Source organism: Telmatherina bonti, assembly GCF_933228915.1.
Source record: "Telmatherina bonti genome assembly, chromosome: 19".
NCBI classification, from domain to species: domain Eukaryota; kingdom Metazoa; phylum Chordata; class Actinopteri; order Atheriniformes; family Telmatherinidae; genus Telmatherina; species Telmatherina bonti.
In genome coordinates this window covers 38,920,555-39,059,891 of record NC_136617.1, presented here as the reverse complement: position 1 = coordinate 39,059,891, position 139,337 = coordinate 38,920,555, and the positions used below count along the sequence as shown (strand labels likewise).

At 44.6% G+C, this 139,337-nt stretch overlaps 1 protein-coding gene across 1 annotated transcript; it reads left to right on the top strand.

The window, feature by feature from the left end:
* Positions 1–33,763: 33,763 nt before the first annotated feature.
* pkib (protein kinase (cAMP-dependent, catalytic) inhibitor beta) lies at positions 33,764–88,159 on the top strand (the record flags this gene model as incomplete). The annotated part of the gene is made up of 2 exons (XM_079259206.1): positions 33,764–33,905; positions 88,077–88,159. The coding sequence occupies 2 exons, from the start codon at positions 33,764–33,766 to the stop codon at positions 88,157–88,159; spliced, it is 225 nt and encodes a 74-aa protein (XP_079115332.1).
* Positions 88,160–139,337: the final 51,178 nt, after the last annotated feature.

The following is a 139,337-nucleotide window of genomic DNA, read 5'->3' as shown; positions in this document are numbered from 1 at the left end:
CAAGATGGCGGAGCGATGAGACGTCAGCTCGTATAGGCGGCGTGATACAATGCGGCGTCTACGTATATATGATGTCTGTGGTTGGCATCCAACCTGTTAGTGTTAGATCCCCATTTATAAAACCTGACTAACCCTAACTGTCCAACCTGTCAGTCCAGACATGTTGAGCCAAGGGAGAACCCTGAAGTTCAGTCAAATATTCACCAAAAAATGAAAGGATACTGGAAATCAAACTCAAACCTTCTTAGAAATGACCTTTATTGTCTTGAAATAAAAAGAACTATCAATGACATAAATATTGACTCGTCACTCACAAGTTATAGGAATACCTCAAATATAAAATTAGCTAAATCTCAAACTCATTCAGCTAAGCCTTAAGTAGAGGTTGCAAACAAAAAGAAATGCATATTATGAAAGAAATCAGCACTATTTGCAATAAAGTTTTGTTAAATGAGGATGATAAACAAAAATGGACAACTCTGTATTCTTCGCTGGACGATATTTATGTTAATAAAGCCAAAGGAGCATACATCTGTTCCCGAGCAAAATGGATGGAAGAAGGAGAAAAGAGCACGGCATATTTCTGTCGTCTACAAAAAAAAAAGGCAGGAACGGAATGTAATAAACACATTAATGGTTGACGGCCAAGAATGCAATGACCCTGCTAAGATCTCAAAGGCTTTTTTCCACTTTTATAGTGAATTGTATACCTCCTCTGACACACATGTTAATGCTGAAATGTTTTTTGACTCAATCAAGGAACAGATCCCTCAGATCAATGATTGTTTAAAAAAACTTATGATGCTGAAATTAAAACGGAAGGAGTGGAGAAAGCCCTGAAGTGCTTAAAATGACTCCAGTACAGCCTTTACCTTGTCGGAGTCAGGTCTCAACCCCCCCCTGCCACCACAAAACCAAGGAAGGACACAGAATTAGTGTGAAAGTTACATTTCTCAGCCTTCACAAACAGGCGGTTCTCCAGGAGCCGAAGCAGGACCACCCGAACATGCCGCCTATGTTCGGCCAGACTGCGGGAGAAAATCAACATATTGTCCAAATAGACGAACACAAAGCGGAGGAGAAAGTCTAGAAGGACATCATTGACTAAACACTGAAACACAGCGGATGCATTAGTCAAACCAAAAGGCATTACAAGATACTCAACGTGTCCAAGGGGTGTGTTGAAGGCGGTCTTCCACTCATCACCTTCAGGGATGCGCACAAGGTGATAGGTGCTGCGTGGATCCAGCTTAGTGAAAATCCGGGCTTCCTGTAGGACTTCAAAAGCAGAGTTTGTCAAAGGCAGAGGATACTTGTTCTTAATAGTGATGTCCATGATAGTCTATGCAAGGGCGGACAGTCTTATCCTTTTTCTCCACAAAGAAGAAGCCTGCCCCTGCAGGAGAAGTGGAGGGCCGGATAATACCAGAGCTGAGGGAGGGAAATGTACTGCTCCGTGGCCTCCCACTCAGGTTCAGACAGGCTGAGCCGGGCTTTGGGCAGAAGGTTGATGGCACAGTCATACGGTCTGTGAGGCGACAGAGATAGAGCCTTAATCTTACTAAATACCTCAGCCAAATCATGATACTCCGGAGGAACCCCGAACAAGTCAGGAGAGGGCGGCGTCTCCACCGAGCCGGCTGGGACCCCACCGAGCCGGCTGGGACCCCACCGAGCCGGCTGGGACCCCAACAGGAGGCCGGGCGGACTGGAGGCAGGGGGAGTGACAGTGGTCCCTCCACCCAACAACAAGACCAGAGCTCCAGTCAATGACAGGGTTGTGCTGGGTTAACCAGGAGTGGCCAAACACAATAGGATGTTGGGGGGAGGAAAAAACAAAGAACCAGATGTGCTCATGGTGGTTACCAGAAACAACAACATGAACAGGCTCAGTGCGAAATTTAATGGTAGAAACTATCCGACCATCAAGGGAGGTGACTGCGAAGGGGTGATTTAATGCCTCCAGTTTGATGCCTGACCGTTTGACCAAATTGTGGTCCAGCAGGCTTTGTTCAGAACCGGAGTCAATGATTGCAGAAACAGAGAAGGAAACCCTCCCAACAACAATTTGGGAATCAAGGATTAGGCAGGAGCATGAGGTAGTGGGTGCTGGAAGTCTGCTCGGCAAATGTCCCACTGTCATTGACGAGCTGGCTCTTTTGGGCGCACCGGGCAGTCTCTGATGAAGTAACCCCTCCGACCACAGTAGAGACACTCACCTGACGAGATCCGGCGCTCCCGCTCAGCTGGGGAAAGGCGGCTCCGACCCAGCTGCATGGGTTCCTCTGACCCCGACAGAGGTGGCTGGTGGTCTGTGGGGATTGGAGAAAAGATGTTTAGAGGACGCATGTCAGGAGGGTCTCCAACCCGTGCTTCGAGGAGACCCGGGGGGGTGGAGTCCTACGTCGCTCCTGCTGTCTATCAAACAGTCTGTTGTCTATCTTAATGGTGAGTACAATCAGGCTATCAAGAGTGTCTGGTTACTCAAGGGGGGTCAGTTGGTCCTTTTTGGGGTCTGAGAGTGACCGGTGTCAGCCACTAACTTGCAGATGTTTTCAGCTGGCCGTTCAACATATGAAATGTCTTTGCAGAAATGACATTGCAGTCTGCTCCAGTGACTTTTCTCGTTAACCCTTTCTTTTCAGAGGAGCGCAGGCTTTCTCTGCTTCTTAATGTCAGCCTCCTCATGTCGAGCTTTCAGCTGTGTGGACGTCAGCCCACGGAGCTTCATCCAGCGTGAGGTCTGCCTCTCTGACCATCTGGCTTCTACTCCAGCATCTCATATTCCGCACACAGTTCTGTCTCTGATTACTGACTCACACCGGTCTCCCAACTCAGTCTCTTATCTTTAGGTTGCTGGTTTCTGACCTTGTGGATGGGTGAAGAACGTGTCGGATATACGGCAGATTGGTTCACAGTTTTTCTTGAACTTCTGCTTCAGTGGAGCCGTCTTGTTCGGGTTTCAGAGCAGCAGCGAGTCAATCATTGACTCTTCATCTGTCTGCTATAAGCCATGACGACGCCTGTCTCTTCCACTCAGCCTTCACAATAAAAAAGCCACACACCACGCCGCCTTCTCCGGACCTCGCCCCTCCCTCCACTCACAGACGGCCAGTTGGATGGGCGCGCTGCTTGGCTGGCTGGGAGACCCCCCCTCCCATACTGTGTGTTGTCTATTATCTGAATTTGTACTTGTAGAGGTGTTTTTTTTTTTTTTTTGTTGCATCTTTATCCTTCCCCCTTTAGGTGAAATGTAGAGATACTTCTTTTATTTCCAACACCCACCCATCCTTCCTCATGTCATGTTTCATCATTTGTAAGGCAGCGCCGGTAAAACTGGCTGCAGGGCCGAAGTATCAGTTTGTTCTGTAAACTTGTCAAATGTAAATATCTCTATGTCTAAGCTTGGATGAGCTGACATGAACCTTGAATTTCACCTCGGGGATAAATAAAGTATCTTTGATTTGATTAGTAATAGAAAGAAGATATGAAGGACTGTAAAACCTGCAGCTTACCCCCCTCTCACTCTCTCTTGGTTTGAAACTCCTATTTCAAACCAAATCATACTAATTATTCAAGATGAATTTTTTTTTTTATCAAGGCTTGATAATTATTGAACAATGCGTGCCACAAACAAAAGACCAGAAGAAGAACATGAATCAGAGGATATATAGGATTAAAGTGTTATAAATGAAATGTATACTGTTTATTTCTTTCAGAAACTCTGCCCAGGAAGATGATTGACAGCTGAGGACAGCAGTAAACAAATCACAAAAATAATACATAAAATAATGTTAATATGAATAAATGTAAAACACAAAGATATAATAAGAGAAAACAGCCATTTGAATAGAAAACAGACAATAAATAAACAAAAAAATGAAGAACAAATAAATTTAATAAATTAACAAAAAAGAAATACACAAATGAACAAATCAATAAATGAACAATAAATAAATAAATAAATAATTTTACTGTCATTTTGCTGTTGTTCTGTCTAATTTTTTCTCTTTACTTTCTTCATATCTCTACATGAATCTCCATGTTACTGTGCATTTGTTTGTTTGTTTGTTTGTTTGTTAATTAGTTGTCGTGGCAACCCTTGTGTTCCATAAACCCCCCACCCCTCACGCAGCGGACTGAGCGCGTGCATCCTGAAGCTCCTCCCTGTTGCTGCGGAGCGCGCGCGGCGAAGCTCTCGAGCCGTCCGCGTTTGCCAGCGCTCCACGCCGCGGGTCACCGCACGCACCGCCGCGCGCTTCCTCCTCGCCCCCCAAGAGGAAGATGGATTCTGGAGGATAACTCCAACAACTCGCCTCGGTTCTTCTTCTTCTGTTTTTCTGCCACGCGCGCTGATTCGGTGAGTGTCCGCCGCGCGCGCGTTGTCTATCACCTGTTCTGCTCCACAGGTAGGACGCGCCGCGTGGTGCTGGCGCGCGCGGCCACACAGTATGATGATCAGGGCCGCGCGCGTGCGGGAGCCACGCTGAGCTGACCAGAAGTGACAGGGTCTATAAATAACAGCTAAACAAGCCCTGATGACGTCACTCTATCAAGTCTCGCGCATGTAGCTGCTGGACCGGCTGAAGGGAAGTACTGACGTCATGCAGCCTACCGGTCACCTGGACAGGGTTCTGGATTCCTCTGACCTTCAGTCCAGGTCTTGGGTCATGTGACTTTCTTCTTGACAGCCCCGTTTCCATGGAGACCTGTTCTGTGGCTCCGGCCGACAAAAAATGGATCCAGGTTCAGGTTTTTAAACATTAAGTCTTAGACGACCCTGGTTCAGGTCTGGGTCTGCGTTCACACCAGCGCTTGACTGAACCTTCGGTTCATTTTGGGTAGAAATTTGTTCACAAAGGAGAAAAGATTTTTATTTTCTTCCAAAACCTGGAAGGATCGAAATAATCCCAGAATATATGGGATCGACTTTTATTTCATGCTAAAATGTAGCCTAGCTAACCGCTAGCTGCCCAGCTAACTGCTAGCTGCCCAGCTAACTGCTTACTACCTAGCTAACTGCTAGCTGCCCAGCTAACTGCTTACTACCTAGCTAACTGCTAGCTGCCTATATATATATACATATATATATATATATATATATATATTTTTTTTTTTTTGTCTTGTCCAGCATTTATGCAGCAGAATGATGGTCTGGATGTTCTGCTGAGCAAATTTTCTCTGCCAAGGGAAGCTTTATAGATATAATGATCCCCTTGACTTTCTGAATTTTTATTTTATTTCTATATTTATTTTGTATTGTTGTTTGAATTGTAGAGTTTGTACTGCTGGACCAGAGAGGACAGACGAAAGACAGAAAGAGAAAGTGAGAAAAAACACCTCAGAAGAAAAGTGAAAGAGATAAAGGGAGAGGAAAGGGAGAGAAAAAAACCAACTAAAAAATAACCCAAAAACAAAAAGAAAAAAAAAAACCCTACAGATGTATACATACACACACATACATACACACACATACATATACACATATATATATATATATACATTAAAATACACACATATATAAACATATATATACATACATACATATATACATATACACACATATACATATACACACACACATACATACGTACAAACATATACGCACTTGCCAGTATTAACACATATACATACACATACAAGCCAACTTTAGATCATAGTAACTAAACTATGAATGTAAAAAGTTAAATATAAATGAGAAACAAACAGAAATGAGAAAACCAGCTGCTGTTAGTGAATAAACCTGCAGACGACTCGGTGACTGTGTCACATGCAAAACATGCAGAGTGGAACGTGTTCAGAGAAGATCATGCCAGTGTGACCCCTCCCACACAAAGGCAAGGGGCACGCCAGGAGTACCCCCGACACCCGGACCATCGGCAGCCATCCCCAGGCGCAGACCCCAACCGCCCCACCCCGGAGCCAGCCATGCACCGACCCAGGAGGCGGCAGAGGGGGGTCCCAGCCAGAGTCCCCCGCAGTCAGGGGGAACAGGCCCCAGCAGGCCCGGACCAGCGAGGACCGGCCCCGCCGGGCACCGGCCCCCCAGGGCAGACAGAGCGCGGCCCCAAGAGCCCAGAAGCAACCCCCCACCCCCGCAGGCAGAGGGCCCAGCCCACACCGACGGAGGGCCGGGATCCCCAGACCGCCACCGCCAGCGGCAGCCAGGTCGCACCCCAGTGGACCAGCAGCCATCCCACTCACCCCAGCCCCCCCCCCCCCCCCCCCCCCCCCCCCACCACCACCACCACCACCACAAAACACCCCTTCCCATTCTACCTACCCTAGAACAAACCACCACAACTCCCCACTTCTCTCACTTAAGTCCTCCCCCTGCATAATCATGACCCTTCACCCCTCCATACACATACGAACACATGCACCCCCCCACTCCCCCCTACACACATGCACCTCGACACTCCTCTATATACACACCCCTATCTCCCATGCATTTAACACCAGATTCCCCACACACAAGCCCTTACCCCCTCCCACACACACACACACACACACACACACACACACACACACACACCACCCACTCCGTCATCCACCCCCCCACACAATCATGTACTATCACACTCCCCCAATCCTCCACCCCCAGGCATACATGCCCTAACACACTCCCCCTTACACACAACCCTACCCCCCACAAACTCATGCTCCACTACACTCCCCATAAACCCCCCCACATATAAACCACATAAGAAGTCCGTGAAGGCAGTTCTAGCTGCCTAGCTAACTGCTAGCTGCCTAGCTAAGTGCTAGCTGCATAACTGCCTAGCTAACTGCTAGCTGCCTAGCTAACAGCTAACTGCCTAGCTAACTGCCTAACTGTCTAGCTAACTGCCTAACTGCCTAGCTAACTGCTAGCTGCCTCGCTAACTGCTAGCTGCCTAGCTAACAGCTAACTGCCTAGCTAACTGCCTAACTGCCTAGCTAACTGCTAGCTGCCTAGCTAACAGCTAACTGCCTAGCTAACAGCTAACTGCCTAGCTAACAGCTAACTGCCTAGCTAACTGCCTAACTGCCTAGCTAACTGCCTAACTGCCTAGCTAACTGCCTAACATCCTAACTGCGTAGCTAACTGCCTAACTGCGTAGCTAACTGCTAACTGCCTAGCTAACAGTTAACTGCCTAGCTAACTGCTAGCTGCCTAGCTAACAGTTAACTGCCTAGCTAACTGCTTGCTGCTCTGTGGGTCTAACGGAGAAGCCTCTGAACATGTCGGAGGAACCAGGGGAATTTCTCGCGTCGGGCCTTCAATTGTGATTTTTACGCCGATGGCGCTGTGATGTGTCGCAGAGCTCCCAGCTAAACACAGGAAAGTTGTGTTTTATCAGACGCTGAGGCGTGTCATGCTGCAGGTTCACATTTTTGGCTCCATTCCCGTCTTTCTGTAAGAACGTTTTATTTCCAGATGAAATGGCGTCGTAGCTGCTTCCTGTGTGTCGCTGCTTCGTCTCCGCTCTGTGTGGTCTGGAGGCTTCATGGAGGTTCGTCTCTTACTCACTTCTGCTGTACAAACGGACGGAGGGCTGTGATGCGCCGCCGCGGCGCTCTGAGAATCCGGTCTACGTTGCTTTCCAGCCGAACAGTTCCGCAGCAAGCTGCATAAAAACCTCTGAGACGTGGTGTCAGTCGGGACCAGTTCTGTTCTGCTTCTTCTAGGGATTTAAACGGCTAATTATGTATTTAAGGTTATTTGTTCCTGTCATTAAACTGGTGACAAGTGTGTCTGAGTCCAGGACAGAAAGGAGGTTTATCTTCATAAGCAACTTTCCTGATGGTGGACACGTGAACATCAGCGTTCTTTTAAACTGGAATAAAACAAAGGAATATTCTGGATCCCGTTCCAGGTTTAAAAGTCGGATCCAGAGGTTTTACTGTCAACAAGCCAAACCTGAGCTCTGCATAAGCCCCGCCCACCACAGCCTCTCTGATTGGTTCAGACAGCATTTCCTGACTGCAAAGTCTCTGAATGGTTCCATTTTAACGACGTAAGTTGAGTTTATTTAGTCTGAGAGTGAAACTGACATCAGTTCAGTTTTCTCTCTTCAGAACTCTCCGAGGCGTCCTGATGCTGAGGACACGTCTCTTCATGTCTTCAGCATCAGGAAGGCGTTTCACTGAGACCGGAACGGAGACTCCGATCCGGGACCGTGTTCATTTCTGGGTCATGAAGTTGGTTACCTGGCCTGAACGTCTGCGGAGCGTGTGATTGGGTAACATCTTACAGGAAGTGACAGCATGTTCACCGTCGGCATCCTGACCTGCAGGTATGATGGCTGACCTCTGCAGGTAGACAGCAGGAACAGTGATGTTCAGTCAGAGGCTACTTCAAGTCAGCTGAGGGATGGAAAGCAGCTGATTGCTGCCGGCGTGCAGCAGATCTACACAGCGACGCTGATATTGCTGCTCGACACAGGACAAGCAGCACCTCTGAACTATTTCAGTCCTCCTGCGAACAGTTTCTACTGTTTCAGCTGCATGTTGCAGGAAACCTCTGCTGTGTTGCCCGTGATGACGTCTGCAGCCCGGCAGGTCAGGCAGGCTTTGAAGAGCTTTTAGCTCTGAAACAACTGATCAGTAAAGCTGTGACTGACCCAGCGGTACCACTCGCTCCCATACAGCCCTGTAACAGTGATGCCGTTTAGAAGCATCTATGTGTTCTATGTCTATGATAATTATGAGCAGAAAAGATGCCTGAAACTATCACAGACATTCAGGTCTTTGAAATTCGAGACTGATCTGCGTTAACAAGGACTGAGTGTGAAATCATTTTGATTTCTAAATGATGATATTTTCACAGTTTCCTTCCAGAAATCCAAAACAGTTTAATTTGTTATAAACTTTAGTGGAATCTGATTCCTCGTTATTCACAATGTAGACGTGATGTTTCCATGCAGACATGATGTTTCAATGCTGACGTGATGTTTCCATGCAGACTTGATGTTTCCATGGAGACGTTCCTGCTACTATCTACCTGCTATCCTCACTGCAGCACCTCCACCTCAGCTGCATCCCAAACGTCTTCTTGGCTTTATTCCAGCCATAGAGGATCATTATTTTCCTGCTTTTCTCATCACTTGTTAATCTTTGGCTGCTCCTGATTGGACGTTACTGTCAGTTTAAGCTCTCTGATTGGTGGAAAGTCTGACAGGAAGTGTCTTCATCATCATGTCCAGGTGGAAATAGAGGTCTCTTAGCAACATGGTAGTGATGGTGATGAAGATGTGATAAATAATGGTGGATTTACCATCTAGAGTCTCTGAATAAACACACAACAGAGATACGCACCACCTTTGCTGATGGTGGACGAGGTCTGGTGGATGTTTAAGGGTTAAACATGGCTACAGCTCTTCCAGCGTCTCAGATTGAGTCCTTCACACGGTTAATGTTTGACGGACTGGCTTTGGACGCCTGTTTCTAGGACAGAGGGAATTCCTGGTGGTGGTTACAGGGGAAGCGCAGCAGCTGGCTCTATTGTACGTCTCCATACAGTCAAACAGACTCTGAACCGTGGTTGGACGGATGCCTTCGAGTTACAACAAGGCCTTCGTTTCTACAGAGGAACCATCCCATGTTACCTTCTGGCCCCTTCCAATCCAATCGGTATGGAGAAGTTGGCAGCAGGACAGACATCATTGACAAACCATAATCCTTTCCCAAAGAGTCCAGCAGCACAATGGGGGAAGTCTTTTGAGTCAGTCCATAACCTCACTGACTGGTTCCGCAGAGTCTGGTGGGAAAATGTGCAAGGACCAGTTTAATACTAGTTCTGTTCCCTGTGCTCCCATCATCATCATCCTGTCTTCTAGACATCTCTTATGCCCTCACAGCCAGGTGAGAAAGGACTGAAGGTTTTAATGGTAGAAAGATGACAGTAGCTGCTGCCAGCATGTAGGCCGCGGTAAAGGCCGATGGGCTCCAGAAGCAGCGACTTGGCCTATGTTCTCATGGGTCACTGGTCAATACAGACGAATAATGAATGAGGAGTATTCAGGCTCCATCCTCAGAGTGGCATTAAGGTCGATGGTGGTAAGATTGTAAGTGATGCTTTGCTGCAGCTTCATCTGCAGCGAGACGCTTCTGTCCATACCTGAAGGTGAATCTGAACCGCAAGGTTTCATCTGCACCAGCCTGGTTACTGAAAACCTACATGGGTTCATACTCGCCTGCTAGACCTGTAAGGGTCAAGGTTCAGAGTGTAACCCGCTGAATAACATGAAGCTGGAAGGTCTTCTCTCAAACAAGCTCTGCTAAACTGGCCTTTTTTATTTCTAACATTTTCATGAACATTTTCAATAACAGCCATTCTAGATGATTAAACATCTTGACAGAAGTACCTTAATCAAACCTATGGATCGTTCCCTTCTCCACAAACATTTTCCTGATGATGTTGAACTTGTTGCGTTGCTGCATTGTCTCTGCAGAGAAGTCTCGGGAGAAGAAGAGCTTTCTGTTTTTCAGAAAGTTTTTCGCTGCTTGGAACACAAAGTCACGATCTTGAAAGCTTGAGAACCAGACCAGAAGGGCTCTGTTTTGGTTGGGACGCGTGGGGCGAGTGTACAGTGGGTCCTTTCCAAAACGAAGACTCGGTCGGTGTTTAGCCATCATTTCTCTCATCACATCCAACAACGGCCTGCCAGCTTCTGCTCCTTCAGGAATCCCAAAGATTCTTCCTACGGATTCTCAAGGTCGTCGATCTGGAATTCCAGGGAGATGGCACGTTTAGCTGTTTTAGTCACGATGTGGATGTTCCTCCTCAGCTTGCATTAGCCGGTTTTCAGCTTCCACCAAGTGTGATGTTTTGTCATTAGATTTTTGTGTGATCCCTGTTATTGAACTGCCCGTTTTACCAAGTCGCTCATCGATAGTATCCAGTCTGGTGCCGACCTCTGAACGTAGAGCTCTGAGTTTGCCAGTCAGCCATGTTGTTAGCGTTCTCCTCTTGTGTCGGCAGTGAGGAGGTAGTTTAGGCTTTTGCAAAGAGCGTTTCCGGGTCAAGATGTCACAGCCCTTAGTCACAGTCCTTAGTAATAGTCAGCTTAGACATGTTTTAACTACGGTTAAGAATGTTGTTTGAGGGTTCCTACAACGATTTAAGTGTGTTTGAGCGGAGCTGTAGACCTGTCTACCTGTAGACCTGTCTACCTGTAGACCTGCATCCTACCTGTCAAGTTGCTAACTGGACAGCGCCACTACTGGCCATTTTCTTAGGTACACATGTCCAGTAGCTCGTATGTAACCAATCCCATGATGGCAAATGTCTGATGTTTTTCTGAATATTGTAGCCGTGGGTGTTGTTGGTTATCATGTCAGACTCACCTGAACTTTCTGCATACTGTTGCCTTCATGGTGGTTTGGATCTTATTTTGTGTTTCTTTTCCTTAATCCATGAACTGCAGATAGAAAGTAGGATGTAGATCTACATCCTACCTGAAGACCTGCATCCTACCTGTAGATCTGCATCCTACCTGTAAATCTGCATCCTACCTGTAGATCTGCATCATACCTGTAGATCTGCATCCTACCTGTAGATCTCCATCCTACCTGTAGATCTGCATCCTACCTGTAGATCTGCATCCTACCTGTAGACCAGCATCCTACCTGTAGATCTCCATCCTACCTGTAGATCTGCATCCTACCTGTAGATCTGTATCCTACCTGTAGACCAGCATCCTACCTGTAGATCTCCATCCTACCTGTAGATCTGCATCCTACCTGTAGACCAGCATCCTACCTGTAGATCTCCATCCTACCTGTAGACCAGAATCCTACCTGTAGATCTCCATCCTACCTGTAGACCAGCATCCTACCTGTAGATCTCCATCCTACCTGTAGATCTCCATCCTACCTGTAGATCTGTATCCTACCTGTAGACCAGCATCCTACCTGTAGATCTCCATCCTACCTGTAGATCTGCATCCTACCTGTAGACCAGCATCCTACCTGTAGATCTCCATCCTACCTGTAGACCAGAATCCTACCTGTAGATCTGCATCCTACCTGTAGATCTGCATCCTACCTGTAGACCAGCATCCTACCTGTAGATCTCCACCCTACCTGTAGATCTGCATCCTACCTGTAGATCTGCATCCTACCTGTAGACCAGCATCCTACCTGTAGATCTCCATCCTACCTGTAGACCAGCATCCTACCTGTAGATCTCCATCCTACCTGTAGATCTGCATCCTACCTGTAGATCTCCATCCTACCTGTAGATCTGCATCCTACCTGTAGATCTCCATCCTACCTGTAGATCTCCATCCTACCTGTAGATCTGCATCCTACCTGTAGACCAGCATTCTACCTGTAGATCTCCACCCTACCTGTAGATCTGCATCCTACCTGTAGATCTGCATCCTACCTGTAGACCAGCATCCTACCTGTAGATCTCCATCCTACCTGTAGATCTACACCCTACCTGTAGATCTGCATCCTACCTGTAGATCTGCATCCTACCTGTAGATCTCCATCCTACCTGTAGATCTGCATCCTACCTGTAGATCTCCATCCTACCTGTAGATCTCCATCCTACCTGTAGATCTGCATCCTACCTGTAGATCTCCATCCTACCTGTAGACCAGCATCCTACCTGTAGATCTCCATCCTACCTGCAGACCAGCATCCTACCTGCAGATCTACATCCTACCTGAAGACCTGCATCCTACCTGTAGACCTGCATCCTACCTGAAGATCTGCATCCTACCTGTAGATCTGCATCTTACCTGTAGACCAGCATCCTACCTGTAGATCTCCATCCTACCTGTAGACCTGCATCCTACCTGTAGATCTCCATCCTACCTGTAGATCTGCATCCTACCTGTAGATCTGCATCCTACCTGTAGACCAGCATCCCACCTGTAGATCTCCATCCTACCTGTAGATCTGCATCCTACCTGTAGATCTGCATCCTACCTGTAGATCTCCATCCTACCTGTAGATCTGCATCCTACCTGTAGATCTCCATCCTACCTGTAGATCTCCATCCTACCTATAGACCAGCATCCTACCTGTAGATCTCCATCCTACCTGTAGACCAGCATCCTACCTGTAGATCTGCATCCTACCTGCAGACCTGCATCCTACCTGCAGATCTACATCCTACCTGAAGACCTGCATCCTACCTGATGACCTGCATACTACCTGAAGATCTGCATCCTACCTGTAGATCTGCATCTTACCTGTAGACCAGCATCCTACCTGTAGATCTCCATCCTACCTGTAGACCAGCATCCTACCTGTAGATCTCCATCCTACCTGTAGATCTCCATCCTACCTGTAGATCTGCATCCTACCTGTAGACCAGCATCCTACCTTTAGATCTCCATCCTACCTGTAGATCTACACCCTACCTGTAGATCTGCATCCTACCTGTAGACCAGCATCCTACCTGTAGGTCTCCATCCTACCTGTAGATCTGCATCCTACCTGTAGATCTGAATCCTACCTGTAGACCAGCATCCTACCTGTAGATCTGCATCCTACCTGTAGACCAGCATCCTACCTGTAGATCTGCATCCTACCTGTAGACCAGCATCCTACCTGTAGATCTCCATCCTACCTGTAGATCTCCATCCTACCTGTAGACCAGCATCCTACCTGTAGATCTCCATCCTACCTGTAGATCTGCATCCTACCTGTAGACCAGCATCCTACCTGTAGATCTCCATCCTACCTGTAGATCTCCATCCTACCTGTAGATCTGCATCCTACCTGTAGACCAGCATCCTACCTGTAGATCTCCATCCTACCTGTAGATCTGCATCCTACCTGTAGACCAGCATCCTACCTGTAGATCTCCATCCTACCTGTAGACCAGCATCCTACCTGTAGATCTGCATCCTACCTGTAGATCTCCATCCTACCTGTAGACCAGCATCCTACCTGTAGATCTCCATCCTACCTGTAGACCAGCATCCTACCTGTAGATCTCCATCCTACCTGTAGACCAGCATCCTACCTGTAGATCTGCATCCTACCTGCAGACCTGCATTCTACCTGCAGATCTACATCCTACCTGAAGACCTGCATCCTACCTGAAGATCTGCATCCTACCTGTAGATCTGCATCCTACCTGTAGACCAGCATCCTACCTGTAGACCTCCATCCTACCTGTAGACCAGCATCCTACCTGTAGATCTGCATCCTACCTGTAGATCTACATCCTACCTGCAGACCTGCATCCTACCTGTAGATCTGCATCCTACCTGTAGACCAGCATCCTACCTGTAGATCTCCATCCTACCTGTAGACCAGCATCCTACCTGTAGATCTCCATCCTACCTGCAGACCTGCATCCTACCTGTAGATTTGCATCCTACCTGCAGACCAGCATCCTACCTGCAGACCTGCATCCTACCTGCAGACCTGCATCCTACATGTAGATTTGCATCCTACCTGTAGACCAGCATCCTACCTGTAGACCTGCATCCTACCTGAAGACCTGCATCCTACCTGTAGATTTGCATCCTACCTGCAGACCTGCATCCTACCTGTAGATCTGCATCCTACCTGTAGATCTGCATCCTACCTGCAGACCTGCATCCTACCTGTAGATTTGCATCCTACCTGTAGACCAGCATCCTACCTGTAGATCTGCATTCTCCCTGTAGATTTGCATCCTACCTGTAGACCAGCATCCTACCTGTAGACCAGCATCCTACCTGTAGATCTCCATCCTACCTGTAGACCAGAATCCTACCTGTAGATCTCCATCCTACCTGTAGACCAGCATCCTACCTGAAGACCTGCATCCTACCTGTAGACCTGCATCCTACCTGAAGATCTGCATCCTACCTGTAGATCTGCATCTTACCTGTAGACCAGCATCCTACCTGTAGATCTCCATCCTACCTGTAGACCTGCATCCTACCTGTAGATCTCCATCCTACCTGTAGATCTGCATCCTACCTGTAGATCTGCATCCTACCTGTAGACCAGCATCCCACCTGTAGATCTCCATCCTACCTGTAGATCTGCATCCTACCTGTAGATCTGCATCCTACCTGTAGGTCTCCATCCTACCTGTAGATCTGCATCCTACCTGTAGATCTCCATCCTACCTGTAGATCTCCATCCTACCTGTAGACCAGCATCCTACCTGTAGATCTCCATCCTACCTGTAGACCAGCATCCTACCTGTAGATCTGCATCCTACCTGCAGACCTGCATCCTACCTGCAGATCTACATCCTACCTGAAGACCTGCATCCTACCTGATGACCTGCATCCTACCTGAAGATCTGCATCCTACCTGTAGATCTGCATCTTACCTGTAGACCAGCATCCTACCTGTAGATCTCCATCCTACCTGTAGACCAGCATCCTACCTGTAGATCTCCATCCTACCTGTAGATCTGCATCCTACCTGTAGACCAGCATCCTACCTTTAGATCTCCATCCTACCTGTAGATCTACACCCTACCTGTAGATCTGCATCCTACCTGTAGACCAGCATCCTACCTGTAGGTCTCCATCCTACCTGTAGATCTGAATCCTACCTGTAGACCAGCATCCTACCTGTAGATCTGCATCCTACCTGTAGACCAGCATCCTACCTGTAGATCTGCATCCTACCTGTAGACCAGCATCCTACCTGTAGATCTCCATCCTACCTGTAGATCTCCATCCTACCTGTAGACCAGCATCCTACCTGTAGATCTCCATCCTACCTGTAGATCTGCATCCTACCTGTAGACCAGCATCCTACCTGTAGATCTCCATCCTACCTGTAGATCTCCATCCTACCTGTAGATCTGCATCCTACCTGTAGACCAGCATCCTACCTGTAGATCTCCATCCTACCTGTAGATCTGCATCCTACCTGTAGACCAGCATCCTACCTGTAGATCTCCATCCTACCTGTAGACCAGCATCCTACCTGTAGATCTGCATCCTACCTGTAGATCTCCATCCTACCTGTAGACCAGCATCCTACCTGTAGATCTCCATCCTACCTGTAGACCAGCATCCTACCTGTAGATCTGCATCCTACCTGCAGACCTGCATCCTACCTGCAGATCTACATCCTACCTGTAGACCTGCATCCTACCTGAAGATCTGCATCCTACCTGTAGATCTGCATCCTACCTGTAGACCAGCATCCTACCTGTAGACCTCCATCCTACCTGTAGACCAGCATCCTACCTGTAGATCTGCATCCTACCTGTAGATCTACATCCTACCTGCAGACCTGCATCCTACCTGTAGATCTGCATCCTACCTGTAGACCAGCATCCTACCTGTAGATCTCCATCCTACCTGTAGACCTGCATCCTACCTGTAGATCTCCATCCTACCTGCAGACCTGCATCCTACCTGTAGATTTGCATCCTACCTGCAGACCAGCATCCTACCTGCAGACCTGCATCCTACCTGCAGACCTGCATCCTACCTGTAGATTTGCATCCTACCTGTAGACCAGCATCCTACCTGTAGACCTGCATCCTACCTGAAGACCTGCATCCTACCTGCAGACCTGCATCCTACCTGCAGACCTGCATCCTACCTGTAGATCTGCATCCTACCTGTAGATCTGCATCCTACCTGCAGACCTGCATCCTACCTGTAGATTTGCATCCTACCTGTAGACCAGCATCCTACCTGTAGATCTGCATTCTCCCTGTAGATTTGCATCCTACCTGTAGACCAGCATCCTACCTATAGATCTACATCCTACCTGTAGATCTACATCCTACCTCTCCTGAGGCATAAGGTCTCACTGCTTTCTCGAGTCGGATGAGGAACTCCTCCTTCGACATCTTACAGAATCTGTGAGCTGATTTTCTTTCAGAAGCAGCACTCCGCTCCGTTTACTGGCGGACATCTTCGACCTGGTGACACATGACCCGACTGACTCACTGATTCTAGTTTTCATTTTCCTTATTTTACCATCTGAAAAAAAAACATGTCGACATCCTAAATATCAGATATCGTCCAAAGGAAGGGAGGAGGAGGAAGAGTGTGAAGATCTGCAGGACAGAGGTGTGAATGGAGGCCATCTCTCGTCCATTTCGCCTCTCGGCTTCTGGCCGTCGTTTTACCGGCGAGCAGATGCGAGCGTATATGTGCACACGCATGACCTGCGGTGCACCTGGAGGCGTTGCCGTGAGGGGCAAACCCTGGAAAGACAAACTGTTCCTATGAAGCTCCTCTTTCCACTTGACTCCCCTCCTCCACTGTATGGCGGTGACAATGTGCCGTTTCCATGGCAACAAGTTAAGCTTCAGGACAACGGTGGAAAGAAGAAAAAGTGGGAGACTTGAATAATCACGGCGTCAGAGGGACGAAAATAGTCCCAGACCTGATCTCGGGCATTATTTATTCATCTGGAACTTGTCGTGTCAACGTCTCCATGAGACGAGAGACTAGATGTCAACGTCTCCAGGACACAAGAGAGACTAGATGTCAACGTCTCCAGGAGACAAGAGAGACTAGATGTCAACGTCTCCAGGAGACAAGAGAGACTAGATGTCAACATCTCCAGGAGACGAGACTAGATGTCAACGTCTCCAGGAGACAAGAGAGACTCGATGTCAACCTCTCCAGGAGACAAGAGAGACTAGATGTCAACGTCTCCAGGAGACAAGAGAGACTCGATGTCAACCTCTCCAGGAGACAAGAGAGACTAGATGTCAACGTCTCCATGAGACGAGAGACTAGATGTCAACGTCTCCAGGACACAAGAGAGACTAGATGTCAACGTCTCCAGGAGACAAGAGAGACTAGATGTCAACGTCTCCAGGAGACAAGAGAGACTAGATGTCAACATCTCCAGGAGACGAGACTAGATGTCAACGTCTCCAGGAGACAAGAGAGACTCGATGTCAACCTCTCCAGGAGACAAGAGAGACTAGATGTCAACATCTCCAGGAGACAAGAGAGACTAGATGTCAACGTCTCCAGGAGACGAGACTAGATGTCAACGTCTCCAGGAGACAAGAGAGACTCGATGTCAACCTCTCCAGGAGACAAGAGAGACTAGATGTCAACATCTCCAGGAGACAAGAGAGACTAGATGTCAACGTCTCCAGGAGACAAGAGAGACTAGATGTCAACATCTCCAGGAGACGAGACTAGATGTCAACGTCTCCAGGAGACAAGAGAGACTCGATGTCAACCTCTCCAGGAGACAAGAGAAACTCGATGTCAACCTCTCCAGGAGACAAGAGAGACTAGATGTCAACATCTCCAGGAGACAAGACTGGATGTCAACGTCTCCAGGAGACAAGAGAGACTCGATGTCAACGTCTCCAGGAGACAAGAGAAACTAGATGTCAACATCTCCAGGAGACGAGACTAGATGTCAACGTCTCCAGGAGACAAGAGAGCCTAGATGTCAACCTTTCCAGGAGACAAGAGGGACTCGATGTCAACCTTTCCAGGAGACAAGAGAGACTAGATGTCAACGTCTCCAGGAGACAAGAGAGACTAGATGTCAACGTCACCAGGAGACAAGACTCGATGTCAACCTTTCCAGGAGACAAGAGAGACTAGATGTCAACGTCTCCAGGAGACAGGAGAGCCTAGATGTCAACATCTCCAGGAGACAAGACTAGATGTCAACATCTCCAGGAGACAAGACTAGATGTCAACGTCTCCAGGAGACAAGAGAGACTCAATGTCAACGTGTCCAGGAGACAAGTGAGCCTGGATGTCAACATCTCCAGGAGACGAGACTCGATGTCAACGTCTCCAGGAGACAAGAGAGACTAGATGTCAACGTCTTCAGGAGACAAGAGAGACTCGATGTCAACCTCTCCAGGAGACAAGAGAGACTCGACGTCAACGTCTCCAGGAGACAGGAGAGACTCGACGTCAACGTCTCCAGGAGACAGGAGAGACTCGACGTCAACGTCTCCAGGAGACAAGAGAGACTCGACGTCAACGTCTCCAGGAGACAAGTGAGACTAGATGTCAACGTCTCCAGGAGACAATAGAGACTAGATGTCAATGTCTCCAGGAGACAATAGAGACTAGATGTCAATGTCTCCAGGAGACAATAGAGACTAGATGTCAACGTCTCCAGGAGACAGGAGAGACTCGACGTCAACGTCTCCAGCAGACAGGAGAGACTCGACGTCAGCGTCTCCAGGAGACAGGAGAGACTCGACGTCAACGTCTCCAGGAGACAGGAGAGACTCGACGTCAACGTCTCCAGGAGACAAGAGAGACTCGACGTCAACGTCTCCAGGAGACAAGAGAGACTCGATGTCAACGTCTCCAGGAGACAAGAGAGACTCGAAGTCAACGTCTCCAGGCGACAAGAGAGACTAGATGTCAACCTTTCCAGGCGACAAGAGAGACTAGATGTCAACCTCTCCAGGAGACAATAGAGACTCGATTTCAACCTCTCCAGGAGACAAGAGAGACTCGATGTCAACCTCTCCAGGTGGGTTTTTGCTCTCTGGAGGATCCTTTGATATGTAGGCTAGGAAATCTGCGCCTGCTGTATGATGAACTGGTGACTGTTCCACATGTTTACCAGTAACAACCTGAGATTTATCCTCGTCTGACCTGCTGGTCGGAAACGTTGGAACATGATCAGTGTTGCGTAACTTACCTGCAGAGTTCCGGTTCCTGACGGTTCCTGGATGTAGGTCAGTTTACTGGACAAGATAATCTCCTGTAACCTGTTGTAGGGTTATAAACTCTAACAAAGCTGCTCACATGATGGGTCACTGCCTGATCCAGCAGCTTAGCAGATGTTCCATTAGGACCAGCCTACCGGCGGTTCACACTGTTCAGGACGGAGACCCTTCACTAAGAGGATGTTTTCTCTTCTTCTAAAGTTGAGTTGTAAAATCCTCTGGGCTGCAAGATATAGGAAAACAATCACATGGACTGAACCTGTTTCCTGGACTGGAACAAAAGCCTGATACAGACCTGGAGTCACATCATCCAGTGCTGAGCTCGGAGCTGGGACTGGCTAATCCGGGACGGGATGCAGCTTGACATGTGGAAGTTCAGTTCACAATATGGAATAATCTGGATCCCTCGGATGCCTAAAGACACCCGGACCGAAGGGTCTGACATGGTTTTGTAGTTCAGACCTGCAAGCGATGTGGTGTCCACAGGCAAGTCCTTCCGTATGCGGTGGTACCGTACGTAGAGGGCGGTCCTTCCGTATGCGGTGGTACTGTACGTAGAGGGCGGTACCGTATGCTGTGGTACCGTACTTAGAGGGCGGTACCTTGTGCTGTGGTACCGTACGTAGAGGGCGGTACCGTATGCGGTGGTACCGTACGTAGAGGGCGGTACCGTATGCGGTGGTACCGTACGTAGAGGGCGGTCCCGTATGCGGTGGTACCATATGGTGGTACCGTACGTAGAGGGCGGTACCGTATGCGGTGGTACCGTACGTAGAGGGCGGTCCTTCCGTATGCGGTGGTACTGTACGTAGAGGGCGGTACCGTATGCTGTGGTACCGTACTTAGAGGGCGGTACCTTGTGCTGTGGTACCGTACGTAGAGGGCGGTACCGTATGCGGTGGTACCGTACGTAGAGGGCGGTCCCGTATGCGGTGGTACCGTACGTAGAGGGCGGCCCCGTATGCGGTGGTACCATATGGTGGTACCGTACGTAGAGGGCGGTACCGTATGCGGTGGTACCGTACGTAGAGGGCGGTACCGTATGCGGTGGTACCGTACGTAGAGGGCGGTACCGTATGCGGTGGTACCGTACGTAGAGGGCGGTACCGTATGCGGTGGTACCGTACGTAGAGGGCAGTACCGTATGCAGTAGTACCGTATGTAGAGGGCGGTCCTTCCGTATGCGGTGGTACCGTACGTAGAGGGCGGTCCTTCCGTATGCGGTGGTACCGTACGTAGAGGGCGGTCCTTCCGTATGCGGTGGTACCGTACGTAGAGGGCGGTCCTTCCGTATGCGGTGGTACCATATGTAGAGGGGGGTCCTTCCGTATGCGGTGGTACTGTATGTAGAGGGCGGTACCGTATGCTGTGGTACCGTACTTAGAGGGCGGTACCTTGTGCTGTGGTATCGTACGTAGAGGGCGGTACCGTATGCGGTGGTACCGTACGTAGAGGGCGGTACCGTATGCGGTGGTACCGTACGTAGAGGGCGGTACCGTATGCAATGGTACCGTACGTAGAGGGCGGTACCGTATGCGGTGGTACCGTACGTAGAGGGCGGTCCCGTATGCGGTGGTACCGTACGTAGAGGGCGGTACCGTATGCGGTGGTACCGTACGTAGAGGGCGGTCCCGTATGCGGTGGTACCGTACGTAGAGGGCGGTCCCGTATGCGGTGGTACCGTACGTGGAGGGCGGTCCCGTATGCGGTGGTACCGTATGGTGGTACCGTACGTAGAGGGCGGTACCGTATGCGGTGGTACCGTACGTAGAGGGCGGTACCGTATGCGGTGGTACCGTACGTAGAGGGCGGTACCGTATGCGGTGGTACCGTACGTAGAGGGCGGTACCGTATGCGGTGGTACCGTACGTAGAGGGCAGTACCGTATGCAGTAGTACCGTATGTAGAGGGCGGTCCTTCCGTATGCGGTGGTACCGTACGTAGAGGGCGGTCCTTCCGTATGCGGTGGTACCGTACGTAGAGGGCGGTCCTTCCGTATGCGGTGGTACCGTACGTAGAGGGCGGTCCTTCCGTATGCGGTGGTACCGTACGTAGAGGGCGGTCCTTCCGTATGCGGTGGTACCGTACGTAGAGGGCGGTCCTTCCGTATGCGGTGGTACCGTACGTAGAGGGCGGTCCTTCCGTATGCGGTGGTACCGTACGTAGAGGGGGGTCCTTCCGTATGCGGTGGTACTGTACGTAGAGGGCGGTACCGTATGCTGTGGTACCGTACGTAGAGGGCGGTACCTTGTGCTGTGGTATCGTACGTAGAGGGCGGTCCTTCCGTATGCGGTGGTACCGTACGTAGAGGGCGGTCCTTCCGTATGCGGTGGTACCGTACGTAGAGGGCGGTACCGTATGCGGTGGTACCGTACGTAGAGGGCGGTCCTTCCGTATGCGGTGTACCGTACGTAAAGGGCGGTACTGTATGCGGTAGTACCGTATATAGAGGGCGGTCCTTCCGTATGCGGTGGTACTGTATGTAGAGGGCGGTCCTTCCGTATTCGGTGAGTACTGTATGTAGAGGGCGGTCCTTCCGTATTCGGTGAGTACTGTATGTAGAGGGCGGTCCTTCCGTATTCGGTGAGTACCGTACGTAGAGGGCGGTACCGTATGCGGTGGTACCGTACGTAGAGGGCGGTACCTTGTGCTGTGGTATCGTACGTAGAGGGCGGTACCGTATGCGGTGGTACCGTACGTAGAGGGCGGTACCGTATGCGGTGGTACCGTACGTAGAGGGCGGTACCGTATGCGGTGGTACCGTACGTAGAGGGCGGTCCTTCCGTATGCGGTGGTACCGTACGTAGAGGGCGGTCCTTCCGTATGCGGTGGTACCGTACGTAGAGGGCGGTACCGTATGCGGTGGTACCGTACGTAGAGGGCGGTCCTTCCGTATGCGGTGGTACCGTACGTAAAGGGCGGTACTGTATGCGGTAGTACCGTATATAGAGGGCGGTCCTTCCGTATGCGGTGGTACTGTATGTAGAGGGCGGTCCTTCCGTATGCGGTGAGTACTGTATGTAGAGGGCGGTCCTTCCGTATTCGGTGAGTACTGTATGTAGAGGGCGGTCCTTCCGTATTCGGTGAGTACTGTATGTAGAGGGCGGTCCTTCCGTATTCGGTGAGTACCGTACGTAGAGGGCGGTACCGTATGCGGTGGTACCGTACGTAGAGGGCGGTACCTTGTGCTGTGGTACCGTACGTAGAGGGCGGTACCGTATGCGGTGGTACCGTACGTAGAGGGCGGTACCGTATGCGATGGTACCGTACGTAGAGGGCGGTACCGTTTGCGGCTGTACCGTACGTAGAGGGCGGTCCCGTATGCGGTGGTACCGTACGTAGAGGGCGGTACCGTATGCGGTGGTACCGTACGTAGAGGGCGGTACCGTATGCGATGGTACCGTACGTAGAGGGCGGTACCGTATGCGGTGGTACCGTACGTAGAGGGCGGTCCCGTATGCGGTGGTACCGTACGTAGAGGGCGGTACCGTATGCGGTGGTACCGTACGTAGAGGGCGGTACCGTATGCGGTGGTACCGTACGTAGAGGGCGGTACCGTATGCGGTGGTACCGTACGTAGAGGGCGGTACCGTATGCGGTGGTACCGTACGTAGAGGGCGGTCCTTCCGTATGCGGTGGTACCGTACGTAGAGGGCGGTACCGTATGCGGTGGTACCGTACGTAGAGGGCGGTACCGTATGCGGTGGTACCGTACGTAGAGGGCGGTCCTTCCGTATTCGGTGAGTACTGTATGTAGAGGGCGGTCCTTCCGTATTCGGTGAGTACTGTATGTAGAGGGCGGTCCTTCCGTATGCGGTGGTACCGTACGTAAAGGGCGGTACTGTATGCGGTAGTACCGTATATAGAGGGCGGTCCTTCCGTATGCGGTGGTACTGTATGTAGAGGGCGGTCCTTCCGTATGCGGTGAGTACTGTATGTAGAGGGCGGTCCTTCCGTATTCGGTGAGTACTGTATGTAGAGGGCGGTCCTTCCGTATGCGGTGGTACTGTACGTAGAGGGCGGTACCATATGCGGTGGTACCGTACGTAGAGGGCGGTCCTTCCGTATGCGGTGAATTAAATGCTACAATTATTTCATTGTTTAATTTTGCTCCTAATACTCAAAATTCGAAGATGAAAAAATTGAAAGTAAAAAAATTCAGATGGTTCAAAGAAAATCTGTTCCACTGGGATGACTGGTCCGTTCAGGATAACAACTAACTGGTATTCAGCCAATCTGCTCCATCCGTCCCTGATGCCGAAGTGCTTCCTGGAGCTCCGACACCTCCACCATTGACGTTCATTTTCTGTCTTTTGGAAGCATTTTCTCTGGTACGTGGCTGAAATAACCACCGTTTTTGGCGTTGTGAGTCATTCGCTGAATATTCTGCATCTAATTAAGTCAACTGCGTTATTTATTTGGACCAGTTTAAGTTTATTAGTTGTGCAACAAGCTGTTGGTAGTGGTTAACAAACAGGAGCTAGCGTCATGTCTTGGATGCCGCCAGTCGGCCAGTATTTACCACAGTTATTACTGCAGTTATTAGCTGTTGTTTGTTCTCATGTAAAGATATTTGTTGGATTTTAGATTTATCCTTTGGTGATGGCTGAATTAGTTTGCTTGATTTTATTTCCTGGTTGTAATCATATTAACTCCCCAATTTAACTTTTTCTTTTGAGACTAATGAAGTGAATTTAGTTGTAGTTTTACATCCATGAAGAGACAAAGTCTCAGTAACAGCAGCATTAATGCAGAGACAGCCTGGTCCTTGCTGGAGAAATCTGCATGTTATGAGTTTAAAAAATAAATAAATAAGAAATATTTGATAGTAATAAGATGTGTTTAATGTTTTCCAGTGGATGTCAGAGCCTGGTAAACCTCCAGGTTTCCTCTGATGCAGTTTTCCAGTCCATCTTCTGCATCAACATGAAACATAGAAATGTGTTGCTGCTCCAGTACGACCAGTCACATCCTCAGAAAGCTTCCCAGTTCCTCCCAGCAGCTGCACGTTGCCGTGGTTACCTTCTCATCCAGTTCACACACATTCTTCATCTCTTTGAGACTGTACAATAAAATTATACGGTATAAAAATGTTTTATTGTTTTCTGTTTGACATGATAAACTGTTTTCATGTTCTTAATCATAAAATATTTCAGATTAATATTTTAATACTTTACAATAATTTTCTGGCTAGTACAACAATAAACAGGGTTACACAGGTATTCAGTTTACATAATGAGAAGCAGCGGAGAGTTCATCTGATTCCAGCATCGGCTTTAACAACATGATGATGATGATGATGAAGATATGATGCTTTCTCTCAGAGACGTATAAAGAGACTGCTCTAGTTCTGCTGTACAGCTCAATATTGCCCCCTCTGTTCATGGAGGTACTCCACAGTCTGATGTGTTCAGGGAAACGGTAACGAGGATCGTGTTTCCCATCCTGAGACACAAACTGGAAGTAGACCTGAATCGCTCAGAAACGTTGGTTTTGTCTTATCAGGCTAAAAACATCCCGGTGACGTGCAACAGATGTAGGTGACATTGTGCTACATTTACCACATGTACACCTGGAACATTAACTTTCTAAAAGGCGCGTGAAAAACGGCATTACTTCAGACTGTAGCTGGAAAGCGCGTATTGACCAAACAGAAACGTCCTGCTGCTTTCGTTGCTGCGGGTTGCCGAGTTGTTCTCTCTCGGTTACCGACGCCTTCGTCGCTCGTCTTCACCGTCTCCGTTACCGACGCCTTCTTCGCTTGTCCTCACCGTCTCCATTACCGAAGCCTTCATCACTCCTCTTCACCGTCTCCGTTACCGACGCCTTCGTCGCTCGTCTTCACTGTCTCCGTTATCTACGCCTTCATCGCTCGTCTTCACCGTCTCCGTTACCGACGCCTTCATCGCTCGTCCTCACCGTCTCCGTTACCGACGCCTTCATCGCTCGTCTTCACCGTCTCCGTTACCGACGCCTTCATCGCTCGTCCTCACCGTCTCCGTTATCTACGCCTTCATCGCTCGTCCTCACCGTCTCCGTTACCGACGCCTTCATCGCTCGTCTTCACCGTCTCCGTTATCTACGCCTTCATCGCTCGTCTTCACCGTCTCCGTTACCGACGCCTTCATCGCTCGTCTTCACCGTCTCCGTTACCGACGCCTTCATCGCTCGTCCTCACTGTCTCCGTTATCTACGCCTTCATCGCTCGTCCTCACCGTCTCCGTTACCGACGCCTTCATCGCTCGTCTTCACCGTCTCCGTTACCGACGCCTTCATCGCTCGTCTTCACCGTCTCCGTTACCGACGCCTTCATCGCTCGTCTTCACCGTCTCCGTTACCGACGCCTTCATCGCTCGTCTTCACCGTCTCCGTTACCGACGCCTTCATCGCTCGTCTTCACCGTCTCCGTTACCGACGCCTTCATCGCTCGTCTTCACCGTCTCCGTTACCGACGCCTTCATCGCTCGTCTTCACCGTCTCCGTTACCGATGCCTTCATCGCTCGTCTTCCCCTTCTCCGTTACCGACGCCTTCATCGCTCGTCCTCACCGTCTCCGTTACCGACGCCTTCATCGCTCGTCTTCACCGTCTCCGTTACCGACGCCTTCATCGCTCGTCTTCACCGTCTCCGTTACCGACGCCTTCATCGCTCGTCTTCACCGTCTCCGTTACCGACGCCTTCATCGCTCGTCTTCACCGTCTCCGTTACCGACGCCTTCTTCGCTTGTCCTCACCGTCTCCGTTACCGAAGCCTTCATCACTCCTCTTCACCGTCTCCGTTACCGACGCCTTCGTCGCTCGTCTTCACCGTCTCCGTTATCTACGCCTTCATCGCTCGTCTTCACCGTCTCCGTTACCGACGCCTTCATCGCTCGTCCTCACCGTCTCCGTTACCGACGCCTTCATCGCTCGTCTTCACCGTCTCCGTTACCGACGCCTTCATCGCTCGTCCTCACCGTCTCCGTTATCTACGCCTTCATCGCTCGTCTTCACCGTCTCCGTTACCGACGCCTTCATCGCTCGTCCTCACCGTCTCCGTTACCGACGCCTTCATCGCTCGTCTTCACCGTCTCCGTTACCGACGCCTTCATCGCTCGTCTTCACCGTCTCCGTTATCTACGCCTTCATCGCTCGTCTTCACCGTCTCCGTTACCGACGCCTTCATCGCTCGTCTTCACCGTCTCCGTTACCGACGCCTTCATCGCTCGTCCTCACTGTCTCCGTTATCTACGCCTTCATCGCTCGTCCTCACCGTCTCCGTTACCGACGCCTTCATCGCTCGTCCTCACCGTCTCCGTTACCGATGCCTTCATCGCTCGTCTTCACCGTCTCCGTTACAGACGCCTTCATCGCTCGTCTTCACCGTCTCCGTTACCGACGCCTTCATCGCTCGTCTTCACCGTCTCCGTTACCGACGCCTTCATCGCTCGTCTTCACCGTCTCCGTTACCGACGCCTTCATCGCTCGTCTTCACCGTCTCCGTTACCGACGCCTTCATCGCTCGTCTTCACCGTCTCCGTTACCGACGCCTTCATCGCTCGTCTTCACCGTCTCCGTTACCGACGCCTTCATCGCTCGTCTTCCCCTTCTCCGTTACCGACGCCTTCATCGCTCGTCCTCACCGTCTCCGTTACCGACGCCTTCATCGCTCGTCTTCACCGTCTCCGTTACCGACGCCTTCATCGCTCGTCTTCACCGTCTCCGTTACCGACGCCTTCATCGCTCGTCTTCACCGTCTCCGTTACCGACGCCTTCATCGCTCGTCTTCACCGTCTCCGTTACCGACGCCTTCATCGCTCGTCTTCACCGTCTCCGTTACCGACGCCTTCATCGCTCGTCTTCACCGTCTCCGTTACCGACGCCTTCATCGCTCGTCTTCACCGTCTCCGTTACCGACGCCTTCATCGCTCGTCTTCACCGTCTCCGTTACCGACGCCTTCATCGCTCGTCTTCACCGTCTCCGTTACCGACGCCTTCATCGCTCGTCTTCACCGTCTCCGTTACCGATGCCTTCATCGCTCGTCTTCACCGTCTCCGTTACAGACGCCTTCATCGCTCGTCTTCACCGTCTCCGTTACCGACGCCTTCATCGCTCGTCTTCACCGTCTCCGTTACCGACGCCTTCATCGCTCGTCTTCACCGTCTCCGTTACCGACGCCTTCATCGCTCGTCTTCACCGTCTCCGTTACCGACGCCTTCATCGCTCGTCTTCACCGTCTCCGTTACCGACGCCTTCATCGCTCGTCCTCACCGTCTCCGTTACCGATGCCTTCATCGCTCGTCTTCCCCTTCTCCGTTACCGACGCCTTCATCGCTCGTCCTCACCGTCTCCGTTACCGACGCCTTCATCGCTCGTCTTCACCGTCTCCGTTACCGACGCCTTCATCGCTCGTCTTCACCGTCTCCGTTACCGACGCCTTCATCGCTCGTCTTCACCGTCTCCGTTACCGACGCCTTCATCGCTCGTCTTCACCGTCTCCGCTACCGACGCCTTCATCGCTCGTCTTCACCGTCTCCGCTACCGACGCCTTCATCGCTCGTCTTCACCGTCTCCGTTATCTACGCCTTCATAGCTCGTCTTCACCGTCTCCGTTACCGACAGGAGGCCTGGACGCCTTCATCGCTCGTCTTCACCGTCTCTGTTACCGACTGGAGGCCTGGACGCCTTCATCGCTCGTCTTCACCGTCTCTGTTACCGACTGGAGGCCTGGACGCCTTCATCGCTCGTCTTCACCGTCTCTGTTACCGACTGGAGGCCTGGACGCCTTCATCGCTCGTCTTCACCGTCTCCGTTACCGACAGGAGGCCTGGACGCCTTCATCGCTCGTCTTCACCATTTCTGTTACCGACTGGAGGCCTGGACTTCTTCATCGCTCGTCTTGACCGTCTCCGTTACCGACAGGAGGCCTGGACGCCTTCATCGCTCGTCTTCACCGTCTCTGTTACCGACTGGAGGCCTGGGCGCCTTCATCGCTCGTCTTCACCGTCTCTGTCACCGACGTGACGCCGGGAGGTATTCTGTGTAAAAAGGAGCTCAGCTGGAGCCCACCGTGGTTCCTTCTGGAGATGAAGATGCGTGCGAGCTCTACCTGTAGGGATGCTTTTACTCGTGTGTCGCTGAGGGCGGGAAAATGATGGCTATGTTATTTACAGCGTGGCGGAGTGGGAGGAGCCAGCGTGACATGGTTACCTGCTTCCTCTGGTGCTACCACAGCTTGCTGTACGTGTGTGTGAGCCGTGCTTGAGAAGACTGATGTAATCCCACCAGAGCAGCCAGGTGATGGTTGCCATGAGACCAGACAGACACATCCTCTTCAGCATCGCTGGATGCTTCAGTCGTTAAACACAAAAGATCTCTTTTTCTCTGAGAGATAAATAAATACGAAGCTAACATGCATGTTTTTGACATGTAAGAGGAAGTCAGAATCCCCATGTAGAGATGGGGAGAACATGCTAACTATGCACAGAGAGGCTGCAGCCAAACAAAATGATAAACATGGCAACAAAACGGGGGTCATGTTTGTAGGTTAAAAAAGCCATTTTGTAAATGGTGAGGCCTGTAAAACAAGGCGGCTGAGTCACGTCTCTGGACTGCCCCTACTGGTTACTGTTGTCTTTGCAAACACAGCATTCCTTTCTGAGGCTTTGCACAAACATTGCTTCACAGAAAACACACCAGCCAGCCATGATGAACACATGTAGGTGTAATTAGAGCCAACTATAACCTTGGCCCATGATAGAGTCCATGGACCTGGTTGCTATGAAACATCACTAACAAACTAGCTAAATTTACTTCTAATAGAACTTGGTTACTATGGTATTGTGTTACATAGATTTCTATTGATTCAGAATCAATCACTCAATCAAAGTTTATTCATACAGCACTTTTCATACAAAAGTAGCACAACGTGCTTCACCAAATAAAAAGCAGGAATAAAACAAGGTTAAAAACCTGCCTTCACATACAAAAATATAGAATTTACCCAAAGTCTGACACAGATACTCACTTTTCACACACACTCACAAAGATAAAACATAAAACACTCTCATCGAACCAATCTTAAGGATCCACATTGGCGCACACACACACACAAAAATTAAATGATAACCGTAAAAAAAAAGTCTAAAAATAGAACGAATTAAAAGCTTGCTTAAAAAGATGGGTCTTGAGCAGACTTTTAAAAACCTTTTAAAAAACTTTTAAAAACAGTATCCATCATCCTCAGGTCCTCAGACTGTTCTACTAATGTGGAGCATAAAAACAAAAAGAATCTTTGTTAAAATTTTTCTAATTTGTAAAAGTTGCCTATGAGAGGACCTGAGGAGCCTGGACGGCTCGTAGAACCTGAGGATGTCCAATAAATAAGACGGCCCAAGACCGTTAGGAGTCTTAAAAACCAGTAGTAAGAGCTTAAAATCAATCCTAAAGCGGACTGGAAGCCAATGCAGAGACTTTAGGATGGGGGTAATGTGGGCTCTCCCTCTGGTCCCAGTAAGCAGACTGGTCCCAGTAAGCAGACTGGTCCCAGTGAGCAGACCGGTCCCAGTAAGCAGACCGGTCCCAGTAAACAGACCGGTCCCAGTAAACAGACCGGTCCCAGTAAGCAGACCGGTCCCAGTAAACAGACCGGTCCCAGTAAGCAGACTGGTCCCAGTAAACAGACCGGTCCCAGTAAGCAGACCGGTCCCAGTAAGCAGACCGAGCCTAGTAAACAGACCGGTCCCAGTAAGCAGACCGGTCCCAGTAAACAGACCGGTCCCAGTAAGCAGACCGGTCCCAGTAAACAGACCGGTCCCAGTAAGCAGACCGGTCCCAGTAAGCAGACCGAGCCTAGTAAACAGACCGGTCCCAGTAAGCAGACCGGTCCCAGTAAACAGACCGGTCCCAGTAAACAGACCGGTCCCAGTAAGCAGACCGGTCCCAGTAAACAGACCGGTCCCAGTAAGCAGACCGGTCCCAGTAAGCAGATCGAGCCTAGTAAACAGACCGGTCTCAGTAAGCAGACCGGTCCCAGTAAGCAGACCGGTCCCAGTAGGGCAAGTCGTGTGGGTGATTGCGGCAGACTCCTTAGAGGTATGTCAGCCTCTACATATGGAGCTGTGTCAGCTAGCTCCTCACTGGTGGCCAGGGCTTGGGTTTGGCCGAGAATGACTGCATCAAGGTGGATCTCCGCTTTCTGGTAAAGGTTGGATATTCTCCTCTCAAGTTCTGCAATCTTTTCCAACAAGATCAGACAAATTTCACATTTAGATTTTCACTTTTGTTAACTCACTCCACCTCCAGAAAGAAAATAAAATCAATTTAATGATAAAATCCTGAAAATCCTAAATGTCCCATCTGTCCCTCGTCCAACTGAAAAGCACCTCAGTAATTAAACAGCTTTACATCTTACATGCAATTAACTAATCAGTTAACTAGAGTTTTTTAATTAGCTAAGCAGTTAGCTAGAATGAGCTAAACGGAGTAGGTTAGCTTGGTAGTTAGCTAGAATAAACTAAAGATGGTTAGTTAGTTTGAAAGTTTGCGAGAATAAACTGAAGATGGTAAGTTAGTTCAGCAATTAGCTAGAATAAGCTAAAGATGGTAAGTTAGTTAGGCAGTTAGCTAGAATAAGATAAATATGGTAAGTTATTTAGAAAATAAGCTAGGATAAGTTAAAGATGGTAAGTTAAGTAGGTAGTTAGCTAGAAAAAGCTAAAGATGGTAAATTGGTTTGGAAGTTTGCGAGAATGAACTAACAAGGGTAAGTTAGTAAGGAAGCTTGCTAGGACAAGGTAGACATGATAAGTTAGCAAGGAAGTTAGCTGTCATAAGCTAATCATGGTAAGTTAGTTAGGCAATTAGCTGGAATAAGCTAAAGATGGTAAGTTAGTTAGGCAGTTAGCTGGAATAAGCTAAAGATGGTAAATTAGTTAGGCAGTTAGCTAGAATAAGCTAAACATGGTAAGTTAGTTAGGCAGTTAGCTAGAATAAGCTAAAGATGGTAAATTAGTTAGGAAGTTAACTAGAATAAGCTAAACATGGTAAGTTAGTTAGGCAGTTGGCTAGAATAAGATAAAGATGGTAAGTTGTTAGGCAGTTAGCTAGTATAAGCTAAACATGGTAAGTTAGTTAGGCAGCTAATTAGAATAAGCTAAACATGGTAAGTTAGTTTGGCAGTTAGCTAGAATAAGCTAAACATGGTAAGTTAGTTAGGCAGTTAGCTAGAATAAGCTAAAGATGGTAAGTAAGCTTGGAGGTTTGCTGGAATAAGCTAAAGATGGTACGTTAGTTAGGCAGTTAGCTAGAATAAGCTAAAGATGGTAAGTTAGTTAGGCAGTTGGCTAGAATAAGCTAAAGATGGTAAGTTAGTTAGGCAGTTAGCTAGAATAAGCTAAACATGGTAAGTTAGTTAGGCAGTTAGCTAGAATAAGTTAAAGATGGTAAGTTAGATAGGCAGTTAGCTAGAATAAGCTAAAGATGGTAAGTTGGTTTGGAAGTTTGCGAGAATAAACTAACGAGGGTAAGTTAGTAGGGAAGCTTGCTGGGATAAGCTAAAGATGGTAAGATAGTTAGGAAGTTAGCTGTCATAACCTAAAGATGGTGCATTAGTTAGGCAGTTAGCTGTAATAAGCTAAAGATGGTAAGTTAGTTAGGCAGTTAACTAGAATAAGCTAAAGATGGTAAGTTGGTTTGGAAGTTTGCGAGAATAAACTAACGAGGGTAAGTTAGTAGGGAAGCTTGCTGGGATTAGCTAAAGAAGGTAAGATAGTTAGGAAGTTAGCTGTCATAACCTAAAGATTGTGCGTTAGTTAGGCAGTTAGCTGTAATAAGCTAAAGATGGTAAGTTAGTTAGGCAGTTAGCTAGAATAAGCTAAAGATGGTAAGTTGGTTTGGAAGTTTGCGAGAATAAACTAACGAGGGTAAGTTAGTAAGGAAGCTTGCTAGGATAAGCTAAAGATGGTAAGTAAGCTCGGAAGTTAGCCGTCATAAGCTAAAGATGGTAAGTTAGTTAGGCAATTAGCTGGAATAAGCTAAAGATGGTAAGTTTGTTAGGCTGTTAGCTGGAATAAGCTAAAGATGGTAAGTTAGTTAGGCAGTTAGCTAGAATAAGCTAAAGATGGTAAGTTAGTTAGGCAGTTAGCTAGAATAAGCTAAACATGGTAAGTTAGTTAGGCAGTTAGCTAGAATAAGCTAAACATGGTAAGTTAGATAGGAAGTTATGTGACTATCATTTTTAGCAGTTAGCTAACCTAGGTCATGAGTAACTGACAGTTCATTAAAACATTCTGATGTAATATTGAACCATTTTTTCTTTTCATGACTTCCATCCATCTGGTTCTGGAGTGGTAGAAGATGGATGGATGGATGGATGGATGGTCTTTCATGCCTTTCATTACTTCTCTATAAATGAGTGTTCCCTCTCTGCCAGCACAATGGCAGATATCGTGTTTCAGATGCCAACATTTAGCAGCATTTCTGTTTACTTTGCTCAACATTATTCAGCACAAGCTACTTTGTTTAATTATACAAGCTCACAAACATTTGCTTTATTTATTATTAAGGAAAATGATGAGTACTAAACAATTTTTGACAATTACTATTCCCAAAATGAGAATATATCAACATAAGGTTAATAGAGTGAGGTAGGTAATAAACAAACCAGACTGTTGTACTGTGACAGTTCTGGGCTTTTACTGTTATTTATTAATCTCTTTTTACCAAGTGAATTAGAAAAAGTGCACAAAAACAATAAAAACATCATTATAAAGACAAAAACTTAGATGCTTGTATGTGTTTAGAGGACATCATGGGAAAAGGCTGAATCACATCCGGAAAGATGGAAATGATCTTACTATTTTCCATCTGAACACATAAATGTCTTGTAGTTGTTATTGAAATGTGCAGAGATTAAAGTAATTCTTTTATTTCTTTTTTTTTTTTTTATAACTGACAAGTCCTCTGCAGTTCTTTTGCCACTTTTATCTTCTTTGAGATCATTTGCTTTGCGAGTAAATGGAAACCTGACTATTTCCAATTCAGTTGAAATGGTAACTGAAATACTTCTTATTGCATACTGCAGCCAACAAGAACAAATGCAAATCAAAGAGGGAATGTTTGTTATTGTAGTCAGCTATTAAAAGTACAAAACTCTTCTTCTCCTCTCTCCATTTAAGTTGCCCTGAAATGACGGAGGTGGAGCCGGTGCTGGACTTCGCCTCCTCTGGGCGCTCGGGAAGGAGAAATGCCCTGCCCGACATCCTGGGGTCTCCTGCAGGTGTAAATCCCACCGACCTGCCGCTGAAGCTGGCTGAGCTGAACCTCGAAGGTACAAATTCATATTCTTTTATTTATTTTCAAAATAAATAAACTGTAAAGCATGTCGTAACTTACGTAACCAATATGGACAATTAAACAAGGAAAAAGTAAAGCTAGGTACTGTAACTTCTGATGTTGACATGGTTCGCTTTAGGAATGAGAAAAGTAATCCTAGAATGAGTAATCCTGGTGAAGTCGGATGAGGAGCTGTTCTACAGCAGAAGGTAAAATGTGAAGTTGAGCAGTTTTCCAGGTGTTTAACAGAGGTAATACCAGGTGAATACAGTATGTCAGAAAGCCATCGGCTGATGATGATAATAGACACCTCTATCAAAGGTCAGTCAGGAGAACCTCCACTGAGACTGGCAGGACCTTAATGGTTCTTGTCAAAGACAGACTTATTGGAGACACATCAGCAGTTTTTTTTTTCCCAGCTGGAATAAAAACAGTCCTGATTTGTGAGCAATCAGCAACCTCTGGTGGTTAAAAGTCAAGCCAGACGCTGCAGTTCCCACCTAATCCACTAAGGGTTCGTTAACAGAGCAAATGCCCATCGCAGAAATAAACACGTTTACAGCAGAAATAAACATGCTAACAGCAGAAATAAACATGTTTACAGCAGAAATAAACATGTTTACAGCAGGAATAAACACGTTTACAGCAGAAATAACCACGTTTACAGCAGGAATAAACATATTTCCAGCAGAAATAACCACATTTACAGCAGAAATAAACATGTTCACTGCAGGAATAAACACGTTCACTGCAGGAATAAACACGTTTACAGCAAAAATAAACATGATTACAGCAGGAATACACACCTTTACAGCTGATATAAACACATTAACAGCAAAAATCAACATGTTTACAGCAGAAATATACATGTTTACAGAAGGAATAAACACGTTTACAGCAGAAATAAACACGTTTACAGCAGAAATTAACACGTTTACAGCAGAAATAATTATGTTTACTGCTGGAATAAACATGTTTACTGCAGGTATAAACATGTTTACAGCAGAAATAAACATGTTTACAGCAGGAATAAACATGTTTACTGCAGGAATAAACATTTCTACGGCAGGAATAAACATGTATACAGCAGGGAATAAACACTTTTACAGCAGGAATTAACACGTTTACAGCAGAAATAACCACGTTTACAGCAGGAATAAACATGTTTACAGCAGGAATAAACACATTTACAGCAGAAATAAACATGTTTACAGCAGAAATAAACATGTTTACAACAGGAATAAACACATCTAGAGCAAAAATAAACATGTTTACAGCAGAATTAAACACGTTTAAAGCAGAATTAAACACATTTACAACAGAAATAAACACATTTCCAGCAGAAATAAGCACATTTCCAGCAGAAATAACTGTTTACAGCAGAAATAAACATGTTCACTGCAGGAATAAACATGTTTACATCAGATATAAACACGTTTACAGCAGAAATAAACATGTTTACAGCAGAGATAAACATGTTTACAGCAGAAATAAACATGTTTACAGCAGAAATAAACATCTTTACAGCAGGAATAAACATGTTTACAGCAGGAATAAACACGTTTACAGCAGAAATAACCACGTTTACAGCAGAAATAAACACGTTTACAGCAGAAATAAACACGTTTACAGCAGGAATACACACATTTACAGCAGAAATAAACACGTTTACAGCAGAAATAAACATTTTTCCAGCAGAAATAACCACGTTTACAGCAGAAATAAACATGTTTACAGCAGGAATAAACATGTTTACAACAGGAATAAACACATCTAGAGCAAAAATAAACACGTTTACAGCAGAAATAACCACTTTTACAGCAGAAATAAACACGTTTACAGCAGGAATAAACATGTTTACAGCAGGAATAAACACATTTACAGCAGAAATAAACATGTTTACAGCAGAAATAAACACGTTTACAGCAGAATTAAACACGTTTAAAGCAGAATTAAACACATTTACAACAGAAATAAACACATTTCCAGCAAAAATAAACATGTTTACAGCAGAAATAACCACCTTTACAGAGGAAATAAACACGTTTACACCAGAATTAAACACGTTTAAAGCAGAATTAAACACATTCACAGCAGAAATAAACATGTTTACAGCAGGAATAAACATGTTTACAGCAGGAGTAAACACATTTACAGCAGAAATAAACATGTTTACAGCAGAAATAAACACGTTTACAGCAGGAATAAACATGTTTACAGCAGGAATAAACAAGTTAACAGCAGGAATAAACATTTTTCCAGCAGAAATAACCACGTTTACAGCAGAAATACACGTTTACAGCAGGAATAAACATGTTTACAGCAGAAATAACCACGTTTACAGCAGAAATAAACATGTTTACAGCAGAAATAAACATTTTTCCAGCAGAAATAACCACGTTTACAGCAGAAATACACGTTTACAGCAGGAATAAACATGTTTACAGCAGAAATAAACATATTTAGAGCAGAAATAACCACGTTTACAGCAGAAATAAACATGTTCACTGCAGGAATAAACACGTTTACTAAGGGAAGAAACAATTTTACAGCACTAATAAATATGATTACAGCAGGAATAAACACATTTACAGCAGAAATAAACATGTTTACAGCAGGAATAAACATGTTTACAACAGGAATAAACACATCTAGAGCAAAAATAAACATGTTTACAGCAGAAATAACCACCTTTACAGAGGAAATAAACACGTTTACAACAGAATTAAACACGTTTAAAGCAGAATTAAACACATTTACAACAGAAATAAACACATTTACAGCAGAAATAAACATGTTTACAGCAGAATTAAACACATTTACAACAGGAATAAACACGTTTACAGCAGAAATAAACATGTTTACAGCAGGAATAAACATGTTTACAGCAGGAATAAACACATTTACAGCAGAAATAAACATCTTTACAGCAGGAATAAACATGTTTACAACAGGAATAAACACATCTAGAGCAAAAATAAACATGTTTACAGCAGATATAACCACTTTTACAGCAGATATAAACACGTTTACAGCAGCAATAAACATGTTTACAGCAGAAATAAACACATTTACAGCAGAAATAACCACTTTTACAGCAGAAATAAACAAGTTTACAGCAGGAATAAACATGTTTACAACAGGAATAAACATGTTTACAGCAGAAATAAACATGTTTACAGCAGGAATAAACATGTTTACAACAGGAATAAACACATCTAGTGCAAAAATAAACATGTTTACAGCAGAAATAACCACCTTTACAGAGGAAATAAACACGTTTACAGCAGAAATAAACATGTTTACAGCAGGAATAAACATGTTTACTGCAGGAATAAACATTTCTACGGCAGGAATAAACATGTATACAGCAGGGAATAAACACTTTTACAGCAGGAATTAACACGTTTACAGCAGAAATAACCACGTTTACAGCAGGAATAAACATGTTTACAGCAGGAATAAACACATTTACAGCAGAAATAAACATGTTTACAGCAGAAATAAACATGTTTACAACAGGAATAAACACATCTAGAGCAAAAATAAACATGTTTACAGCAGAAATAACCACCTTTACAGAGGAAATAAACATGTTTACAGCAGAATTAAACACGTTTAAAGCAGAATTAAACACGTTTAAAGCAGAATTAAACACATTTACAACAGAAATAAACACATTTCCAGCAGAAATAAGCACATTTCCAGCAGAAATAAACATGTTCACTGCAGGAATAAACATGTTTACATCAGATATAAACACGTTTACAGCAGAAATAAACATGTTTACAGCAGAGATAAACATGTTTACAGCAGAAATAAACATGTTTACAGCAGAAATAAACATGTTTACAGCAGGAATAAACATGTTTACAGCAGGAATAAACACGTTTACAGCAGAAATAACCACGTTTACAGCAGAAATAAACACGTTTACAGCAGAAATAAACACGTTTACAGCAGGAATACACACATTTACAGCAGAAATAAACATGTTTACAGCAGAAATAAACATTTTTCCAGCAGAAATAACCACGTTTACAGCAGAAATAAACATGTTTACAGCAGGAATAAACATGTTTACAACAGGAATAAACACATCTAGAGCAAAAATAAACACGTTTACAGCAGAAATAACCACTTTTACAGCAGAAATAAACACGTTTACAGCAGGAATAAACATGTTTACAGCAGGAATAAACACATTTACAGCAGAAATAAACATGTTTACAGCAGAAATAAACACGTTTACAGCAGAATTAAACACGTTTAAAGCAGAATTAAACACATTTACAACAGAAATAAACACATTTCCAGCAAAAATAAACATGTTTACAGCAGAAATAACCACCTTTACAGAGGAAATAAACACGTTTACACCAGAATTAAACACGTGTAAAGCAGAATTAAACACATTCACAGCAGAAATAAACATGTTTACAGCAGGAATAAACATGTTTACAGCAGGAGTAAACACATTTACAGCAGAAATAAACATGTTTACAGCAGAAATAAACACGTTTACAGCAGGAATAAACATGTTTACAGCAGGAATAAACAAGTTAACAGCAGGAATAAACACATTTACAGCAGAAATAAACATGTTTACAGCAGAAATAAACATTTTTCCAGCAGAAATAACCACGTTTACAGCAGAAATACACGTTTGCAGCAGGAATAAACATGTTTACAGCAGAAATAAACATATTTAGAGCAGAAATAACCACGTTTACAGCAGAAATAAACATGTTCACTGCAGGAATAAACACGTTTACTAAGGGAAGAAACATGTTTACAGCACTAATAAATATGATTACAGCAGGAATAAACACATTTACAGCAGAAATAAACATGTTTACAGCAAAAATAAACATGTTTACAGCAGAAATAACCACCTTTACAGAGGAAATAAACACGTTTACAACAGAATTAAACACGTTTAAAGCAGAATTAAACACATTTACAACAGAAATAAACACATTTACAGCAGAAATAAACATGTTTACAGCAGGAATAAACACGTTTACAGCAGGAATAAACACGTTTACAGCAGAAATAAACATGTTTACAGCAGGAATAAACATGTTTACAGCAGGAATAAACACATTTACAGCAGAAATAAACATCTTTACAGCAGGAATAAACATGTTTACAACAGGAATAAACACATCTAGAGCAAAAATAAACATGTTTACAGCAGATATAACCACTTTTAGAGCAGATATAAACACGTTTACAGCAGCAATAAACATGTTTACAGCAGAAATAAACACATTTACAGCAGAAATAACCACTTTTACAGCAGAAATAAACAAGTTTACAGCAGGAATAAACATGTTTACAACAGGAATAAACATGTTTACAGCAGAAATAAACATGTTTACAGCAGGAATAAACATGTTTACAACAGGAATAAACACATCTAGTGCAAAAATAAACATGTTTACAGCAGAAATAACCACCTTTACAGAGGAAATAAACACGTTTACAGCAGAATTAAACACGTTTAAAGCAGAAATACACACATTTACAGCGGAAATAAGCACATTTCCAGCAAAAATAACCATGTTTACAGCAGAAATAAGCACGTTTACAGCAGGAATAAACATGTTTACAGCAGGAATAAACACATTTACAGCAGAAATAAACACATTTACAGCAGAAATAAACACATTTCCAGCAGGAATAAACACATCTAGGGCAAAAATAAACATGTTTACAGCAGAAATAACCACCTTTACAGGGGAAATAAACACGTTTACAACAGAATTAAACACGTTTAAAGCAGAATTAAACACATTCACAGCAGAAATAAACATGTTTACAGCAGGAATAAACATGTTTACAACAGGAATAAACACATCTAGAGCAAAAATAAACATGTTTACAGCAGAAATAACCACTTTTACAGCAGGAATAAACATGTTTACAGCAGAAATAAACATTTTTCCAGCAGAAATAACCACGTTTACAGCAGGAATAAACACATTTACAGCAGAAATAACCACGTTTACAGCAGAAATAAACACGTTTCCAGCAGAAATAACCACGTTTCCAGCAGAAATAAACACGTTTACAGCAGGAATGAACACGTTTACAGCAGAAATAAACATGTTTACAGCAGGAATAAACATGTTTACAACAGGAATAAACACATCTAGGGCAAAAATAAACATGTTTACAGCAGGAATATACATGTTTACTGCAGGAATAAACATGTTTACAACAGAAATAAACATGTTTACAGCAGGAAGAAACATGTTTACAGCAGGAATCAACACGTTTACAGCAGAAATAAACACATTTACAGCTGAAATAAACACGTTTAAAGCAGAAATATACATGTTTACTGCAGGAATAAACACATTTCCAGCAGAAATAACCACGTTTACAGCAGAAATAGACATGTTCACTGCAGGAATAAACATGTTTACAGCAGATATAAATACGTTTACAGCAGAAATAACCACGTTTACAGCAGAAATAAACACGTTTACAGCAGAAATAAACATGTTTGCAGCAGAAATAAACACGTTTACAGCAGAAATAACCACGTTTACAGCAGGAATAAACATGTTTATTGCAGGAATACACATGTTTACAGCAGTATAAAAACATGTTTACAGCAGGAATAAAAACGTTTACAGCAGGAATAAACATGTTTACAGCAGAAATACCCACGTTTACAGCAGAAATAAACATGTTCACTGCAGGAATAAACATGTTTACAGCAGAAATAAACATTTTTCCAGCAGAAATACCCACATTTTACAGCAGGAATAAACACATTTACAGCAGAAATAAACATGTTTACAGCAGAAATAAACATTTTTCCAGCAGAAATAACCACGTTTACAGCAGAAATACACGTTTACAGCAGGAATAAACATGTTTACCGCAGAAATAAACATATTTACAGCAGAAATAACCACGTTTACAGCAGAAATAAACATGTTCACTGCAGGAATAAACACGTTTACTGTAGGAAGAAACATGTTTACAGCACTAATAAATATGATTACAGCAGGAATAAACACATTTACAGCAGAAATAAACATGTTTACAGCAGGAATAAACATGTTTACAACAGGAATAAACACATCTAGAGCAAAAATAAACAGGTTTAAAGCAGAATTAAACACATTTACAACAGAAATAAACACATTTACAGCAGAAATAAACATGTTTACAGCAGGAATAAACACGTTTACAGCAGGAATAAACACGTTTACAGCAGAAATAAACATGTTTACAGCAGGAATAAACATGTTTACAGCAGGAATAAACACATTTACAGCAGAAATAAACATGTTTACAGCAGGAATAAACATGTTTACAACAGGAATAAACACATCTAGTGCAAAAATGAACACGTTTACAGCAGAAATAACCACTTTTACAGCAGAAATAAACACGTTTACAGCAGGAATAAACATGTTTACAGCAGGAATGAACACGTTTACAGCAGAATTAAACACGTTTAAAGCAGAAATACACACATTTACAGCGGAAATAAGCACATTTCCAGCAAAAATAACCATGTTTACAGCAGAAATAAGCACGTTTACAGCAGGAATAAACATGTTTACAGCAGGAATAAACACATTTACAGCCGAAAGAAACACATTTACAGCAGAAATAAACACATTTCCAGCAGGAATAAACACATCTAGGGCAAAAATAAACATGTTTACAGCAGAAATAACCACCTTTACAGGGGAAATAAACACGTTTACAACAGAATTAAACACGTTTAAAGCAGAATTAAACACATTCACAGCAGAAATAAACATATTTACAGCAGGAATAAACATGTTTACAACAGGAATAAACACATCTAGAGCAAAAATAAACATGTTTACAGCAGAAATAACCACTTTTACAGCAGGAATAAACATGTTTACAGCAGAAATAAACATTTTTCCAGCAGAAATAACCACGTTTACAGCAGAAATAAACATGTTTACAACAGGAATAAACATGTTTACAGCAGGAATAAACACGTTTACAGCAGAAATAACCACGTTTCCAGCAGAAATAACCACGTTTCCAGCGGAAATAACCACGTTTCCAGCGGAAATAAACATGTTTACAGCAGGAATAAACATGTTTACAGCAGGAATGAACACGTTTACAGCAGAAATAAACATGTTTACAGCAGGAATAAACATGTTTACAGCAGGAATAAATACGTTTACAGCAGAAATATACATGTTTACTGCAGGAATAAATACATCTAGGGCAAAAATAAACATGTTTACAGCAGGAATATACATGTTTACTTCAGGAATAAACATGTTTACAACAGAAATAAACATGTTTACAGCAGGAAGAAACATGTTTACAGCAGGAATCAACACGTTTACAGCAGAAATAAACACATTTACAGCTGAAATAAACACGTTTAAAGCAGAAATATACATGTTTACTGCAGGAATAAACACATTTCCAGCAGAAATAACCACGTTTACAGCAGAAATAGACATGTTCACTGCAGGAATAAACATGTTTACAGCAGATATAAATACGTTTACAGCAGAAATAACCACGTTTACAGCAGAAATAACCACGTTTACAGCAGAAATACACACATTTCCAGCGGAAATAAGCACATTTCCAGCAAAAATAACCATGTTTACAGCAGAAATAAGCACGTTTACAGCAGGAATAAACATGTTTACAGCAGGAATAAACACATTTACAGCAGAAATAAACACATTTACAGCAGAAATAAACACATTTCCAGCAGGAATAAACACATCTAGGGCAAAAATAAACATGTTTACAGCAGAAATAACCACCTTTACAGGGGAAATAAACACGTTTACAACAGAATTAAACACGTTTAAAGCAGAATTAAACACATTCACAGCAGAAATAAACATGTTTACAGCAGGAATAAACATGTTTACAACAGGAATAAACACATCTAGAGCAAAAATAAACATGTTTACAGCAGAAATAACCACTTTTACAGCAGGAATAAACATGTTTACAGCAGAAATAAACATTTTTCCAGCAGAAATAACCACGTTTACAGCAGGAATAAACACATTTACAGCAGAAATAACCACGTTTACAGCAGAAATAAACACGTTTCCAGCAGAAATAACCACGTTTCCAGCAGAAATAAACACGTTTACAGCAGGAATGAACACGTTTACAGCAGGAATGAACACGTTTACAGCAGAAATAAACATGTTTACAGCAGGAATAAACATGTTTACAGCAGGAATAAACACGTTTAAAGCAGAAATATACATGTTTACTGCAGGAATAAACACATCTAGGGCAAAAATAAACATGTTTACAGCAGGAATATACATGTTTACTTCAGGAATAAACATGTTTACAACAGAAATAAACATGTTTACAGCAGGAATCAACACGTTTACAGCAGAAATAAACACATTTACAGCTGAAATAAACACGTTTAAAGCAGAAATATACATGTTTACTGCAGGAATAAACACATTTCCAGCAGAAATAACCACGTTTACAGCAGAAATAGACATGTTCACTGCAGGAATAAACATGTTTACAGCAGATATAAATACGTTTACAGCAGAAATAACCACGTTTACAGCAGAAATAAACACGTTTACAGCAGAAATAAACATGTTTGCAGCAGAAATAAACACGTTTACAGCAGAAATAACCACGTTTACAGCAGGAATAAACATGTTTATTGCAGGAATACACGTTTACAGCAGTATAAAAACATGTTTACAGCAGGAATAAAAACGTTTACAGCAGGAATAAACATGTTTACAGCAGAAATACCCACGTTTACAGCAGAAATAAACATGTTCACTGCAGGAATAAACACGTTTACAGCAGAAATAAACACGTTTACAGCAGGAATAAACATGTTTACAGCAGAAATAAACATTTTTCCAGCAGAAATACCCACATTTTACAGCAGGAATAAACACATTTACAGCAGAAATAAACATGTTTACAGCAGAAATAAACATTTTTCCAGCAGAAATAACCACGTTTACAGCAGAAATAAACATGTTTACAGCAGGAATAAACATGTTTACAACAGGAATAAACACATCTAGGGCAAAAATAAACATGTTTACAGCAGGAATATACATGTTTACTGCAGGAATAAACATGTTTACAACAGAAATAAACATGTTTACAGCAGGAAGAAACATGTTTACAGCAGGAATCAACACGTTTACAGCAGAAATAAACACATTTACAGCTGAAATAAACACGTTTAAAGCAGAAATATACATGTTTACTGCAGGAATAAACACATTTCCAGCAGAAATAACCACGTTTACAGCAGAAATAGACATGTTCACTGCAGGAATAAACATGTTTACAGCAGATATAAATACGTTTACAGCAGAAATAACCACGTTTACAGCAGAAATAAACACGTTTACAGCAGAAATAAACATGTTTGCAGCAGAAATAAACACGTTTACAGCAGAAATAACCACGTTTACAGCAGGAATAAACATGTTTATTGCAGGAATACACATGTTTACAGCAGTATAAAAACATGTTTACAGCAGGAATAAAAACGTTTACAGCAGGAATAAACATGTTTACAGCAGAAATACCCACGTTTACAGCAGAAATAAACATGTTCACTGCAGGAATAAACATGTTTACAGCAGAAATAAACATTTTTCCAGCAGAAATACCCACATTTTACAGCAGGAATAAACACATTTACAGCAGAAATAAACATTTTTCCAGCAGAAATAACCACGTTTACAGCAGAAATACACGTTTACAGCAGGAATAAACATGTTTACCGCAGAAATAAACATATTTACAGCAGAAATAACCACGTTTACAGCAGAAATAAACATGTTCACTGCAGGAATAAACACGTTTACTGTAGGAAGAAACATGTTTACAGCACTAATAAATATGATTACAGCAGGAATAAACACATTTACAGCAGAAATAAACATGTTTACAGCAGGAATAAACATGTTTACAACAGGAATAAACACATCTAGAGCAAAAATAAACATGTTTACAGCAGAAATAACCACCTTTACAGAGGAAATAAACACGTTTACAACAGAATTAAACAGGTTTAAAGCAGAATTAAACACATTTACAACAGAAATAAACACATTTACAGCAGAAATAAACATGTTTACAGCAGGAATAAACACGTTTACAGCAGGAATAAACACGTTTACAGCAGAAATAAACATGTTTACAGCAGGAATAAACATGTTTACAGCAGGAATAAACACATTTACAGCAGAAATAAACATGTTTACAGCAGGAATAAACATGTTTACAACAGGAATAAACACATCTAGTGCAAAAATGAACACGTTTACAGCAGAAATAACCACTTTTACAGCAGAAATAAACACGTTTACAGCAGGAATAAACATGTTTACAGCAGGAATGAACACGTTTACAGCAGAATTAAACACGTTTAAAGCAGAAATACACACATTTACAGCGGAAATAAGCACATTTCCAGCAAAAATAACCATGTTTACAGCAGAAATAAGCACGTTTACAGCAGGAATAAACATGTTTACAGCAGGAATAAACACATTTACAGCAGGAATAAACATGTTTACAACAGGAATAAACACATCTAGAGCAAAAATAAACATGTTTACAGCAGAAATAACCACTTTTACAGCAGGAATAAACATGTTTACAGCAGAAATAAACATTTTTCCAGCAGAAATAACCACGTTTACAGCAGAAATAAACATGTTTACAACAGGAATAAACATGTTTACAGCAGGAATAAACACGTTTACAGCAGAAATAACCACGTTTCCAGCAGAAATAACCACGTTTCCAGCGGAAATAACCACGTTTCCAGCGGAAATAAACATGTTTACAGCAGGAATAAACATGTTTACAGCAGGAATGAACACGTTTACAGCAGAAATAAACATGTTTACAGCAGGAATAAACATGTTTACAGCAGGAATAAACACGTTTACAGCAGAAATATACATGTTTACTGCAGGAATAAATACATCTAGGGCAAAAATAAACATGTTTACAGCAGGAATATACATGTTTACTTCAGGAATAAACATGTTTACAACAGAAATAAACATGTTTACAGCAGGAAGAAACATGTTTACAGCAGGAATCAACACGTTTACAGCAGAAATAAACACATTTACAGCTGAAATAAACACGTTTAAAGCAGAAATATACATGTTTACTGCAGGAATAAACACATTTCCAGCAGAAATAACCACGTTTACAGCAGAAATAGACATGTTCACTGCAGGAATAAACATGTTTACAGCAGATATAAATACGTTTACAGCAGAAATAACCACGTTTACAGCAGAAATAACCACGTTTACAGCAGAAATACACACATTTCCAGCGGAAATAAGCACATTTCCAGCAAAAATAACCATGTTTACAGCAGAAATAAGCACGTTTACAGCAGGAATAAACATGTTTACAGCAGGAATAAACACATTTACAGCAGAAATAAACACATTTACAGCAGAAATAAACACATTTCCAGCAGGAATAAACACATCTAGGGCAAAAATAAACATGTTTACAGCAGAAATAACCACCTTTACAGGGGAAATAAACACGTTTACAACAGAATTAAACACGTTTAAAGCAGAATTAAACACATTCACAGCAGAAATAAACATGTTTACAGCAGGAATAAACATGTTTACAACAGGAATAAACACATCTAGAGCAAAAATAAACATGTTTACAGCAGAAATAACCACTTTTACAGCAGGAATAAACATGTTTACAGCAGAAATAAACATTTTTCCAGCAGAAATAACCACGTTTACAGCAGGAATAAACACATTTACAGCAGAAATAACCACGTTTACAGCAGAAATAAACACGTTTACAGCAGAAATAACCACGTTTCCAGCAGAAATAAACACGTTTACAGCAGGAATGAACACGTTTACAGCAGGAATGAACACGTTTACAGCAGAAATAAACATGTTTACAGCAGGAATAAACATGTTTACAGCAGGAATAAACACGTTTAAAGCAGAAATATACATGTTTACTGCAGGAATAAACACATCTAGGGCAAAAATAAACATGTTTACAGCAGGAATATACATGTTTACTTCAGGAATAAACATGTTTACAACAGAAATAAACATGTTTACAGCAGGAATCAACACGTTTACAGCAGAAATAAACACATTTACAGCTGAAATAAACACGTTTAAAGCAGAAATATACATGTTTACTGCAGGAATAAACACATTTCCAGCAGAAATAACCACGTTTACAGCAGAAATAGACATGTTCACTGCAGGAATAAACATGTTTACAGCAGATATAAATACGTTTACAGCAGAAATAACCACGTTTACAGCAGAAATAAACACGTTTACAGCAGAAATAAACATGTTTGCAGCAGAAATAAACACGTTTACAGCAGAAATAACCACGTTTACAGCAGGAATAAACATGTTTATTGCAGGAATACACGTTTACAGCAGTATAAAAACATGTTTACAGCAGGAATAAAAACGTTTACAGCAGGAATAAACATGTTTACAGCAGAAATACCCACGTTTACAGCAGAAATAAACATGTTCACTGCAGGAATAAACACGTTTACAGCAGAAATAAACACGTTTACAGCAGGAATAAACATGTTTACAGCAGAAATAAACATTTTTCCAGCAGAAATACCCACATTTTACAGCAGGAATAAACACATTTACAGCAGAAATAAACATGTTTACAGCAGAAATAAACATTTTTCCAGCAGAAATAACCACGTTTACAGCAGAAATACACGTTTACAGCAGGAATAAACATGTTTACCGCAGAAATAAACATATTTACAGCAGAAATAACCACGTTTACAGCAGAAATAAACATGTTCACTGCAGGAATAAACACGTTTACTGTAGGAAGAAACATGTTTACAGCACTAATAAATATGATTACAGCAGGAATAAACACATTTACAGCAGAAATAAACATGTTTACAGCAGGAATAAACATGTTTACAACAGGAATAAACACATCTAGAGCAAAAATAAACATGTTTACAGCAGAAATAACCACCTTTACAGAGGAAATAAACACGTTTACAACAGAATTAAACAGGTTTAAAGCAGAATTAAACACATTTACAACAGAAATAAACACATTTACAGCAGAAATAAACATGTTTACAGCAGGAATAAACACGTTTACAGCAGGAATAAACACGTTTACAGCAGAAATAAACATGTTTACAGCAGGAATAAACATGTTTACAGCAGGAATAAACACATTTACAGCAGAAATAAACATGTTTACAGCAGGAATAAACATGTTTACAACAGGAATAAACACATCTAGTGCAAAAATGAACACGTTTACAGCAGAAATAACCACTTTTACAGCAGAAATAAACACGTTTACAGCAGGAATAAACATGTTTACAGCAGGAATGAACACGTTTACAGCAGAATTAAACACGTTTAAAGCAGAAATACACACATTTACAGCGGAAATAAGCACATTTCCAGCAAAAATAACCATGTTTACAGCAGAAATAAGCACGTTTACAGCAGGAATAAACATGTTTACAGCAGGAATAAACACATTTACAGCCGAAAGAAACACATTTACAGCAGAAATAAACACATTTCCAGCAGGAATAAACACATCTAGGGCAAAAATAAACATGTGTACAGCAGAAATAACCACCTTTACAGGGGAAATAAACACGTTTACAACAGAATTAAACACGTTTAAAGCAGAATTAAACACATTCACAGCAGAAATAAACATATTTACAGCAGGAATAAACATGTTTACAACAGGAATAAACACATCTAGAGCAAAAATAAATATGTTTACAGCAGAAATAAACATTTTTCCAGCAGAAATAACCACGTTTACAGCAGAAATAAACATGTTTACAACAGGAATAAACATGTTTACAGCAGGAATAAACACGTTTACAGCAGAAATAACCACGTTTCCAGCAGAAATAACCACGTTTCCAGCGGAAATAAACATGTTTACAGCAGGAATAAACATGTTTACAGCAGGAATGAACACGTTTACAGCAGAAATAAACATGTTTACAGCAGGAATAAACACATCTAGGGCAAAAATAAACATGTTTACAGCAGGAATGAACACGTTTACAGCAGAAATAAACATGTTTACAGCAGGAATAAACATGTTTACAGCAGGAATAAACACGTTTAAAGCAGAAATATACATGTTTACTGCAGGAATAAACACATCTAGGGCAAAAATAAACATGTTTACAGCAGGAATATACATGTTTACTTCAGGAATAAACATGTTTACAACAGAAATAAACATGTTTACAGCAGGAAGAAACATGTTTACAGCAGGAATCAACACGTTTACAGCAGAAATAAACACATTTACAGCTGAAATAAACACGTTTAAAGCAGAAATATACATGTTCACTGCAGGAATAAACACATTTCCAGCAGAAATAACCACGTTTACAGCAGAAATAGACATGTTCACTGCAGGAATAAACATGTTTACAGCAGATATAAATACGTTTACAGCAGAAATAACCACGTTTACAGCAGAAATAACCACGTTTACAGCAGAAATAAACATGTTCACTGCAGGAATAAACACGTTCACTGAAGGAATAAACACGTTTACAGCAGAAATAAACATGTTTACAGCAGAAATAAACACGTTTACAGCAGAAATAAACATGTTTACAGCAGAATTAAACACGTTTAAAGCATAATTAACCACATTTACAGCAGAAATAAACACGTTTACAGCAGAAATAAACACGTTTACAGCAGAAAGAAACACGTTTACAGCAGGAATAAACAGGTTGACAGCAGGAATAAACATGTTTACTGCAGGAATACACTTTTACAGCAGGAGCAAACACGTTTACAGCAGGAATACACACGTTTACAGCAGATATAAACACATTTACAGAAAAAATAAACGTTTACTGCAGAAATAAACACGTTTACAGCAGAAATTAACACGTTTACAGCAGAAATAAACATGTTCACTGCAGGAATAAACACGTTCACTGAAGGAATAAACACGTTTACAGCAATAATAAACATGATTACTGCAGGAATACACACGTTTACAGCTGATATAAACATGTTCACTGCAGGAATACACACGTTTACAGCAGAAATAAACACATTTACAGCAGAAATAAACATGTTTACAGCAGAAATAAACATGTTTACAGCAGAAATAAACACATTTACAGTAGAAATAAACACGTTTACGGCAGGAATAAACACGTTTACGTCAGGAATAAACACGTTTACGTCAGGAATAAACACATTTACAGCAGAAATAAACACGTTTACAGAAGAAAGAAACACGTTTACAGCAGGAATAAACAGGTTGACAGCAGGAATAAACATGTTTACTGCAGGAATACACTTTTACAGCAGGAGCAAACACGTTTACGGCAGGAATAAACACGTTTACGGCAGGAATAAACACGTTTACTGCAGGAATAAACACGTTCACTGCAGAAATAAACACGTTTACAGCAATAATAAACATGATTACTACAGGAATACACACGTTTACAGCTGATATAAACACATTAACAGCAGAAATAAACATGTTTACAGCAGAAATAAACACGTTTACAGCAATAATAAACATGATTACTACAGGAATACACACGTCTACAGCAGAAGTAAACACATTTACAGCAGAAATAAACATGTTTACAGCTGAAATAACCACGTTTACAGCAGAAATAAACACGTTTCCAGCAGAAATAAACACGTTTACAGCAGAAACATGTTTACAACAGGAATAAACATGTTTACAGCAGGAATATACATGTTTACAGCAGGAATATACATGTTTACTGCAGGAATAAACATGTTTACAGCAGAAATAAACACGTTTACAGTAGGAAGAAACATGTTTACAGCAGGAATCAACACGTTTACAGCAGAAACAAACACATTTACAGCTGAAATAAACACGTTTACAGTAGAAATATACATGTTTACTGCAGGAATATACATGTTTACTGCAGGAATAAACACGTTTACAGCAGAAATAACCACGTTTACAGCAGGAATAAACATGTTTACAGCAGAAATAAACACGTTTACAGCAGAAATAAACACATTTACAGCAGAAACATGTTTACTGCAGGAATAAACACGATTGCAGCATAAATAAACACGTTTACACCAGGAATAAACATGTTTACAGCAGAAATAAACACGTTTACAGCAGGAAGAAACACTTTTTCAGCAGGAATAAACACGTTTACAGCAGATATAAACACATTTACAGCAGGAATAAACATGTTTACAGCAGAAATAGACAGGTTTACCTTCGGAATAAACATTTTCACAGCAGGAATAAACATGTTTCCAGGAGAAATAAACATGTTTACAGCAGAAATACGTTAACAGCAGAAATAAACACATTTACAGCAGGAATAAACACGTTTGCAGCATAATTAAACACGTTCACAGCAGAAAGAAACATGTTTACAGCAGTAAACAAACTTTCAGCAGGAATCAACACGTCTACAGCAGAAATAAACACATTTACTGCAGAAATAAACACGTTTCCAGCAGAAATAAACACGTTTACAGCAGAAACATGTTTACAACAGGAATAAACACGTTTACAGCAGGAATATACATGTTTACTGCAGGAATAAACATGTTTACAGCAGAAATAAACACGTTTACAGTATAAAGAAACATGTTTACAGCAGGAATCAACACGTTTACAGCAGATATAAACACATTTACAGCTGAAATAAACACGTTTACAGTAGAAATATACATGTTTACTGCAGGAATAAACATGTTTACAGCAGAAATAACCACGTTTACAGTAGGAACAAACTTGTTTACAACAGAAATAACCACGTTTACAGCAGAAATAACCACGTTTACAGCAGAAATAAACACGTTTACAGCAGAAACATGTTTACAACAGGAATAAACACGTTTACAGCAGGAATAAACATGTTTACAACAGGAATAAACACATCTAGAGCAAAAATAAACATGTTTACAGCAGGAATATACATGTTTAATGCAGGAATAAACATGTTTACAACAGAAATAAACATGTTTACAGCAGGAAGAAACATGTTTACAGCAGGAATCAACACGTTTACAGCAGAAATAAACACATTTACAGCTGAAATAAACACGTTTAAAGCAGAAATATACATGTTTACTGCAGGAATAAACACATTTCCAGCAGAAATAACCACGTTTACAGCAGAAATAGACATGTTCACTGCAGGAATAAACATGTTTACAGCAGATATAAATACGTTTACAGCAGAAATAACCACGTTTACAGCAGAAATAAACACGTATACAGCAGAAATAAACATGTTTGCAGCAGAAATAAACACGTTTACAGCAGAAATAACCACGTTTACAGCAGGAATAAACATGTTTATTGCAGGAATACACATGTTTACAGCAGTATAAAAACATGTTTACAGCAGGAATAAAAACGTTTACAGCAGGAATAAACATGTTTACAGCAGAAATACCCACGTTTACAGCAGAAATAAACATGTTCACTGCAGGAATAAACACGTTTACAGCAGAAATAAACACGTTTACAGCAGGAATAAACATGTTTACAGCAGAAATAAACATTTTTCCAGCAGAAATACCCACATTTTACAGCAGGAATAAACACATTTACAGCAGAAATAAACATGTTTACAGCAGAAATAAACATTTTCCCAGCAGAAATAACCACGTTTACAGCAGAAATACACGTTTACAGCAGGAATAAACATGTTTACCGCAGAAATAAACATATTTACAGCAGAAATAACCACGTTTACAGCAGAAATAAACATGTTCACTGCAGGAATAAACACGTTTACTGTAGGAAGAAACATGTTTACAGCACTAATAAATATGATTACAGCAGGAATAAACACATTTACAGCAGAAATAAACATGTTTACAGCAGGAATAAACATGTTTACAACAGGAATAAACACATCTAGAGCAAAAATAAACATGTTTACAGCAGAAATAACCACCTTTACAGAGGAAATAAACACGTTTACAACAGAATTAAACAGGTTTAAAGCAGAATTAAACACATTTACAACAGAAATAAACACATTTACAGCAGAAATAAACATGTTTACGTTAGGAATAAACACGTTTACAGCAGGAATAAACACGTTTACAGCAGAAATAAACATGTTTACAGCAGGAATAAACATGTTTACAGCAGGAATAAACACATTTACAGCAGAAATAAACATGTTTACAGCAGGAATAAACATGTTTACAACAGGAATAAACACATCTAGTGCAAAAATGAACACGTTTACAGCAGAAATAACCACTTTTACAGCAGAAATAACCACGTTTACAGCAGGAATAAACATGTTTACAGCAGGAATGAACACGTTTACAGCAGAATTAAACACGTTTAAAGCAGAAATACACACATTTACAGCGGAAATAAGCACATTTCCAGCAAAAATAACCATGTTTACAGCAGAAATAAGCACGTTTACAGCAGGAATAAACATGTTTACAGCAGGAATAAACACATTTACAGCCGAAAGAAACACATTTACAGCAGAAATAAACACATTTCCAGCAGGAATAAACACATCTAGGGCAAAAATAAACATGTTTACAGCAGAAATAACCACCTTTACAGGCGAAATAAACACGTTTACAACAGAATTAAACACGTTTAAAGCAGAATTAAACACATTCACAGCAGAAATAAACATATTTACAGCAGGAATAAACATGTTTACAACAGGAATAAACACATCTAGAGCAAAAATAAACATGTTTACAGCAGAAATAAACATTTTTCCAGCAGAAATAACCACGTTTACAGCAGAAATAAACATGTTTACAACAGGAATAAACATGTTTACAGCAGGAATAAACACGTTTACAGCAGAAATAACCACGTTTCCAGCAGAAATAACCACGTTTCCAGCGGAAATAAACATGTTTACAGCAGGAATAAACATGTTTACAGCAGGAATGAACACGTTTACAGCAGAAATAAACATGTTTACAGCAGGAATAAACACATCTAGGGCAAAAATAAACATGTTTACAGCAGGAATGAACACGTTTACAGCAGAAATAAACATGTTTACAGCAGGAATAAACATGTTTACAGCAGGAATAAACACGTTTAAAGCAGAAATATACATGTTTACTGCAGGAATAAACACATCTAGGGCAAAAATAAACATGTTTACAGCAGGAATATACATGTTTACTTCAGGAATAAACATGTTTACAACAGAAATAAACATGTTTACAGCAGGAAGAAACATGTTTACAGCAGGAATCAACACGTTTACAGCAGAAATAAACACATTTACAGCTGAAATAAACACGTTTAAAGCAGAAATATACATGTTTACTGCAGGAATAAACACATTTCCAGCAGAAATAACCACGTTTACAGCAGAAATAGACATGTTCACTGCAGGAATAAACATGTTTACAGCAGATATAAATACGTTTACAGCAGAAATAACCACGTTTACAGCAGAAATAACCACGTTTACAGCAGAAATAAACATGTTCACTGCAGGAATAAACACGTTCACTGAAGGAATAAACACGTTTACAGCAGAAATAAACACGTTTACAGCAGAAATAAACACGTTTACAGCAGAAATAAACATGTTTACAGCAGAATTAAACACGTTTAAAGCATAATTAAACACATTTACAGCAGAAATAAACACGTTTACAGCAGAAATAAACACGTTTACAGCAGAAAGAAACACGTTTACAGCAGGAATAAACAGGTTGACAGCAGGAATAAACATGTTTACTGCAGGAATACACTTTTACAGCAGGAGCAAACACGTTTACAGCAGGAATACACACGTTTACAGCAGATATAAACACATTTACAGAAAAAATAAACGTTTACTGCAGAAATAAACACGTTTACAGCAGAAATTAACACGTTTACAGCAGAAATAAACATGTTCACTGCAGGAATAAACACGTTCACTGAAGGAATAAACACGTTTACAGCAATAATAAACATGATTACTGCAGGAATACACACGTTTACAGCTGATATAAACATGTTCACTGCAGGAATACACACGTTTACAGCAGAAATAAACACATTTACAGCAGAAATAAACATGTTTACAGCAGAAATAAACATGTTTACAGCAGAAATAAACACATTTACAGTAGAAATAAACACGTTTACGGCAGGAATAAACACGTTTACGTCAGGAATAAACACGTTTACGTCAGGAATAAACACATTTACAGCAGAAATAAACACGTTTACAGAAGAAAGAAACACGTTTACAGCAGGAATAAACAGGTTGACAGCAGGAATAAACATGTTTACTGCAGGAATACACTTTTACAGCAGGAGCAAACACGTTTACGGCAGGAATAAACACGTTTACGGCAGGAATAAACACGTTTACTGCAGGAATAAACACGTTCACTGCAGAAATAAACACGTTTACAGCAATAATAAACATGATTACTACAGGAATACACACGTTTACAGCTGATATAAACACATTAACAGCAGAAATAAACATGTTTACAGCAGAAGTAAACACATTTACAGCAGAAATAAACATGTTTACAGCTGAAATAACCACGTTTACAGCAGAAATAAACACGTTTCCAGCAGAAATAAACACGTTTACAGCAGAAACATGTTTACAACAGGAATAAACATGTTTACAGCAGGAATATACATGTTTACAGCAGGAATATACATGTTTACTGCAGGAATAAACATGTTTACAGCAGAAATAAACACGTTTACAGTAGGAAGAAACATGTTTACAGCAGGAATCAACACGTTTACAGCAGAAACAAACACATTTACAGCTGAAATAAACACGTTTACAGTAGAAATATACATGTTTACTGCAGGAATATACATGTTTACTGCAGGAATAAACACGTTTACAGCAGAAATAACCACGTTTACAGCAGGAATAAACATGTTTACAGCAGAAATAAACACGTTTACAGCAGAAATAAACACATTTACAGCAGAAATAAACACATTTACAGCAGAAACATGTTTACTGCAGGAATAAACACGATTGCAGCATAAATAAACACGTTTACACCAGGAATAAACATGTTTACAGCAGAAATAAACACGTTTACAGCAGGAAGAAACACTTTTTCAGCAGGAATAAACACGTTTACAGCAGATATAAACACATTTACAGCAGGAATAAACATGTTTACAGCAGAAATAGACAGGTTTACCTTCGGAATAAACATTTTCACAGCAGGAATAAACATGTTTCCAGCAGAAATAAACATGTTTACAGCAGAAATACGTTAACAGCAGAAATAAACACATTTACAGCAGGAATAAACACGTTTGCAGCATAATTAAACACGTTCACAGCAGAAAGAAACATGTTTACAGCAGTAAACAAACTTTCAGCAGGAATCAACACGTCTACAGCAGAAATAAACACATTTACTGCAGAAATAAACACGTTTCCAGCAGAAATAAACACGTTTACAGCAGAAACATGTTTACAACAGGAATAAACACGTTTACAGCAGGAATATACATGTTTACTGCAGGAATAAACATGTTTACAGCAGAAATAAACACGTTTACAGTATAAAGAAACATGTTTACAGCAGGAATCAACACGTTTACAGCAGATATAAACACATTTACAGCTGAAATAAACACGTTTACAGTAGAAATATACATGTTTACTGCAGGAATAAACATGTTTACAGCAGAAATAACCACGTTTACAGTAGGAACAAACTTGTTTACAACAGAAATAACCACGTTTACAGCAGAAATAACCACGTTTACAGCAGAATTAAACACGTTTAAAGCAGAATTAAACACATTTACAGCAGAAATAAACACATTTCCAGCAGAAATAAGCACGTTTACAGCAGAAATAAACATGTTTACAGCAGAAATAACCACGTTTACAGCAGAAATAACCACGTTTACAGCAGAATTAAACACGTTTAAAGCAGAATTAAACACATTTACAGCAGAAATAAACACATTTCCAGCAGAAATAACCACGTTTACAGCAGAAATAAACACGTTTACAGCAGAAATAAACACGTTTACAGTAGGAATAAACATGTTTACAGCAGAAATAAACATTTTTCCAACAGACATAACCATGTTTACAGCAGGAATAAACATGTTTACAGCAGGAATAAACACATGTAGAGCAGAAATAAACAAGTTTACAGCAGAAATAACCACGTTTACAGCAGAAATAAACATGTTTACAGCAGAATTAAACACGTTTAAAGCAGAATTAAACACATTTACAGCAGAAATAAACATGTTTACAGCAGAAAGAAACACGTTTACAGCAGGAATATAAAGGTTGACCGCAGGAATAAACATGTTTACTGCAGGAATACACTTTTACAGCAGGAGCAAACACGTTTACAGCAGGAATACACACGTTTACAGCAGATATAAACACATTTACAGAAGAAATAAACGTTTACAGCAGAAATAAACACGTTTACAGCAGAAATAAACATGCTCACTGCAGGAATAAACACGTTCACTGCAGGAATAAACACGTTTACAGCAATAATAAACATGATTACTGCAGGAATACACACGTTTACAGCTGATATAAACACATTAACAGCAGAAATAAACATGTTTACAGCAGAAATAAATATGTTTACAGCAGATATAAACACGTTTACAGCAGAAATAACCACGTTTACAGCAGAAATAACCACGTTTACAGCAGAAATAAACACGTTTACAGCAGAAATAAACACGTTTACAGTAGGAATAAACATGTTTACAGCAGAAATAAGCACATTTACAGCAGAAATAAGCACGTTTACAGCAGACATAACCACGTTTACAGCAGGAATAAACAGGTTGACAGCAGGAATAAACATGTTTACTGCAGGAATACACTTTTGCAGCAGGAGCAAACACGTTTACAGCAGGAATACACACGTTTACATCAGATATAAACACATTTACAGAAGAAATAAACATGTTTACAGCAGAAGTAAACACATTTACAGCAGAAATAAACACGTTTACAGCAGAAATAACCACGTTTACAGCAGAAATAAACATGTTTACAGCAGGAATAAACATGTTTACAGCAGAAATAAACATGTTTACAGCTTAAATAAACACGTCTACAGCAGAAATAAACACGTTTACAGCTGAAATAAACATGTTTACAGCAGAAATAAACACGTTTCCAGCAGAAATAAACACGTTTACAGCAGAAACATGTTTACAACAGGAATAAACATGTTTACAGCAGGAATATACATGTTTACAGCAGGAATATACATGTTTACTGCAGGAATAAACATGTTTACAGCAGAAATAAACACGTTTACAGTAGGAAGAAACATGTTTACAGCAGGAATCAACACGTTTACAGCAGAAACAAACACATTTACAGCTGAAATAAACACGTTTACAGTAGAAATATACATGTTTACTGCAGGAATATACATGTTTACTGCAGGAATAAACACGTTTACAGCAGAAATAACCACGTTTACAGCAGGAATAAACATGTTTACAGCAGAAATAAACACGTTTACAGCAGAAATAAACACATTTACAGCAGAAATAAACACATTTACAGCAGAAACATGTTTACTGCAGGAATAAACACGATTGCAGCATAAATAAACACGTTTACACCAGGAATAAACATGTTTACAGCAGAAATAAACACGTTTACAGCAGGAAGAAACACTTTTTCAGCAGGAATAAACACGTTTACAGCAGATATAAACACATTTACAGCAGGAATAAACATGTTTACAGCAGAAATAGACAGGTTTACCTTCGGAATAAACATTTTCACAGCAGGAATAAACATGTTTCCAGCAGAAATAAACATGTTTACAGCAGAAATACGTTAACAGCAGAAATAAACACATTTACAGCAGGAATAAACACGTTTGCAGCATAATTAAACACGTTCACAGCAGAAAGAAACATGTTTACAGCAGTAAACAAACTTTCAGCAGGAATCAACACGTCTACAGCAGAAATAAACACATTTACTGCAGAAATAAACACGTTTCCAGCAGAAATAAACACGTTTACAGCAGAAACATGTTTACAACAGGAATAAACACGTTTACAGCAGGAATATACATGTTTACTGCAGGAATAAACATGTTTACAGCAGAAATAAACACGTTTACAGTATAAAGAAACATGTTTACAGCAGGAATCAACACGTTTACAGCAGATATAAACACATTTACAGCTGAAATAAACACGTTTACAGTAGAAATATACATGTTTACTGCAGGAATATACATGTTTACTGCAGAAATAACCACGTTTACAGCAGAAATAACCACGTTTACAGCAGAATTAAACACGTTTAAAGCAGAATTAAACACATTTACAGCAGAAATAAACACATTTCCAGCAGAAATAAGCACGTTTACAGCAGAAATAAACATGTTTACAGCAGAAATAACCACGTTTACAGCAGAAATAACCACGTTTACAGCAGAATTAAACACGTTTAAAGCAGAATTAAACACATTTACAGCAGAAATAAACACATTTCCAGCAGAAATAACCACGTTTACAGCAGAAATAAACACGTTTACAGCAGAAATAAACACGTTTACAGTAGGAATAAACATGTTTACAGCAGAAATAAACATGTTTGCAGCAGAAATAAACACGTTTACAGCAGAAATAACCACGTTTACAGCAGGAATAAACATGTTTATTGCAGGAATACACATGTTTACAGCAGTATAAAAACATGTTTACAGCAGGAATAAAAACGTTTACAGCAGGAATAAACATGTTTACAGCAGAAATACCCACGTTTACAGCAGAAATAAACATGTTCACTGCAGGAATAAACACGTTTACAGCAGAAATAAACACGTTTACAGCAGGAATAAACATGTTTACAGCAGAAATAAACATTTTTCCAGCAGAAATACCCACATTTTACAGCAGGAATAAACACATTTACAGCAGAAATAAACATGTTTACAGCAGAAATAAACATTTTCCCAGCAGAAATAACCACGTTTACAGCAGAAATACACGTTTACAGCAGGAATAAACATGTTTACCGCAGAAATAAACATATTTACAGCAGAAATAACCACGTTTACAGCAGAAATAAACATGTTCACTGCAGGAATAAACACGTTTACTGTAGGAAGAAACATGTTTACAGCACTAATAAATATGATTACAGCAGGAATAAACACATTTACAGCAGAAATAAACATGTTTACAGCAGGAATAAACATGTTTACAACAGGAATAAACACATCTAGAGCAAAAATAAACATGTTTACAGCAGAAATAACCACCTTTACAGAGGAAATAAACACGTTTACAACAGAATTAAACAGGTTTAAAGCAGAATTAAACACATTTACAACAGAAATAAACACATTTACAGCAGAAATAAACATGTTTACAGCAGGAATAAACACGTTTACAGCAGGAATAAACACGTTTACAGCAGAAATAAACATGTTTACAGCAGGAATAAACATGTTTACAGCAGGAATAAACACATTTACAGCAGAAATAAACATGTTTACAGCAGGAATAAACATGTTTACAACAGGAATAAACACATCTAGTGCAAAAATGAACACGTTTACAGCAGAAATAACCACTTTTACAGCAGAAATAAACACGTTTACAGCAGGAATAAACATGTTTACAGCAGGAATGAACACGTTTACAGCAGAATTAAACACGTTTAAAGCAGAAATACACACATTTACAGCGGAAATAAGCACATTTCCAGCAAAAATAACCATGTTTACAGCAGAAATAAGCACGTTTACAGCAGGAATAAACATGTTTACAGCAGGAATAAACACATTTACAGCCGAAAGAAACACATTTACAGCAGAAATAAACACATTTCCAGCAGGAATAAACACATCTAGGGCAAAAATAAACATGTTTACAGCAGAAATAACCACCTTTACAGGCGAAATAAACACGTTTACAACAGAATTAAACACGTTTAAAGCAGAATTAAACACATTCACAGCAGAAATAAACATATTTACAGCAGGAATAAACATGTTTACAACAGGAATAAACACATCTAGAGCAAAAATAAACATGTTTACAGCAGAAATAAACATTTTTCCAGCAGAAATAACCACGTTTACAGCAGAAATAAACATGTTTACAACAGGAATAAACATGTTTACAGCAGGAATAAACACGTTTACAGCAGAAATAACCACGTTTCCAGCAGAAATAACCACGTTTCCAGCGGAAATAAACATGTTTACAGCAGGAATAAACATGTTTACAGCAGGAATGAACACGTTTACAGCAGAAATAAACATGTTTACAGCAGGAATAAACACATCTAGGGCAAAAATAAACATGTTTACAGCAGGAATGAACACGTTTACAGCAGAAATAAACATGTTTACAGCAGGAATAAACATGTTTACAGCAGGAATAAACACGTTTAAAGCAGAAATATACATGTTTACTGCAGGAATAAACACATCTAGGGCAAAAATAAACATGTTTACAGCAGGAATATACATGTTTACTTCAGGAATAAACATGTTTACAACAGAAATAAACATGTTTACAGCAGGAAGAAACATGTTTACAGCAGGAATCAACACGTTTACAGCAGAAATAAACACATTTACAGCTGAAATAAACACGTTTAAAGCAGAAATATACATGTTTACTGCAGGAATAAACACATTTCCAGCAGAAATAACCACGTTTACAGCAGAAATAGACATGTTCACTGCAGGAATAAACATGTTTACAGCAGATATAAATACGTTTACAGCAGAAATAACCACGTTTACAGCAGAAATAACCACGTTTACAGCAGAAATAAACATGTTCACTGCAGGAATAAACACGTTCACTGAAGGAATAAACACGTTTACAGCAGAAATAAACACGTTTACAGCAGAAATAAACACGTTTACAGCAGAAATAAACATGTTTACAGCAGAATTAAACACGTTTAAAGCATAATTAAACACATTTACAGCAGAAATAAACACGTTTACAGCAGAAATAAACACGTTTACAGCAGAAAGAAACACGTTTACAGCAGGAATAAACAGGTTGACAGCAGGAATAAACATGTTTACTGCAGGAATACACTTTTACAGCAGGAGCAAACACGTTTACAGCAGGAATACACACGTTTACAGCAGATATAAACACATTTACAGAAAAAATAAACGTTTACTGCAGAAATAAACACGTTTACAGCAGAAATTAACACGTTTACAGCAGAAATAAACATGTTCACTGCAGGAATAAACACGTTCACTGAAGGAATAAACACGTTTACAGCAATAATAAACATGATTACTGCAGGAATACACACGTTTACAGCTGATATAAACATGTTCACTGCAGGAATACACACGTTTACAGCAGAAATAAACACATTTACAGCAGAAATAAACATGTTTACAGCAGAAATAAACATGTTTACAGCAGAAATAAACACATTTACAGTAGAAATAAACACGTTTACGGCAGGAATAAACACGTTTACGTCAGGAATAAACACGTTTACGTCAGGAATAAACACATTTACAGCAGAAATAAACACGTTTACAGAAGAAAGAAACACGTTTACAGCAGGAATAAACAGGTTGACAGCAGGAATAAACATGTTTACTGCAGGAATACACTTTTACAGCAGGAGCAAACACGTTTACGGCAGGAATAAACACGTTTACGGCAGGAATAAACACGTTCACTGCAGAAATAAACACGTTTACAGCAATAATAAACATGATTACTACAGGAATACACACGTTTACAGCTGATATAAACACATTAACAGCAGAAATAAACATGTTTACAGCAGAAGTAAACACATTTACAGCAGAAATAAACATGTTTACAGCTGAAATAACCACGTTTACAGCAGAAATAAACACGTTTCCAGCAGAAATAAACACGTTTACAGCAGAAACATGTTTACAACAGGAATAAACATGTTTACAGCAGGAATATACATGTTTACAGCAGGAATATACATGTTTACTGCAGGAATAAACATGTTTACAGCAGAAATAAACACGTTTACAGTAGGAAGAAACATGTTTACAGCAGGAATCAACACGTTTACAGCAGAAACAAACACATTTACAGCAGAAATAAACACGTTTACAGTAGAAATATACATGTTTACTGCAGGAATATACATGTTTACTGCAGGAATAAACACGTTTACAGCAGAAATAACCACGTTTACAGCAGGAATAAACATGTTTACAGCAGAAATAAACACGTTTACAGCAGAAATAAACACATTTACAGCAGAAATAAACACATTTACAGCAGAAACATGTTTACTGCAGGAATAAACACGATTGCAGCATAAATAAACACGTTTACACCAGGAATAAACATGTTTACAGCAGAAATAAACACATTTACAGCAGGAAGAAACACTTTTTCAGCAGGAATAAACACGTTTACAGCAGATATAAACACATTTACAGCAGGAATAAACATGTTTACAGCAGAAATAGACAGGTTTACCTTCGGAATAAACATTTTCACAGCAGGAATAAACATGTTTCCAGCAGAAATAAACATGTTTACAGCAGAAATACGTTAACAGCAGAAATAAACACATTTACAGCAGGAATAAACACGTTTGCAGCATAATTAAACACGTTCACAGCAGAAAGAAACATGTTTACAGCAGTAAACAAACTTTCAGCAGGAATCAACACGTCTACAGCAGAAATAAACACATTTACTGCAGAAATAAACACGTTTCCAGCAGAAATAAACACGTTTACAGCAGAAACATGTTTACAACAGGAATAAACACGTTTACAGCAGGAATATACATGTTTACTGCAGGAATAAACATGTTTACAGCAGAAATAAACACGTTTACAGTATAAAGAAACATGTTTACAGCAGGAATCAACACGTTTACAGCAGATATAAACACATTTACAGCTGAAATAAACACGTTTACAGTAGAAATATACATGTTTACTGCAGGAATAAACATGTTTACAGCAGAAATAACCACGTTTACAGTAGGAACAAACTTGTTTACAACAGAAATAACCACGTTTACAGCAGAAATAACCACGTTTACAGCAGAATTAAACACGTTTAAAGCAGAATTAAACACATTTACAGCAGAAATAAACACATTTCCAGCAGAAATAAGCACGTTTACAGCAGAAATAAACATGTTTACAGCAGAAATAACCACGTTTACAGCAGAATTAAACACGTTTAAAGCAGAATTAAACACATTTACAGCAGAAATAAACACATTTCCAGCAGAAATAACCACGTTTACAGCAGAAATAAACACGTTTACAGCAGAAATAAACACGTTTACAGTAGGAATAAACATGTTTACAGCAGAAATAAACATTTTTCCAACAGACATAACCATGTTTACAGCAGGAATAAACATGTTTACAGCAGGAATAAACACATGTAGAGCAGAAATAAACAAGTTTACAGCAGAAATAACCACGTTTACAGCAGAAATAAACATGTTTACAGCAGAATTAAACACGTTTAAAGCAGAATTAAACACATTTACAGCAGAAATAAACATGTTTACAGCAGAAAGAAACACGTTTACAGCAGGAATATAAAGGTTGACCGCAGGAATAAACATGTTTACTGCAGGAATACACTTTTACAGCAGGAGCAAACACGTTTACAGCAGGAATACACACGTTTACAGCAGATATAAACACATTTACAGAAGAAATAAACGTTTACAGCAGAAATAAACACGTTTACAGCAGAAATAAACATGCTCACTGCAGGAATAAACACGTTCACTGCAGGAATAAACACGTTTACAGCAATAATAAACATGATTACTGCAGGAATACACACGTTTACAGCTGATATAAACACATTAACAGCAGAAATAAACATGTTTACAGCAGAAATAAATATGTTTACAGCAGATATAAACACGTTTACAGCAGAAATAACCACGTTTACAGCAGAAATAACCACGTTTACAGCAGAAATAAACACGTTTACAGCAGAAATAAACACGTTTACAGTAGGAATAAACATGTTTACAGCAGAAATAAGCACATTTACAGCAGAAATAAGCACGTTTACAGCAGACATAACCACGTTTACAGCAGGAATAAACAGGTTGACAGCAGGAATAAACATGTTTACTGCAGGAATACACTTTTGCAGCAGGAGCAAACACGTTTACAGCAGGAATACACACGTTTACATCAGATATAAACACATTTACAGAAGAAATAAACATGTTTACAGCAGAAGTAAACACATTTACAGCAGAAATAAACACGTTTACAGCAGAAATAACCACGTTTACAGCAGAAATAAACATGTTTACAGCAGGAATAAACATGTTTACAGCAGAAATAAACATGTTTACAGCTTAAATAAACACGTCTACAGCAGAAATAAACACGTTTACAGCTGAAATAAACATGTTTACAGCAGAAATAAACACGTTTCCAGCAGAAATAAACACGTTTACAGCAGAAACATGTTTACAACAGGAATAAACATGTTTACAGCAGGAATATACATGTTTACAGCAGGAATATACATGTTTACTGCAGGAATAAACATGTTTACAGCAGAAATAAACACGTTTACAGTAGGAAGAAACATGTTTACAGCAGGAATCAACACGTTTACAGCAGAAACAAACACATTTACAGCTGAAATAAACACGTTTACAGTAGAAATATACATGTTTACTGCAGGAATATACATGTTTACTGCAGGAATAAACACGTTTACAGCAGAAATAACCACGTTTACAGCAGGAATAAACATGTTTACAGCAGAAATAAACACGTTTACAGCAGAAATAAACACATTTACAGCAGAAATAAACACATTTACAGCAGAAACATGTTTACTGCAGGAATAAACACGATTGCAGCATAAATAAACACGTTTACACCAGGAATAAACATGTTTACAGCAGAAATAAACACGTTTACAGCAGGAAGAAACACTTTTTCAGCAGGAATAAACACGTTTACAGCAGATATAAACACATTTACAGCAGGAATAAACATGTTTACAGCAGAAATAGACAGGTTTACCTTCGGAATAAACATTTTCACAGCAGGAATAAACATGTTTCCAGCAGAAATAAACATGTTTACAGCAGAAATACGTTAACAGCAGAAATAAACACATTTACAGCAGGAATAAACACGTTTGCAGCATAATTAAACACGTTCACAGCAGAAAGAAACATGTTTACAGCAGTAAACAAACTTTCAGCAGGAATCAACACGTCTACAGCAGAAATAAACACATTTACTGCAGAAATAAACACGTTTCCAGCAGAAATAAACACGTTTACAGCAGAAACATGTTTACAACAGGAATAAACACGTTTACAGCAGGAATATACATGTTTACTGCAGGAATAAACATGTTTACAGCAGAAATAAACACGTTTACAGTATAAAGAAACATGTTTACAGCAGGAATCAACACGTTTACAGCAGATATAAACACATTTACAGCTGAAATAAACACGTTTACAGTAGAAATATACATGTTTACTGCAGGAATATACATGTTTACTGCAGAAATAACCACGTTTACAGCAGAAATAACCACGTTTACAGCAGAATTAAACACGTTTAAAGCAGAATTAAACACATTTACAGCAGAAATAAACACATTTCCAGCAGAAATAAGCACGTTTACAGCAGAAATAAACATGTTTACAGCAGAAATAACCACGTTTACAGCAGAAATAACCACGTTTACAGCAGAATTAAACACGTTTAAAGCAGAATTAAACACATTTACAGCAGAAATAAACACATTTCCAGCAGAAATAACCACGTTTACAGCAGAAATAAACACGTTTACAGCAGAAATAAACACGTTTACAGTAGGAATAAACATGTTTACAGCAGAAATAAACATTTTTCCAACAGACATAACCATGTTTACAGCAGGAATAAACATGTTTACAGCAGGAATAAAAACATGTAGAGCAGAAATAAACAAGTTTACAGCAGAAATAACCACGTTTACAGCAGAAATAAACATGTTTACAGCAGAATTAAACACGTTTAAAGCAGAATTAAACACATTTACAGCAGAAATAAACATGTTTACAGCAGAAAGAAACACGTTTACAGCAGGAATATAAAGGTTGACCGCAGGAATAAACATGTTTACTGCAGGAATACACTTTTACAGCAGGAGCAAACACGTTTACAGCAGGAATACACACGTTTACAGCAGATATAAACACATTTACAGAAGAAATAAACGTTTACAGCAGAAATAAACACGTTTACAGCAGAAATAAACATGCTCACTGCAGGAATAAACACGTTCACTGCAGGAATAAACACGTTTACAGCAATAATAAACATGATTACTGCAGGAATACACACGTTTACAGCTGATATAAACACATTAACAGCAGAAATAAACATGTTTACAGCAGAAATAAATATGTTTACAGCAGATATAAACACGTTTACAGCAGAAATAACCACGTTTACAGCAGAAATAACCACGTTTACAGCAGAAATAAACACGTTTACAGCAGAAATAAACACGTTTACAGTAGGAATAAACATGTTTACAGCAGAAATAAGCACATTTACAGCAGAAATAAGCACGTTTACAGCAGACATAACCACGTTTACAGCAGGAATAAACAGGTTGACAGCAGGAATAAACATGTTTACTGCAGGAATACACTTTTGCAGCAGGAGCAAACACGTTTACAGCAGGAATACACACGTTTACATCAGATATAAACACATTTACAGAAGAAATAAACATGTTTACAGCAGAAGTAAACACATTTACAGCAGAAATAAACACGTTTACAGCAGAAATAACCACGTTTACAGCAGAAATAAACATGTTTACAGCAGGAATAAACATGTTTACAGCAGAAATAAACATGTTTACAGCTTAAATAAACACGTCTACAGCAGAAATAAACACGTTTACAGCTGAAATAAACATGTTTACAGCAGAAATAAACATGTTTACAGCAGAAATAAACACATTTACAGCAGAAATAAACATGTTTACAGCAGAAATAAACACATTTACAGCAGAAACATGTTTACTGCAGGAATAAACACGATTGCAGCATAAATAAACACGTTTACACCAGGAATAAACATGTTTACAGCAGAAATAAACACGTTTACAGCAGGAAGAAACACTTTTTCAGCAGGAATAAACACGTTTACAGCAGATATAAACACATTTACAGCAGGAATAAACATGTTTACAGCAGAAATAGACAGGTTTACCTTCGGAATAAACATTTTCACAGCAGGAATAAACATGTTTCCAGCAGAAATAAACATGTTTACAGCAGAAATACGTTAACAGCAGAAATAAACACATTTACAGCAGGAATAAACACGTTTGCAGCATAATTAAACACGTTCACAGCAGAAAGAAACATGTTTACAGCAGTAAACAAACTTTCAGCAGGAATCAACACGTCTACAGCAGAAATAAACACATTTACTGCAGAAATAAACACGTTTCCAGCAGAAATAAACACGTTTACAGCAGAAACATGTTTACAACAGGAATAAACACGTTTACAGCAGGAATATACATGTTTACTGCAGGAATAAACATGTTTACAGCAGAAATAAACACGTTTACAGTATAAAGAAACATGTTTACAGCAGGAATCAACACGTTTACAGCAGATATAAACACATTTACAGCTGAAATAAACACGTTTACAGTAGAAATATACATGTTTACTGCAGGAATAAACATGTTTACAGCAGAAATAACCACGTTTACAGTAGGAACAAACTTGTTTACAACAGAAATAACCACGTTTACAGCAGAAATAACCACGTTTACAGCAGAATTAAACACGTTTAAAGCAGAATTAAACACATTTACAGCAGAAATAAACACATTTCCAGCAGAAATAAGCACGTTTACAGCAGAAATAAACACATGTAGAGCAGAAATAAACATGTTTACAGCAGAAATAACCACGTTTACAGCAGAAATAACCACGTTTACAGCAGAATTAAACACGTTTAAAGCAGAATTAAACACATTTACAGCAGAAATAAACACATTTCCAGCAGAAATAACCACGTTTACAGCAGAAATAAACACGTTTACAGCAGAAATAAACACGTTTACAGTAGGAATAAACATGTTTACAGCAGAAATAAACATTTTTCCAACAGACATAACCATGTTTACAGCAGGAATAAACATGTTTACAGCAGGAATAACCACATGTAGAGCAGAAATAAACAAGTTTACAGCAGAAATAACCACGTTTACAGCAGAAATAAACATGTTTACAGCAGAATTAAACACGTTTAAAGCAGAATTAAACACATTTACAGCAGAAATAAACATGTTTACAGCAGAAAGAAACACGTTTACAGCAGGAATATAAAGGTTGACCGCAGGAATAAACATGTTTACTGCAGGAATACACTTTTACAGCAGGAGCAAACACGTTTACAGCAGGAATACACACGTTTACAGCAGATATAAACACATTTACAGAAGAAATAAACGTTTACAGCAGAAATAAACACGTTTACAGCAGAAATAAACATGTTCACTGCAGGAATAAACACGTTCACTGCAGGAATAAACACGTTTACAGCAATAATAAACATGATTACTGCAGGAATACACATGTTTACAGCTGATATAAACACATTAACAGCAGAAATAAACATGTTTACAGCAGAAATAAACATGTTTACAGCAGATATAAACACGTTTACAGCAGAAATAACCACGTTTACAGCAGAAATAAACACGTTTACAGCAGAAATAAACACGTTTACAGTAGGAATAAACATGTTTACAGCAGAAATAAGCACATTTACAGCAGAAATAAGCACGTTTACAGCAGACATAACCACGTTTACAGCAGGAATAAACAGGTTGACAGCAGGAATAAACATGTTTACTGCAGGAATACACTTTTGCAGCAGGAGCAAACACGTTTAGAGCAGGAATACACACGTTTACATCAGATATAAACACATTTACAGAAGAAATAAACATGTTTACAGCAGAAGTAAACACATTTACAGCAGAAATAAACACGTTTACAGCAGAAATAACCACGTTTACAGCAGAAATAAACATGTTTACAGCAGGAATAAACATGTTTACAGCAGAAATAAACATGTTTACAGCTTAAATAAACACGTCTACAGCAGAAATAAACACGTTTACAGCTGAAATAAACATGTTTACAGCAGAAATAAACATGTTTACAGCAGAAATAAACACGTTTACACCAGGAATAAACATGTTTACAGCAGAAATAAACACGTTTACAGCAGGAAGAAACACTTTTTCAGCAGGAATAAACACGTTTACAGCAGATATAAACACATTTACAGCAGGAATAAACATGTTTACAGCAGAAATAGACAGGTTTACCTTCGGAATAAACATTTTCACAGCAGGAATAAACATGTTTCCAGCAGAAATAAACATGTTTACAGCAGAAATACGTTAACAGCAGAAATAAACACATTTACAGCAGGAATAAACACGTTTGCAGCATAATTAAACACGTTCACAGCAGAAAGAAACATGTTTACAGCAGTAAACAAACTTTCAGCAGGAATCAACACGTCTACAGCAGAAATAAACACATTTACTGCAGAAATAAACACGTTTCCAGCAGAAATAAACACGTTTACAGCAGAAACATGTTTACAACAGGAATAAACACGTTTACAGCAGGAATATACATGTTTACTGCAGGAATAAACATGTTTACAGCAGAAATAAACACGTTTACAGTATAAAGGAACATGTTTACAGCAGGAATCAACACGTTTACAGCAGATATAAACACATTTACAGCTGAAATAAACACGTTTACAGTAGAAATATACATGTTTACTGCAGGAATAAACATGTTTACAGCAGAAATAACCACGTTTACAGTAGGAACAAACTTGTTTACAACAGAAATAACCACGTTTACAGCAGAAATAACCACGTTTACAGCAGAATTAAACACGTTTAAAGCAGAATTAAACACATTTACAGCAGAAATAAACACATTTCCAGCAGAAATAAGCACGTTTACAGCAGAAATAAACACATGTAGAGCAGAAATAAACATGTTTACAGCAGAAATAACCACGTTTACAGCAGAAATAACCACGTTTACAGCAGAATTAAACACGTTTAAAGCAGAATTAAACACATTTACAGCAGAAATAAACACATTTCCAGCAGAAATAACCACGTTTACAGCAGAAATGAACACGTTTACAGCAGAAATAAACACGTTTACAGTAGGAATAAACATGTTTACAGCAGAAATAAACATTTTTCCAACAGACATAACCATGTTTACAGCAGGAATAAACATGTTTACAGCAGGAATAAACACATGTAGAGCAGAAATAAACAAGTTTACAGCAGAAATAACCACGTTTACAGCAGAAATAAACATGTTTACAGCAGAATTAAACACGTTTAAAGCAGAATTAAACACATTTACAGCAGAAATAAACATGTTTACAGCAGAAAGAAACACGTTTACAGCAGGAATATAAAGGTTGACCGCAGGAATAAACATGTTTACTGCAGGAATACACTTTTACAGCAGGAGCAAACACGTTTAGAGCAGGAATACACACGTTTACAGCAGATATAAACACATTTACAGAAGAAATAAACGTTTACAGCAGAAATAAACACGTTTACAGCAGAAATAAACATGTTCACTGCAGGAATAAACACGTTCACTGCAGGAATAAACACGTTTACAGCAATAATAAACATGATTACTGCAGGAATACACACGTTTACAGCTGATATAAACACATTAACAGCAGAAATAAACATGTTTACAGCAGAAATAAACATGTTTACAGCAGATATAAACACGTTTACAGCAGAAATAACCACGTTTACAGCAGAAATAACCACGTTTACAGCAGAAATAAACACGTTTACAGCAGAAATAAACACGTTTACAGTAGGAATAAACATGTTTACAGCAGAAATAAGCACGTTTACAGCAGACATAACCACGTTTACAGCAGGAATAAACAGGTTGACAGCAGGAATAAACATGTTTACTGCAGGAATACACTTTTACAGCAGGAGCAAACACGTTTACAGCAGGAATACACACGTTTACATCAGATATAAACACATTTACAGAAGAAATAAACATGTTTACAGCAGAAGTAAACACATTTACAGCAGAAATAAACACGTTTACAGCAGAAATAACCACGTTTACAGCAGAAATAAACATGTTTACAGCAGGAATAAACATGTTTACAGCAGAAATAAACATGTTTACAGCTTAAATAAACACGTCTACAGCAGAAATAAACACGTTTACAGCTGAAATAAACACGTTTACAGCAGGAATAAACATGTTTCCAGCAGAAATAAACACGTTTACAGCAGAAACATGTTTACAACAGGAATAAACATGTTTACAGCAGAAATAAACACGTTTACACCAGTAATAAACACGTTTACAGCAGGAATAAACACGTTTACAGCATAATTAAACACGTTCACAGCAGAAAGAAACATGTTTACAGCAGAAATAACCACTTTTACAGCAGAATTAAACACGTTTAAAGCAGAATTAGACACATTTACAGCAGAAATAAACACGTTTACAGCAGAAAGAAACACGTTTACAGCAAATATAAACATGATTACAGCAGGAATATACACGTTTACAGCAAATATAAACATGATTACAGCAGGAATACACACGTTTACAACATATATAAACACGTTAACAGCAGAAATAAACATGTTTACAGCAGAAATAAGCACATTTACAGCAGAAATAACCACGTTTACAGCAGACATAACCACGTTTACAGCAGGAATAATCAGGTTGACAGCAGGAATAAACATGTTTACTGCAGGAATACACTTTTACAGCAGGAGCAAACACGTTTACAGCAGGAATACACACGTTTACAGCAGATATAAACACATTTACAGAAGAAATAAACGTTTACAGCAGAAATAAACACGTTTACAGCAGAAATTAACACGTTTACAGCAGAAATAAACATGTTCACTGCAGGAATAAACACGTTCACTGAAGGAATAAACACGTTTACAGCAATAATAAACATGATTACTGCAGGAATACACACGTTTACAGCTGATATAAACACATTAACAGCAGAAATAAACATGTTTACAGCAGAAGTAAACACATTTACAGCAGAAATAAACACGTTTACAGCAGAAATAACCACGTTTACAGCAGAAATAAACATGTTTACAGTAGAAATAAACATGTTTAGAGCAGACATAAACACATTTACAGCAGAAATAAACATGTTTACAGCAGAAATAAACACGTTTACGGCAGGAATAAACACGTTTACAGCAGGAATAAACACGTTTACTGCAGGAATAAACACGTTTACTGCAGGAATAAACACGTTCACTGCAGAAATAAACACGTTTACAGCAGAAGTAAACACCTTAACAGCAGAAATAAACATGTTTACAGCAGAAGTAAACACATTTACAGCAGAAATAAACACGTTTACAGCAGAAATAACCACGTTTACAGCAGAAATAACCACGTTTACAGCAGAAATAAACATGTTTACAGCAGGAATAAACATGTTTACAGCAGGAATAAACATGTTTACAGCAGGAATAAACATGTTTACAGCAGAAATAAACATGTTTACAGCTGAAATAAACACATTTACAGCAGAAATAAACATGTTTACAACAGGAATAAACACATTTACAGCAGAAATAAACACGTTTACACCAGGAATAGACACGTTTACAGCAGAAATAAACACGTTTACAGCGGAAATAAACACGTTTACAGCAGAAATAAACACGTTTACAGCAGGAATAAACACGTTTACTGCAGGAATAAACACATTTACAGCAGAAATAAACACGTTTACAGCAGAAATAACCACGTTTATGGCAGGAATAACCACGTTTACAGCAGGAATAAACACGTTTACTGCAGGAATAAACACGTTTACTGCAGGAATAAACACGTTTACAGCAGAAATAAACACGTTTACCGCAGGTAGAAACACTTTTTCAGCAGGAATAAACACGTTTACAGCAGGAATAAACATTTTTACAGCAGGAATAAACATGTTTACAGCAGGAATAAACATTTTTACAGCAGGAATAAACATTTTTACAGCAGGAATAAACATGTTTCCAGCAGAAATAAACATGTTTACAGCAGAAACACGTTTACAGCAGAAATAAACACATTTACACCAGGAATAAACACGTTTACAGCAGAAATAAACATGTCTACAGCTTAAATAAACACGTCTACAGCAGAAATAAACACGTTTACAGCTGAAATAAACACGTTTACAGCAGGAATAAACATGTTTCCAGCAGAAATAAACACGTTTACAGCAGAAACATGTTTACAACAGGAATAAACATGTTTACAGCAGAAATAAACACGTTTACACCAGTAATAAACACGTTTACAGCAGGAATAAACACGTTTACAGCATAATTAAACACGTTCACAGCAGAAAGAAACATGTTTACAGCAGAAATAACCACTTTTACAGCAGAATTAAACACGTTTAAAGCAGAATTAGACACATTTACAGCAGAAATAAACACGTTTACAGCAGAAAGAAACACGTTTACAGCAAATATAAACATGATTACAGCAGGAATATACACGTTTACAGCAAATATAAACATGATTACAGCAGGAATACACACGTTTACAACATATATAAACACGTTAACAGCAGAAATAAACATGTTTACAGCAGAAATAAGCACATTTACAGCAGAAATAACCACGTTTACAGCAGACATAACCACGTTTACAGCAGGAATAATCAGGTTGACAGCAGGAATAAACATGTTTACTGCAGGAATACACTTTTACAGCAGGAGCAAACACGTTTACAGCAGGAATACACACGTTTACAGCAGATATAAACACATTTACAGAAGAAATAAACGTTTACAGCAGAAATAAACACGTTTACAGCAGAAATTAACACGTTTACAGCAGAAATAAACATGTTCACTGCAGGAATAAACACGTTCACTGAAGGAATAAACACGTTTACAGCAATAATAAACATGATTACTGCAGGAATACACACGTTTACAGCTGATATAAACACATTAACAGCAGAAATAAACATGTTTACAGCAGAAGTAAACACATTTACAGCAGAAATAAACACGTTTACAGCAGAAATAACCACGTTTACAGCAGAAATAAACATGTTTACAGTAGAAATAAACATGTTTAGAGCAGACATAAACACATTTACAGCAGAAATAAACATGTTTACAGCAGAAATAAACACGTTTACGGCAGGAATAAACACGTTTACAGCAGGAATAAACACGTTTACTGCAGGAATAAACACGTTTACTGCAGGAATAAACACGTTCACTGCAGAAATAAACACGTTTACAGCAGAAGTAAACACCTTAACAGCAGAAATAAACATGTTTACAGCAGAAGTAAACACATTTACAGCAGAAATAAACACGTTTACAGCAGAAATAACCACGTTTACAGCAGAAATAACCACGTTTACAGCAGAAATAAACATGTTTACAGCAGGAATAAACATGTTTACAGCAGGAATAAACATGTTTACAGCAGGAATAAACATGTTTACAGCAGAAATAAACATGTTTAGAGCAGACATAAACACATTTACAGCAGAAATAAACATGTTTACAGCAGAAATAAACACGTTTACGGCAGGAATAAACACGTTTACAGCAGGAATAAACACGTTTACTGCAGGAATAAACACGTTTACTGCAGGAATAAACACGTTCACTGCAGAAATAAACACGTTTACAGCAGAAGTAAACACCTTAACAGCAGAAATAAACATGTTTACAGCAGAAGTAAACACATTTACAGCAGAAATAAACACGTTTACAGCAGAAATAACCACGTTTACAGCAGAAATAACCACGTTTACAGCAGAAATAAACATGTTTACAGCAGGAATAAACATGTTTACAGCAGGAATAAACATGTTTACAGCAGGAATAAACATGTTTACAGCAGAAATAAACATGTTTACAGCTGAAATAAACACATTTACAGCAGAAATAAACATGTTTACAACAGGAATAAACACATTTACAGCAGAAATAAACACGTTTACACCAGGAATAGACACGTTTACAGCAGAAATAAACACGTTTACAGCGGAAATAAACACGTTTACAGCAGAAATAAACACGTTTACAGCAGGAATAAACACGTTTACTGCAGGAATAAACACATTTACAGCAGAAATAAACACGTTTACAGCAGAAATAACCACGTTTATGGCAGGAATAACCACGTTTACAGCAGGAATAAACACGTTTACTGCAGGAATAAACACGTTTACTGCAGGAATAAACACGTTTACAGCAGAAATAAACACGTTTACCGCAGGTAGAAACACTTTTTCAGCAGGAATAAACACGTTTACAGCAGGAATAAACATTTTTACAGCAGGAATAAACATGTTTACAGCAGGAATAAACATTTTTACAGCAGGAATAAACATTTTTACAGCAGGAATAAACATGTTTCCAGCAGAAATAAACATGTTTACAGCAGAAACACGTTTACAGCAGAAATAAACACATTTACACCAGGAATAAACACGTTTACAGCATAATTATACACGTTCACATCAGAAAGAAACATGTTTACAGCAGTAAACAAACTTTCAGCAGGAATCAACACGTCTACAGCAGAAATAAACACGTTTACAGCTGAAATAAACACGTTTACAGCAGAAACATGTTTACAACAGGAATAAACATGTTTACAGCAGAAATGAACACGTTTACAGCATAATTAAACACGTTCACAGCAGAAAGAAACATGTTTACAGCAGTAAACAAACTTTCAGCAGGAATCAACACGTCTACAGCAGAAGTAAACACGTTTACTGCAGAAATAAACACGTTTACAGCTGAAATAAACACGTTTACAGCAGGAATAAACATGTTTCCAGCAGAAATAAACACGTTTACAGCAGAAACATGTTTACAACAGGAATAAACACGTTTACAGCAGGAATATACCTGTTTGCAGCAGTAATATACATGTTTACTGCAGGAATAAACATGTTTACAGCAGAAATAAACATGTTCACTGCAGGAATAAACACGTTCACTGCAGGAATAAACACGTTTACAGCAATAATAAACATGATTACTGCAGGAATACACACGTTTACAGCTGATATAAACACATTAACAGCAGAAATAAACATGTTTACAGCAGAAATAAACATGTTTACAGCAGATATAAACACGTTTACAGCAGAAATAACCACGTTTACAGCAGAAATAACCACGTTTACAGCAGAAATAAACACGTTTACAGCAGAAATAAACACGTTTACAGTAGGAATAAACATGTTTACAGCAGAAATAAGCACATTTACAGCAGAAATAAGCACGTTTACAGCAGACATAACCACGTTTACAGCAGGAATAAACAGGTTGACAGCAGGAATAAACATGTTTACTGCAGGAATACACTTTTACCGCAGGAGCAAACACGTTTACAGCAGGAATACACACGTTTACATCAGATATAAACACATTTACAGAAGAAATAAACATGTTTACAGCAGAAGTAAACACATTTACAGCAGAAATAAACACGTTTACAGCAGAAATAACCACGTTTACAGCAGAAATAAACATGTTTACAGCAGGAATAAACATGTTTACAGCAGAAATAAACATGTTTACAGCTTAAATAAACACGTCTACAGCAGAAATAAACACGTTTACAGCTGAAATAAACACGTTTACAGCAGGAATAAACATGTTTCCAGCAGAAATAAACACGTTTACAGCAGAAACATGTTTACAACAGGAATAAACATGTTTACAGCAGAAATAAACACGTTTACACCAGTAATAAACACGTTTACAGCAGGAATAAACACGTTTACAGCATAATTAAACACGTTCACAGCAGAAAGAAACATGTTTACAGCAGTAAACAAACTTTCAGCAGGAATAAACACATGTAGAGCAGAAATAAACATGTTTACAGCAGAAATAACCACTTTTACAGCAGAATTAAACACGTTTAAAGCAGAATTAGACACATTTACAGCAGAAATAAACACGTTTACAGCAGAAAGAAACACGTTTACAGCAAATATAAACATGATTACAGCAGGAATATACACGTTTACAGCAAATATAAACATGATTACAGCAGGAATACACACGTTTACAACATATATAAACACGTTAACAGCAGAAATAAACATGTTTACAGCAGAAATAAGCACATTTACAGCAGAAATAACCACGTTTACAGCAGACATAACCACGTTTACAGCAGGAATAATCAGGTTGACAGCAGGAATAAACATGTTTACTGCAGGAATACACTTTTACAGCAGGAGCAAACACGTTTACAGCAGGAATACACACGTTTACAGCAGATATAAACACATTTACAGAAGAAATAAACGTTTACAGCAGAAATAAACACGTTTACAGCAGAAATTAACACGTTTACAGCAGAAATAAACATGTTCACTGCAGGAATAAACACGTTCACTGAAGGAATAAACACGTTTACAGCAATAATAAACATGATTACTGCAGGAATACACACGTTTACAGCTGATATAAACACATTAACAGCAGAAATAAACATGTTTACAGCAGAAGTAAACACATTTACAGCAGAAATAAACACGTTTACAGCAGAAACATGTTTACAACAGGAATAAACATGTTTACAGCAGAAATAAACACGTTTACACCAGTAATAAACACGTTTACAGCAGGAATAAACACGTTTACAGCATAATTAAACACGTTCACAGCAGAAAGAAACATGTTTACAGCAGTAAACAAACTTTCAGCAGGAATAAACACATGTAGAGCAGAAATAAACATGTTTACAGCAGAAATAACCACTTTTACAGCAGAATTAAACACGTTTAAAGCAGAATTAGACACATTTACAGCAGAAATAAACACGTTTACAGCAGAAAGAAACACGTTTACAGCAAATATAAACATGATTACAGCAGGAATATACACGTTTACAGCAAATATAAACATGATTACAGCAGGAATACACACGTTTACAACATATATAAACACGTTAACAGCAGAAATAAACATGTTTACAGCAGAAATAAGCACATTTACAGCAGAAATAACCACGTTTACAGCAGACATAACCACGTTTACAGCAGGAATAATCAGGTTGACAGCAGGAATAAACATGTTTACTGCAGGAATACACTTTTACAGCAGGAGCAAACACGTTTACAGCAGGAATACACACGTTTACAGCAGATATAAACACATTTACAGAAGAAATAAACGTTTACAGCAGAAATAAACACGTTTACAGCAGAAATTAACACGTTTACAGCAGAAATAAACATGTTCACTGCAGGAATAAACACGTTCACTGAAGGAATAAACACGTTTACAGCAATAATAAACATGATTACTGCAGGAATACACACGTTTACAGCTGATATAAACACATTAACAGCAGAAATAAACATGTTTACAGCAGAAGTAAACACATTTACAGCAGAAATAAACACGTTTACAGCAGAAATAACCACGTTTACAGCAGAAATAAACATGTTTACAGCAGAAGTAAACATGTTTAGAGCAGACATAAACACATTTACAGCAGAAATAAACATGTTTACAGCAGAAATAAACACGTTTACGGCAGGAATAAACACGTTTACAGCAGGAATAAACACGTTTACTGCAGGAATAAACACGTTTACTGCAGGAATAAACACGTTCACTGCAGAAATAAACACGTTTACAGCAGAAGTAAACACCTTAACAGCAGAAATAAACATGTTTACAGCAGAAGTAAACACATTTACAGCAGAAATAAACACGTTTACAGCAGAAATAACCACGTTTACAGCAGAAATAACCACGTTTACAGCAGAAATAAACATGTTTACAGCAGGAATAAACATGTTTACAGCAGGAATAAACATGTTTACAGCAGAAATAAACATGTTTACAGCTGAAATAAACACATTTACAGCAGAAATAAACATGTTTACAACAGGAATAAACACATTTACAGCAGAAATAAACACGTTTACACCAGGAATAGACACGTTTACAGCAGAAATAAACACGTTTACAGCGGAAATAAACACGTTTACAGCAGAAATAAACACGTTTACAGCAGGAATAAACACGTTTACTGCAGGAATAAACACATTTACAGCAGAAATAAACACGTTTACAGCAGAAATAACCACGTTTATGGCAGGAATAACCACGTTTACAGCAGGAATAAACACGTTTACTGCAGGAATAAACACGTTTACTGCAGGAATAAACACGTTTACAGCAGAAATAAACACGTTTACCGCAGGTAGAAACACTTTTTCAGCAGGAATAAACACGTTTACAGCAGGAATAAACATTTTTACAGCAGGAATAAACATGTTTACAGCAGGAATAAACATTTTTACAGCAGGAATAAACATTTTTACAGCAGGAATAAACATGTTTCCAGCAGAAATAAACATGTTTACAGCAGAAACACGTTTACAGCAGAAATAAACACATTTACACCAGGAATAAACACGTTTACAGCATAATTATACACGTTCACATCAGAAAGAAACATGTTTACAGCAGTAAACAAACTTTCAGCAGGAATCAACACGTCTACAGCAGAAATAAACACGTTTACAGCTGAAATAAACACGTTTACAGCAGAAACATGTTTACAACAGGAATAAACATGTTTACAGCAGAAATGAACACGTTTACAGCATAATTAAACACGTTCACAGCAGAAAGAAACATGTTTACAGCAGTAAACAAACTTTCAGCAGGAATCAACACGTCTACAGCAGAAGTAAACACGTTTACTGCAGAAATAAACACGTTTACAGCTGAAATAAACACGTTTACAGCAGGAATAAACATGTTTCCAGCAGAAATAAACACGTTTACAGCAGAAACATGTTTACAACAGGAATAAACACGTTTACAGCAGGAATATACCTGTTTGCAGCAGTAATATACATGTTTACTGCAGGAATAAACATGTTTACAGCAGAAATAAACATGTTCACTGCAGGAATAAACACGTTCACTGCAGGAATAAACACGTTTACAGCAATAATAAACATGATTACTGCAGGAATACACACGTTTACAGCTGATATAAACACATTAACAGCAGAAATAAACATGTTTACAGCAGAAATAAACATGTTTACAGCAGATATAAACACGTTTACAGCAGAAATAACCACGTTTACAGCAGAAATAACCACGTTTACAGCAGAAATAAACACGTTTACAGCAGAAATAAACACGTTTACAGTAGGAATAAACATGTTTACAGCAGAAATAAGCACATTTACAGCAGAAATAAGCACGTTTACAGCAGACATAACCACGTTTACAGCAGGAATAAACAGGTTGACAGCAGGAATAAACATGTTTACTGCAGGAATACACTTTTACCGCAGGAGCAAACACGTTTACAGCAGGAATACACACGTTTACATCAGATATAAACACATTTACAGAAGAAATAAACATGTTTACAGCAGAAGTAAACACATTTACAGCAGAAATAAACACGTTTACAGCAGAAATAACCACGTTTACAGCAGAAATAAACATGTTTACAGCAGGAATAAACATGTTTACAGCAGAAATAAACATGTTTACAGCTTAAATAAACACGTCTACAGCAGAAATAAACACGTTTACAGCTGAAATAAACACGTTTACAGCAGGAATAAACATGTTTCCAGCAGAAATAAACACGTTTACAGCAGAAACATGTTTACAACAGGAATAAACATGTTTACAGCAGAAATAAACACGTTTACACCAGTAATAAACACGTTTACAGCAGGAATAAACACGTTTACAGCATAATTAAACACGTTCACAGCAGAAAGAAACATGTTTACAGCAGTAAACAAACTTTCAGCAGGAATAAACACATGTAGAGCAGAAATAAACATGTTTACAGCAGAAATAACCACTTTTACAGCAGAATTAAACACGTTTAAAGCAGAATTAGACACATTTACAGCAGAAATAAACACGTTTACAGCAGAAAGAAACACGTTTACAGCAAATATAAACATGATTACAGCAGGAATATACACGTTTACAGCAAATATAAACATGATTACAGCAGGAATACACACGTTTACAACATATATAAACACGTTAACAGCAGAAATAAACATGTTTACAGCAGAAATAAGCACATTTACAGCAGAAATAACCACGTTTACAGCAGACATAACCACGTTTACAGCAGGAATAATCAGGTTGACAGCAGGAATAAACATGTTTACTGCAGGAATACACTTTTACAGCAGGAGCAAACACGTTTACAGCAGGAATACACACGTTTACAGCAGATATAAACACATTTACAGAAGAAATAAACATTTACAGCAGAAATAAACACGTTTACAGCAGAAATAACCACGTTTATGGCAGGAATAACCACGTTTACAGCAGGAATAAACACGTTTACTGCAGGAATAAACACGTTTACTGCAGGAATAAACACGTTTACAGCAGAAATAAACACGTTTACCGCAGGTAGAAACACTTTTTCAGCAGGAATAAACACGTTTACAGCAGGAATAAACATTTTTACAGCAGGAATAAACATGTTTACAGCAGGAATAAACATTTTTACAGCAGGAATAAACATTTTTACAGCAGGAATAAACATGTTTCCAGCAGAAATAAACATGTTTACAGCAGAAACACGTTTACAGCAGAAATAAACACATTTACACCAGGAATAAACACGTTTACAGCATAATTATACACGTTCACATCAGAAAGAAACATGTTTACAGCAGTAAACAAACTTTCAGCAGGAATCAACACGTCTACAGCAGAAATAAACACGTTTACAGCTGAAATAAACACGTTTACAGCAGAAACATGTTTACAACAGGAATAAACATGTTTACAGCAGAAATGAACACGTTTACAGCATAATTAAACACGTTCACAGCAGAAAGAAACATGTTTACAGCAGTAAACAAACTTTCAGCAGGAATCAACACGTCTACAGCAGAAGTAAACACGTTTACTGCAGAAATAAACACGTTTACAGCTGAAATAAACACGTTTACAGCAGGAATAAACATGTTTCCAGCAGAAATAAACACGTTTACAGCAGAAACATGTTTACAACAGGAATAAACACGTTTACAGCAGGAATATACCTGTTTGCAGCAGTAATATACATGTTTACTGCAGGAATAAACATGTTTACAGCAGAAATAAACATGTTCACTGCAGGAATAAACACGTTCACTGCAGGAATAAACACGTTTACAGCAATAATAAACATGATTACTGCAGGAATACACACGTTTACAGCTGATATAAACACATTAACAGCAGAAATAAACATGTTTACAGCAGAAATAAACATGTTTACAGCAGATATAAACACGTTTACAGCAGAAATAACCACGTTTACAGCAGAAATAACCACGTTTACAGCAGAAATAAACACGTTTACAGCAGAAATAAACACGTTTACAGTAGGAATAAACATGTTTACAGCAGAAATAAGCACATTTACAGCAGAAATAAGCACGTTTACAGCAGACATAACCACGTTTACAGCAGGAATAAACAGGTTGACAGCAGGAATAAACATGTTTACTGCAGGAATACACTTTTACCGCAGGAGCAAACACGTTTACAGCAGGAATACACACGTTTACATCAGATATAAACACATTTACAGAAGAAATAAACATGTTTACAGCAGAAGTAAACACATTTACAGCAGAAATAAACACGTTTACAGCAGAAATAACCACGTTTACAGCAGAAATAAACATGTTTACAGCAGGAATAAACATGTTTACAGCAGAAATAAACATGTTTACAGCTTAAATAAACACGTCTACAGCAGAAATAAACACGTTTACAGCTGAAATAAACACGTTTACAGCAGGAATAAACATGTTTCCAGCAGAAATAAACACGTTTACAGCAGAAACATGTTTACAACAGGAATAAACATGTTTACAGCAGAAATAAACACGTTTACACCAGTAATAAACACGTTTACAGCAGGAATAAACACGTTTACAGCATAATTAAACACGTTCACAGCAGAAAGAAACATGTTTACAGCAGTAAACAAACTTTCAGCAGGAATAAACACATGTAGAGCAGAAATAAACATGTTTACAGCAGAAATAACCACTTTTACAGCAGAATTAAACACGTTTAAAGCAGAATTAGACACATTTACAGCAGAAATAAACACGTTTACAGCAGAAAGAAACACGTTTACAGCAAATATAAACATGATTACAGCAGGAATATACACGTTTACAGCAAATATAAACATGATTACAGCAGGAATACACACGTTTACAACATATATAAACACGTTAACAGCAGAAATAAACATGTTTACAGCAGAAATAAGCACATTTACAGCAGAAATAACCACGTTTACAGCAGACATAACCACGTTTACAGCAGGAATAATCAGGTTGACAGCAGGAATAAACATGTTTACTGCAGGAATACACTTTTACAGCAGGAGCAAACACGTTTACAGCAGGAATACACACGTTTACAGCAGATATAAACACATTTACAGAAGAAATAAACGTTTACAGCAGAAATAAACACGTTTACAGCAGAAATTAACACGTTTACAGCAGAAATAAACATGTTCACTGCAGGAATAAACACGTTCACTGAAGGAATAAACACGTTTACAGCAATAATAAACATGATTACTGCAGGAATACACACGTTTACAGCTGATATAAACACATTAACAGCAGAAATAAACATGTTTACAGCAGAAGTAAACACATTTACAGCAGAAATAAACACGTTTACAGCAGAAACATGTTTACAACAGGAATAAACATGTTTACAGCAGAAATAAACACGTTTACACCAGTAATAAACACGTTTACAGCAGGAATAAACACGTTTACAGCATAATTAAACACGTTCACAGCAGAAAGAAACATGTTTACAGCAGTAAACAAACTTTCAGCAGGAATAAACACATGTAGAGCAGAAATAAACATGTTTACAGCAGAAATAACCACTTTTACAGCAGAATTAAACACGTTTAAAGCAGAATTAGACACATTTACAGCAGAAATAAACACGTTTACAGCAGAAAGAAACACGTTTACAGCAAATATAAACATGATTACAGCAGGAATATACACGTTTACAGCAAATATAAACATGATTACAGCAGGAATACACACGTTTACAACATATATAAACACGTTAACAGCAGAAATAAACATGTTTACAGCAGAAATAAGCACATTTACAGCAGAAATAACCACGTTTACAGCAGACATAACCACGTTTACAGCAGGAATAATCAGGTTGACAGCAGGAATAAACATGTTTACTGCAGGAATACACTTTTACAGCAGGAGCAAACACGTTTACAGCAGGAATACACACGTTTACAGCAGATATAAACACATTTACAGAAGAAATAAACGTTTACAGCAGAAATAAACACGTTTACAGCAGAAATTAACACGTTTACAGCAGAAATAAACATGTTCACTGCAGGAATAAACACGTTCACTGAAGGAATAAACACGTTTACAGCAATAATAAACATGATTACTGCAGGAATACACACGTTTACAGCTGATATAAACACATTAACAGCAGAAATAAACATGTTTACAGCAGAAGTAAACACATTTACAGCAGAAATAAACACGTTTACAGCAGAAATAACCACGTTTACAGCAGAAATAAACATGTTTACAGCAGAAGTAAACATGTTTAGAGCAGACATAAACACATTTACAGCAGAAATAAACATGTTTACAGCAGAAATAAACACGTTTACGGCAGGAATAAACACGTTTACAGCAGGAATAAACACGTTTACTGCAGGAATAAACACGTTTACTGCAGGAATAAACACGTTCACTGCAGAAATAAACACGTTTACAGCAGAAGTAAACACCTTAACAGCAGAAATAAACATGTTTACAGCAGAAGTAAACACATTTACAGCAGAAATAAACACGTTTACAGCAGAAATAACCACGTTTACAGCAGAAATAACCACGTTTACAGCAGAAATAAACATGTTTACAGCAGGAATAAACATGTTTACAGCAGGAATAAACATGTTTACAGCAGAAATAAACATGTTTACAGCTGAAATAAACACATTTACAGCAGAAATAAACATGTTTACAACAGGAATAAACACATTTACAGCAGAAATAAACACGTTTACACCAGGAATAGACACGTTTACAGCAGAAATAAACACGTTTACAGCAGAAATAAACACGTTTACAGCAGAAATAAACACGTTTACAGCAGGAATAAACACGTTTACTGCAGGAATAAACACATTTACAGCAGAAATAAACACGTTTACAGCAGAAATAACCACGTTTATGGCAGGAATAACCACGTTTACAGCAGGAATAAACACGTTTACTGCAGGAATAAACACGTTTACTGCAGGAATAAACATGTTTACAGCAGAAATAAACACGTTTACCCCAGGTAGAAACACTTTTTCAGCAGGAATAAACACGTTTACAGCAGGAATAAACATTTTTACAGCAGGAATAAACATGTTTACAGCAGGAATAAACATTTTTACAGCAGGAATAAACATTTTTACAGCAGGAATAAACATGTTTCCAGCAGAAATAAACATGTTTACAGCAGAAACACGTTTACAGCAGAAATAAACACATTTACACCAGGAATAAACACGTTTACAGCAGAAAGAAACATGTTTACAGCAGTAAACAAACTTTCAGCAGGAATCAACACGTCTACAGCAGAAATAAACACGTTTACAGCTGAAATAAACACGTTTACAGCAGAAACATGTTTACAACAGGAATAAACATGTTTACAGCAGAAATGAACACGTTTACAGCATAATTAAACACGTTCACAGCAGAAAGAAACATGTTTACAGCTGTAAACAAACTTTCAGCAGGAATCAACACGTCTACAGCAGAAGTAAACACGTTTACTGCAGAAATAAACACGTTTACAGCTGAAATAAACAAGTTTACAGCAGGAATAAACATGTTTCCAGCAGAAATAAACACGTTTACAGCAGAAACATGTTTACAACAGGAATAAACACGTTTACAGCAGGAATATACCTGTTTGCAGCAGTAATATACATGTTTACTGCAGGAATAAACATGTTTACAGCAGAAATAAACATGTATACAGCAGAAATAAACACGTTTACAGTATGAAGAAGCATGTTTACAGCAGGAATAAACACGTTTACAGCAGAAATAAACACGTTTACACCAGTAATAAACACGTTTACAGCAGAAATAAACACGTTAACAGCAGGAATAAACATGTTTACAGCAGGAATAAACACGTTTACAACAGAAATAAACATTTTTACAGCAGAAATAAACACGCCCGTTTAAAAGTATTTTAATCTCATAGTTCGGCATATTTAGGGGCGTGTCATTTTGATTGACAGGTACCCAATCTCCCGTTTCAAGTCAGCAGAACGTAGAACAACCGCGGTTTTTAGCCAGTTAACAACGTGACTTAGCTTTAGCCCGCTTACCTCCGTTAGCTGGTTAGCTCTTGTTATCTCCGGGTTAGCTCGGTTAGCTCTTAGCTACAGAAAGCTCGGAGTTCGCTCGATGTCAATCATCCACCATAACGCTCACAGCCCCCCTCTCAGCTCCACCTCTTTGCCCATATTTGTATTTTCCAGGCGAGACGACGCGCATGCCGCTGCCAAGATGGTGATGATAGGAATCGCCCACCGAGCTTCAATTCAGCTCTTCAGAAACCTACGGGTGACGTCACAGAGGCTCCGCCCATCTATACATACAGTCTATGGTTGTGATTGAACGATGTTTGTTTGCTGCCGGAGGTTTTCATGATGAGATCAGGTTCATTCAGAGGTCAAAGTTCAGCTGAGTGGTGGGAGATTTCTTTAAATGGACGTTTGCATGTCCGGCGCAGGTGGAGTGTTGAGTCTGTCTGCTGGGAGGCTGCAGTCACCTGACAGCAAACCAAAAGATGTAACTACTTCTGTTCCTGTTCGCAGACGGTCCTGGAGGAGCTCAGTCCCCGTCGGCTGAGGGGCCTCCGGCACCACCGGAGAGCTCAGAGGGCAAGGACGGATCGTAGAGGCTGGTTTATTTCCGTCCCCAGAGACGACCTGGCAGGCGGGATGAGGAACCGGTAGGCTGGTGATCTGCAGCAACGGTTCACAGCGTGGCTGATGGAGCGGCTCCACCACAACGTGAGCCTGGAGTTTCCAACTGTCTGGAAAGACTGGGACGTCGATCAGTTCGGGAACTGTGTTTCTGTGTACAGGTGTTGATAGGTCCCTCCAGACGACGCCGAGGTCTACAGGAACTAAGACGGACTGGACGCCGGACTACTTTTTCTATGGTTCTTTTAAAACTGAAGAACACAGGGACTCCTAATTTACCTTTCATTTCATGTCCTGTTGTTTTCTTTTGCTTTTTTCTTATTGAGGACTTTGGATGAAGCGAGAGACTGCCCGTAGTCCAGCTCAGTCCAAACCCAAAGCGGACGGACCTGGGTGTCCTGCGGCGTCGTCCTGCGGCGTCGTCCTGCGGCGTCGTCCTGCGGCGTCGTCCTGCGGCGTCGTCCTGCGGCGTCGTCCTGCGGCGACCTGATGTCTTTGTCTCAGACTGTCTCCGGAAGGAAAATCCTCCTACTGGGAAAATCTCTGTTTTGTGTCAACTTCAGCTTTTTGAAAGAACTTGTGACGTCCTCCGACCGCCGTCTGGGCGCCCGGGCAACTGGCGAACATCTCCACCCCTTCTGCTTCTGCCATGGGAGAAAAGTCCATTCACACTCATTAGTACATGTGCAGAGCTGTGCATGGCGCGGCCGCCAACCTGTGTACATATTTACATACTGTACTGTAGTACAACGAGTCCTCATACATGCTGCCAGACATAGAAAAGATGTTTGTTCTGTAATTGTCTGTATTTGCAGCTGTAGTTGTGTGTTTCTCTCCGTACCGACGCTGTAAAGAGGTTTTATAGTGTCCTGATCTCTTTAGTGGTGCAAATATTTGACTTCTCTGGACTGGATCCTTTATCCTGATTCTGTCTGTGGTGACATGATTAAAGCCAGGAGCATTGCTTTATCTCCACGCAGGCTCGTATCTGATCAACCCCATATTAATAACTACACATGAAAAAGTTGATCTTTTCACATCGGCTCAAAAAAAAAACCTGCCTGTGTGAAGAAACAGAAAACATTTTCCATCAGTTTTATTTATGTTCTTTACACATTAAATGAATCTCTAGGTAAGTAAAAAAAAAGTAATGTGTTTACATCAGGTTCAAATAAATACAGAAATGTTCTAATTATATAGAGACAGAACACTCACCAACCTTTTATTAATCCAACATGCTTAACAACAGCCAATCACACGGCAGCATACAGCGGCATGTCAACATGATGAAGTTCAAACTGAGCATCAGAACGAGAAGAAAGCAGATTTCAGGTGTTGGTCGGAGTATTTACTGGGATTTTCACCCACAACCATCTACAGCGTTTCCAAAGAAGGTCTGAAGAAGAGGAAACATCCAGCAGCTGTTGTCTGGACCAGAACCAGCAGAAGACCACAGCGGGTTCCCTCCTGTCAGTAAGAACAGGAAACTGAGGCTACAATTCCCACAGACTCACCAGAACTGGACAATAGAAGATGGAGAAACGTTGCTGGTCTGATGAGTCTCCAGTTCAGCTCCACATTCACATGGTAGGATCAGAATCTGCTGGAAACATCATGACAACATGGATCCATCCTGCCGTCAGGATCACCGCTTCAGGCTGCTGCTGGTGGGATGGTGGGGGGGTCCCTTAGTACCAACATGACCTGGTTTAACCTCCACAGCCGACCTGAGTCCTGCTGCTGACCATGTCCATCCCTTTCTGAGCACAGTGTAGCATCTTCTGATGGAAACTTCCAGCAGGATGATGCACCATGTCACAAAGCTCACATCATCTCCACCATGACGATGAGTTCACTGTCCTCCAACGGCTCCACAGTCACCAGATCTACATCCAGCAGAGCAGCTTTGGTATGTGGTGGAACGGGAGATTCTCATGGTGATGAGGTAGAACGGGAGATTCTCATGGTGATGAGGAACATTGTTTCTACCGTGTTCAAACTGGTACACAATGAAATTAAAGCAGTCCGTCTTTCTGGATGAGTCTCTGTATGAAGTAGAAATTGAATGAAACTAGTTTGTTTCTTTTTAACGCTTCAGGTGCAGAACACACTGTCAGGTCGGGCGGTGGGGATGTGGACCCAATTGCAGGGAAGAGCCACAGGGATGCAGCTTGAAGGAGATTTATTTAAACCTAAGGAACTCAGGGGACTACAACAACAAACAAAATGATCCAGCAACCAAGAACTAAAACTGAGGGGTATAAACTGGGGAACCAAACAAGAAACAGGTGAACTGAATTAACAGGAAATCAATAAAGCTAAACAACAAACAAGAGAACCAAAACAGGAAAAATGACAAAATAAAAGAGGAAACCTTAAACTAAGGCACAGCACAAACCACATCATGACACACACTCCGTGTTTTATCCAGCAGCAACGTCACGCTGCTGCAGCTGCCGGATGAATCTTCTCACATCCTCTGAAGTGCAGAAGCAGACATGAAGCAGCTGAAGTCTGGACAAGTGGCGATGCTCCATCACTACCAGCGACGCTGTTGCATAACACAGCCGTCACTGTAAGCGTCCACCAGATGGAGACATCTCCCACCCTACGCATGCCGCCACGCCACAGAGAACTCCTATGTTGTTTCCGACTGAAAGAAAATGTCTGAAATACATTTAATATGTTTTCTGTTAGAGACCAGACTTACTTCAGTTAATAAGAACATAAACTGGACTTGTTCTGGTTGGACATGTTTGTCATCCATCCCTGGGGTGTGGTGTAGAAAGAGGCTCAAGGTGAATCTCCTCGCCTGTCACGGTGGATGGCGGTGCTGTACTGTGATGATGCCTTGTCTGGAACACGCATGCACACACACATGCCTCTACATGTCAGACGTGTTCGGACACTGATGCTGCAGTCTGCAGCTCACATGTGATCATCAGGCAAACGGGGTCAGAAAACGTGGAATCCACTTCATTCTCAGCATCCTCTTCCTCGCCTCGACTGCCACCACGTAGCTTGTTGCTAGGGTAACCTAGCCCAGAGAGAAGGTTGGACCTTATTTCTTTGTTTGCCGTCGTGGTTGGTTGAAGATGAGGACGGGAAGGGAGGGGTGGGATGGGCTGTGAAATCAGGACAGGAGGCATTTGCATATGTTGTTGGTGTTAGGAGCAATCAGCTCCCCGCCAGCCGTTCCAGAATTCCACAGTGGCAAGGTGTCGGTGACGAGCAGACAGCCGTCAGACATGATGGATCTGCAGACGGAGCCGATTTGAACAAACTAATGTGTTTCTGATGCAGCTCTCTGTCTTCTTCCAAGCTGCTGTTTCCTGACAGAGCGCCTCTCTCAGACAGAGAGCTGCGTTGTGCGACGAGGAGGATGATGAGACTGGCACTGAGGCCATGCAGACCAGAACCACGAGGAAAGCCTGCACGTGGAAGTCAACGTGCCGTTTCCAAGGCAGCCTCGGGAGCAAACATGGAGGCGGCAGGAAAAGCTGGAAGAGAGGAAACCAAGCAGCACTTCATCATCTTGCAAACATTCAGGAGACGAACTTTGAGTTTTTATTGTCTTCATAAAGACAGAAGTCCATCAGGACATCTTCTAAGATGTCCTCCTTCACCCGCAGGTCCCACAGTTGGTTTACCTGAACCGTCCTGACCTCTCTGGTCCCGTCGTCATTCTGGCAGTTTGGGGCTCATGTCTACTGGACGAGATGCCTCGTTGGGCTGCTTGGTTCCCACACTTTCAGTTGAATGTTGACGGCAAAGAGCAGAAATAAGGAAAGTTTCAGGAAGAAATATCTGAACCCCATCAGATCACCTCCATCTCTGCAGAAAGCTCCTCTGAATGAGGGAAGGTTCAGATCGGACCCACTCGGTTTAGTGCCGTCTGGTTTCGGGGTCCCCAGCTGGGTTAGAGGTTAGGGTTGGGGTTGGGGGGACCAGGGTTAGGTTGAGTGATGGGTAACTCTCTACCAAGTCTTATCACCACGTCCCGGAGGATTCTGTGTGCCAGCATTGTGACGAGGTGTGCACGGTCAACTCGACATCCTACATGCCTCGATGTGTGTTTGTATGTTTAAAGTGTGGCAGGGCGTCCCGCCATTGGGTTGTGTTGGTAGGGTGTTGGGCATATCCGGAGGTGCAGTCTGGGTGTTATGTCTCTGGGTTTATATGAGACGGGGTTGGGGGGGCGGGGGTGGGGCGTTGGAGATGGGTCAGAGGTGTGTGTTGGAGGTGCATGGGAGGCTGGGCCTCTTGGATCAGTTCTGGTTAAGTTCTTCCATTCTCTGTTATCTGGAAAGCGTTAGTCTGGTTCCGTTACTTTGGGCTGGTGAGTTTTACTTTAAGGGGGTGTATTTGGGGATTTGTGGTAGGGGGTGTGTTGGTTAGGTTTAGGCATCAGAGTGGGGGTGGTTAGGGTAAAGAACAGGAGGGGGGGGGGGGGGGGGGGAAGAGAAGGAGGAGAATGGTAAAGTGGGGGTGAGAGGGAGAGACAGAAAGAGGGAGGGAAAAGAAATTAGAGAAAAGAAGGATGGAGGGAAGAATGGGTGAGAAGCAAGCAAAGTAAATAAAACAAGTGGGGTTGAAAGAAGGGGGGGTAAAGAAGATTTGGAAAAATAAAGTGAGGTTTGGGAAATTCAGGGAGTGAATGTGAGTTTGAGGATTAAAGCAAGAGGAGAGATTTAAAGGGAGATGAGTTGGTGATGGAGAGACGAAAGAGAGAGAGAGAGGGAGGAGTTGGGGGTTAAATGAGGAGATATTTAAGGGGAGAGGAGGGCTAGGGTGGGGGGGGGACCAGGGTTAGGGTTGGGGGGGGACCAGGGCTAGGGTGGGTGGGGGGACCAGGGTTAGGGGGGGGGGGGGGGGGCAGGGTTAGGGATGGGGGGGGACCAGGGCTAGGGATGGGGGGGACCGGGGCTAGGGATGGGGGGGACCAGGGTTGGGGTTGGGGGGACCAGGGCTAGGGATGGGGGGGACCGGGGCTAGGGATGGGGGGGACCAGGGTTGGGGTTGGGGGGACCGGGGCTAGGGATGGGGGGGACCGGGGCTAGGGATGGGGGGGACCGGGGCTAGGGATGGGGGGGACCAGGGTTGGGGTTGGGGGGACCGGGGCTAGGGATGGGGGGGACCGGGGCTAGGGATGGGGGGGACCGGGGCTAGGGATGGGGGGGACCAGGGTTGGGGTTGGGGGGACCGGGGCTAGGGATGGGGGGACCGGGGCTAGGGATGGGGGGGACCGGGGCTAGGGATGGGGGGGACCGGGGCTAGGGATGGGGGGGACCAGGGTTGGGGTTGGGGGGACCAGGGCTAGGGATGGGGAGGACCAGGGTTGGGGTTGGGGGGACCGGGGCTAGGGATGGGGGGGACCAGGGTTGGGGTTGGGGGGACCGGGGCTAGGGATGGGGAGGACCAGGGTTGGGGTTGGGGGGACCAGGGCTAGGGATGGGGAGGACCAGGGTTGGGGTTGGGGGGACCGGGGCTAGGGATGGGGGGGACCAGGGTTGGGGTTGGGGGGACCGGGGCTAGGGATGGGGGGGACCAGGGTTGGGGTTGGGGGGACCAGGGCTAGGGATGGGGGGGACCAGGGTTGGGGTTGGGGGGACCAGGGCTAGGGATGGGGAGGACCAGGGTTGGGGTTGGGGGGACCAGGGCTAGGGATGGGGGGGACCGGGGCTAGGGATGGGGGGGACCAGGGCTAGGGATGGGGGGGACCGGGGCTAGGGATGGGGGGGACCAGGGTTGGGGTTGGGGGGACCAGGGCTAGGGATGGGGGGGACCAGGGTTGGGGATGGGGGGGACCAGGGTTGGGGTTGGGGGGACCAGGGCTAGGGATGGGGGGGACCGGGGCTAGGGATGGGGGGGACCAGGGTTGGGGTTGGGGGGACCAGGGCTAGGGATGGGGGGGACCAGGGCTAGGGATGGGGGGGACCAGGGTTGGGGTTGGGGGGACCAGGGCTAGGGATGGGGGGGACCGGGGCTAGGGATGGGGGGGACCAGGGTTGGGGTTGGGGGGACCAGGGCTAGGGATGGGGGGGACCGGGGCTAGGGATGGGGGGGACCAGGGTTGGGGTTGGGGGGACCAGGGATCGTCATCTGGTCTCAGCAGTGACTTCATTCTTTGTCTGAGGACAGATTACGAGGCTCCAAACAACCAAACACATGACATCATCCAGGCAGCAATGGGTGGAGACTGGCAGAGTAAGCCACACACACACACACAGACACACACACACACACACACACACTGCCGCCGGCTTCCATAAGCTCTCTGTCAGACAGCTCAGCTTGGCATCATTCTCCTGAAAAGATGAGGCGTTGCCATGGACACCATGTGGCTCTCCAGCGGCGTTACGTGTTGCCATGTAAGCCGTCGCCCAGCTTTTCCTCAACCCACGTTCCGCCCACACCATGTGACCAGAATGAGGAGGAAGACCAGGTACGGGTCGCCGTTGGGGCGGTGGGAGGTCCGGCTGACAGATGAACGGAGTGAAGGAACAAACCAGGACTAAACGTAGAACACAATGGAGAGGAATTCCACGATACAACAGGAAAGGGAACCAACACCAGGCAGAACCCCCAGACCCCCCTCTGCTGGCAGCTTTTCTGGGTTCCAGAGTCAGGGGTGGACAAGGGGAACCAGGGAGTTTTCCTGGACCATTTCTCCTGCTGTCTCGTCCAGATCATCCGTTTCCTTCAGCACAAGTAATTCATCCTGTTTTTAAAGCACAGAAAGATGCCGTTCCAGGCCATTCCAGGCGGTTCCAGGCTGTTCCAGGCCGTTCCAGGTAGTTCCAGGCATTTCCAGGCCGTTCCAGGCGGAGTTCCAGGCGGTTTCCGGCCGTTCCAGGCGGTTCCAAGCTTTTCCAGGCCGTGCCAGGCAGTTCCAGGCGGTTCCAGGTTGAGGTCCAAGCTCCAGGGGGTGGACACTGAACAGCTGGAGGTTCTGGTTGTGTAATTTGATCCAGATGTTGTGTAGGTCTGTAGGGGGTCTGGTGGACCTGAACTCTGGGCCTGTAGGGGATGTCCGGATGCTGACGTGTTCGACCCAACATGAAGCTGTAAAGGATCTGCTGCCCGCCCCCCCCAACCAGAGGCCGCATGTTTCAGGGAGAACCGGAGCTTCACGACGACTCCCAGCTGTTCGCAGCTAGATGTGGACGAAGGGCCGGAAGACGACGGCACCTGGAATCGGCCGAGGCCCACTTCCCTGCAGAGTCTCTCGCGCGTCACCGGGACCGCTTCCTGCATCGAAGACACGTTGCAACTGCTGGCTGGACGAGCTGACGCCCGTTGGATCCAACAAACCGTCGATGTAACTGGACTGTTTCCTACCTGCCTGGGGGGGGGGGGCTTCTCTGAACAGCTCCGTATGAATAAAGCTGAACTGAAAATAGAAATGTGTGAGATTTTAATAGATTAATCTTCCACCTCATGTCTGATATCACCGTTATCTGCCCATTGGGTTGTGAAGACAGTAAAGTCTCCAACTAGAAACAGTTATGACTCGGCACCTCATCACAGACTGCTTCATTTTTCATTAACATGACAATTCAGTAAAAAACTCTTCTAGACGGATCATTTTTATTCAGACAGATTTTTACAGGTTTTATGTGTAATAATTCCCAGGCTGCACCCATGGGGCAATGTCCCCCTATCACATATTTTCCTGACCCGCCCCTGTCAATCTTTTGTATTTAAAGGACATAAATACAACTTTATCACCAAAACACTTAATTATCAAGAACAGCAGTGTCTCAAGGAGTGCAAGTCAAAAGTATTTTATGAAACAAATCCTTTTTATCATATAAATAATAAATACATTTGATGGGTTTAAAATGTACAAATATTTACATCTAGTTATGGTGGCAACATCGATGCTAAAGGACTCTCAGCCAAATTCCTTCTTCGTATTTAACCCATCTAAACACGTTTTAGGAGCAGACGGTTATGTTCAGACAGAACATTACGAAGGCACACAGGTAGAAATTATCATTTCATAATATTAGGAATCAAGACTCATCCTCTTTTCTCCGCCCACCTACATGATTGGACTTTGCAGAAAGAGCCAATCAGCAACCTCCGGCGGTAAAAGTGAAAAATTCTGCTGTTCCCCCCTCATCCACTAGGGGCTCCATAACAGAGTAAATCTCCATAGACTCCTATGTTGAAAAGACCAACTTTACAGCAGGAACTGTCAACGGTCAGTCCGACCACAAGATCCAGGAGATCAGCCTTTTCTTGCAGACTGTGTTCCTTCCTTCCTTGGGCTGATTACGCCCAGAACTCTTTCAAACAAACTGCTACTGGCCTGACTCTGAGTGCTCTCTTACTTTTCAGCCCTCCAATGTGGATGTCTGGTTTCTACGCAGTGACCGCAATAATTCTGTCTGTAAGCTGCAACTTCCACCAAGTAGTGATATCATCCACATCCAGACTCCAGGGATCCTTCCTTATAATTAGTGAAGGTAAAATCATTACATTATTGTAAAATTTCAGAGGGAAGTATCAGCGATACTTGTTTTGTATTCACATTCACATTCAGGCAGCGGTGGGCTGGCAGCACCATGCCAGCTCCTGGACGGACGTTTCTGTCCGTTCTCCTGTCTCATAAGAGATGCTTTCCGTGGAGCCCAGTGGGAAGTGACTATAATGATGCCCCCCCCATGCCTCTAACCCTTCTGACGGTAAATAAACCAGTTTCCTGCAGGCTGATGTCAGACCAGATCAGCAGGGTTTACAGCGTCCAGGAAGACCTTTCAGATGCAAATGTGTGAGGAAATCAACTGAGTCAAAGCAAACCACGAAGCTGGACGGTGAAAACGTAGTCCTGACAGAACTGCCCTCCTCTGCCTCGCCCTTCCTCCTCATCTTCATCCTGCTGGCAAGCCGGGGCGCCATCTGCTCCTCTTCGGCCGGAAAAACTCTGCTTCCTGGTCGGAGACCGAACACCGAGAACTCCATAGACCCAGGATGCATGTCACGCCTAGCAGCAGCCTGCTGAGGCTCGCTGCTTCTAGCTCGGTGGTTAGAGAGCAGCTCCACCACCAGCTACCTGCTGGGCTCCTGGCCGCCTGCTGCAGAAGCTAGCTGCTTCTAGCTCAGTGGTTAGAGACCACCGAAGAGTTAAACTCCTCCTGGGGGAAAGCCTCCATGTTCATGTGTGGACAGAGACTCGCAGCGTCACACTTTCCACCACTGAGGCTAGGCAGGTCGATGGAAACATCAATAGTATCAATACTACGGCCGGCGACAGTATCGCACCTTTCAAACTTGATGGGATCAATATTTTCTCTGATTTATGAACAATAAGCAGCCAATCGTGTGTTTCGCCTTTGTTTAGCTAATGTACACTTTTTTTTTATAAACTAGAAAAAGATCCAGTTATTTTATTAAGTTTGCAAACAAAGAAACTTAAATTTCAATTCTCAATTCTGCCTTTTATCCATAAAAATGGTTTGTCAAAAATCTGCTGTTTTATCATCATAAATGATGAGTGTTACACCTGCACCATGGTCACACCCCCTGCATTAGAAAACCCACGCAACCTGATTACCAGTCGTTCCCACCTGCCGTCTCTTCAGTTCACCTCATGTCCACCAAGTTCCCAGTCTCTCATCGTCTGGCCTCAAAACGATCAGCAGCATTTTTCTCGTCTCTTTCCCCGACTCTCACACCTACCCTGAAGATCATTCGGATTGCTCTCCTGGTTCTGACCCTCCCGACGGTCCGATGCTGATCCGTGACTCGTCTCTCCTGATTCTGACCCTCCCGACGGTCCGATGCTGATCCGTGACTCGTCTCTCCTGATTCTGACCCTCCCGACGGTCCGATGCTGATCCGTGACTCGTCTCTCCTGGTTCTGACCCTCCCGACGGTCCGATGCTGATCCGTGACTCGTCGCTCCTGGTTCTGACCCTCCCGACGGTCCGATGCTGATCCGTGACTCGTCTCTCCTGGTTCTGACCCTGCCGACGGTCCGATGCTGATCCGTGACTCGTCGCTCCTGGTTCCGACCCTCCCCTCTCACGTGGTGGTCGGTGCAATCCAATGAGACGTTGATGCTCAGATCCGAGAGGCCTTGGTCCAGGCACCACCTGGGCACCTTTTCGTTCTGCCTGACATCCAGGTCTCCTTGATACAGTTGGTCCATGAGAGCCCGGGGACAGGTCACCGTGGGATCCAGGCGACCTTGCCCTTGTTTCAGCCTAGATACTGGTGGGCGGACATGTCGCGGCAGGTGAGGGACTTTGTTTCAGGCTGTGTGGCATGCGCTGAGGCAAAGGTGCCGCAACGTCTTCCGGAAGGCAAACTGGTGCCGCTGCCCACTCCACGACATCCTCTCAGATCTTACCCTGTCGCAGGGTCAAACCTGCATATTGGTGGAGGTGGACAGGTTCTCTAAGGCCTACAAGCTGATCCCATTCCCTGGGATTTCCTCGGCTGCAGACACGGCCCGTGGGATCTTTGAAAACGTGTTCTGGAACTTTGGACTAGCTGAAGACGTCTCAGATTGTGGACCCCAGTTCATATCCCACTCCTAGTGGACTATTCTCTGGCTGCTGGGGGTCACAGTGAGTCTATCCTCTGGGTATCACCCTCAAGCCAACGGTCAGTCCGACCACAAGATCCAGGAGATCAGCCTTTTCTTGCAGACTGTGTTCCTTCCTTCCTTGGGCTGATTACGCCCAGAACTCTTTCAAACAAACTGCTACTGGCCTGACTCTGAGTGCTCTCTTACTTTTCAGCCCTCCAATGTGGATGTCTGGTTTCTACGCAGTGACCGCAATAATTCTGTCTGTAAGCTGCAACTTCCACCAAGTAGTGATATCATCCACATCCAGACTCCAGGGATCCTTCCTTATAATTAGTGAAGGTAAAATCATTACATTATTGTAAAATTTCAGAGGGAAGTATCAGCGATACTTGTTTTGTATTAATTAATTATTGTATTGATAGGAAAATGTGCAGTACTGCCCAGCCCAAGCCACCACCCCAAAGTTGTGCTAGTGCTAAACTAAACTGGACTTTTAGCATGTTGACATGCTCGTTTACATTTTTGCCCCGTTCTGACTCGGGGTGGCGCTAGACCGGAACCTTCTGGTTTGTCTCCTTACGGCACCATGTAGTCATCCATTTAAGAGAGACTTAAGGCAGGAAAAGCTCAGTATTTTCATGATACATGTTTGTTGATCCAAGTTTCTTCCTGTGTATCGACAACATCGATACAACGTTCTCAACAGCCAACCGAGAGATATAATCCCTCCAGCTTCATTTGCATGTGGGTCAAACACCTCAGCATCCTGACAGAAGTATTCCCTCCACCGACCCACAGCGTCCCGAGTGGAGGTCAGCAGCATCTTCACTGTTGACTGAGCACTGCTGACTTACCGGATCTGGAACCGCTGAACCTTCAGGCTCAGGCTTCTTCCCTGCCAGAGAGGTGACGTTCCACGTTCCCAAAGCTAATTCTGCAGCCGAGGATCCAACCACCAGGGTCCCCGCCCTCCTCTGATGCCAACCTGACTCCTATGGCCCTTCCCACAGGTGGTGGGTCCACAGGAGACGGGGGGGGGCCGAGCACGACCAATGCCCGATGGGCAAACGTCTGGCCTCCAGGCTCCGACAACGTTTGAAACGGACAACCACCTTGCTCTTCTGCACGTGAAGGTGTTCTCCGTGTTCAATGTGTTCTGTCCTGTAGGAGCTGTCACAATCAGCCTTGCTTCCTCCAACATTGCTGCTTGCCACACCCCTAATCAGTTCACTGCTCTCACCTGCCTCTGCCACCTGTTCACAATCCCCATCAGTTCAGCCTGCGCATATATGCAGCCTCCACCATTCACTCACTGCCAGATTGTCATTGCTCTCATGCCTGACCTTCCAGCACTCCGACCACAATTGCCTGACCGTTACCGACCTGATCCATCCCCGACTTCCGCTTCCTGCCTTGCCCTTGGAGCCTGCTCCCCAGTGGTTACTGGGTTTCTGTCCTGGAGGACCCCCAACCGTGAGTTGTGGATCTTCACTCACCTTGTTGTGCTAGGTGTCTACTCTGTCGGCCCAGAGGAAAGTTGCTCTGCTCTGCTCATTGGGAACCAGAGTTCAACTCCAGCACCGAACCTCACCAAGTGGCTAAAATAAAGACTGTTAACCTGCCCAGATCTCTTGTGCTGCTTTTGGGTCGTTTCTCCGATCATTTCAGGAGCTGGTCTGAAGCTCCATGTGGCTTCAGATGGAGACTGAACCGTTTCCTGATCCAGATCCATGCCATTGCATGGCTAACCCTTTTAAAGAACAGTTCAGGAATGCACACTTACAGTTTGATCAAACCTGGACGCAGGACTACGTCTGTCCTCATGAAACTTGTCCTTCCTCCTCCACGTCTGCAGGGAGCGTTTTCTCTGACCTGCTCATTCATACAGTCAGGGAGCATAGCGAAGGCAGAAGGAGTGATCTGAGCCAATCATTCAAAAATGTTCCATCTACCCGACTTTCTGCTCCGTCAGATTCCTCTGGATGGACCAGAATCATCCGGTCACAGCGCCCCCTGCAGGAGTGAGGAGAGATCATCAGCCCGGTGGTGCCATACAATAACGTAATGTTAGGTGATGTTGGAGCAGATGGAATACGGAGGTCATGCCACCTGCGTCCTCCCTAAACCCCACTCCTCTGGCTCTGATGTGGCTCTCAGGGCGCCGGATCATCCTGCAGCAGAGCTGAGCTTCATCACCCAGCGCTCCGACATGCAGCGGTAAAAATAGATCTAACAAACATCTGCTGTCAGAAGGAGGAGGAACTAAAAAGATCCTTATCAGCTGCATCACATGTTCTGTCGAACATCACGCTGTCCAACATCACGGTGTCCAACATTACGGTGTCCAGCACAACGCTGTCCAACACCACGAAGTCCAACACCACGCTGTCCAACACCACGCTGTCCAACACTACTCTGTCCAACACCACACTGTCTAACACCACGGTGTCCAACACTACTCTGTCCAACACCACGCTGTCTAACACCACGCTGTCTAACACCACGCTGTCCAACACTACTCTGTCCAACACCACGCTGTCTAACACCACGCTGTCTAACACCACACTGTCTAACACCACGGTGTCCAACACTACTCTGTCCAACACCACGCTGTCTAACACCACGCTGTCCAACACTACTCTGTCCAACACCATGCTGTCCAACACCACGCTGTCCAACACTACTCTGTCCAACACCATGCTGTCCAACATCACCGTGTCAAACACCACGAAGTCCAACACTACTCTGTCCAACATCACGGTGTCCAACACCACGATGTCCAACATCACGCTGTCCAACATCACGCTGTCCAACACCACGAAGTCCAACACCGCGCTGTCCAACACTACTCTGTCCAACACCACGCTGTCCAACACCATGCTGTCCAACACCATGCTGTCCAACATCACGGTGTTCAACACTACTCTGTCCAACACCATGCAGTCCAACACCACGCTGTCAAACACCATGCTGTCCAACATCACGGGGTTCAACACTACTCTGTCCAACACCACGCTGTCCAACACCATGCTGTCCAACACCATGCTGTCCAACATCACGGTGTTCAACACTACTCTGTCCAACACCATGCAGTCCAACACCACGCTGTCAAACACCATGCTGTCCAACATCACGGGGTTCAACACTACTCTGTCCAACACCATGCAGTCCAACATCACGCTGTCCAACACCACGCTGTCCAACATCACGCTGTCCAACACCACGAAGTCCAACACCACGCTGTCCAACACTACTCTGTCCAACACCACGCTGTCCAACACCATGCAGTCCAACACTACTCTGTCCAACACCACGCTGTCCAACACCACGCTGTCCAACATCACCGTGTCCAACACCACGAAGTCCAACACTACTCTGTCCAACACCACGCTGTCCAACACTACTCTGTCCAACACCACTCTGTCCAACACCACGCTGTCCAACACCATGCTGTCCAACATCACCGTGTCCAACACCACGAAGTCCAACACTACTCTGTCCAACATCACGCTGTCCAACACCACGATGTCCAACATCACGCTGTCCAACATCACGCTGTCCAACAACACGAAGTCCAACACCGCGCTGTCCAACACTACTCTGTCCAACACCACGCTGTCCAACACCATGCTGTCCAACACCATGCTGTCCAACATCACGGTGTTCAACACTACTCTGTCCAACACCATGCAGTCCAACACCACGCTGTCAAACACCATGCTGTCCAACATCACGGGGTTCAACACTACTCTGTCCAACATCACGCTGTCCAACATCACGCTGTCCAACACCACGCTGTCCAACATCACGCTGTCCAACACCACGAAGTCCAACACCACGCTGTCCAACACTACTCTGTCCAACACCACGCTGTCCAACACCACGCTGTCCAACACTACTCTGTCCAACACCACGCTGTCCAACATCACCGTGTCCAACACCACGAAGTCCAACACTACTCTGTCCAACATCACGGTGTCCAACATCACGGTTTCCAACATCACGCTGTCCAACACCAAGATTTCCAACATCACGCTGTCCAACATCACGCTGTCTAACACCATGCTGTCCAACATCACGATGTCCAACGCCACGCTGTCCCACACCACGCTGTTACACACCATGCTGTCCAACACCACGCTGTCCAACATCACGATGTCCAACGCCACGCTGTCCCACATCACGCTGTCCCACACCACCCTGTCCAACATCACGGTTTCCAACACCACACTGTCCAACAACACGCTGTCCAACACCACCCTGTCCAACATCACGGTTTCCAACATCACGCTGTCCAACACCACGGTGTCAAACACAACGCTGTCCAATATCACGCTGTCCAACACCACGCTGTCCAACATCACACTGTCCAACATCACGCTGTTCAGCATCACCGTGTCCAACACCACAAAGTCCAACACCACGCTGTCCAACACTACTCTGTCCAACATCACGGTGTCCAACACCACGGTGTCCAACACCACAAAGTCCAACACCACGCTGTCCAACACTACTCTGTCCAACATCACGGTGTCCAACACCACGAAGTCCAACACCACGCTGTCCAACACCACGGTTTCCAACATCACGCTGTCCAACACCACGATTTCCAACATCACGATGTCCAACATCACGGTGTCCAACAGCATGCTGTCCAAAAACACGGTGTCCTACACCAGGCTGTCCAACATCAGGCTGTCCACCACCACGCTGTCCAACACCATGATGTCCAACACCACGCTGTCCAACACTACTCTGTCCAACACCACGCTGTCCAACACTACTCTGTCCAACACCACGCTGTCCAACACCATGCAGTCCAACATCACGCTGTCCAACACCACGCTGTCCAACACCACGCTGTCCAACACTACTCTGTCCAACACCACGCTGTCCAACACCACGCTGTCCCACACCACGCTGTCCAACACCACGCTGTCCAACACCATGCAGTCCAACATCACGCTGTCCATCACCACGCTGTCCAACACCACGCTGTCCAACACTACTCTGTCCAACACCACGCTGTCCAACACCACGCTGTCCAACACCACGATGTCCAACCACGCTGTCCAACACCACCCTGTCCAACATCACGGTTTCCAACACCACACTGTCCAACACCACTTTGTCCAACACCACCCTGTCCAACATCACAAAGTCCAACACCACGCTGTCCAACACCACGCTGTCCAACACCACCCTGTCCAACATCACGGTTTCCAACATCACGCTGTCCAACACCACGGTGTCAAACACAACGCTGTCCAATATCACGCTGTCCAACACCACGCTGTCCAACATCACGCTGTCCAACATCACGCTGTCCAACATCACTCTGTTCAGCATCACCGTGTCCAACACCACAAAGTCCAACACCACGCTGTCCAACACTACTCTGTCCAACATCACGGTGTCCAACACCACGGTGTCCAACACCACAAAGTCCAACACCACGCTGTCCAACACTACTCTGTCCAACATCACGGTGTCCAACACCACGAAGTCCAACACCACGCTGTCCAACACCACGGTTTCCAACATCACGCTATCCAACACCACGATTTCCAACATCACGATGTCCAACATCACGGTGTCCAACAGCATGCTGTCCAAAAACACGGTGTCCTACACCAGGCTGTCCAACATCAGGCTGTCCACCACCACGCTGTCCAACACCATGATGTCCAACACCACGCTGTCCAACACTACACTGTCCAACATCATGCTGTCCAACCCCACGAAGTCCAACACCACGCTGTCCAACACTACTCTGTCCAACACCACGCTGTCCAACACCATGCAGTCCAACATCACGCTGTCCAACACCACGCTGTCCAACACTACTCTGTCCAACACCACGCTGTCCAACACCACGCTGTCCCACACCACGCTGTCCAACACCACGCTGTCCAACACCACGATGTCCAACCACGCTGTCCAACACCACCCTGTCCAACATCACGCTGTCCAACACCACCCTGTCCAACATCACGGTTTCCAACACCACACTGTCCAACACCACGCTGTCCAACACCACCCTGTCCAACATCACGGTTTCCAACATCACGCTGTCCAACACCACGGTGTCAAACACAACGCTGTCCAATATCACGCTGTCCAACACCACGCTGTCCAACACCACGCTGTCCAACACCACGCTGTCCAACATCATGCTGTCCAACATCACTCTGTTCAGCATCATGGTGTCCAACACCACTTTGTCCAACACCACGCTGAAAAACACCACTATGTCCAACACCACGCTGTCCAACATCATGGTTTCCAACATCACGCTGTCCAACACCAAGGTGTCAAACACAACGCTGTTCAACATCAGGCTGTCCACCACCACGCTGTCCAACACCATGATGTCCAACACCACGCTGTCCAACACTACACTGTCCAACATCATGCTGTCCAACCCCACGAAGTCCAACACCACGCTGTCCAACACTACTCTGTCCAACACCACGCTGTCCAACACCATGCAGTCCAACATCACGCTGTCCAACACCACGCTGTCCAACACTACTCTGTCCAACACCACGCTGTCCAACACCACGCTGTCCCACACCACGCTGTCCAACACCACGCTGTCCAACACCACGATGTCCAACCACGCTGTCCAACACCACCCTGTCCAACATCACGCTGTCCAACACCACCCTGTCCAACATCACGGTTTCCAACACCACACTGTCCAACACCACGCTGTCCAACACCACCCTGTCCAACATCACGGTTTCCAACATCACGCTGTCCAACACCACGGTGTCAAACACAACGCTGTCCAATATCACGCTGTCCAACACCACGCTGTCCAACACCACGCTGTCCAACACCACGCTGTCCAACATCATGCTGTCCAACATCACTCTGTTCAGCATCATGGTGTCCAACACCACTTTGTCCAACACCACGCTGAAAAACACCACTATGTCCAACACCACGCTGTCCAACATCATGGTTTCCAACATCACGCTGTCCAACACCAAGGTGTCAAACACAACGCTGTTCAACATCAGGCTGTCCACCACCACGCTGTCCAACACCATGATGTCCAACACCACGCTGTCCAACACCACACTGTCCAACATCACGCTGTCCAACACCACGAAGTCCAACACCACGCTGTCCAACACTACTCTGTCCAACACCACGCTGTCCAACACCATGCAGTCCAACATCACGCTGTCCAACACCACGCTGTCCAACACTACTCTGTCCAACACCACGCTTTCCAACACCACGCTGTCCAACATCACCTTGTCCAACACCACGAAGTCCAACACTACTCTGTCCAACATCATGGTGTCCAACATCACGGTTTCCAACATCACGCTGTCCAACACCACGAAGTCCAACACCACGCTGTCCAACACTACTCTGTCCAACACCACGCTGTCCAACACCATGCAGTCCAACATCACGCTGTCCAACACCACGCTGTCCAACACTACTCTGTCCAACACCACGCTTTCCAACACCACGCTGTCCAACATCACCGTGTCCAACACCACGAAGTCCAACACTACTCTGTCCAACATCATGGTGTCCAACATCACGGTTTCCAACATCACGCTGTCCAACACCACGATGTCCAAGACCACGATTTCCAACATCACGCTGTCTAACACCACGCTGTCCAACATCACGATGTCCAACGCCACGCTGTCCCACACCACGCTGTCCCACACCACGCTGTCCCACACCACGCTGTCCAACACCACGCTGTCCAACACTACGATGTCCAACCACGCTGTCCAACATCACGATGTCCAACACCACGCTGTCCAACACCACGCTGTCCCACACCACGCTGTCCAAAACCACGCTGTCCAACACCACGATGTCCAACCACGCTGTCCAACACCACCCTGTCTAACATCACGGTTTCCAACACCACACTGTCCAACACCACTTTGTCCAACACCACCCTGTCCAACATCACGGTTTCCAACATCACGCTGTCGAACACCACGGTGTCCAACATCACGCTGTCCAACATCACGCTGTCCAACATCATGGTTTCCAACATCACACTGTCCAACACCACGATGTCAAACACCACGCTGTCCAACACAACTCTGTCCCACACCACGCTGTCCAACACCACGATGTCCAACATCACGCTGTCCAACATCACGCTGTCCAACAACACGAAGTCCAACACCGCGCTGTCCAACACTACTCTGTCCAACACCACGCTGTCCAACACCATGCTGTCCAACATCACGGTGTTCAACACTACTCTGTCCAACACCACGCAGTCCAACACCACGCTGTCAAACACCATGCTGTCCAACATCACGGGGTTCAACACTACTCTGTCCAACACCATGCAGTCCAACATCACGCTGTCCAACATCACGCTGTCCAACACCACGCTGTCCAACATCACGCTGTCCAACACCACGAAGTCCAACACCACGCTGTCCAACACTACTCTGTCCAACACCACGCTGTCCAACACCACGCTGTCCAACACTACTCTGTCCAACACCATGCTGTCCAACACCACGCTGTCCAACATCACCGTGTCCAACACCACGAAGTCCAACACTACTCTGTCCAACATCACGGTGTCCAACATCACGGTTTCCAACATCACGCTGTCCAACACCAAGATTTCCAACATCACGCTGTCCAACATCACGCTGTCTAACACCATGCTGTCCAACATCACGATGTCCAACGCCACGCTGTCCCACACCACGCTGTTACACACCATGCTGTCCAACACCACGCTGTCCAACATCACGATGTCCAACGCCACGCTGTCCCACATCACGCTGTCCAACACCACCCTGTCCAACATCACGGTTTCCAACATCACGCTGTCCAACACCACGGTGTCAAACACAACGCTGTCCAATATCACGCTGTCCAACACCACGCTGTCCAACATCACGCTGTCCAACATCACGCTGTCCAACATCACTCTGTTCAGCATCACCGTGTCCAACACCACAAAGTCCAACACCACGCTGTCCAACACTACTCTGTCCAACACCACGCTGTCCAACACTACTCTGTCCAACATCACGGTGTCCAACACCACGGTGTCCAACACCACAAAGTCCAACACCACGCTGTCCAACACTACTCTGTCCAACATCACGGTGTCCAACACCACGAAGTCCAACACCACGCTGTCCAACACCACGGTTTCCAACATCACGCTGTCCAACACCACGATTTCCAACATCACGATGTCCAACATCACGGTGTCCAACAGCATGCTGTCCAAAAACACGGTGTCCTACACCAGGCTGTCCAACATCAGGCTGTCCACCACCACGCTGTCCAACACCATGATGTCCAACACCACGCTGTCCAACACTACACTGTCCAACATCACGCTGTCCAACCCCACGAAGTCCAACACCACGCTGTCCAACACTACTCTGTCCAACACCACGCTGTCCAACACCATGCAGTCCAACATCACGCTGTCCAACACCACGCTGTCCAACACTACTCTGTCCAACACCACGCTGTCCAACACCACGCTGTCCCACGCCACGCTGTCCAACACCACGCTGTCCAACACCACGATGTCCAACCACGCTGTCCAACACCACCCTGTCCAACATCACGCTGTCCAACACCACCCTGTCCAACATCACGGTTTCCAACACCACACTGTCCAACACCACTTTGTCCAACACCACCCTGTCCAACATCACAGTTTCCAACATCACGCTGTCCAACACCACGGTGTCAAACACAACGCTGTCCAATATCACGCTGTCCAACACCACGCTGTCCAACACCACGCTGTCCAACATCATGCTGTCCAACATCACTCTGTTCAGCATCATGGTGTCCAACACCACTTTGTCCAACACCACGCTGAAAAACACCACTATGTCCAACACCACGCTGTCCAACATCATGGTTTCCAACATCACGCTGTCCAACACCAAGGTGTCAAACACAACGCTGTTCAACATCAGGCTGTCCACCACCACGCTGTCCAACACCATGATGTCCAACACCACGCTGTCCAACACCACACTGTCCAACATCACGCTGTCCAACACCACGAAGTCCAACACCACGCTGTCCAACACTACTCTGTCCAACACCACGCTGTCCAACACCATGCAGTCCAACATCACGCTGTCCAACACCACGCTGTCCAACACTACTCTGTCCAACACCACGCTTTCCAACACCACGCTGTCCAACATCACCTTGTCCAACACCACGAAGTCCAACACTACTCTGTCCAACATCATGGTGTCCAACATCACGGTTTCCAACATCACGCTGTCCAACACCACGAAGTCCAACACCACGCTGTCCAACACTACTCTGTCCAACACCACGCTGTCCAACACCATGCAGTCCAACATCACGCTGTCCAACACCACGCTGTCCAACACTACTCTGTCCAACACCACGCTTTCCAACACCATGCTGTCCAACATCACCGTGTCCAACACCACGAAGTCCAACACTACTCTGTCCAACATCATGGTGTCCAACATCACGGTTTCCAACATCACGCTGTCCAACACCACGATGTCCAAGACCACGATTTCCAACATCACGCTGTCTAACACCACGCTGTCCAACATCACGATGTCCAACGCCACGCTGTCCCACACCACGCTGTCCCACACCACGCTGTCCAACACCACGCTGTCCAACACTACGATGTCCAACCACGCTGTCCAACATCACGATGTCCAACACCACGCTGTCCAACACCACGCTGTCCCACACCACGCTGTCCAAAACCACGCTGTCCAACACCACGATGTCCAACCACGCTGTCCAACACCACCCTGTCTAACATCACGGTTTCCAACACCACACTGTCCAACACCACTTTGTCCAACACCACCCTGTCCAACATCACGGTTTCCAACATCACGCTGTCGAACACCACGGTGTCAAACACAACGCTGTCCAATATCACGCTGTCCAACACCACGCTGTCCAACATCACGCTGTCCAACATCATGGTTTCCAACATCACACTGTCCAACACCACGATGTCAAACACCACGCTGTCCAACACAACTCTGTCCCACACCACGCTGTCCAACACCACGATGTCCAACATCACGCTGTCCAACATCACGCTGTCCAACAACACGAAGTCCAACACCGCGCTGTCCAACACTACTCTGTCCAACACCACGCTGTCCAACACCATGCTGTCCAACATCACGGTGTTCAACACTACTCTGTCCAACACCACGCAGTCCAACACCACGCTGTCAAACACCATGCTGTCCAACATCACGGGGTTCAACACTACTCTGTCCAACACCATGCAGTCCAACATCACGCTGTCCAACATCACGCTGTCCAACACCACGCTGTCCAACATCACGCTGTCCAACACCACGAAGTCCAACACCACGCTGTCCAACACTACTCTGTCCAACACCACGCTGTCCAACACCACGCTGTCCAACACTACTCTGTCCAACACCACGCTGTCCAACACCACGCTGTCCAACATCACCGTGTCCAACACCACGAAGTCCAACACTACTCTGTCCAACATCACGGTGTCCAACATCACGGTTTCCAACATCACGCTGTCCAACACCAAGATTTCCAACATCACGCTGTCCAACATCACGCTGTCTAACACCATGCTGTCCAACATCACGATGTCCAACGCCACGCTGTCCCACACCACGCTGTTACACACCATGCTGTCCAACACCACGCTGTCCAACATCACGATGTCCAACGCCACGCTGTCCCACATCACGCTGTCCCACACCACCCTGTCCAACATCACGGTTTCCAACACCACACTGTCCAACACCACGCTGTCCAACACCACAACGTCCAACATCACGGTTTCCAACATCACGCTGTCCAACACCACGGTGTCAAACACAACGCTGTCCAATATCACGCTGTCCAACACCACGCTGTCCAACATCACGCTGTCAAACATCACTCTGTTCAGCATCACCGTGTCCAACACCACAAAGTCCAACACCACGCTGTCCAACACTACTCTGTCCAACATCACGGTGTCCAACACCACGCTGTCCAACACCACAAAGTCCAACACCACGCTGTCCAACACTACTCTGTCCAACATCACAGTGTCCAACACCACGAAGTCCAACACCACGCTGTCCAACACCACGGTTTCCAACATCACGCTGTCCAACACCACGATTTCCAACATCACGATGTCCAACATCACGGTGTCCAACAGCATGCTGTCCAAAAACACGGTGTCCAACACCAGGCTGTCCAACATCAGGCTGTCCACCACCACGCTGTCCAACACCATGATGTCCAACACCACGCTGTCCAACACTACTCTGTCCAACACCACGCTGTCCAACACCATGCAGTCCAACATCACGCTGTCCAACACCACGCTGTCCAACACCACGCTGTCCAACACTACTCTGTCCAACACCACGCTGTCCAACACCACGCTGTCCCACACCACGCTGTCCAACATCACGCTGTCCAACACCAAGATTTCCAACATCACGCTGTCCAACATCACGCTGTCTAACACCATGCTGTCCAACATCACGATGTCCAACGCCACGCTGTCCCACACCACGCTGTTACACACCATGCTGTCCAACACCACGCTGTCCAACATCACGATGTCCAACGCCACGCTGTCCCACATCACGCTGTCCCACACCACCCTGTCCAACATCACGGTTTCCAACACCACACTGTCCAACACCACGCTGTCCAACACCACAACGTCCAACATCACGGTTTCCAACATCACGCTGTCCAACACCACGGTGTCAAACACAACGCTGTCCAATATCACGCTGTCCAACACCACGCTGTCCAACATCACGCTGTCAAACATCACTCTGTTCAGCATCACCGTGTCCAACACCACAAAGTCCAACACCACGCTGTCCAACACTACTCTGTCCAACATCACGGTGTCCAACACCACGCTGTCCAACACCACAAAGTCCAACACCACGCTGTCCAACACTACTCTGTCCAACATCACAGTGTCCAACACCACGAAGTCCAACACCACGCTGTCCAACACCACGGTTTCCAACATCACGCTGTCCAACACCACGATTTCCAACATCACGATGTCCAACATCACGGTGTCCAACAGCATGCTGTCCAAAAACACGGTGTCCAACACCAGGCTGTCCAACATCAGGCTGTCCACCACCACGCTGTCCAACACCATGATGTCCAACACCACGCTGTCCAACACTACTCTGTCCAACACCACGCTGTCCAACACCATGCAGTCCAACACCATGCAGTCCAACATCACGCTGTCCAACACCACGCTGTCCAACACCACGCTGTCCAACACTACTCTGTCCAACACCACGCTGTCCAACACCACGCTGTCCCACACCACGCTGTCCAACACCACGATGTCCAACCACGCTGTCCAACACCACCCTGTCCAACATCACGGTTTCCAACACCACACTGTCCAACACCACTTTGTCCAACACCACCCTGTCCAACATCACGGTTTCCAACATCACGCTGTCCAACACCACGGTGTCAAACACAACGCTGTCCAATATCACGCTGTCCAACACCACGCTGTCCAACACCACGCTGTCCAACATCATGCTGTCCAACATCATGCTGTCCAACATCACTCTGTTCAGCATCATGGTGTCCAACACCACTTTGTCCAACACCACGCTGAAAAACACCACTATGTCCAACACCACGCTGTCCAACATCATGGTTTCCAACATCACGCTGTCCAACACAAAGGTGTCAAACACAACGCTGTTCAACATCAGGCTGTCCACCACCACGCTGTCCAACACCATGATGTCCAACACCACGCTGTCCAACACCACACTGTCCAACATCACGCTGTCCAAATCCACGAAGTCCAACACCACGCTGTCCAACACTACTCTGTCCAACACCACGCTGTCCAACACCATGCAGTCCAACATCACGCTGTCCAACACCACGCTGTCCAACACTACTCTGTCCAACACCACGCTTTCCAACACCACGCTGTCCAACATCACCGTGTCCAACACCACGAAGTCCAACACTACTCTGTCCAACATCATGGTGTCCAACATCACGGTTTCCAACATCACGCTGTCCAACACCACGATGTCCAAGACCACGATTTCCAACATCACGCTGTCTAACACCACGCTGTCCAACATCACGATGTCCAACGCCACGCTGTCCCACACCACGCTGTCCCACACCACGCTGTCCCACACCACGCTGTCCAACACCACGCTGTCCAACACTACGATGTCCAACCACGCTGTCCAACATCACGATGTCCAACACCACGCTGTCCAACACCACGCTGTCCCACACCACGCTGTCCAAAACCACGCTGTCCAACACCACGATGTCCAACCACGCTGTCCAACACCACCCTGTCTAACATCACGGTTTCCAACACCACACTGTCCAACACCACGCTGTCCAACACCACCCTGTCCAACATCACGGTTTCCAACATCACGCTGTCGAACACCACGGTGTCAAACACAACGCTGTCCAATATCACGCTGTCCAACACCACGCTGTCCAACATCACGCTGTCCAACATCACGCTGTCCAACATCATGGTTTCCAACATCACACTGTCCAACACCACGATGTCAAACACCACGCTGTCCAACACAACTCTGTCCCACACCACGCTGTCCAACACCACGATGTCCAACCACGCTATCCAACACCACCCTGTCCAACATCACGGTTTCCAACACCACACTGTCCAACACCATGCTGTCCAACACCACCCTTTCCAACATCACGGTTTCCAACATCACGCTGTCCAACACCACGGTGTCAAACACAACGCTGTCCAATATCACGCTGTCCAACACCACGCTGTCCAACATCACGCTGTCCAACATCACGCTGTCCAACATCACTCTGTTCAGCATCACCGTGTCCAACACCACAAAGTCCAACACCACGCTGTCCAACACTACTCTGTCCAACATCACGGTGTCCAACACCACGGTGTCCAACACCACAAAGTCCAACACCACGCTGTCCAACACTACTCTGTCCAACATCACGGTGTCCAACACCACGAAGTCCAACACCACGCTGTCCAACACCACGGTTTCCAACATCACGCTGTCCAACACCACGATTTCCAACATCACGATGTCCAACATCACGGTGTCCAACAGCACGCTGTCCAAAAAAACGATATCCAACACCAGGCTGTCCAACATCAGGCTGTCCACCACCACGCTGTCCAACACCACGATGTCCAACCACGCTGTCCAACATCACGATGTCCAACGCCACGCTGTCCAACCCCACGAAGTCCAACACCACGCTGTCCAACACCACGCTGTCCCACACCACGCTGTTCAACACCACGCTGTCCAACACCACGATGTCCAACCACGCTGTCCAACACCACCCTGTCCAACATCACGGTTTCCAACATCACACTGTCCAACACCACGATGTCCAACACCACGCTGTCCCACACCACGCTGTCCAACACCACCCTGTCCAACATCACTGTTTCCAACATCACACTGTCCAACACCACGATGTCCAACACCACGCTGTCCAACACCACGCTGTCCCACACCACGCTGTCCAACACCACGATGTCCAACCACGCTGTCCAACACCACCCTGTCCAACATCACGGTTTCCAACACCACACTGTCCAACACCACGCTTTCCAACACCACCCTGTCCAACATCACGGTTTCCAACATCACGCTGTCCAACACCACGGTGTCAAACACAACGCTGTCCAATATCACGCTGTCCAACACCACGCTGTCCAACATCATGCTGTCCAACATCACGCTGTCCAACATCACTCTGTTCAGCATCATGGTGTCCAACACCACTTAGTCCAACACCACGCTGAAAAACACCACTATGTCCAACACCACGCTGTCCAGCATCACGGTGTCCAACACCACAAAGTCCAACACCACGCTGTCCAACACCACTCATTCCAACACCACCCTGTCCAACATCACGGTTTCCAACATCACACTGTCCAACACCACGTTGTCGGACACCACGCTGTCCAACACCACGCTGTCCCACACCACGCTGTCCAACACCACGCTGTCCAACACCACGATGTCCAACCACGCTGTCCAACACCACCCTGTCAAACATCACGGTTTCCAACACCACACTGTCCAACACCACTTTGTCCAACACCACCATGTCCAACATCACGGTTTCCAACATCACGCTGTCCAACACCACGGTGTCAAACACAACGCTGTCCAATATCACGCTGTCCAACACCACGCTGTCCAACATCATGCTGTCCAACATCACGCTGTCCAACATCACTCTGTTCAGCATCATGGTGTCCAACATCACGCTGTCCAACACCAAGGTGTCAAACACAACGCTGTTCAACATCAGGCTGTCCACCACCACGCTGTCCCACACCACGCTGTCCAACACCACGCTGTCCAACACCACGATGTCCAACCACGCTGTCCAACACCACCCTGTCCAACATCACGCTGTCCAACACCACACTGTCCAACACCACTTTGTCCAACACCACCCTGTCCAACATCACGGTTTCCAACATCACGCTGTCCAACACCACGGTGTCAAACACAACGCTGTCCAATATCACGCTGTCCAACACCACGCTGTCCAACACCACGCTGTCCAACATCATGCTGTCCAACATCACTCTGTTCAGCATCACCGTGTCCAACACCACTTTGTCCAACACCACGCTGAAAAACACCACTATGTCCAACACCACGCTGTCCAACATCATATTTTCCAACATCACGCTGTCCAACACCAAGGTGTCAAACACAACGCTGTTCAACATCAGGCTGTCCACCACCACGCTGTCCAACATCACCGTGTCCAACACCACGAAGTCCAACACTACTCTGTCCAACATCATGGTGTCCAACATCACGGTTTCCAACATCACGCTGTCCAACACCACGATGTCCAAGACCACGATTTCCAACATCACGCTGTCTAACACCACGCTGTCCAACATCACGATGTCCAACGCCACGCTGTCCCACACCACGCTGTCCCACACCACGCTGTCCCACACCACGCTGTCCAACACCACGCTGTCCAACACTACGATGTCCAACCACGCTGTCCAACATCACGATGTCCAACACCACGCTGTCCAACACCACGCTGTCCCACACCACGCTTTCCAAAACCACGCTGTCCAAATCCACGATGTCATACCACGCTGTCCAACACCGCCCTGTCTAACATCACGGTTTCCAACACAACGCTGTCCAATATCACGCTGTCCAACACCACGCTGTCCAACATCACGCTGTCCAACATCACGCTGTCCAACATCATGGTCTCCAACATCACACTGTCCAACACCACGATGTCAAACACCACGCTGTCCAACACAACTCTGTCCCACACCACGCTGTCCAACACCACGCTGTCCAACACCACGATGTCCAACCACGCTATCCAACACCACCCTGTCCAACATCACGGTTTCCAACACCACACTGTCCAACACCACGCTGTCCAACACCACCCTGTCCAACATCACCCTGTCCAACATCACGGTTTCCAACATCACGCTGTCCAACACCACGGTGTCAAACACAGCGCTGTCCAATATCACGCTGTCCAACACCACGCTGTCCAACATCACGCTGTCCAACATCACTCTGTTCAGCATCACCGTGTCCAACACCACAAAGTCCAACACCACGCTGTCCAACACTACTCTGTCCAACATCACGGTGTCCAACACCACAGTGTCCAACACCACAAAGTCCAACACCACGCTGTCCAACACTACTCGGTCCAACATCACGGTGTCCAACACCACGAAGTCCAACACCACGGTGTCCAACACCACTGTTTCCAACACCACGATTTCCAACATCACGATGTCCAACATCACGGTGTCCAACAGCACGCTGTCCAAAAAAACGATATCCAACACCAGGCTGTCCAACATCAGGCTGTCCACCACCACGCTGTCCAACACCACGATGTCCAACCACGCTGTCCAACATCACGATGTCCAACGCCACGCTGTCCAACCCCACGAAGTCCAACACCACGCTGTCCAACACCACGCTGTCCCACACCACGCTGTCCAACACCACGCTGTCCAACACCACGATGTCCAACCACGCTGTCCAACACCACCCTGTCCAACATCACGGTTTCCAACATCACACTGTCCAACACCACGATGTCCAACACCACGCTGTCCCACACCACGCTGTCCCACACCACGCTGTCCAACACCACCCTGTCCAACATCACGGTTTCCAACATCACACTGTCCAACACCACGATGTCCAACACCACGCTGTCCAACACCACGCTGTCCCACACCACGCTGTCCAACACCACGATGTCCAACCACGCTGTCCAACACCACCCTGTCCAACATCACGGTTTCCAACACCACACTGTCCAACACCACTTTGTCCAACACCACCCTGTCCAACATCACGGTTTCCAACATCACGCTGTCCAACACCACGGTGTCAAACACAACGCTGTCCAATATCACGCTGTCCAACACCACGCTGTCCAACATCATGCTGTCCAACATCACGCTGTCCAACATCACTCTGTTCAGCATCATGGTGTCCAACACCACTTAGTCCAACACCACGCTGAAAAACACCACTATGTCCAACACCACGCTGTCCAGCATCACGGTGTCCAACACCACAAAGTCCAACACCACGCTGTCCAACACTACTCTGTCCAACATCACGGTGTCCAACACCACGGTGTCCAACACTACTCTGTCCAACACCACGTTTTCCAACACCACGCTGTCCAACATCACCGTGTCCAACACCACGAAGTCCAACACTACTCTGTCCAACATCATGGTGTCCAACATCACGGTTTCCAACATCACGCTGTCCAACACCACGATGTCCAAGACCACGATTTCCAACATCACGCTGTCTAACACCACGCTGTCCAACATCACGATGTCCAACGCCACGCTTTCCCACACCACGCTGTCCCACACCACGCTGTCCCACACCACGCTGTCCAACACCACGCTGTCCAACACTACGATGTCCAACCACGCTGTCCAACATCACGATGTCCAACACCACGCTGTCCAACACCACGCTGTCCCACACCACGCTGTCCAAAACCACGCTGTCCAACACCACGATGTCCAACCACGCTGTCCAACACCACCCTGTCTAACATCACGGTTTCCAACACCACACTGTCCAACACCACGCTGTCCAACACCACCCTGTCCAACATCACGGTTTCCAACACTACTCTGTCCAACACCACGCTGTCCAACACTACTCTGTCCAACACCACGCTTTCCAACACCACGCTGTCCAACATCACCGTGTCCAACACCACGAAGTCCAACACTACTCTGTCCAACATCATGGTGTCCAACATCACGGTTTCCAACATCACGCTGTCCAACACCACGATGTCCAAGACCACGATTTCCAACACCACGCTGTCCAACATCACGATGTCCAACGCCACGCTTTCCCACACCACGCTGTCCCACACCACGCTGTCCCACACCACGCTGTCCAACACCACGCTGTCCAACACTACGATGTCCAACCACGCTGTCCAACATCACGATGTCCAACACCACGCTGTCCAACACCACGCTGTCCCACACCACGCTGTCCAAAACCACGCTGTCCAACACCACGATGTCCAACCACGCTGTCCAACACCACCCTGTCTAACATCACGGTTTCCAACACCACACTGTCCAACACCACGCTGTCCAACACCACCCTGTCCAACATCACGGTTTCCAACATCACGCTGTCGAACACCACGGTGTCAAACACAACGCTGTCCAATATCACGCTGTCCAACACCACGCTGTCCAACATCACGCTGTCCAACATCATGGTTTCCAACATCACACTGTCCAACACCACGATGTCAAACACCACGCTGTCCAACACAACTCTGTCCCACACCACGCTGTCCAACACCACGCTGTCCAACACCACGATGTCCAACCACGCTATCCAACACCACCCTGTCCAACATCACGGTTTCCAACACCACACTGTCCAACACCACGCTGTCTAACATCACGATGTCCAACGCCACGCTGTCCAACCCCACGAAGTCCAACCCCACGAAGTCCAACACCACGCTGTCCAACACCACGCTGTCCCACACCACGCTGTCCAACACCACCCTGTCCAACATCACGGTTTCCAACATCACACTGTCCAACACCACGATGTCCAACACCACGCTGTCCAACACCACGCTGTCCAACACCACTATGTCCAACCACGCTGTCCAACACCACCCTGTCCAACATCACGGTTTCCAACACCACACTGTCCAACACCACTTTGTCCAACACCACCCTGTCCAACATCACGGTTTCCAACATCACGCTGTCCAACACCACGGTGTCAAACACAACGCTGTCCAATATCACGCTGTCCAACACCACGCTGTCCAACATCATGCTGTCCAACATCACGCTGTCCAACATCACTCTGTTCAGCATCATGGTGTCCAACATCACGCTGTCCAACACCAAGGTGTCAAACACAACACGCTGTTCAACATCAGGCTGTCCACCACCACGCTGTCCCACACCACGCTGTCCAACACCACGCTGTCCAACACCACGATGTCCAACCACGCTGTCCAACACCACCCTGTCCAACATCACGCTGTCCAACACCACACTGTCCAACACCACTTTGTCCAACACCACCCTGTCCAACATCACGGTTTCCAACATCACGCTGTCCAACACCACGGTGTCAAACACAACGCTGTCCAATATCACGCTGTCCAACACCACGCTGTCCAACACCACGCTGTCCAACATCATGCTGTCCAACATCACTCTGTTCAGCATCATGGTGTCCAACACCACTTTGTCCAACACCACACTGTCCAACACCACGCTGTCCAACACCACCCTGTCCAACATCACGGTTTCCAACATCACGCTGTCGAACACCACGGTGTCAAACACAACGCTGTCCAATATCACGCTGTCCAACACCACGCTGTCCAACATCACGCTGTCCAACATCACGCTGTCCAACATCACTCTGTTCAGCATCACCGTGTCCAACACCACAAAGTCCAACACCACGCTGTCCAACACTACTCTGTCCAACATAACGGTGTCCAACACCACGGTGTCCAACACCACAAAGTCCAACACCACGCTGTCCAACACTACTCTGTCCAACATCACGGTGTCCAACACCACGAAGTCCAACACCACGCTGTCCAACACCACTCTTTCCAACATCACGCTGTCCAACATCACGGTTTCCAACATCACGCTGTCCAACACCACGATTTCCAACATCACGATGTCCAACATCACGGTGTCCAACAGCACGCTGTCCAAAAACACGGTGTACTACACCAGGCTGTCCAACATCAGGCTGTCCACCACCACGCTGTCCAACACCATGATGTCCAACACCACGCTGTCCAACACCTCACTGTCCAACATCACGCTGTCCAACCCCACGAAGTCCAACACCACGCTGTCCAACACTACTCTGTCCAACACCACGCTGTCCAACACCATGCAGTCCAACATCACGCTGTCCAACACCACGCTGTCCAACACTACTCTGTCCAACACCACGCTGTCCAACACCACGCTGTCCAACATCACCGTGTCCAACACCATGAAATCCAACACTACTCTGTCCAACATCACGGTGTCCAGCACGCTGTCCAAAAACACGATGTCCAACACCAGGCTGTCCAACATCAGGCTGTCCACCACCACGCTGTCCAACACCACGATGTCCAACCACGCTGTCCAACATCACGATGTCCAACGCCACGCTGTCCCACACCACGCTGTCCCACACCACGCTGTCCAACACCACGCTGTCCCACACCACGCTGTTCAACACCACGCTGTCCAACACCACGATGTCCAACCACGCTGTCCAACACCACGCTGTCCAACATCTCGGTTTCCAACATCACACTGTCCAACACCACGATGTCCAACACCACGCTGTCCCACACCACGCTGTCCCACACCACGCTGTCCAACACCACCCTGTCCAACATCACGGTTTCCAACATCACACTGTCCAACACCACGATGTCCAACACCACGCTGTCCAACACCACGCTGTCCCACACCACGCTGTCCAACACCACGATGTCCAACCACGCTGTCCAACACCACCCTGTCCAACATCAAGGTTTCCAACATCACGCTGTCCAACACCACGGTGTCAAACACAACGCTGTCCAATATCACGCTGTCCAACACCACGCTGTCCAACATCATGCTGTCCAACATCATTCTGTCCAACATCACTCTGTTCAGCATCATGGTGTCCAACACCACGATGTCCAACACCAAGCTGAAAAACACCACTATGTCCAACACCACGCTGTCCAGCATCACGGTGTCCAACACCACAAAGTCCAACACCACGCTGTCCAACACTACTCTGTCCAACATCACGGTGTCCAACACCACGGTGTCCAACACCACAAAGTCCAACACCACGCTGTCCAACACCACTCATTCAAACACCACCCTGTCCAACATCACGGTTTCCAACATCATGCTGTCCAACACCACGGTGTCAAACACAACGCTGTCCAATATCACGCTGTCCAACACCACGCTGTCCAACATCATGCTGTCCAACATCATTCTGTCCAACATCACTCTGTTCAGCATCATGGTGTCCAACACCACTTAGTCCAACACCACGCTGAAAAACACCACTATGTCCAACACCACGCTGTCCAGCATCACGGTGTCCAACACCACAAAGTCCAACACCACGCTGTCCAACACTACTCTGTCCAACATCACGGTGTCCAACACCACGATGTCCAACACCACGCTGTCCAACACCACGCTGTCCCACACCACGCTGTCCAACACCACGCTGTCCAACACCACGATGTCCAACCACGCTGTCCAACACCACCCTGTCCAACATCACGGTTTCCAACACCACACTGTCCAACACCACTTTGTCCAACACCACCCTGTCCAACATCACGGTTTCCAACATCACGCTGTCCAACACCACGGTGTCAAACACAACGCTGTCCAATATCACGCTGTCCAACACCACGCTGTCCAACATCATGCTGTCCAACATCACGCTGTCCAACATCACTCTGTTCAGCATCATGGTGTCCAACACCACTTTGTCCAACACCACGCTGAAAAACACCACTATGTCCAACACCACGCTGTCCAACATCATGGTTTCCAATATCACGCTGTCCAACACCACGCTGTCCAACATCATGCTGTCCAACATCACTCTGTTCAGCATCATGGTGTCCAACACCACTTTGTCCAACACCACGCTGAAAAACACCACTATGTCCAACACCACGCTGTCCAACATCATGGTTTCCAACATCAGGCTGTCCACCACCACGCTGTCCAACACCATGATGTCCAACACCACGCTGTCCAACATCACGCTGTCCAACACCACAAAGTCCAACACCACGCTGTCCAACACTACTCTGTCCAACAACACGCTGTCCAACACCATGCAGTCCAACATCACGCTGTCCAACACTACGCTGTCCAACACTACTCTGTCCAACACCACGCTTTCCAACACCACGCTGTCCAACATCACCGTGTCCAACACCACGAAGTCCAACACTACTCTGTGCAACATCATGGTGTCCAACATCACGGTTTCCAACATCACGCTGTCCAACACCACGATGTCCAACACCACGATGTCCAACCACGCTGTCCAACACCACCCTGTCTAACATCACGGTTTCCAACACCACACTGTCCAACACCACGCTGTCCAACACCACCCTGTCCAACATCACGGTTTCCAACATCACGCTGTCGAACACCACGGTGTCAAACACAACGCTGTCCAATATCACGCTGTCCAACACCACGCTGTCCAACATTACGCTGTCCAACATCACGCTGTCCAACATCACTCTGTTCAGCATCACCGTGTCCAACACCACAAAGTCCAACACCACGCTGTCCAACACTACTCTGTCCAACATCACGGTGTCCAACACCACGGTGTCCAACACCACAAAGTCCAACACCACGCTGTCCAACACTACTCTGTCCAACATCACGGTGTCCAACACCACGAAGTCCAACACCACGCTGTCCAACACCACTCTTTCCAACATCACGCTGTTCAACATCACGGTTTCCAACATCACGCTGTCCAACACCACGATTTCCAACATCACGATGTCCAACATCACGGTGTCCAACAGCACGCTGTCCAACCCCACGAAGTCCAACACGACGCTGTCCAACACTACTCTGTCCAACACCACGCTGTCCAACACCATGCAGTCCAACATCACGCTGTCCAACACCACGCTGTCCAACACTACTCTGTCCAACACCACGCTGTCCAACACCACGCTGTCCAACATCACCGTGTCCAACACCATGAAGTCCAACACTACTCTGTCCAACATCACGGTGTCCAGCACGCTGTCCAAAAACACGATGTCCAACACCAGGCTGTCCAACATCAGGCTGTCCACCACCACGCTGTCCAACACCACGATGTCCAACCACGCTGTCCAACATCACAATGTCCAACGCCACGCTGTCCCACACCACGCTGTCCCACACCACGCTGTCCCACACCACGCTGTCCAACACCACGCTGTCCCACACCACGCTGTTCAACACCACGCTGTCCAACACCACGATGTCCAACCACGCTGTCCAACACCACCCTGTCCAACATCACGGTTTCCAACATCACACTGTCCAACACCACGATGTCCAACCACGCTGTCCAACACCACCCTGTCCAACATCACGGTTTCCAACATCACACTGTCCAACACCACGATGTCCAACACCACGCTGTCCCACACCACGCTGTCCCACACCACGCTGTCCAACACCACCCTGTCCAACATCACGGTTTCCAACATCACACTGTCCAACACCACGATGTCCAACACCACGCTGTCCAACACCACGCTGTCCCACACCACGCTGTCCAACACCACGATGTCCAACCACGCTGTCCAACACCACCCTGTCCAACATCAAGGTTTCCAACATCACGCTGTCCAACACCACGGTGTCAAACACAACGCTGTCCAATATCACGCTGTCCAACACCACGCTGTCCAACATCATGCTGTCCAACATCATTCTGTCCAACATCACTCTGTTCAGCATCATGGTGTCCAACACCACGATGTCCAACACCAAGCTGAAAAACACAACTATGTCCAACACCACGCTGTCCAGCATCACGGTGTCCAACACCACAAAGTCCAACACCACGCTGTCCAACACTACTCTGTCCAACATCACGGTGTCCAACACCACGGTGTCCAACACCACAAAGTCCAACACCACGCTGTCCAACACCACTCATTCAAACACCACCCTGTCCAACATCACGGTTTCCAACATCATGCTGTCCAACACCACGGTGTCAAACACAACGCTGTCCAATATCACGCTGTCCAACACCACGCTGTCCAACATCATGCTGTCCAACATCACTCTGTTCAGCATCATGGTGTCCAACACCACTTAGTCCAACACCACGCTGAAAAACACCACTATGTCCAACACCACGCTGTCCAGCATCACGGTGTCCAACACCACAAAGTCCAACACCACGCTGTCCAACACTACTCTGTCCAACATCACGGTGTCCAACACCACGATGTCCAACACCACGCTGTCCAACACCACGCTGTCCCACACCACGCTGTCCAACACCACGCTGTCCAACACCACGATGTCCAACCACGCTGTCCAACACCACCCTGTCCAACATCACGGTTTCCAACACCACACTGTCCAACACCACTTTGTCCAACACCACCCTGTCCAACATCACGGTTTCCAACATCACGCTGTCCAACACCACGGTGTCAAACACAACGCTGTCCAATATCACGCTGTCCAACACCACGCTGTCCAACATCATGCTGTCCAACATCACGCTGTCCAACATCACTCTGTTCAGTTTCATGGTGTCCAACACCACTTTGTCCAACACCACGCTGAAAAACACCACTATGTCCAACACCACGCTGTCCAACATCATGGTTTCCAATATCACGCTGTCCAACACCACGCTGTCCAACATCATGCTGTCCAACATCACTCTGTTCAGCATCATGGTGTCCAACACCACTTTGTCCAACACCACGCTGAAAAACACCACTATGTCCAACACCACGCTGTCCAACATCATGGTTTCCAACATCAGGCTGTCCACCACCACGCTGTCCAACACCATGATGTCCAACACCACGCTGTCCAACATCACGCTGTCCAACACCACAAAGTCCAACACCACGCTGTCCAACACTACTCTGTCCAACAACACGCTGTCCAACACCATGCAGTCCAACATCACGCTGTCCAACACTACGCTGTCCAACACTACTCTGTCCAACACCACGCTTTCCAACACCACGCTGTCCAACATCACCGTGTCCAACACCACGAAGTCCAACACTACTCTGTGCAACATCATGGTGTCCAACATCACGGTTTCCAACATCACGCTGTCCAACACCACGATGTCCAAGACCACGATTTCCAACATCACGCTGTCTAACACCACGCTGTCCAACGTCACGATGTCCAGCGCCACGCTGTCCCACACCACGCTGTCCCACACCACGCTGTCCAACACCACGCTGTCCAACACTACGATGTCCAACCACGCTGTCCAACATCACGATGTCCAACACCACGCTGTCCCACACCACGCTGTCCAAAACCACGCTGTCCAACACCACGATGTCCAAGCACGCTGTCCAAAACCACCCTGTCTAACATCACGGTTTCCAACACCACACTGTCCAACACCACGCTGTCCAACACCACCCTGTCCAACATCACGGTTTCCAACATCACGCTGTCGAACACCACGGTGTCAAACACAACGCTGTCCAATATCACGCTGTCCAACACCACGCTGTCCAACATCACGCTGTCCAACATCACGCTGTCCAACATCACTCTGTTCAGCATCACCGTGTCCAACACCACAAAGTCCAACACCACGCTGTCCAACACTACTCTGTCCAACATCACGGTGTCCAACACCACGGTGTCCAACACCACAAAGTCCAACACCACGCTGTCCAACACTACTCTGTCCAACATCACGGTGTCCAACACCACGAAGTCCAACACCACGCTGTCCAACACCACTCTTTCCAACATCACGCTGTTCAACATCACGGTTTCCAACATCACGCTGTCCAACACCACGATTTCCAACATCACGATGTCCAACATCACGGTGTCCAACAGCACGCTGTCCAACCCCACGAAGTCCAACACGACGCTGTCCAACACTACTCTGTCCAACACCACGCTGTCCAACACCATGCAGTCCAACATCACGCTGTCCAACACCACGCTGTCCAACACTACTCTGTCCAACACCACGCTGTCCAACACCACGCTGTCCAACATCACCGTGTCCAACACCATGAAGTCCAACACTACTCTGTCCAACATCACGGTGTCCAGCACGCTGTCCAAAAACACGATGTCCAACACCAGGCTGTCCAACATCAGGCTGTCCACCACCACGCTGTCCAACACCACGATGTCCAACCACGCTGTCCAACATCACAATGTCCAACGCCACGCTGTCCCACACCACGCTGTCCCACACCACGCTGTCCCACACCACGCTGTCCAACACCACGCTGTCCCACACCACGCTGTTCAACACCACGCTGTCCAACACCACGATGTCCAACCACGCTGTCCAACACCACCCTGTCCAACATCACGGTTTCCAACATCACACTGTCCAACACCACGATGTCCAACACCACGCTGTCCCACACCACGCTGTCCCACACCAAGCTGTCCAACACCACCCTGTCCAACATCACGGTTTCCAACATCACACTGTCCAATACCACGATGTCCAACACCATGCTGTCCAACACCACGCTGTCCCACACCACGCTGTCCAACACCACGGTGTCCAACACCACGATGTCCAACACCACGCTGTCCAACACCACTCTGTCCAACATCACGGTGTCCAACACCACGGTGTCCAACACCACAAAGTCCAACACCACGCTGTCCAACACTACTCTGTCCAACATCACGGTGTCCAACACCACGAAGTCCAACATCACGCTGTCCAACACCACGATTTCCAACATCACGATGTCCAACATCACGGTGTCCAACAGCACGCTGTCCAAAAACACGGTGTCCTACACCAGGCTGTCCAACATCAGGCTGTCCACCACCACGCTGTCCAACACCATGATGTCCAACACCACGCTGTCCAACACCACACTGTCCAACATCACGCTGTCCAACCCCACAAAGTCCAACACCACGCTGTCCAACACTACTCTGTCCAACACCACGCTGTCCAACACCATGCAGTCCAACATCACGCTGTCCAACACCACGCTGTCCAACACTACTCTGTCCAACACTACGCTGTCCAACACCACGCTGTCCAACACTACTCTGTCCAACACTACGCTGTCCAACACCACGCTTTCCAACATCACCGTGTCCAACACCATGAAGTCCAACACTACTCTGTCCAACATCACGGTGTCCAGCACGCTGTCCAAAAACACGATGTCCAACACCAGGCTGTCCAACATCAGGCTGTCCACCACCACGCTGTCCAACACCACGATGTCCAACCACGCTGTCCAACATCACGATGTCCAACGCCACGCTGTCCCACACCACGCTGTCCCACACCACGCTGTCCCACACCACGCTGTCCCACACCACGCTGTCCAACACCACGATGTCCAACCACGCTGTCCAACACCACCCTGTCCAACATCACGGTTTCCAACATCACACTGTCCAACACCACGATGTCCAACACCACGCTGTCCAACACCACCCTGTCCAACATCACGGTTTCCAACATCACACTGTCCAACACCACGATGTCCAACCACGCTGTCCAACACCACCCTGTCCAACATCACGGTTTCCAACACCACACTGTCCAACACCACTTTTTCCAACACCACCCTGTCCAACATCACGGTTTCCAACATCACGCTGTCCAACACCACGGTGTCAAACACAACGCTGTCCAATATCACGCTGTCCAACACCACGCTGTCCCACACCACGCTGTCCAACACCACGCTGTCCAACACCACGATGTCCAACCACGCTGTCCAACACCACCCTGTCCAACATCACGGTTTCCAACACCACACTGTCCAACACCACTTTGTCCAACACCACCCTGTCCAACATCACGGTTTCCAACATCACGCTGTCCAACACCACGGTGTCCAACACCACGATGTCCAACCACGCTGTCCAACACCACCCTGTCCAACATCACGGTTTCCAACATCACACTGTCCAACACCACGATGTCCAACACCACGCTGTCCCACACCACGCTGTCCCACACCAAGCTGTCCAACACCACCCTGTACAACATCACGGTTTCCAACATCACACTGTCCAATACCACGATGTCCAACACCATGCTGTCCAACACCACGCTGTCCCACACCACGCTGTCCAACACCACGGTGTCCAACACCACGATGTCCAACACCACGCTGTCCAACACCACTCTGTCCAACATCACGGTGTCCAACACCACGGTGTCCAACACCACAAAGTCCAACACCACGCTGTCCAACACTACTCTGTCCAACATCACGGTGTCCAACACCACGAAGTCCAACATCACGCTGTCCAACACCACGATTTCCAACATCACGATGTCCAACATCACGGTGTCCAACAGCACGCTGTCCAAAAACACGGTGTCCTACACCAGGCTGTCCAACATCAGGCTGTCCACCACCACGCTGTCCAACACCATGATGTCCAACACCACGCTGTCCAACACCACACTGTCCAACATCACGCTGTCCAACCCCACAAAGTCCAACACCACGCTGTCCAACACTACTCTGTCCAACACCACGCTGTCCAACACCATGCAGTCCAACATCACGCTGTCCAACACCACGCTGTCCAACACTACTCTGTCCAACACTACGCTGTCCAACACCACGCTGTCCAACACTACTCTGTCCAACACTACGCTGTCCAACACCACGCTGTCCAACATCACCGTGTCCAACACCATGAAGTCCAACACTACTCTGTCCAACATCACGGTGTCCAGCACGCTGTCCAAAAACACGATGTCCAACACCAGGCTGTCCAACATCAGGCTGTCCACCACCACGCTGTCCAACACCACGATGTCCAACCACGCTGTCCAACATCACGATGTCCAACGCCACGCTGTCCCACACCACGCTGTCCCACACCACGCTGTCCCACACCACGCTGTCCAACACCACGATGTCCAACCACGCTGTCCAACACCACCCTGTCCAACATCACGGTTTCCAACATCACACTGTCCAACACCACGATGTCCAACACCACGCTGTCCAACACCACCCTGTCCAACATCACGGTTTCCAACATCACACTGTCCAACACCACGATGTCCAACCACGCTGTCCAACACCACCCTGTCCAACATCACGGTTTCCAACACCACACTGTCCAACACCACTTTTTCCAACACCACCCTGTCCAACATCACGGTTTCCAACATCACGCTGTCCAACACCACGGTGTCAAACACAACGCTGTCCAATATCACGCTGTCCAACACCACGCTGTCCCACACCACGCTGTCCAACACCACGCTGTCCAACACCACGATGTCCAACCACGCTGTCCAACACCACCCTGTCCAACATCACGGTTTCCAACACCACACTGTCCAACACCACTTTGTCCAACACCACCCTGTCCAACATCACGGTTTCCAACATCACGCTGTCCAACACCACGGTGTCAAACACAACGCTGTCCAATATCACGCTGTCCAACACCACGCTGTCCAACATCATGCTGTCCAACATCACGCTGTCCAACATCACTCTGTTCAGCATCATGGTGTCCAACCCCACTTTGTCCAACACCACGCTGAAAAACACCACTATGTCCAACACCACGCTGTCCAACATCATGGTTTCCATCATCACGCTGTCCAACACCAAGATGTCAAACACAACGCTGTCCAATATCACGCTGTCCAACACCACGCTGTCCAACATCATGCTGTCCAACATCACTCTGTTCAGCATCATGGTGTCCAACACCACTTTGTCCAACACCACGCTGAAAAACACCACTATGTCCAACACCACGCTGTCCAACATCATGGTTTCCAACATCAGGCTGTCCACCACCACGCTGTCCAACACCATGATGTCCAACACCACGCTGTCCAACACCATGATGTCCAACACCACGCTGTCCAACACCACACTGTCCAACATCACGCTGTCCAACACCACGAAGTCCAACACCACGCTGTCCAACACTACTCTGTCCAACACCACGCTGTTCAACACCATGCAGTCCAACATCACGCTTTCCAACACCACGCTGTCCAACACTACTCTGTCCAACACCACGCTTTCCAACACCACGCTGTCCAACATCACCGTGTCCAACACCACGAAGTCCAACACTACTCTGTCCAACATCATGGTGTCCAACATCACGGTTTCCAACATCACGCTGTCCAACACCACGATGTCCAAGACCACGATTTCCAACATCACGCTGTCTAACACCACGCTGTCCAACATCACGATGTCCAACGCCACGCTGTCCCGCTCCACGCTGTCCAACACCACGCTGTCCAACACTACGATTTCCAACCACGCTGTCCAACATCACGATGTCCAACACCACGCTGTCCAACACCACGCTGTCCCACACCACGCTGTCCAAAACCACGCTGTCCAACACCACGATGTCCAACCACGCTGTCCAACACCACCCTGTCTAACATCACGGTTTCCAACACCACACTGTCCAACACCACGCTGTCCAACACCACCCTGTCCAACATCACGGTTTCCAACATCACGCTGTCGAACACACCGGTGTCAAACACAACGCTGTCCAATATCACGCTGTTCAACACCACGCTGTCCAACATCACGCTGTCCAACATCACGCTGTCCAACATCACTCTGTTCAGCATCACCGTGTCCAACACCACGCTGTGCAACACCACGCTGTCCAACACTACTCTGTCCAACACCACGGTGTCCAACACCACAAAGTCCAACACCACGCTGTCCAACACTACTCTGTCCAACATCACGGTGTCCAACACCACGAAGTCCAACACCACGCTGTCCAACACCACTCTTTCCAACATCACGCTGTCCAACATCACGGTTTCCAACATCACGCTGTCCAACACCACGATTTCTAACATCACGATGTCCAACATCACGGTGTCCAACAGCACGCTGTCCAAAAACACGGTGTCCTACACCAGGCTGTCCAACATCAGGCTGTCCACCACCACGCTGTCCAACACCATGATGTCCAACACCACGCTGTCCAACACCACACTGTCCAACATCACGCTGTCCAACCCCACGAAGTCCAACACCACGCTGTCCAACACTACTTTGTCCAACACCACGCTGTCCAACACCATGCAGTCCAACATCACGCTGTCCAACACGACGCTGTCCAACACCACGCTGTCCAACACTACTCTGTCCAACACCACGCTGTCCAACACCACGCTGTCCAACATCACCGTGTCCAACACCATGAAGTCCAACACTACTCTGTCCAACATCACGGTGTCCAGCACGCTGTCCAAAAACACGCTGTCCAACACCAGGCTGTCCAACATCAGGCTGTCCACCACCACGCTGTCCAACACCACGATGTCCAACCACGCTGTCCAACATCACGATGTCCAACGCCACGCTGTCCCAAACCACGCTGTCCCACACCACGCTGTCCCACACCACGCTGTCCAACACCACGCTGTCCCACACCACGCTGTTCAACACCACGCTGTCCAACACCACGCTGTCCAACCACGCTGTCCAACACCACCCTGTCCAACATCACGGTTTCCAACATCACACTGTCCAACACCACGATGTCCAACACCACGCTGTCCCACACCACGCTGTCCCACACCACGCTGTCCAACACCACCCTGTCCAACATCACGGTTTCCAACATCACACTGTCCAACACCACGATGTCCAACACCACGCTGTCCAACACCACGCTGTCCCACACCAAGCTGTCCAACACCACGCTGTCCAACACCACAATGGCCAACCACGCTGTCCAACACCACCCTGTCCAACATCACGGTTTCCAACATCACACTGTCCAACACCACGATGTCCAACACCACGCTGTCCAACACCACGCTGTCCCACACCACGCTGTCCAACACCACGCTGTCCAACACCACGATGTCCAACCACGCTGTCCAACACCACCCTGTCCAACATCACGGTTTCCAACATCACACTGTCCAACACCACGTTGTCAAACACAACGCTGTCCGATATCACGCTGTCCAAAACCACGCTGTCCAACATCATGCTGTCCAACATCACGCTGTCCAACATCACTCTGTTCAGCATCACGGTTTCCAACACCACTTTGTCCAACACCACGCTGAAAAACACCCCTATGTCCAACACCACGCTGTCCAGCATCACGCTGTCCAACACCACAATGTCCAACATCACGCTGTCCAACACCACATTGTCCAACATCACGGTGTCCAACACCAAAAAAGTCCAACACCACGCTGCCCAACACCACCCTGTCCAACACCACGCTTTCCAACATCACGGTGTCCAACACTACGCTGTCCAACACCACAATGTCCAACACCACGCTGTCCAACACAACGCTGTCCAACACCACCCTGTCCAACATCACGGTTTCCAACATCACGCTGTCAAACACCATGATGTCCGACACAACGCTGTCCAACATCACGCTGTCCAACACCACGCTGTCCAACACCACGATGTCCAAAACCACGCTGTCCAACACCACGGTGTCCAGCATCACGCTGTCCAACATCATGCTGTCCAACACCACGATTTCTAACATCACGGTGTCCAACAGCACGTTGTCCAAAAACACGATGTCCAACACCAGGCTGTCCAACATCACGGTGTCCAACCACACGAAGTCCAACACCACGCTGTCCAACAACACGCTGTCCAACATCATGCTGTCCAACACCACGCTTTCCAACATCACGCTGTCCAACACCACGAAGTCCAACACCACTCTGTCCAACATCACGGTTTCCGACATCACGCTGTCCAACACCATGATGTCCAACACAACGCTGTCCAACATCACGCTGTCCAAAACCACGCTGTCCAACACCACGATGTCCAAAACCACGCTGTCCAACACCACGCTGTCCAACATCACTCTGTCCAACACCATGCTGTCCAACACCACGCTGTCCAACACCACACTGTCCAACACCACGCTGTCCTACATCACGCTGTCTAGCATCACGGTGTCCAAAACCACGCTGTCCGACACCACCCTGTCCAACATCACGTGTCCAACACCACTCTGTCCAACACCACGCTGAAAAACACCACTATGTCCAACACCACGCTGTCCAACATCACGGTGTCCAACACCATGCTGTCCAACAACACGCTGTCCAACACCACGCTGTCCAACACCACGCTGTCCAACACCACGATGTCCAAAACCACGCTGTCCAATACCACGCTGTCCAACACCACGCTGTCCAACATCACGATGTCCAACACCACGCTGTCCAACACCACTCTGTCCAACATCACGGTTTCCAACATCACGCTGTCCAACACCACAATGTCCAAAACCACGCTGTCCAACACCACTCTGTCCAACATCACGGTGTCCAGCATCACAGTGTCCAACATCACGCTGTCCAACACCACGCTGTCCAACACCACGCTGTCCAAAATCACTCTGTCCAACACCATGCTGTCCAATACCACGCTGTCCAACACCACGGTGTCCAGCATCACGCTGTCCAACATCATGCTGTCCAACACCACGATTTCTAACATCACGGTGTCCAACAGCACGTTGTCCAAAAACACGATGTCCAACACCAGGCTGTCCACCACTGCTCTGTCCACCACCACGCTGTCCAACACCACGTTGTCCAACACCACGATGTCCAACACCACGCTGTCCAACATCACGTGTCCAACACCATGCTGTCCAACACCACGCTGTCCAACATCACGGTGTCCAACATCACGGTTTCCAACACCACGAAGTCCGACACCACGCTGTCCAACACTACTCTGTCCAACATCACGGTGTCCAACAACACAAAGTCCAACACCACGCTGTCCAACACCACTCTGTCCAACATCACGGTTTCCAACATCAAGCTGTCAAACACCATGATGTCCAACACCACGCTGTCCAACATCACGCTGTCCAACACCACGCTGTCCAACACCACGATGTCCAAAACCACGCTGTCCAACACCACGGTATCCAGCATCACGCTGTCCAACATTATGCTGTCCAACACCACGCTGTCCAACACCACTCTGTCCAACATCACGGTTTCCAACATCAAGCTGTCAAACACCATGATGTCCAACACAACGCTGTCCAACATCACGCTGTCCAACACCACGCTGTCCAACACCACGATGTCCAAAACCACGCTGTCCAACACCACGGTATCCAGCATCACGCTGTCCAACATTATGCTGTCCAACACCACGATTTCTAACATCACGGTGTCCAACAGCACGTTGTCCAAAAACACGATGTCCAAAACCAGGCTGTCCAACATCACGGTGTCCAACCACACGAAGTCCAACACCTTGCTGTCCAACAACACGCTGTCCAACATCACGGTGTCCAACACCACGCTGTCCACCACCACGCTGTCCAACATCATGCTGTCCAACACCACGCTTTCCAACATCATGCTGTCCAACACCACGAAGTCCAACACCACGCTGTCAAACACTACTCTGTCCAACACCACGCTGTCCAACACAATGCTGTCCAACATCACAGTGTCCAACACTACTCATTCCAACATCACGATGTCCAGCACAACGCTGTCCAACACCACGCTGTCCAACACCACGATGTCCAAAACCACGCTGTCCAATACCACGCTGTCCAACACCACGCTGTCCAACATCACGGTGTCCACCATCATGCTGTCCAACACCATTATGTCCAACACCACGCTGTCTAACATCACGCTGTCCAGCATCACGGTGTCCAACACCACGCTGTCCAACACCACCCTGTCCAACATCACGTGTCCAACACCACTCTGTCCAACACCACGCTGAAAAACACCACTATGTCCAACACCACGCTGTCCAACATCACGGTGTCCAACACCATGCTGTCCAACATCACGGTGTCCAACATCACGGTGTCCAACACCACGAACTCCAACACCACGCTATCCAACATTATTCTGTCCTACATCACTGTGTCCAAAACCACGAAGTCCAACACCACGCTGTCCAACACCACTCTGTCCAACATCACGGTTTCCAACATCACGCTGTCCAACACCACAATGTCCAAAACCACGCTGTCCAACACCACTCTGTCCAACATCACGGTGTCCAGCATCACAGTGTCCAACATCACGCTGTCCAACACCACGCTGTCCAACACCACGCTGTCCAAAATCACTCTGTCCAACACCATGCTGTCCAATACCACGCTGTCCAACACCACGGTGTCCAGCATCAAAGTGTCCAACACCACACTGTCCAACACCACGCTGTCCAACATCATGCAGTCCAACACCACGCTTTCCAACATCATGCTGTCCAACACCACGAAGTCCAACACAACGCTGTCCAACACCACGCTGTCCAACATCACGGTGTCCACCACCACGCTGTCCAACACCATTATGTCCAACACCACGCTGTCCAACACCACGCTGTCCAACATCATGCTGTCCAGCATCACAGTGTCCAACACCACGCTGTCCAACACCACCCTGTCCAACATCATGTGTCCAACACCACTCTGTCCAACACCACGCTCAAAAACACCACTATGTCAAACACAACGCTGTTCAACATCACGGTGTCCAACACCATGCTGTCCAACACCACGCTGTCCAACATCACGGTGTCCAGCATCACAGTCTCCAACATCACGCTGTCCAACACCACTCTGTCCAACACCATGCTGTCCAATACCACGCTGTCCAACACCACGGTGTCCAGCATCAAAGTGTCCAACACCACGCTGTCCAACACCACGCTGTCCAACATAATGCAGTCCAACACCACGCTTTCCAACATCACGCTGTCCAACACCACGAAGTCCAACACAACGCTGTCCAACACCACGCTGTCCAACATCACGGTGTCCACCACCACGCTGTCCAACACCATTATGTCCAACACCACGCTGTCCAACACCACGCTGTCCAACATCATGCTGTCCAGCATCACAGTGTCCAACACCACGCTGTCCAACACCACCCTGTCCAACATCACGTGTCCAACACCACTCTGTCCAACACCACGCTCAAAAACACCACTATGTCAAACACAACGCTGTTCAACATCACGGTGTCCAACACCATGCTGTCCAACAACACGCTGTCCAACATCACGGTGTCCAACACCACGAACTCCAACACCACGCTATCCAACATTACTCTGTCCAACATCACTGTGTCCAACACCACAAAGTCCAACACCACGCTGTCCAACACCACTCTGTCCAACATCACGGTATCCAACATCACGCTGTCCAACACCACAATGTAAAAAACCACGCTGTCCAACACCAATCTGTCCAACATCACGGTGTCCAGCATCACAGTGTCCAACATCACGCTTTCCAACACCACGCTGTCCAACACCATGCTGTCCAACATCACGGTGTCCAACACTACTCTGTCCAACATCACACTGTCCAACACCACGAAGTCCAACACCACGCTGTCAAACACAACTCTGTCCAACACCACGCTGTCCAACACCATGCTGTCCAACATCACGGTGTCCAACACTACTCTTTCCAACATCACGATGTCCAACACAACGCTGTCCAACACCACGATGTCCAAAACCACGGTGTCCAACACCACGATGTCCAACATCACTCTGTCCAACATCACTGTTTCCAACACCACGAAATCCAACACCACGCTGTCCAACACCACTCTGTCCAACATCACGGTGTCCAGCATCACAGTATCCAACATGATACTGTCCAACACCACGCTGGCCAACACCACGCTGTCCAAAATCACTCTGTCCAACACCATGCTGTCCAATACCCCTCTGTCCAAAATCATGCTGTCCTATACCACGCTGTCCACCATCAAGGTGTCCAGCATCATAGTGTCCAACACCACGCTGTCCAACACAACGCTGTCCAACACCACGAAGTCCAACATCACGGTTTCCAACATCACCCTGTCCAACACCACGATGTCCAACACAACGCTGTCCAACATCACGCTGGCCAACACCACGCTGTCCAACACCACGATGTCCAAAACCACGCTGTCCAACACCATGCTGTCCAACATCACGGTGTCCAACACCATGCTGTCCAACATCACGCTGTCCAACACCACACTGTCCAACACCACGCTGTCCAACACCACGCTGTCCAACGCTATTTTGTCCAACACCACGCTTTCCAACACCACGCTGTCCAACGCCACGCTGTCCCACATCACGTTGTCCACACCACGTTGTCCAGCCATGCTGTCCAACACCACCCTGTCCAACATCACGGTTTCCAACATCAAGCTGTCCAACACCACGCTGTCCAACACCACGCTGTCCAACACCACGGTTTCAAACATCACGCTGTCCAACACTACGATTTCCAACATCACGCTAACCAACACAACGCTGTCCAACACCACCGGGTCCTACACCATGCTGTCCAACACCACGCTGTCCAACATCACCCTGTCCATAATCACGCTGTCCAACACCACGCTGTCCCACTTCACGTTGTCCAAAACCACGCTTTCCAACATCACGGTGTCCAGCATCACAGTGTCCAACACCACGCTGTCCAACACCACGCTGTCCAACACAACGCTGTCCAACACCACGCTGTCCAACATCACGGTGTCCACCACCACGCTGTCCAACACCATTATGTCCAACACCACGCTGTCCAACACCACGCTGTCCAACATCATGCTGTCCAGCATCACAGTGTCCAACACCACGCTGTCCAACACCACCCTGTCCAACATCACGTGTCCAACACCACTCTGTCCAACACCACGCTCAAAAACACCACTATGTCAAACACAACGCTGTTCAACATCACGGTGTCCAACACCATGCTGTCCAACAACACGCTGTCCAACATCACGGTGTCCAACACCACGAACTCCAACACCACGCTATCCAACATTACTCTGTCCAACATCACTGTGTCCAACACCACAAAGTCCAACACCACGCTGTCCAACACCACTCTGTCCAACATCACGGTATCCAACATCACGCTGTCCAACACCACAATGTAAAAAACCACGCTGTCCAACACCAATCTGTCCAACATCACGGTGTCCAGCATCACAGTGTCCAACATCACGCTTTCCAACACCACGCTGTCCAACACCGAGCTGTCCAAAATCATTCTGTCCAACACCATGCTGTCCAATACCACGCTGTCTAACATCACGGTGTCCAACATCACGCTGTCCAACACCACGCTGTCCAACACCACGCTGTCCAACACCACGCTGTCCAACACAACGCTGTCCAACACCACCCTGTCCAACATCACGGTTTCCAACATCACGCTGTCCAACACCACGCTTTCCAATCTCATGATGTCCAACACCTCGCTGTCCAACATCACGATGTCCAACACCACGAACTCCAACACCACGCTATCCAACATTACTCTGTCCAACATCACTGTGTCCAACACCACAAAGTCCAACACCACGCTGTCCAACATCACGGTGTCCAACACCACGAACTCCAACACCACGCTATCCAACATTACTCTGTCCAACATCACTGTGTCCAACACCACAAAGTCCAACACCACGCTGTCCAACACCACTCTGTCCAACATCACGGTATCCAACATCACGCTGTCCAACACCACAATGTAAAAAACCACGCTGTCCAATACCAATCTGTCCAAAATCACGGTGTCCAGCATCACAGTGTCCAACATCACGCTTTCCAACACCACGCTGTCCAACACCGAGCTGTCCAAAATCATTCTGTCCAACACCATGCTGTCCAATACCACGCTGTCCAACATCACGGTGTCCAACATCACCCTGTCCAACACCACGCTGTCCAACACCACGCTGTCCAACACCACGCTGTCCAACACCAGCCTGTCCAACACCACTCTGTCCAACATCACGGTTTCCAACATCACGCTGTCCAACACCACGCTTTCCAATCTCATGATGTCCAACACCACGCTGTCCAACACCACGCTGTCCAACACCATGCTGTCCAACATCACGGTGTCCAACACTACTCTGTCCAACATCACACTGTCCAACACCACGAAGTCCAACACCACGCTGTCAAACACAACTCTGTCCAACACCACGCTGTCCAACACCATGCTGTCCAACATCACGGTGTCCAACACTACTCTTTCCAACATCACGATGTCCAACACAACGCTGTCCAACACCACGATGTCCAAAACCACGGTGTCCAACACCACGATGTCCAACATCACTCTGTCCAACATCACTGTTTCCAACACCACGAAATCCAACACCACGCTGTCCAAC